Here is a 109,515-nt window from a genome sequence, read left to right on the forward strand (position 1 = left end):
AGCCCACAATGCTGTACAGAAGCAATGAGAAATAGAATCCTGTGCCACCGCCATCAGGAGCTGCACACGTGGGCATAGCAATGGGGAACCTATGTGTCACACACTATTCATTCTGTCAAGGTGTCTCTGCATGCCCCAGTCAGACTGGTAATATGTACCTTAACAGTAACCGCGTTGGTGGTAATGTGGTGGTGACTGCGGACCTAGTAGCGCGGTTTTATTTTGTTGGTTTTCGGAATGTGGCCAGGATTAAGTGGGCCGTGGCGGGGGGATGGTGGGGGGTCTCTCTTGTAGTGTCGGTAAAGGTGAAATTCTTGGACTGCCACCAGACGAACCAATGCAAAGGCATTTGCCAAGAATGTTTGTTTTCCCTGTTGGAGGAGGAGGGGGATGTTTTTGAGGCACTACGTGTCCTCTACACGTGTCCGTGGTTATATGCACCTTTACAGTAACCGCGTTGGTGGGAAATGGCCTCGCCGCCATCATGTCTTTGGGAAGCCTCTGTTTCCACACCCCAGAGACATACCATTAGCAGCGGTATAGGCAGAGCCCAGAATTCGTAACATTTCAGCCGTAGCATTAGGACAGGCCCCACTAACATATCACTAGCAGCATTATAGCGGGAGCGCAGTCTTCGTTCCATGTCAGCAATAGTAGCACTCAAGACAGGCCCCAGTAACAATTCCGAAGTAGCAGTATAGTGGGAGCGCAGTCTTCGTTCCATTTCAGTAGCTGCAGTATAGCCAAGGCCCAAGTTACATTTATGTAGCTAAAGTGTAGGCCAACCCCACACACACTTCTGTACCATGAGTGCAGGTGAAGAACATACAAATTGCTATGATTACACTGTAGGTGAGGGCCCAAAAAAATTGGTGTACCAACAGTACTAATGTACCTCAGTAAAAATTGGCCATGCCCAACCAAGATGGCAGGTGAAACCCATTAATCGCTTTGGTTAATGTGGCTTAAGTGGTAACTAGGCCTGGAGGCAGCCCAGTTTAACGAAAAATTGGTTCAAGTTAAAGTTTCAACACTTTTAAGAGCATTGAAACATATAAAAATTGTTTCGAAAAATTAGATGAGTGAGCCTTGTGGCCCTAAGAAAAATTGCCCGTTCAGCGTGATTACCTGAGGTTTCAGGAGGAGGAGCAGGAGGAGGAGGAGGAATATTAGACACAGATTGATGAAGCAGAAATGTCCCCGTTTTGGATGGTGAGAGAGAACATAGCTTCCATCCGCGGGTGCATAATACGTATTGCTTACGTATCGCTGCTGTCCGCTGGTGGAGAACAGAAGTCTGGGGAAATCCAGGCTTTGTTCATCTTGATGAGTGTTAGCCTGTCGGCACTGTCGGTTGACAGGCGAGTACGCTTATCTATGATGATTCCCCCAGCCGCACTAAACACCCTCTCCGACAAGACGCTAGCCGCAGGACAAGCAAGCACCTCCAGGGCATACAGCGCTAGTTCAGGCCACGTGTCCAGCTTCGACACCCAGTAGTTGTAGGGGGCAGAGGCGTCACCGAGGATGGTCGTGCGATCGGCTACGTACTCCCTCACCATCCTTTTACAGTGCTCCCGCCGACTCAGCCTTGACTGGGGAGCGGTGACACAGTCTTGCTGGGGAGCCATAAAGCTGGCCAGGCCCTTAAAGACTGTTGCACTGTCTGGGCTGTACATGCTGCTCGATCTACGCACCTCCCCTGCTACCTGGCCCTCGGAACTGCGCCTTCTGCCACTAGCGCTGTCGGATGGGAATTTTACCATCAGCTTGTCCGCCAGGGTCCTGTGGTATAGCAACACTCTCGAACCCCTTTCCTCTTCGGGAATGAGAGTGGGCAGGTTCTCCTTATAGCGTGGGTCGAGCAGTGTGTACACCCAGTAATCCGTAGTGGCCAGAATGCGTTGAATGCGAGGGTCACGAGAAAGGCATCCTAACATGAAGTCAGCCATGTGTGCCAGGGTACCTGTACGCAACACATGGCTGTCCGCACTAGGAAGATCACTTTCAGGATCCTCCTCCTCCTCCTCCTCCTCAGGCCATACACGCTGAAATGATGACAGGCAAGCAGCATGGGTAACGTCAGCAGTGGGCCAAGCTGTCTCTTCCCCCTCCTCCTCATCCTCCTCCTCCTTCTCCTGAACGCGCTGAGATATAGACAGGAGGGTGCTCTGACTATCCAGCGACATACTGTCTTCCCCCGGCTCTGTTTCCGAGCGCAAAGCGGCTGCCTTTATGGTTTGCAGGGAACTTCTCAAGATGCATAGCAGAGGAATGGTGACGCTAATGATTGCAGCATCGCCGCTCACCACCTGGGTAGACTGATCAAAGTTTCGAAGGACCTGGCAGATGTCTGCCAACCAGGGCCACTCTTCTGAAAAGAATTGAGGAGGCTGACTCCCACTGCGCCGCCCATGTTGGAGTTGGTATTCCACTATAGCTCTACGCTGCTCATAGAGCCTAGCCAACATGTGGAGCGTAGAGTTCCACCGTGTGGGCATGTCGCACAGCAGTCGGTGCACTGGCAGATTAAAGCGATGTTGCAGGGTGCGCAGGGTGGCTTGCGGAAATGTGCGCAGAGCCGGCGCACCTTTACGAGCAGGTCTGACAAGTGTGGGTAGCTTTTCAGAAAGCGCTGAACCACCAAATTAAAGACGTGGGCCAGGCATGGCACGTGCGTGAGGCTGCCGAGCCGCCACCAGGTTACGGCCGTTGTCACACACGACCATGCCCGGTTGGAGGCTCAGCGGCGCAAGCCAACGGTCCGTCTGCTCTGTCAGACCCTGCAGCAATTCGTGGGCCGTGTGCCTCCTATCTCCTAAGCTGAGTAGTTTCAGCACGGCCTGCTGACGCTTGCCCACCGCTGTGCTGCCACGCCGCGCGACACCGACTGCTGGCGACGTCCTGCTGCTGCTGACACATCTAGATTGCGAGACAGAGGTTGAGGAGGAGGAGGACAGTGCTTTAGTGGAAGAAGCATACACCGCCGCAGATACCACCACCGAGCTGTGGCCCGCAATTCTGGGGGTGGGTAGGACGTGAGCGGTCCCAGGCTCTGACTCTGTCCCAGCCTCCACTAAATTCACCCAATGTGCCGTCAGGGAGATGTAGTGGCCCTGCCCGCCTGTGCTTGTCCACGTGTCCGTAGTTAAGTGGACCTTGCCACTAACCGCATTGGTGAGGGTACGTACAATGTTGCGGGAGACGTGGTCGTGCAGGGCTGGGACGGCACATCGGGAAAAGTAGTGGCGACTGGGAACTGAGTAGCGCGGGGCCGCCGCCGCCATCATAGCTTTGAAGGACTCCTTTTCCACAACCCTATACGGCAGCATCTCAAGGCTGATAAATTTGGCTATGTGGACGGTTAACGATTGAGCGTGCGGGTGCGTGGTGGCGTACTTGCGCTTGCGCTCCAACACTTGCGCTAGCGACGGCTGGACTGTGCGGTGCGAGACATTGCTGGATGGGGCCGAGGACAGCGGAGGTGAGGGTGTGGGTGCAGGCCATGAGACGGTTGTGCCTGTGTCCTGAGAGGGAGGTTGGATCTCAGTGGCAGGTTGGGGCACAGGGGGAGAGGCAGCGGTGCAAACTGGAGGCGGTGAACGGCCTTCGTCCCACCTTGTGGGGTGCTTGGCCATCATATGTCTGCGCATGCTGGTGGTGGTGAGGCTGTTGGTGGTGGCTCCCCGGCTGATCTTGGCGCGACAAAGGTTGCACACCACTGTTCGTCGGTCGTCAGGCGTCTCTGTGAAAAACTGCCAGACCTTAGAGCACCTCGGCCTCTGCAGGGTGGCATGGCGCGAGGGTGTGCTTTGGGAAACACTTGGTGGATTATTCGGTCTGGCCCTGCCTCTACCCCTGGCCACCGCACTGCCTCTTGCAACCTGCCCTGCTGATGCCCTTGCCTCCCCCTCTGAAGACCTGTCCTGAGTAGGCGTTGCACACCAGGTGGGGTCAGTCACCTCATCGTCCTGCTGCTCTTCCTCCGAATCCTCTGTGCGCTGCTCCCTTGGACTTACTGCCCTTACTACTACCTCACTGCAAGACAACTGTGTCTCATCGTCATCGTCCTCCTCACCCACAGAAAGTTCTTGAGACAGTTGGCGGAAGTCCCCAGCCTCTTCCCCCGGACCCCGGGAACTTTCGAATGGTTGGGCATCAGTGACGATAAACTCCTCTGGTGGGAGAGGAACCACTCCTGCCCAATCTAAGCAGGGGCCCGAGAACAGTTCCTGGGAGTGTTCCCGCTCCTGAGCAGGTGTCATTGTAGTGGAGTGAGGAGGCTGGGAGGAAGGAGGAGCAGCAGACAGAGGATTCGGATTTGCAGCAGTGGACGGCGCAGAACTGTGGCTGGACGATAGGTTGCTTGAAGCACTTTCTGCCATCCAGGACAGGACCTGCTCACACTGCTCATTTTCTAATAAAGGTCTCCCGCGTGGACCCATTAATTGGGCGATGAATGTGGGGACGCCAGAAACGTGCCTCTCTCCTAATCGCGCAGCAGTCGGCTGCGACACACCTGGATCAGGAGCTCGGCCTGTGCCCACACCCTCACTTGGGCCTACGCGTCCTCGGCCACGTCCACGTCCTCTAGGCTTACCCCTTCCCCTCAGCATGCTGTATTACCAGTGATTTGATTTCCCAGGCAGGAAATAAATTGGCGCAAGCCTGCAGGCCAAATATAATTTATTTTCCTTTTTAGCAAAGGGAAGACCCCACTGCGTATATTCAATGAACAAGAAGTTTAATATCTGTGGTGTGGCCCTCAAAAAGTGTCACACAACTATAGTGTAGCAGAGTTATTAACTCTAGCAGAGCAGGTATTTGCCAGTCAGGAAAGACAATGGCGCAAGCCTGCAGTAAACCGTAGCTGGTTGCGTCTGATTTTTGTACGTTGTCCACGCAGCACACACGTACACGGAGACCTTAGGACTGACACAGGCAGGCCAAATATAATTTCTTTTCCTTTTTTGCAAAGGGAAGCACCCACTGCGTATATTCAATGAACAAGAAGTTTAATATCTGTGGTGTGGCCCTCAAAAAGTGTCACACAACTATAGTGTAGCAGAGTTATTAACTCTAGCAGAGCAGGTATTTGCCAGTCAGGAAAGACAATGGCGCAAGCCTGCAGTAAACCGTAGCTGGTTGCGTCTGATTTTTGTACGTTGTCCACGCAGCACACACGTACACGGAGACCTTAGGACTGACACAGGCTGGCCAAATATAATTTTTTGTCCTTTTTAGCAAAGGGAAGGACCCACTGCGTATATTCAATGAACAATAACTTTTAGAACTGTAGTGTGGCCCTGAAAAAGTGACACACAACTTTAGTGTAGCAGAGTTATTAACTCTAGCAGAGCAGGTATTTGCCAGACAGGAAAGACAATGGCGCAAGCCTGCAGTAAACTGTAGCTGGTTGCGTCTGATTTTTGTACGTTGTCCACGCAGCACACACGTACACGGAGACCTTAGGACTGACACAGGCTGGCCAAATATAATTTTTGGTCCTTTTTAGCAAAGGGAGGGACCCACTGCGTATATTCAATGAACAATAACTGTGTTGTGGCCCTGCCTACACAATTCTGTCCCTGTAGTATCAATGGAGGGTGCAATGCTCTGCACTGACGATTTTTAGAAAAAAAAAAATATGCAACACTGCTAACAGCAGCCAGCACAGTACTGCACACGCTTAAATTTGGCCCTAGAAAGGACCGTTGAGGTTCTTGAAGGCTACACTCACTCCTAACACTCTCCCTGCCTATACACCACTTCTGTCCCTAATGCCGGGTGCAATGCTCTGCACTGCCGATTTTGAGAGAAAAAAACAAAAAACACTGCTAGCAGCAGCCTGCACACAGGTAGATGTGGCCCTGAGAAGGACCGTTGGGGTTCTTGAAGCCTACACTGACTCCTAACGCTCTCCCTACAGCAGCACCAGCACGATAGTACTTTCCCTCAGCTAACTCACAAGGCATGTGTGGCGAGCCGCGGTAGGGGCCGACTTTTATACTCGGGTGACATCTGATCGCCCCAGCCACTCACAGCAGCGGGGGTGGTATAGGGCTTGAACGTCACAGGGGGAAGTTGTAATGCCTTCCCTGTCTTTCAATTGGCCAGAAAAGCGCGCTAACGTCTCAGAGAGGAAACTGAAAGTAACCGGAACACCGCGTGGTACTCGTTACGAGTAACGAGCATCCCGAACACCCTAATATTCGCACGAATATCAAGCTCGGACGAGTACGTTCGCTCATCTCTAAAAATTATGTAAAGAAATGAACATAAGAGAGGAAGCAAGGAGATTGCAAGAGGATCTGGATAAGTTGGGGGCAGAAAAGTGGCAAATGAGGTTTAACACTGATAAATGTAAGGTTCTGCACATGGGCAGAGGAATACATGTCACCATTACACACTAAATGGGAAACCACCGGGGAACACTGACAGGGAAAAGGAATTGGGAATTTTTAGTTAATTGTAAGCCTAACTGGAGCAACCAGTGTCAGGCAGCTGCTACCAAGGCAAATAGGATCATGGGGTGCATCAAAACAGGTCTAGGGGCACATGACGAGAACATTGGTCATCCTCTTTACAAGTCACTGGTCAGACCACACATGGAATATTGGGAACAGTTTTGGGCAGCGGTCCTCAAGAAGGGCATATCAGAGCTTGAGCGGGTACAAAGGTGGACAACTAAAGTAATAAACGGAACGGGCGGATTACAATACCCAGAGGGGTCATCAAAATTGGGGTTATTTAGTTTAGAAAAAAAGATGGCTGAGGCCAGTCTAACACGATCGGATTTGAATTGCGGATTCCACGGTCGCCATCCGTGCGGACGATCCGTGGTAATACGTGGGCATTGAAAGGCATGGACTTTCGCCAGTTTGCTCAGACGTGCTGGTAGGAATTGCAGATTCCACGAAGGGAAGAAAAATCTCAGCATGCTGTATTTTAACGCGGATTCCGTGCGTATGGCCTCCATTGATATCTACGGATGCATCCGATCTAAAGTGCACATACAATTAACATTGCGTATGAGCTGCAAAATCGCTCACAACTTGCCTGGAGACCAGATAGAAAAGCCGGAAATCCAACTGGGGAGAATTAGTTTCCGCGATCACTCACAGGTCTTCCGCTGCGGACGTCCACAAGTGGAATCCGACCTATTCGTGTGAGCCTGCCCTGTTATATCACTGATTACTTCAGAGGGGTCGGTCATCCAGGACTTATTCTGACTGCCAGATTCGAGTCGGGAAGCAATTTGTTTCCCTAAAATAAAGAAAATTGGCTCCTACCTCATTGGGGTTTTTGCCTTCCTCTGGATCAACAATGCACATAGGCTGAACTGGATGGATGTCTTTTTCTGGTCATACTACGTTACTATGCTAATACAGTCTGATCTGCTGCTCTACCTTCTTTGCCCATTTCTCCCACCAAATTTTTCCTTTTTAGAATTTTTCACTTAAAAGACATTTAATATAAAAAGTGGAATTGCTCTACAGCCCCCCTGCCAATCAGGATGTGGAGCGAGGAAGAGAACGAGCGGAGTATGCATATATGAACATACATGAACTCACTGGATTCATCTTCAGTTCAGCCCTGCGGAGTTCTATGATGGAACTGATTTGCTGCATTCTGACAAGGGGTCACGTGTTATTGCGGACCTCCAGGGTCGGAGACGTCATTGGTGAGGGACGGGCTGTTGGCTCATGGTAACAATTAAGCAAGTGCCTCTTTCTATCACCGGAATCCCCCGACCGAGCACACTGGTGGAATATCTCTGCAGGGTGCAGCAGAATTTGCAGTCCTACGGTAAATTGTACACCAAAATCCACATGGCTAAGGGCGGCTTTAGACGAGCGTTTATCTTCGTGCGATGCACAGAGAATTCAACCTGGAACGCATGTGCAAAACCAGAAAAAGTGACATGCTCTATTTTGGTGCACATCCATGGTGCAGGTGTGTACCACGCCAATGTGAACAGTCCCCGGCAGTGCAGAAAGTACAGTAAAATGCGCATATAAGTGTGCGACGGCGCAGCCTTTACTGCGCAAAAGGTTGAGCTACTGCATGCATTTTTGCACTGTCGCTCATCTGAAGCCACCATAACATGCAAATTTTGGCATGAAACTGAAAATGGAAGAATTCTGCATCAAAATTGGCACTGGGACCTGCAGATGTTGGTGCAGTTTCCTAACAACTGAAAATATTGGCGTTCGTGTGAAAGTACCCTTAGGGCTTCTGCAGACGGGCGATTTTTCTCACCCAAAACAGAGAATAGAACTTGTTGATTTCAGTGGGTTCCCTCACATTCAGTGTTTTAGCGCTATATTTTCACATGCGTGAAAATATGTGACTTGCTCTATTTCTGTGCGTATAGGCACTATGGAAGTTTATGGGGGTGCGCAAACGTGCAACCCACCCGCATGAAATCGCACACTGAACTGCAAGATTTTGCAGTGTTAAGCCGTTTTCACACGGCCAAGAAAATTGCATTACGAGATTCACAAATCTTGCACGAATATGAACCCCTTTGTCTTGAATGGGGTCATGCACATGAACGATTTCTTTCCCGCCTCGCAGAAAAAAATCGCAGCACGTCCTATCTTTGGGCATGCCCTCGCAACGTCCATTGTTTTCAACAGGGCTGGTGGCAGCGTTGTACCACATGCTAAGTGCACGCAGTGCGATGCAAGGTCTTCCCATTGAAAGTAATGGGAGAAACTCAGCGATCTTCCACCGCGGCTGAGTGCTACTTCCCCAAATTGATGTAAGGCGGTTTTGATATAAAAACGCCTCGCATCTGTGGGAAAATTGCATGTTGGTGAGCGCAATATCGGGACGTGAGGCACTTGGCTGTGTGAAATTAGCCTTAATCGATAAGGGCTTAAACACATAAATAAGGAGACATTCTGAAGTGGGTTTGAACGCTGGGTTTCCTGAAGACCGTGTCATTAATAGATGTTAAGCCATTAACCCTTTGCAATCCAATTTTAGATTCAGGGTTTCCTAGAGGGGCTCTCTCTTTCTGCCATTATACAATGGCGCCATCTGCTGGCTAGAGCCAGTACTGCGGTATGGGACATGTCGGAGAGGCCACCGACAACAGAGCGGCCAGTAATATACAGTAAGAATACCCTGCCGGATGTCTTCCGACAGCGGAGCTGTTCAGCGTTCAATCAGAATGTCTTAAAACGTCAGACAGTTGATTGGAAAGGGTTAATAGACGAACTGTGTTATGTTACGTGATTTATATTTCTGTTCCAACGGGACTGATCTGATTACAGCATGACTGATACTGTTCTGCCATTGTTCTTATTTTGTACTAATCTTATAATTTAGTTAGCAACAAGCCATATTAAAGGAAAAAAGGCTAACAAATTAAAGGTACCAGAATTCAGTTGGATGATTCAGATTGACATTTGGAATATAATGGCAATAAGTGGAAACATTAGGGAAATTTTGCCCAGTCACCCTTTTAAGCCCCAAATCAGACCAACATGTTACTTGTATTCGGACATGATGACACAGGACTTAGATTTCTTTGACCTACATGCTGTTGTCCTGGCAGTACATATATGTAATTTATCTGGGATCCTCAAAGAGACCCAACATGTGGCTTCCATATTTACGACCAATGTGGTGCCTAAAAACGGATAAAAGATTTGTTGTTCTGCACAATATTTGGACACATTTCATAAAATGGGGACAGATAAAACAAACAGGTATATACCCCTCCCATATACTGCACACATACCGAATATACCACAAGAAGAAGCGATTGGTTATAAAAAGGGTTTATTTTTTTATATATTTTTTGTATAGTAACAAGCACTGTATGTAGAATGTACAGGCACAATAAATACCCATTCATGAGAGCTTACAATCTTTTTTTTTTTGCAACTGAGGCACTGAGAGATACAGTGGTTCCCTCAGGGTTGCACAATGCCGGCCCTAATGCTTCCAAATAGATCTGGAATATCAAGGTGTCTTCTCGTGAAGGCCAGCTCAGTACCTGACATGGGGGAGAAGTGGTATATTGCTTTTGTGCTCTATATTCCCCACGCTGTCACATAACCACTCTGCTTGCAGTTCATTAAAAATACTGGTGCTTCCCTGTGGTACCACTCAAAAAGTTTAACAGAAACTTTCTCACGTTACTTCGTATTGGACAATAATAGAACAAAGGAACATGAGAAGATACTAAGATGCACCTGTTATCTACTTCTTCAAAGGAGGCAGATATTTTATTGGTAATTCACTGGGAGGCAGGAGGCTCGTGTAACTCCTGCCTCGGTGATGTGGATTGCTAGCTTTTTCATGATCTCTAACCTTCTTGATGTGTGTAGGTGACAGGTGCACGCTAATGTCCTTTCTTAATCTGCGCATTATAATCTGGAGTGTCAAAATACTGGTTCTAAGGGAACAACCTTAGAAATATTATTTTTCATTGCATTTTTGTCTTTATTTAATTGAAAATTACTTTGTCGAATGCCTAGAACATGATCAGGAATGAAGGAGCCTCCAGGAACCTTTAGGCTCAACTTCATATGACACATGTAGATGTGTATTGATTCTGAAAGAGATCTCCGATTTAGGACACAATTCTGGAGGGGGTATATAACGTGTTCTTCTCTGCCATCCCTCCGATCCACCGGTTTCAGGTCCTGTTTTCAGTCATCCAACAGACCAACAGATTACCTTATCCCCAAACTAGGTAAAGTCCCCTGGTGCAAGCACCGAGTCATGACTGACTCCTAGGATGACGTTTACTTGGCAAACTGTTTTTGCAGGGTGGTTTGCCATCGCCTCCCCCAGTCATGTTTACCCCCCAGTAAGCTGGGTACTCATTTTACCGACCTCGGAAGGATGGAAGGCTGAGTCAACCTTGAGCGGGCTACCTAAATCACGCGGGGATTGAACCCGCAACCTTCAGGTCGTAAGCGCCACACGAGGCCCTATAATCCCCAGACTACCAGTGCACTATACCTGCTCTCTGATTGGCCAGTGCTGCTCATGTGATCAGCACTGGCCAATCAGAGAGCAGTGCACAGTGTGCATTAGCTAGATAAAAAAAATAGCTACAATCATTTTGGGCAAGGGAAAGCAAGGCTCAAAACCAGCAGATCGGAGGGGCGGCAGACAAGAACATTTGCAGATAATACAGCCCCCTAGTCCTCCAGTCCTGGGAGAGAATTTTGTCCAAATACCAGGGGGCCACTTGAATGTTCTTATTTTCCTGAAAAAAAATCTGAACATAATGAATAAAGGAAATACTAACATAACCAATATACTTTGAGAACAACAAGTCACTGATAGACCTGGCAGTAGTAATGTCTTATATACCCTGTTCTGCACAACAACAGGTTTATCGGGATGACCGGAGAAATACATTAACGTTTAGCAGAGGGGTGCACTGGAGTGAGGTAACGGTTAATCCCCAAATATATTGGAGGACACCTATGATATTGTACACCCGATATCTGAGTATTCGTATGGCAGATGATGTGATGAGCAACCAAGAAGATTAGGTCACCTTCTAGTGGTTTACAAAATAAAAGCATATATTTGGTTGCTCCGTGTATGGCAATTCTCATAAATGTCCCCCAAAATATCTGGAAAAAAATGAAGAAAATAGCACAAAAATCTAATTAAAAAAAACCTATTGAGAACAAAGAGACATACAAAAATTTGGAACACCATGATCAAGGAATAGTGCGACTTTAAGGGGAAAGAAAGAGAAATGTAGCACACGTCAATTAGATCAGCTGGAGTGATTATAAGAACGAAAATCAACGTAGGGGAAGTAGACATCGGCTTTCTGCTTCATCTCACTCATTTGGTTGTCAAGATGTTCTGAAGATAAAGATATGCGACAAGGAGTTTCTCCAGCTCCATTCATCAGAAAGCACTTCACACAAACAATTCTATGTCCAGATATAAAAATACTTAATCATATCATGCAAGGAACATAAAACATCATATCCATATTAGTAATTTATAAAAAAAAAAAAAAAAAGGAGAATCAGACAGGTATTGCTTAAGAGGACAGACTAGAAATCAGTGACACCACCCTGGATGCTGCACCCGACTAGTTAGCTGGGCATGGTGGAAGAAGGTGTGCAGCAACGACTAGGGTGCCACATATCACCAATTCCTGGCTGGTGAGCATTCGCCAGGTTTAAGGATATTATGGCACAACATATATGCATTACAACAGAGTTTATTCTCATCGCCTATACTGACATAGAGGATGGATGCGTTATCCCTTTTATAGTGATATGCCTGCCTTTATCTACTATAACTATATGTGGAAAGCAGCAAGTTCCATTAGTGCAGAGAGAGAGCGTTCAATGAACAGGTGCATATTCTCCATCGGAATGCACCAGAGACTGCAGGCATCATGCTGCAGGATAGTTGACGAACACTTCCATGGTGTTGGGATTTTCCATTGTTTTCCTGCTGAGCGGGTTTCATAATACCCATTTGAAGAATGCCCCAAGGATGCAGTTTACCATTTTGCAGAACAGGCATCATCAGAGGCAGAGATCATGCTAACTGGATCCTGTGTAGAATGATAAATCCTGCTATCAATCCTGAGCACCCAGAAAAACAAATCCAGACGGCGGGGAAGGGGGGGGGGGGGGGGGATAATCTCCAGTCTTATGGCAAGTTAGTACAGTGATCACGTCACCAAGAGTTACTGCAGAAGTATGCATCCCTTTCTTGACGAAGGAAGAATCTCCAGTCCAATGACTCAAATTAATTCACCTATGTGCCGCATTCCCCAAAATACAGAATAAACTTTGGATTTTCTTGTGTAGTAGGAATTATTGGATTTCTATGACAAAGAGATTCGGCTTCCTGTTCCGAGAAGAAGGTTGGTTCACAGGCGGGATGCTGGAAATTGAAATATGTTCTAAGATGGTGACTTTATGCTGGAGTGATACCTTTCCGTAGAGTGTTTGGAAAGAAACATTTTGTGGATACAGGCCTAGCATCTACCTGACGTCATTTACACGAAGGCTTCATGATCAGGAGTGCCGTTTATTTTGAGATATAGTTTAGAGTCTTCAATCTTCTGTTTCCTCTGTCGTTTCAGGCTCCGCTTAAAGAAGACGAGGTAGAGCGGGAGGCAGAATCCAAGCAAGCTCATTACCAGCAGTCCAACATTGACCTGTCATTAAAACACAAGGCCAAAACTTCAGTTGGTGAGATAAAAGGGTCAGACGTTACGCAAGATGCCTTACATCAGCCAAGCAGATATGACATTGGATCATTCTAGTGAGATGACGAATGGAGCTTTTACAGATTTTGCAAGTCAGTCGGCACTCACTAAACTCATGGAGCAATAATTACTACTGTATGTGCCTCAACAATCATTAGTACAAACGTTTAGGCACATGGAGTTCTACACAGTTGGTTTTTGGTGCTTCCTAAAAGATACGATCATTCAATAAAGGGGTGTTTGCTCTTTTGTTGGCTAATGGCCAACACCTTCACATGGGCAGAAGGTCAGGGGAACAAAAGTTCGAATGAACATTTCTTCCTGATCATTTGTGTCACAGCGCACCAGCAGTGTCAATATTGCAGCGCAACATCTGCGACACGGAAGCTGGCCCAGGCTGGTGTCATGATGTCAGCCCCGTCCATGTGAGTGGAGTTGTTGCATTCGCCCTACCATTTGGTTCCAGATGCCGACCAGTTCACATCTATCTGATTGTGTGTGGTCTGATTGGTCAGCAGGTGTTATACCCAGCCGGCTAATCAACCACTGTTAATAGTATATATATATATATATATATATATATATATATATATATATATATTCCAGCCCCACCTCTCAGAGAGCGTTGGTTATTCCTCTGTTGGTGGAGTTCTGGTCCAGTTCACGCTCCCCCGGTGTCATTATTCATTCAGATAAGTACCTGATGTTCATGCTTGTATTGTGGTGCTACATCTGCTTCCTATAGTGTGGTGACTGCTGCTATTAACATCTGACCATTGCCATCCCATCTAGAGACAGTTTAAGAAGCCCCCAGGCTCCAGACATGGGTCTGTCCTCATCCCCGCTTTAGGCAGGGCTTTTCCCGTATTATGAGATTTCCCTTTTTTCCCCTCATTTAGTATCAAATTGGTTGTTTGGTTCTCCAAGTTTTTCTAGACTACTAAATAGTCTCCAGTCTACCATCCAGGCTGGAGCCTCTGCTGAACTCTTTTTTTCTTTTACGTTGCCTTTTACTTCATTTCAGGTTGAGCACTAGTTTAGGTTATCTAACCAGACACTATTAGGACTCAGAACGCAAGAAAGAGTTTAGGCATAGTAAAGTCTTTGAATGTAAGATAGCGGCTTGGTTTTAGATCCATTTGGCTAATGCCTAATGGGGTCTACTTCCAGCAATATATGGACTGTTAGAGGTAACTCCAGCAGTGTGAGCCTAATCATTATCCTATGCTCATTTCTTCATTTACTAGCCACCACTGACCTTTTTACCTCTAAGATAACTTGTTAGAAGTTCTCTTTGCAGAATTGGTTCCTGATGAGTTTTTTATTAAACAGAAACGCTTTGAACCACACTATATAGACTGAACCATACTATTCACACCAAATCGCTAGAGTGTATATTATTCCTTTTGGACAACTACTACATCTGTGATGTCTAAACCAGATTCCTAAAACACCTCGTCCAATCTGCCCATGTAAATCTGCTGTTCTTTTGTGGTTTTGTAGAGTTATACACATTTTCAAGAATACATAATGGTATGACTGGTTCTATTCAAACTAAATGGATCCTTACCCAAAGCGGATCCCCATTCAAGGGTCCCATCATAGCCAAGAAAAGTGGCTGCTGAAGCAGTGCAAAGAGAGCGCTAATAAGAGATTGAAGTCCTGTCAAACTGCCAAAATGTGTTGAAGGATATCTGAAAAAATAGACATGACAAAAATATGCACAATTGATTATCTCCATTTCCATTGTAAAAAAAGCAGAGATTTCTATATGCACTTCTGTAATTGAAGCATTTTCTTTGACAGTGTAATGAATCAGGTCTAGAACTAATCCCCGGCTGACGTGGTGATATCATTGGGTATTTTTAGCCATTGCCTTGCTGTGCTATTGACAGGACTACTTACTGCGAGCGATAGAAGAATATGAATGTGCACATAAATTGTCCTGTTGTCTCTGTCATATGATTTACAGCCATGTTGCCTTGCTAATGTCAGTAGTCTCTATGGTAGTAATAGCTGGAATATAACCCATGAGATGCTACTGGTTCATATGGCAATGCTAGATTATTGAGGGTTTATATGGAAATTAGCTGTTAAGTGTCATATTAACAGTTTTTTTATATACTGTAAATAAGTTGAATATATATATATATATATATATATACATATGTGTATATATATATACCTCCTATCCATAAGAAATGGGCAACAGGATAGGAATGACCTTTATGTGTAGTGCAACTAAAGCAGACCAGCACTCCAGAGTCATTGGGATACTTACACGGCGGCATAAAGCCCTCCCACAGCTGAATGGATGAATCCTCTCACTATTGTGTGCAAAATAAAAGACAGAATCTGTAAAAGGAAACATAATGTGCATGTCATTATAAGGCCCTTTTGTAATGAGTGGAACACCAAACAATACTCATTTATTGTGAAGAGCAAGAAGAACAATGAACAGGAAATACTGTGTATACAATGGAATTCCTGGAAGGACTCTGTGTTCCAACATACCTGTAACGGCAGGTTAGGGATAAGACATGTGAATCCAAATCCCACCAATAGGAAGTTGGTAAAAGCAAAGGCCCTTGTGGCATTAGTGATCTTCTGAATCTGACGATCTGGTTTCTTCTTTTTCTTTGCATCTCTGAAAAAAATGAATAAGGAATGAAGAATTTAACAAAATATTATAATAGAATGTGATTAGTAAGTACATTTTAAAGGAATTGTCACCTGCAAACTCTTTCAGAATACGACAGCTAATTTTGGCTATGGCTAGTTAGGAATTTGCTTTGCGGTAATGTAGTGTTACATGGTAGCCATTCATATGAATATCTGTCCATGTAATACAAGGACAGCTAGAGTCTGCCAGAACAGGAGCCGCTCCCACGGATGTCTGTGGAAGTCTTCACCTGCCAAGAAGCTGACAGGCAACAATGACGGGCAAAGGGGCCTGTCATTGTTGCTGTAGTCCCTTAATTTCACTGATCAGCAGGGTCTTAGCACCTGGACCCCAACTGATCAAAACTTTTGGCATGTCAAAAAAGTTTTTAAAGCACTCTTAAAGAATGCAATACGATGCTCTCATGAAGTTCTACCAAACCAAAGTTAGATCCTCATAGGGTTTGGTTCAGTAGAACTGCAGAAGGGCCAGGTAATTTGGCTGTAATACGAACACTAAGATGCAGCAGAATTATGGCCTATATCTAGCCTCACCTTTACAATATGATACCTTGATTACAGAAGATGAGATTTGATTATATACTCTTTTGTCCAGAATGGCAATTTATAGTCATAAAATGAATGTAGAGTTAAAATAAGATCTAGAACACATACTGAGGAGCATCCTTATCGTCATCATCATTGCCATCATCACAGTCCTTCAGCCTCCAGTCCATAATGTAGCCAATCACAGGGGCTGTCATCAGGCACAGTAGTTGTAAAACACCAAAGATGGATGTATACAAGCTCACTGTAAAACACAAAAACAGCTATTAATTTACTATTTCATTATAAGTAACATAATAAACACATTTACTGTAAATATCACTGGAATGTGATAAAAGAAGAGTTGAGGAATGCAAAGTCATCTGTATGGTAAGAATATCATAAGAATAAGTAGTGCAAATACAAAGTACAGGGAACATAGACCTACGGGATAGTAAAAAGGTAATCGCACCGCTCCAACATGCAATAACAAAGGTAACAAATGTCCTTCTCTGAGTTCCCCTGAAGACCTGCTGCTGAGAATGAAGCTGCACTATGCTTGTATGATATGTTTCAATGCAACCAGTTGGGAGACGGATTTAAAGGCTATGGGGATATTTTTTTTATTTAAGTTCATATAGGCCAACAATCATTTTTATAATAGGGTTTTATTTAACATTTTCAACCATTTGGCTTCTGCAGCTTTTATGTATCACAGCGCATAGCAAGCTGCAGAATGTTATTCACTGGCAAATCTGTTAGATGGCTCAGTCTCCCATAGCTGAACTTTGATTTGCTCATAAGATCACTGTAGTTTGATTATCACTATCGTATGCGGCGCTCAGACAGGGCTCCAAAAAATGCTGATAGAGTTTCCTTAATAGCTAAACTCTTAGCTGTTATGCCGAGTCAGCATAGGCCCAAAGTCTGCAGCTACTCTACAACTAGACCTTGAGGACATCGCTTCAGCTGTGGTTTATGACCATGCACATCACTGAATTGGCTTGAGTAGTTCCAGTTATATGTGTGAACACCAAATGTGAATCATAATTTGGATCGGCACAAGTTCTTTATGGGGTATAACCTATACTGAGAACTCGGCATGAACATTAGATAAGAATGTTTTTACATTTTTTGTATATTAGATTGTTGATCTCCTTTAAACTGTCATAGACAATCAGGGTTTCCCCCTTTCTGTAAATTTTTTGGACAGTCCGTAAAAATAGTAAATTTTTTTCCCAGTGTCCATAAAAATCATGGATGTGTCTGCGATTTGTCTGAAGCTGGAGGAGCTTATACAAATCATTATGACTGAAGTTATCAGCGTTTTACAGTTCACAGCAACTGCTGCTAATGCGCTCATATCAGTATGCAGAGCTTCAGACCTATAACCCTTCTAATCTTTATGGCTCATTATGGGTTTCCAATGAGGCCATAAAAATGGCTGTATGTCATTTTTTGAAAAGTTGTCCAGACAAAAATAAATCATGTTGGCAACCCTACAGACAATCCTGCCCGTCTGTTGTGAACACTGTAAGGGTGTAAGGCTTAATAGAAAGACATATGTCCATCTAGTTCAGCTTATTACCCCTCAACCCCAATGTTGTTCCAGAGGAAGGGAAAAAGCCCCATGAGATAGAAGCCAATTTCCCTCATTTTAGGAGAAAAATATTCCAGTCTGGAAATCAGAATTATCCTTGGCTCAACAACCCTTCTGAAGTAATTGTCTTGTCACTTAACTGTTTAGAGTATTGTGAAATTATGTGAGGGTCTAGGCAATGACAAACAACATAGATAACAGGGTCAAGAGTCGGAGGGGTCCAAAAATAAACAACCATTTGTTAAAGGGGTTATCCTCCGTAGAGGTCATCAATATCAGATCACTGGGGTTTTGACTCCCAGCACCCCTGCCAATCAGGTGTTCTAAGGGGCTGTAGTGCTGGGCTAAGTGCAGCAGCCTCTTCTTCGGGTGTGAATCAGGTTCATTGATCATGTGGCCCTTTTTGCAGCTCATTTACATTCAAATGAATAGAATTCAACTGCAATACCAGACAATGTACAGTGCCATGTCATTGCCCCTTCAAACAGCTCATTGGCAGGGGTGCTGGGAGTCAGACCCCCACCTGTCTGCTATTGATAACCTACTCTTAAGGCCCATTTAGACCCAACAATTCTCGCTTAAAAATCGCTCGGACATCGCGCAGTTTTCGTTAACAAGTTGTTCATCGTTCGTCTTTCAGCAAGCTGAAAGACAACGTTGAGCCTTATCGGTGCCGTGCGCCGAGTTCTCAGCGGGATACAGCTGATACTATTGTTTCAGCTGGTATCCCAATCGGAGAACACAGCCAGAGTATGAAGATGACAGCGCTCCAGCTGTGTTCTGCATATCCTGCTCAGGGCAGGAGTATGCAGAAGATAGCGCTCCAGCTGTGTTCTGCATACCACGCTCAGAGCGCTCAGCTGTATACCAGCTGTGTGCTCCGTGAACACAGCAGAAGTATGCAGAAGACAGCGGTCCAGCTGTGTTCTGTATACCCCGCTCGGAGCGCTCAGCTGGATACCAGCTGTCTGGTCCGTGAACACAGGAGTATACAGAAGACAGCGGTCCAGCTGTATTCTGTATACCCCGTTCGGAGGGCTGAGCGCTTTAAGAAGACAACAGCTGTATACAGAAGACAAGTGGCCCCACTTGTCTTCTGCATACCCCTGTATACCAGCTGAGCACTCCGAGAAGACAAAAGCTGTATACAGAAGATAGCTGTTCCGCTTGTCTTCTGCATACAGCGTGAGCCTTCATTTACACACTTAGGCAAAGTGAACGCTCAAAACTGTCAGTCACTGCCATGTGAGCAAATTTTGAGCGATTATCTTGCCATGTAAAGGCACCCAGCGATTATCGCTCAAAGGTCGCTCAAAAGACATCATTGTGTCTAAATGGGTCTTTAGGGGAGGCCATCAATATTTCAATCCCATTGAAGGGACGCAATCGCCACCAAACAGCACCATAAACTAAGTTATGCTGCTGTTTGGGAAGCTGGGGGGATGTATATTTTATACTCACCCACTCCACAGCTCCTGTCCTGCCCCCTGGTGAAGTCAGAGAGTCATCTGCAAATGTGACTCTTTTCAGACCACCATGCGTATGCTTTCCCCGTAATCTTCTATAGGATAGCATGCACACATTGGTCTAAAAAAAGTCAGATTTTCAGACTGTGTGCGTATTTCACCAGGTGAACACAGAAACCGAGGAGCGGGGAGTATAAAAAAAATACATCCCCCGTCTCCTATCATAACCTAATATATGATTCATTTAACTACAGTTGGGTTGTACACAGCAGTTACTATTCTCTATCCTCATTTCAACATTTCATAGAGGAATCATTGTTTAAGCCAAGAAGCATCTGGAATTCCCGCATTGTTGTAATTTCATGAGGGTGACAAGCTATATCACTTTCTAAATGTCTGTGTGGGCAACTGCTCATACAGTAAGTGGCTCATGGTGCCAAAGGAGAACTAACAGCAATTCACACTTTCAGATGGTGCAATAATAAGAAAACCAGAGGGACATATGTAACAATACTTTATCCATAGGGACAGAATTATTCTTCATCTTAGCTCTATCTCTCCCAGCTTACCCGTGTGCATCACTGTATGAAGAAAGCAAGGCAGCATGTGACAGCAGAGGAAGCAACACAAGAAGACCCGAGTTAGCACAAACTGCAGCAAGTGCTTTTAGTTACACACACATAGGAAAACACATCACAATGGTACAAAGAATGACTAATATGCTGACATAATACTGGATTCAGCCTGCCGGAGCAAATGGTAACCGCCACATGTCTTATGCTTCTGGAGTGTGCCTACGCTGATTCAGCGACCAGTACACAGAAGGGGAAGTGAAAAATGTGTTACTGTAAAAAATCCACTTCACATGAGGAAACTTGAACTGATGCCATGCTACTTGCTAAGTATTGAACTTGTATACCATTTTTAATACTCTTAGTTTGAAGACCGAGTTTAATTTGGCACTTTTCTACTGAATCCAGCTCCATGCAAAATGACTCCGACTCCATTGATTCGACTCAACAGCCCTGTCTTCAACAATCCTAATCTTGGAAGGGCTTCTACAGATGAGCACACAAAATCACTTCCGCAAAACACAGAGAATAGAGCCCATTGATTTCAATGGATTCTCCCACATTCTGCGTTTTTGCGCTCAATTTTCACGCGCGCAAAAATATACACGATATGCACCATAGGAGTCTGTGCACGAAATCGCACGCCGAACTTTGTGATTTCGCTGTGTTAATCGATAACACCGGGGACGGATGTGAACGGGCCCGGCAGCGCAGAAAAGTAGAGTAGAATAGGCAGATCCGTGCACGATAGCGCTCCCTTTAGAGCGCGGATACATCACAGTATAGCAAGTGTGCGTACGCCTATGCAGGAGCTCCTAAAGTGACCTTTCAGGCACTAGCTCAAATTTGATATGTAAGTGCTCGCTCACATCTGCGTCAGAGGTTCCATTCAGAATAGCTCTCTACCCCTTTGTGTAGAGGGAGAGAACTTTCACTCTGCATGCTGCATGAGGCAGGCGCAGCCCAGCTCCAAGTCAAACTTCATGACTCTGGTGACAGAATCCCTTTTAACCCTTTCCAATCCACTGTCTGATGTCTTCCTACATTCTGATGGAAGCTTGTACAGATCCAATGTCAGAAGACATCCGACAGGGTATGCTTACCGTCTATGGCCAGCCACTCCGCTGTCGGAGCCTCTCTGGCGCACACACACTGGCTTTAGCCAGCAGATGGCACCGTTGTATAACAGCAAAAAGAGAAAAGCCTTTTAGGAGACCCTGAATCCAAAATTGGATGGGAAAGGGTTAATAGTGCAGTCATTTTTAGCAGACTACACTAAGCATGGGTCACCACATTCTTTTCCCATTACTAAGATCCGCACGAGCCGAGAAGTTACTATAACTGGAGAAACAAATGCTCTGGAAGTAAACTATATCCAGCCTCGGTTAATGCTGCTCGTGCTCTTCATGCGCACTTTGCTTTATGCTCCTGTTCTATGAAGTCATTTTCGCAGACGCGGTCCCTTGAGTTGCATTCTCCTCATATGACCTCACACATTACGGCTCTTCCTCCAGGGTAATATCAGGAAACATGAACTTTCTGGCGGTCGTGGATCTAAAAGACGGCATGTTCTGAACGTAGCAGCTGCAGAAATAACATTTGTATCTAGAGCTTTCATACCTGATCTAATGTGTTGATACAAATCATGTCTGTAACCAAAGGCTTTTGTCTTTGGATGGGATGCAAATATTAAAGTTTTCTGGGGGTCTATAGGAATGGAGATTGATTTGCTATGTATTTCTAGCTAGGCTCCTATGTATATAATTAAATATAAAGGTTCTGCTGGAGATCTCTGTATACGTGGTTTCCTTCTCGCTCCTCGCACGCCCCGGTCTGATCTGTGTATTTTTGCATGCCTGCGAGCCTGCCTCATAACATGACTTTCATTTCATGGTTTCATCGTTCTTGATAGATCAGGTTCAGACTGGATTTCCCTCATTGAACTTCTGCCACAAATCATTTTGCAATCTGGGATGAGTAACCGAGGCAAACAGCACATGAACTCATCACTCGCTAAAAATAGTTTGCACATCGGAGGGCGCTGCAGAGCTGCAGACATGTCACTTCTCCATTTTACCGTCTGACAGATGGACTAAATAATGTCCGGAACGGTCAGGGATGTATTTCCCAGGGCTCCTTCTCATTGTGAGGGTAGATTTCACATTGGTAGCATATTAGGATCTGTATTATGGCCTGCAAAACCAGCACCCTGTCCAGTTCTCCATCATCATAGGTCTCTATACTAATCTACATTTGGATGCTGTATTTGTGCAGCGCCCCTTACAGACGTCACCAATGTTTAATGTCCTCAATGGATCAATAGAAGGCTATTTTTAATGTCTTTTTTCACAAACTTTTTTCCCCTGTTTTTTTTAAGTTTTATTGGGGTTAAAAGGCAATTTATTTATTTTTTTAAGATTTATATTTGTTTGTCTTTTTAATTCTTATATTTACGCTATAATAAAATATATGAATGGGTCCCTCATTTTGTTTCAGGCATTTGTGTATAGATTTGAATTACAGGGCGCATACGGCGACGGTTTTGGTTGGCGTCGGTGGTGGCTCATTTTCTTTTTTTAAGTATATATTTTTATTTTAATCTGTCATTTTTTTAAAGTTATTTTTGTAACTATGTTTTTTAACATCTATGTCATATAAGACCTCTGGGGGCAGTCACATTGTATTTTTTTTATATATTTCACACTTTTCCACTGTAGCTAGGGCATTTATTTAATGTGCTTGATCCTTAAGGGGTTAATGCAGCTGGAAAGAGCAATGTATACAATACAGTATAAGGTAGAAGTGAATAAGCCCCACACAGAGTAAATAACCATGGGTAGTTAGCTGACAGGAGTCTGCTGCCTCAACAAACACCTCAGGCAGGACAATAACCGGCGCCCATGTAGAGGCGGGTCTAGAATATACTCACTTCCATTATGACTGATTGGCCAGCTGGGGGAAACATCTCCCTGTTAGCCAATCAGTCCATACACCATAGGAGATCTTATAGCAGGGTTGAGAAAAGAGCACTTGAGCCCACTAAGGGATTTCTGACAGACGGCATCTCCGACACTTTCTACAGTGACAAGAAGAAGGCAATCAATAGTACCCAGCGCCAAATGCGCTGAAGGTGAGGTCAAGTGGGTCGGCGCAGATGTCCTGACATCACTCTGGCTCCAGTACCTGATTGAGCGCTGCAACATTGGATAGGAAGAACTACACGTCTGAGTCTTGCGGCCATAATACATGCCCTAATACTCAACCATGTTGCTGCTGTCTGAAATTGGCCTTATGCAGTTTACTTGCAGTTTTTGATGTTTTGAAGCCAAAGTGGGAATTATATTAAATTATAAGGAGGATCTGTTGGCTCTCCTGGCATGTCTGTGTTTGTAAATAAGTGTATTCTCCATGAAATACTTTTTTGACTATATGTTGTGCTGTTTCTCTTTTGTCCTTCCTAAATATTTATGAATAAATTGACAACTGGGTGTTACCATTTCCCTTGTTAAAGGGGTGTGTCCGTACACAGTCTGATACTGCGAACTAGTAATGTCTAGTTGTCAATCTAATCCTAACTTTCAAGGAGGAATAACAGAAGGACAATACAACAAGGAGATGCAAGAAAAGATGCTCCAGAATCAAGAATACAAGTATGTACACAAATAGTCATGTCAGGAGAGCGACAGGTCCTTTATAAGGACTGAACTGTACTGCTTAAACCTGGCTGTAGGCATATATTAACCCTTTCCAATCCACTGTCTGACGTCTTAAGACATTATGATTTAAGGCTGTACAGCTCCGATGTTGGAAGACGGCCGTCGGGGATTCTCTTACTGTATATTGCCAACCTCTCTGCTGTCAGACCTTATCCAACGTGTCACCTCATGCAGTACTGGCTTTAGCCAGCATATAGCACCGTTTTATAATGGCAGAAAAAGAGTAAGCCCCTTAGGAAAACCAGGATACAGATTGGATTGGAAAGGGTTAAGCAAAGAATCTAGACTATAAATTTTTCATTTTCATTCCTTTTACCCTCTCTAAATCATATAAAGAATAATGGATGAATACATATAAAAGCTGAACATTTAAAGTGCTAGCTTCCCTGTTGGTTGAAGATATAGACTTAAATGACCGTATAGGATTAATTCAGACAAGAATGAAACATCAGACTGAATGCGAATTCAGAGAAGCACCATAAGAAGCAGCACATAATGCCAGCGCCCCCGCCGCAGATGGATGAGTAGAGATGACCCTGCCACATCTCGGGGTGTGTTTGTCTGATTCTTAGGCATTCTTAATAACATTTTCAAACGAGTCATGTGACATTTCTGCAAATTCATTGGGCTCTGTGCTAATAAATCTGATACTACGAGATGGACGGTCAATAAAGCCTCAATTTCGAATGTATGTAGTGTTTTTTTATATAATACATAACGCAAAAGTGCGTTGATCATTACCATACAATATATAATAGTTTCTACAGAATAATTGTAGCAAACCACTTACCAGTTTCCAAATTTCCTTCCACCAAGAATTCCAGGATGTTGTTCATGGCTCCCATGTAGAAGATGAGACGTAGTTGGGTAACACACATTGTAATAAGGCTAAGAAGTAATATGGGGCTGAAAACGCTCTTCATGAAAGAAGGAGTTGCTGCAAGGAAGAAGCACAAAACATATTTTATATTTTCACATCCTGCATATGCTCAGTATGTTATCTACTATGTGAGGACAAAGCAACATACACAAAGTTATGAACCTGAATAAGCTGGGCCATGTGTGTGTTAAAGCCGTTCTAATAAAGATTGACTTTTATCACCTAGCCTAACCACTGAGACACCCAAGGATCCCAAGAATAGGAGTCCCATACGGTCCTCTCCTCACCGTACCCCTGCAGTGAAGAGGAAATTGAATGGAGCAGCAGATGGGCATATATGCAGTGCTGCTCCATTAATTTTCATGGGGCTGACGGAAATATCTGAGTACAATGAGCATTAAATGGGAGGAAACAATGTTTTTAAAAAAAGGAGCCAATCGGTTCGGTAGGAGGTGCATGCCAAACAAGTGCGTACCTCTCTGCAAAGTTGTTGGCTAGTTATTGAAAGACGCAAAGTACTTGTTTACATCAGACAATATTTAATTAACCAGTGACTATTTTTAGGTGAGCTGTAACGAAGCCATTAGCAACTAGTAAACAAATTCTCACTAGTCACCTGGTAGGAACAACTTACTTTTGCTCTATTGAGCAACTATTCTGGTGATAGTTGTCCCATGGAGAGCCACCCTTAAAGTGCATGTCTAACTTTAACACTATGCTGTCTTGAAGTACAAGGGACCCTTCACACAGGACAGAATTAGGATGCAGGAAGCACCCAAATCCGCAGCTGTGGAATTGCACGCCAAAATCTACAGGTCTAATTGTGGATTTTGATGCAGAATTGCAGGCAGGTTTTAAGCCATTTTCAGTTATGCATCAAAACTCCCAGCTAGCCTATGGATTTTGGTGCAGAATTCATCGCCTCTTCTGTTGCGTCCTAACTTCGGCCCGTGTGAAAGGTTCACTGCTGGGATTCCTGCCGATCAGCTAATTCCCAGCACCGAAGTCAGTACGGACAGCGCAGGAAGCAGATTGCGCTGTCCATACTGCAACGCCCTGAGTAGGTATTGCAAGTGCAGCTCCCATTGAATTCAATCCCTTTAAGTAAGATCCACATACACATAAGACACCTCGGATGCCATGAATTCCAAGCCCTGTAATGCTATAAACAGATTTCCCGCTGTCAGCTTGGCTCAGGAGGATGCAATATGAGCCACAATATATACTCCCACAGGATGGCATTTAAACCAAATACAAGAAAAGTATAATCAAGCTCTATGGTAATAAAGCATGGATGGCTTTTATGTGGTACAGCAGAAGATTGTGGGCTGTAGAACAAGTGAGCTTCAGAGTAGACAAAAATATATACTGCAAAGCAAATGTCATACGGAAAGGCCATAATCAATTTAAATCTTCATACTGTGAACATAAAACTCAGGGACGGGAAATTACTATTAATTGAATTTAATAGAAAGTCAAGATCATTTCAAGCAGAAAAGTAAATATCCAACCACAGGTATTAAATGTGGAAGAAACGTTAGGGTAAGAAATATTGCCCTTATAGGTTCCATCACTTCAGATAAAGCAAATAAATCTTGTTATTTTGTATAGCGCCAACTTATTGCTCAGCGCTTTCATGTAATTTATTTATTACCCCCCCACCAAGCTGGGTAATCATTTTACCGACCTCGGAGGGATGGAAGATTGAGTCAACCTTGAACCGGCTACCTGAACCAAGCTGGGATTGAACCCGCAAACCCTCAGGTCATGAGCGAGAGCTTGGCACTGCATTTCTCCTGCCTTAACACTCTGCACAGAAAATGTATATTGCACTAGAACAGTGTTTCCAAACTCCAGTTCTCAAGACCCACTCAAGACATCATGTTTTCAGGATTTCTATAGTATTGCACATGTGATGTAATTATTGTTAGACATTCCTACCGGTGTTCTTCCTATAGGATATTCCAAAACATGACCTATTGGGGAGTCTTAAAGACTGGATTGGGACACACTGCTCTAGACAGATGGTTTTCAATCTTGTGTGTAATGCTTCAAACTGGATACTCATTTTACCGACCTTGGAAGGGTGGAAGGATGAGTCAACCTGGAACCGACTACCTGAACCAAGCGGGGATTGAACCCGCAACCTTCAGGTCGTGAGCGAGAGCTTAGGACTGCATTTCTCCTGCCTTAACGTGGAAAATGTTTATTGCACTAGACCAGTGTTTCCAAACTCCAGTTCTTGAGACCCAATCAAGACTTCATGTTTTTAGGATTTCTGTAGTATTGCACATAAGATGTAATTATTGTCAGACATTCCTACCGGTGTTTTTCCTATAGGATATCCTGAAAACATGACCTGTTTGGGAGTCTTAAAGACAGAAGTTGGGAAACACTGCTTTAGACAGATGCTTTTCACTATTGTGTGCAATGCTTAATTTTTAGTTTGGCTGGGAAAAGCAGATTGACTATATATATTTAGAGTAACAAGCCTAAACTGAACTGTTGAATGGAACCTATTTGTGTACTGTTGAATAGAATGGATTATTTACAATAAACGTCTCTTTAGTTGGTCCTTGAGTAACTGGTATGTACCTGCATTGTCAGCTTGGCATTTGACCTCCAGATCGACTGTAGACAGGCACAGCTTATTCCCTTCCTGTAATGATGACAGCTCTTTGGGATTTTTCATGGAACCTCCTACACTCAGTCGTCGCCCCACAGTCGTCACTTGCTTGTAGAACTGCTTTCCTGTGATCTTGTGATCAAACCCCAACCAGCTGAACTTTATCTTCACACTGTGGAACAACATTAGCATGACTCAAACTGGTGTCAGAATTGGTAGTAATTTGGCAGTAATGTGTGATGCCCTTACGTGTAGTCCATGTCCTCTGGTCCGGGGAATGGCTCTAGAGGCCAGTTGAAGAAGCAGTTGAAGAAGACAAGTCCAGCACAAGCAGCCCAGACAATGAGGATAGTGATAAAACTCACACCAAGGTCATAAATAACCTGTAGATTGAAGCAGATATGTGATTAGTTCTGGAGCAAATTTGCGCAAAATTTTGAAAATGCCAACACTTGCATTTCTGAAAACAAGATGCAATGTCTTCCTTCAGCTTTGCTATCAAATATTGAGGCTTCGTCTGGGACCTATGTACTACTAGAAACCAAATATCTTTGGGTTTTATTTCTGGCAGTGTGAAAAACATGTCGTGAAGAGAGCATGGCATGCTCAAAGTCTACAATTTGCTATGTCATATGTTTACTAATGCTTGATGTCAAGGACTTGAAGTGCGTCCACAGATGAGGAATGTGGAATACATGAGTATGTTCTGTCCTTTTTGCTCTGATGAGGCTATGTACAACACTGGCTTAACTATCACAAAATGTGGGAATGGAACAATAATGATCTAGCATAAGAAAGCCTACAGGCTCTTTCTTGCACCCCACTTTGACCCTTTTGTGTGACCATTGGTGGATGATTTTGGTGTCATTAGATTTGTGACATCCTCACCACCGCCGTAAAATCATAGAGTTTGATACATTGAGTAACCAATCACACAAGGTCAAAGTTACTATGTTAAGTCTAGCGGCGCTGTTGTGCTTTAGCCAACAGCGCCGCTGGGGCGAGTCAGGGTTCCTTCACACTGGCGAGGGCGATATCGGGCCGTGAATCACGACCCAATATAACTCCCCACAATCCATGTGAAAACCCCTGGAGGCAAGGCGTTTTCACATTGAAATAACCTGGAGGGGCGAAGACTCCATGTGCGGCCCTACAAAACTGCAGCAAAACCAACTGTACTTGTGGTTATTGCATGATTTTTGCAGTTTTTTTCGAGTATAGTGGGAAAGATGCTCCATGCTGCTCTCCATTGTAATTATTTGGGGTAATATAGGGTCATCTTGTTACAATCTTCCCAAATATTTATTCTATGGGAGTTCCCCAAAACATGATTTGTTTGGGTCCTGCTAAAGTTGAGAAAAACTAGTCTAGTATATAAACACTATAGAATTCTCAGTCACTAAATAAATAATTTTACAAGCTTCAGACAGCACAAATCATTGTAAGGCTGGGTTCACACAGGGTGGATTCTCCACAAAAATTCAGTGCGGAGCTTCACTGCAGCATATCCGCCTGCGTCCACTAATCCCTGGGTTAGCCAGCCATGTGGATGAGATTTGTCAAAAATCTAGTCCACATGGGATGGTCAAACCATTGTGGCAAAGCTGGCATCAGACGGATTTCCTGGCTGCAGCATGTCTATTTTTTGTTTTTTCCGTTGCGGACATGGCTCCTCTATATGGGAGCGCCAGACACAACGGAAAAGCATGCGGCTAAGCCATTTCAAAACCTGCAGGTTTGGAAGCTGCGCTCTCCCAGGGAAAATTTTGCGGTTTTTCGTTGCGGCAAAACCGCGAGATTTCTGTCGGGATTCCAACCTGTGTGAACCCAGCCTTAGGTATCCTAACATGTTGTAGACATGCTGCAGATTTTCCGCAGCAGTATTGACCGTGGAAAATCCACATTATTTTACGGTACAAGCAATGTCAATGGAATTTAAGGAAATCTCATCCAGATGCTGCAGAAAACTTCCTCAGCGTGTATTGATCTGCATGTCAGATTTTAAATCTGAAGAATTTCGCCTCTTCATATGAGGGGGTCAAAAATGCAGCGAATCAGCATCAAAATCCACAGCAAATTCCGCACTATTTTGGTGCACATTTTGGCACTGCGGATTTTCCAATCTGATCCAAAACCTGTAAGCACACGCCAAGGACTCACCTTGATGAAGGGGAAGGTAACTGCAGAGGAAGCATAAGAGCCGATCATCAGTGCAATAAAAGTTGAGCGCAGGTCACCAAACATATTGGGCAGCTGTAAAAAGAAAGCTAGACAGTTAAAGCGTCCATCTGTAGGAAGGAGCACTTTCATAAACTCACAAGACGCAGCGGGGCACAATGGCTTCACAAAGTCATAATATAAAATTATTACATTTTAGCTGCCCTGAAAACAGGTTTTGAGCCAAAAAGGAAATGAAAAGATATTATCTGCTTCTTTTTGACAGACGAATGAGTATACGGTACAGTCTCCATGACAGAAGTTTATCATGTGGGTATTGTTCTGCCGTGTTCTGCACAGCAAGATCCAATAATGGTCTAATAATATGCACCGCTGCTATTTCCTGACAATGCAGCAAGACTTTTTTCGGACTTGCTTTCGGCAGGATTTGTGTCTTGATACAAAGAGTAAGCCGTCCAGTGATACAACATTAATAATGCACAGTACGGCGTAATCACTGTGGCCATTCTGCAATCGAAGACCCGCAGCAATTATGCAGTAAATATGCAGTGGCCAAGTCCGCGCCTAGATGATGCAGAATTGGCTGCAGATTTACTTGCAGAAAGGCTGCAGATTTTAACCCTTGTAATCTTCGCCACTGTGAATGCTACAGAATTTCCACTGCAAAATCCATTGCAGAAATTCCACAGCATTTACGCTATACGTGAAGATACGCTAAGGGCGCTTTCACAAGGCCGGATGTCTCTGCATTAGGCACCGCCGCACTCCAATGTATCAGTCACTTAAATCTGCAACAAAACCTGCAGATCTACATGCGGATTTTGGTGCAAAATTTTCAGCAAGTTGTGGTAGGTAACGCGGTAACTTCTGCCCGTGTGAAGGCACCCAAACACAACCATAATTTGTAGTCATTTGTCATTTTTTCTGCTTTCATCATTAAAGGGAGCCAATGGTAGTTAATGTAGTAGTATACACATCTATACATATTCATGGCTACCCTAAAAAGTTTACACTAACTTCCATTTAAACTACAAAATACCGTATATATGAGATGTGACTTCTGTCTAACAGGTTCTTCTTTCAAGAGGTACTGCCACCCACTGGCGGTTGCACCCGGGCCCAGGAGCCTTAGGGGGCCCACAAGGCCTCTTTTCTCCATATAGGGAGCCCAGTGCTATGAATAAAGCACTATAGTTGGGGGTCCTGTTACAGGTTTTGCATTGGGGCCCAGAAGCTTCAAGTTACACCTCTGTGTTAAGAGAAGTTGGGGGCCCCAAGATAAACTTTTGCACCTGGACCCATGAGCCTTTAGCTATATGCCCCTGCTGCCACCGTAAGGACTTAGGGCATATTTATAGGTTAAAGCTATGATCAAAAAGGTGGGGTGTTCACCCAGACCAGGCTCATGTTCCCTATTTTTGTTCCCTATTCGAGAGTGAACTCACTCACTATGTATATGCAGCAATTTCTGGTCCAGTTCAAACAAGTTACATGGCTGTTAGACTTTCGAGATCAAACCTGTTTGACATGTGAAGCAAATGCCTCATGAGACATCCATGTCCTGCAGCTAGGGTACTTATTAATATGGAAGATTAATGGGATCTAGAAACCCTATAATTACTAGACCCCACTGACAGGTCGCAAATACGAACTTGGTATTAACCTTTACTCTATGTAGTGAAGAGTTTTTGAGAGATTCTTTGGCTTACACCTTCTTGACTCTATGGATGTGAAGTGGGGCTGCACTCTGTACATTCCGAGCACAATCAATAATGTACTGCAGTGATCTTATATAAGCTCCACACGTACAGTTGTTATGTTCTTGTATATATACCCCACTATACTGAATATTCTAGACTGGATGGTCAAAGCAAGCCAAAAGCATTCACTACGTAATTGGTATTTGCTCCATTGTGTGCATGCGGGAGCCTCTGTGCCCAGACACCTGCAATGCTTACCTGCCCCATAGGCAAAGGCTGGGTGAGACGCTACATAAACTGAAGGGAGTTTGTAATTTGCTCTTCCCATCCCTAATCCCCGGATCTAGTTCTGTTTCACCTGCTTTACATAAAGCTCTAGAGGAATTCCTCCATTGTCAGTGTATATAGACAGCTGTGAGCGACTCACTGACCTAACAAACTGCACCTGCTCTTGTCAAACATGGATCAAGGGAGGAGCAGCAGTGTGGCGGTAGAATAGTATCCACAGGTGGGTAATATAAACTATAGCATAATGTTTACAACCTCAGGGCTCCATTAGCGTTTTTTGGTCGGCCGTGTCACGTCCACAGTGTGACTAAAAATCGTGTGAACGGGCGCACAAATTTGCCGTTTGTGTGCCCGTTCAGACGGCCCGGGTCCGGCGCATATACACTGAGCCCGCAATGCCGTCGGACAGGGGAAGATAGCTCTGCTAAACTGCATCTCCCTTTCTGCCCCTTGTTGGCTGCCAGCAACAGAAGCGGGTAGCAGCTTAGCAACTAGCTCCCACCCAGTCCCGCTTCCTCCCATTGCAAACAGCTGGCAAGGGGCGAAGAGGAGGAGCGAAGGGGATGGGAGTTTAGCAGTCCTGCTGCTAAAGTCTCTCACACCTCTCTTCTCTGGGCAGCTACCATAGGCTCCTATAGGAGTCTATGGGAGCCGCCACTGTATTTCGGCCAGTAGATAGTTCCTGAACTATCCTTCTTGGCTGCCATAAAAGCGCCTGGCAGTAATGTGCTCCGTATGCACTATTTTGGCCGGCCGGGCGCTTTTACGTCACGGAAATACGCCCATCTGAACTAATGCATTGGATACCAAGGGTTTTATTTCGAGGGTTGAATTCCGCAACATAAATCCGCAGCATAAATAGACGTGTTGCGGATTTCGATTCCACAGCGTTTCTGAAAAAAGTTTTGCGAAAAATTTCCGCACCATGTGTAGGTGGTTTCCGAAATCTTCTCCACACGCAATGTAAACACTGCGAAATTTTTGCAGCAATTCCGCCCGCAGAAATTTTGCAGCGTTTATTGCTGGTGTGTAGGAGGTTGTTTCACACGCAGCGTTTATTGGGGAAGCACTGGAGCTTTGTATGTAGCTTTTTGAGCCAAAGCCAGAAGTAGATCCGGCGGGAAGGAGAAGTCTTTCTTTTAGATTTCCCATTCCTTTTGAATCCATTCCAGCATTTGGTGCAAAAAATTGGGTGTAACGGCGTGCTACAGTGCCAAGAAATATGTCAACATTGAATTTATGAATGTCAAACTCAAAATTCATATAGTCAATGTTGGCAAATCTCTTGGCACTGCGAGAATGCTGTTACACCCTTTTGGTTTCCACAACAAGCCATGTGAATGTACACCTGCACACATTTATTTCAGCTTGTTTTGGATTTGCAGTCTCAGGGCCAACATCACAAAGGCGAATTTGCGCACACTAAATTTGCGTGCACAATATGCAGAGAATAGAACTCATTGATTTTAATGGGGTCATGTGCACATTTTTCCTGCGCACTTCAGTCATGCAAAAAAAACCCCACAGCATGCTCTATTTTTTTGCGCATTTGCGTTCCGAAAGTCCCTTTTTAAGTCAATGGGGATTTGTTAATTGTGCAGGAAAAAGGACACATCTGGAACTCATTAGACTTAATAGTGCACAAATATACAAGCCTTGCGTGGAAAAACTACAGTAAAATACACAGATCCACACTCAAAAAAACTGTTGTTTCTGCAAAAATACTGTGCTCGTGCGCATGCAAATACGCATACGCCTGTGTAACGCCGGCCTAACCTTGCTTCTTTTTCTCAATAAACTTTTTTTTTCTTCCACAAACAAACCCGTTGTGTGTTACAGTAACCTGACGTGTGTACTGGAATGCCATAGTGAGTCTATTGTGATGCCACCTACACTGACAGACTGGCAGCAGGATTACTATGGTATTAGACTATGACTGGGAAATCTTTAATCATCTCTTTCAGGGACAGCCTCAGTTTAAGGCCACTTTCACATGGCAGTATTCCAGTCAGTATTGGTAAGCCAAAACCAGAAATGGAACCTACACAGTCTATCTATCTATCTCTCGTTATGTATGGTATCTATCTATCTATCTATCTATCTATCTATCTATCTATCTATCTATCTATCTATCTATCTATCTATCTATCTATCTATCTATCTATCTCATATCTAACTATCTATTTCATATCTATCTATCTATCTCATATCTATTTATCTATCTATCTATCTCATATCTATCTATCTATTTCATATCTATCTATCTATCCTACATCTATCTATCTCATATCTATCCTACATCTATCTATCTGTCTCATATCTATCTATCACATATCTAACTATCTATCCTACATCTATCTATCTGTCTCATATCTATCTAACTATCTATTTCATATCTAACTATCTCATATCTATCTATCTCTCTCATATCTATCTATCTATCTATCTCATATCTATCTATCTATCCTACATCTATCTATCTCATATCTATCTATCTCATATCTATCTATCTATCTATCTATCTATCTATCTATCCTACATCTATCTATCAGTCTCATATCTATCTAACTATTTCATATCTAACTATCTATTTCATATCTATCTATCTATCTATCTATCTATCTATCCTACATCTATCTATCTGTCTCATATCTATCTAACTATTTCATATCTAACTATCTATTTCATATCTATCTGTCTATCCTACATCTATTTATCTAACTATCTATTTCATATCTAACTATCTCATATCTATCTATCTCTCTCATATCTATCTATCTATCTCATATCTATCTATCTATCTATCTATCTATCTATCTATCTATCAACGGCCTCTTTCAGACAAGTGTTTATCCGCGATAAAACGCCGGCCGAAAATTGCGACCATCTGTAGCATTGGATTCCAATGCATTTGTTAAGATGGGCAATTTTCCGGCACGTAAAATCAACACATACAGTATTTTTTATGCACGACTGGAAAAGATAGGACTTGTCGAATATAGGAATATGCCGGCCGTTCCCATAGACTCCTATCAGAGCCGTCAGAAAAGGGAAAGGAGTGGTAGTTTAGCCCCTCTCGCCCCCCCCCCCCCCTTGCCGGCAGCAACTATAGGCTAGAGAGGGAGGGGGAGAGAGTTTTGCATGACTAGCCTTGCTAAGCTCCCACCCACCCCCTTGCCGGCAAGGGGTGGAGAAGGTGAGGGAAAGGGGAGGGAGTTTAACTCTCTCCCCCAAGCTGACAGTATTCCGGACTGCGTTGTATATACGCCTCAGCCCCGCCATCTGAATGGGTGAGAAAAGGGTGAAATGCAGCCACGACTTGGTCTCATTCATGCAATTTCATGCTAATTGCAACGCCCATGTGAAAGAGGCCTACCTCATATCTGTCTGTCTGTCTATCTCTCCCACATTCAGACTCTACAGTTGCTGTAGGACCAGAGCACAGTTGAGGTTGCCTATAGCCATCTTCTCCATGGGAAGGGCTTTACATGTGATCATTGAGATACTGGCACATCAGTTCCTTTTGCTTGCCGGATGTGCATTGCCCTTTGCCACAGAGGCGTAACTAGAATCTGTAACAGAGCCCTCCACCATGTGCCATTTATAATACCAATGCCTTCCTATGTAATAAAAAAACCTTTGGGCTCCCCAAGGCTCCAGGTCCCACGAGCGACTGCTATCTCTGCACTCCACTATAGCTATACCCCTTCTTTGTCTTTCATCAGTTTGTGGGTGAATGTGATGTGTGTACCCAAGACAGTATATAATATCATACTTTACGACCCTCCCTGCTTGGCAGCAGGTTCTATACCTTGGAACTATAGTCTCACCTTAGAGCTTATCTGGTCAGCTCATTCACCACCTATGCCGTGTGGAGAACACAGGTGAAGGCGGCTGACAAAGCAGGATAGTGTTCTGTGTGCCAGTCATTGATCTGCTATCTAAGGAAGTTCAGTTCTAGGATAGTTCATTCCAGGTTTGGGTTTGTGCTCACAGTTAGAGGAAAGGACTGCCAGTCTCCTGTGCTCTCTTCACAATCTTCTTTCTAAAAACAGCCTGAAGTTATTGGCCTTGTGCTGTGTTATTCGTTCCTTTCCCTTTTGACAGGGAGACACTTATCAGCTCACCCTGACCTGTCTCTGGTAACAAATCCCCCTCTAAATGGGCACATTCCCTGAGTCATTCCTAAATCTCCTTTGTAATAATAAAAAAGCACATTCTGTCTGACCTCCTAAAACTGAGAACATCAAGTCCGTCCCTCCTCCCCACCACCAAAAGGCAGTAAAACAGTACCCGCTCCCCACAACAATGATCCATACAAGTTGGACCACATTCAGCTCTTAACAATGATTGCAGCCTTCATAATACGGCCTGTGGAAAAGCCATTGCTTTTGTAGAGTAGAAATTAGAGTCGTTGCCACATAAGATGATACTTTCTGCGACCTTTCTAACTTTAAATTAAAGCGACTCTCTAATTTAGGAGAACAATTCTGTACTGGGACTGGGCGTGTACTACTTGCAGTTGTTCTTCTTTGCTGCTCTTCCAATCCACCAGTTCCGGACCCCGTTTTCGGTTGTCCTAGATGGTTGCAGCAATTTTTGGATTGGCCAGGCCTGATCATATGAGTAGCTCTGGCCAATCAGAGAGCAGATATAGTGCTCTAGTAGACTAACACTATGGGGATTAGATAGTCTGAAGACTGCTTTGGCCAACTAGGACAGCTGAAAATGGGACCTGGACCTGGCAGATTGGAGGGAGGGCAGGGAAGAACAACTGCAGGTGATATACCTACTCCCCTATCCCATACCATGACAGAATTGTATCCCGAAATTGGAGGGTCGATTTAAATTGATCAAAATGAGTGTCTATCCACAAGATCCTCATGTAGCAGAACTTATGCATAGAATCATAGATTTGTAGAGTTGGAAGGGGCCTCCAGGGTTGCCTGGTCCAACTCTCTGCTCAGTTCAGAATTCACCAATGTCCCATTTAGACGGGACAAGAGTCGTCTTAATGACTACATGAGCGTTATTGTCAGCGCTAAGGTCATCAGCGCTCATGCAGAGCGTCTGGACAGGCAGAGAACATCGCTGGATCGCCTGCTCCCCGCTGCCTTCTTAACAGTTCCTTCAAGCCTTCTATGTTATATGACAACTACAGAGGTAGCAACAATAATGCATATCTTACTAGTAATCTTCGGTAATAGTGTAGTGTGCCTACGCTATTTGGCTACTGTACTAGGCATTAAAAAGTGAATGGCAACGCCCTTGCTAAGTCAACAACATAGAGATCAAGGCACACCTAGTATATTTGCACATAAGGTAACTAGGCCGGTAAGACAGAACTTCGTCATCACACTGGAATTAGAAAAGGTGCCAAAAAAAGAGCGCCTCCTTCAAAAGGAAAAGTCTTTTGAAGGAAACTTTAATTTGGCTAATGTCCCAAATCATGTTTCAAGACTGTTTAATGGGTTGGACACGGACTTACAGGGTAGCTACCTATAGGTGACATCTGACAGTCTTTTTCTTTCTGGAGGAGAGCTAATTTGCATACCTTTTACCAGGAACCATCACTTGTAAGATACCCTATGGTAGCTGGTGACTCCGTAATTGAAAACAGTATCCTCTACAATTTTGCTGTGGAGTTGCCACAGAAAAATTTTGCCCCGAGTAGCATTACACCTGTGTTGTGGTTTTCCACAATGGCTTCTTAGGCCTCATGTGGTGCAGAGTGTTAAGGCAGCAGAATGCAGTCCTAAGCTCTCCTTCGCGACTTGAAGGTTGGTTCAGGTAGCCAGCTCAAGGTTGGCTCCTGGCCTTCCATCCTTCCAAGGTTGGTAAAATGAGTACCCAGCTTGCTGGGGGGTAATAAACAAAATTACCTGAAAGTGCTGTGGAATAAGTTGTCGATATACAAATAACAAGTCCCTTCCCTTCTTAGTTGATAGTAACTTATCTTTGGGGCTACCCAAGGGCTATCTAGAAAGGTCTTGTCTAAGCGTCACCAATCGTGCTGCCATGCAACACTTCAAAATACATAGACAGGTTTCAACTTCGGTGACTTAATGTGCATTTGAACAAGCAATTTTTACGTATGAGTTGTGTGCGTTGTGAACACAGAGAACTCCCATGGGAATAGAACCCATTATTTTCAATGGGTTCAAAGATGCTGCAAGAGAAAACAATTGCAGCATGTCCCTTTTATGGGTCATATTGCCCATTATTTTCAACGGCCCTGCATGCGAATGAGATTTTACTATTAAAACAACATGGAATTTTCTTGTGTGTGAAAATTGCAGGTTGCAGCAATATGATGCGTTTTTCTTGGTAAAGCATCACAATCGCAAAGGAATCACAGGTTCTCGGAGTGATACCGCACTCACCCATGTAAATCTACTTTCAGTAGCCATTACCCAGCAGACTGTAAGTAAAGCTTGTTGACCCGGGTTTGAATACTAGATGTAGTGATATGAACACTGTACATTATGGTTCTCCATCTATAGATTAGGATTCCTGTGTTGGAAGTCACGATTAATGAATCCATAGCATTTCAGATTTGCTAAAATCTCTTTTTTTACTTGCATTTTAGCTTGGTTTTTCTACTTATATGCCTACAACTGTCTGAACCAGGCAGTAATAATGCAGTTAAAGTGGCGGGTTCAGACAGCATATAACCAGAACATACTATGACTAACACATGACCTGTAGCGGGTTTCCTGTACTGTAAGGTATAACTACAACATAGATAGCGAACACTTATGTTTGTTCCGTTACCTAAAATTTCAGGTAAAATGTTAGTTCTTGGGTACTGGTTCTCATGGAAGAGATCCACGTGGTGCATGATATGGAGGCTTAAAGGGGTTTTCCATGCAAAAACTATTGATGACCCATGCTCAGGATAGGTTATGAAGAGTTTAATCGCTAGGGACTCACCGTATGGGATCCCCGGCGATGACGTGATCACCCTGCTTGCTGTCATTGCAACGGGCTGGCCATGCATCATAGTAGACGGCACCAGAAGTTGCCTAGCTGACTTCATTTCCATTGGCCAACCCGGTGTCAGAGGTGGAAGTGCCAGAAGTGTAATAGCCACTTCAGCTCCCATTGATTTCAATGGAAGTGAAGCCAACTAGGCCACTTCTGGTGAGTCTATTATCCGAAACTAGCATTAAAAAAATTGTAAATGTGCCCTATAGTTTATGTAGAGAATACTTGCTCATCAGCAGCATATCTTACCGTGTAAACAGAGAGATGTGATAACTGACTAATGCAATCTATATGGGGTTAAAGGTTATAGTAACGATGATTCGTCCCTATACTAGTAATGCTCTGTTCGTGTAAAACCACCTTAATGAGCTTGACATGGTATAGTGTCAGTTGGCACACATTAATGGGCAGCATATCTGTCCAAGTATAACCACCTTCCATGGGGTGCGAATTAGCTCTCCTCCACAAAAAAAAAAAGTTGCAGGAAGTTATGATTAAGATAATGCTTTTCGGTGCTGCCTGCCTATAGATTGAATGCCTGGAGAGACCCTACTTATCGGCAGAGGTCAGCGCTATGGGAGTGACCCTGAGTCACTTATCACGTTCTCTTCTTTCAACTGAAACAGTCAATGTAACCGTCAATTACTGCTGTGAGGTCTGAAAATGAGATATGGTAATGAACATTTCTATGTCAAGATAATATACTGTAAGGCTGGGTTCACACCGGGTGGATTTGCCGCGCGGAATTTCACCGCGGCAACTCCGCCCACGGCCGCTAATCTCGGGATTAGCCAGCCATGTGGACGAGTTTTCTCAGAAATCTCGTCCACACGGGACGGCCAATCCGCTGCGGTAAGTCCGTCTGGAACCGCGGCTGAATATTCAGAATATGCAGCATGTCCATTCTTTTTTTCATTCCGCTGCGGCCGCGCTCTCCTCTATGGGAGCGCCGGCCGCAGTGAAAGAGCGAGCGGCCGGGCCGCTTTAAAGCCGCCGCGGCTTTTTCCGCGGCGGTTCTCCCGGCGGAGATCTCGTGGTTTTTGCTGTGGCCAAACGGCGAGATTTCCGACAGGAATACGCCCCGTGTGAACCCAAGCTTAGAGTAATCTTACACAGGCGATCGCGATATCGCTGCAAAATCGCAATTTTGTTCATGAGATGTCTGAGTGTCAGCAATGCTTTTTCTTGCCAAAACAATGCTGGCGCTTGCAATGTTATGTCGGGAGAAAGACAATAGGAGTGTCTAATGTTAAAAACGCATCGCGCGAAAATCACAAGTTTGTGCGTTGCGAGGCGATAAAAAGGAGGCTCCGTAGGGAAACATGGGAGATTTTAAAAAAGCGAAACACAGAAAGTTAGGACATGCTGCGTTTTTTATTTCACTTCACAGCGCATGGGTGAAAACATCGCAAATGGGAATGAAACCATTGATTTCCTAATTTAGTGTTTTCACTTACTCTTGCATTGCGCGACAATCACACGATGTTATCGCCCGACCTAATTGTGCTTTTAAAAAGAACAATTTAACATTCGCAGATCAATCGTTCCCTCAATCATTCACATTCAATGTATGAGTGAGAGTGACTGAGCGATCTGTATTTAAACCATATGATTAGCATACGAGCCAACGATGAGTTTCATGCTTGCATGAAATCAACGATAAGCGAATGAATTATCAGTCATTGTTCGATCGTTGGCTGCATTTACACTGAATGATCTGTTCAAAATTTTTTTTGATCGATACGTTCGGTGTAACCCAGCCTTATGGCATATACCAGGCTCTTAGTACTATTTCACAACTACTAGTCTGTATCTACCGGTAGGCACTAGATCCCAATAACTAGGTACAACTTTACAGTCTAAACAGACTATATTTTAACATGTCAAAGATAAACTGTATCTAACTGTACATAAACACAGAAGTGATATATTTCTCCAGTTTCTAAAGGCCCTTTTAAACACAATGATTTTCGCTCAAAAATCGCTCAAAGCCATCTTTTGAGAGATAATCGTTGTGTCTGACTGCACTGACATCGTGCCGTTTTCGTTAAGCCGTCACTGATCGCTGATCTTTCAGCATGCTGAAAGATAAGCGATCAGTTATCAGGGATTCACAGTGGGTTACAATTGATACTATTGTTTCAGCTGTATCCCGCGCCCTGACGACAGATGGGGTATGAAGAACAGAGAGGTCCAGCTGTGTTCTCCATACCCCGCTCGGAGCGCTCGGCTGTATAACAGCCGGGCGCTCCGAGCAGAGAACAGCTGGATGCAGAAGACAAGCGGGGACACCCTGCTTGTCTTCTAAATCCTCCGCTCGGAGCACTTGGCGGTATAACAGCCGGGCGCTCTGAGCAGAGAACAGCTGGATGCAGAAGACAAGCGGCCCCGCTTGGCTTCTGCATCCTCCGCTCGGAGCGCAAGGTGATCGCTCAACATTTGAGCGATCACCTTGCGCTGTAGAAAGCACACAACGATTATCACTCAAAAATCGCTCAAAAGATAATTGAGCGATAATCGTTGTGTCTAAACTAGCCTTTAGACCATTGATATCACTGCGACATTCATCTCATGGCCTGTCCAGTACAGCTTATTGCTGCTGTCACCACGTTTAGTTGGCAATGGCCTTTTGACATTATTGTAATAATAGAGTAGGCAATTGTTAAGTGCCAATGCATGCAGTAAACGAATGATGAGCAATAAATCGTTAGACTATTATATGGACCTGAAAATAATTTTCCATCTGTCGCTTCATGGTTTGGTATAAACAGGCGCTGTACGATTCACCGAACAGAAAGCCATGGCAGAAGAGCTGACTAGAGGAGTGCTTATGTTTCAATGAATGATCGAGACTACCCAATTATTGTTCAGTGTAAATGCATGACTAGCGAATGATATACGATCGCTATGTCCCTGCTGGTTGCATGCGCCTTCCAATATATCTGGCCTTTAGTTTCTTGTCCATGATGAATACTCATCCATAGCCTTATGAGTATATACTGCATATCTGAGGAAGTATATGCTTATGCACGTGCATTGAGTAATGGATGTAGGGATCATGTGATCATGTACTATGTGAATAATTCATGGTATTTCCCTCCTTGGGTAAACAGAAACAGAGAAACAAACAGGACTGATATGCATTATTGTGCGGGGAGGAGGGGGGGACTAGGAACAAACCAGAATTTCTTAATATCTTTTCATTATACTGCAGTTGATTTATATATAACTCGCATATAGACCTTCTCTCTATATATACTGTAACTAAATATGAGCCATATAAAAATAGACCCTTTCCTCCCCTGTTCCTGTGTCTCCCACAGTACATAGCTTAGCAACCATTGTGCTCCTCGGCCCTGACACGCTCCGGCTCCCCTACATCCTACTTCATTTATGTAGATAAACAGAAAGTGTAAGGGGTTTATACAGAAATAAAGGCTTATTATTCCTATGGAGCGCCAATCCCATGTTTTCCCTGAGGCATACATGTGCTCCTATTGAGGTCAATAGCAAAACTAGACACAGTACAGATCGTAGGGATTGACGGCAGAAAAGATCAACTGCAAGCCACTGTTTACATCCGCGCCCATGGGAACGGATGATGGGAGCTGGGAAGCAAACAAACAAAGCTCTGGACCCCAATTAAATGTACGGAAAGAATGTACAGATGGGAGGTACAGTTTAAAAAAAGACGGCCGACAACCTTTGTCCTGCGGCCATTTCACAATGATGATTGCAGAATGGCCGCGGCACAGACGGCTTCCATTGACTTTAATGGAAGCCGACCATGCGTATCCCGCAAGCAGAAAATCACAATCGATTTTCACTCGTCGGCAGGAAATCGCGTTTTTCCATAGCATGCTGTGGGCTGGATTTTCAGCGAAATCCGGAGGTATCCCACTCCGGACTTCGCAATGGAAATCCACTCATGTGCAGGAGGCCTCATACTACTATGCTATTGATGGCTTGGATTAGAGATGAGCGAGCACGCTTGTTTAGAGCAACTACTTGAACGAGCATCGCTTTTTTCTAGTAACTGCCTACTCGGGCGAAAAGATCCGGGGGCGCTGGGGTGGAGCGGAGGGTAGCAGGGGGGAACAAGGGGGAGCTCTCTCTCTCCCACCCGCTCCCCACCGCAACCCCCAGTGCCCCCCGAATCCTTTCTCCCAAGTAGGCAGTTACTCGAAAACAGTAATTGCTCTAAACGAGCATGCTCGCTCATCTCTAGTTTGGATGAAACAAATCTTTAAAAAAAAAAACCTCATTATAAATTGACCTGTGGCGCAGATTTTAAATTTCTAGGTTTTTAATTTATGCTATGGATTTTTAGTGTGGATTTTACCTCTTCAAATGAGGGGGTGAAATCTGTGTAACAATCCGCACCAAAATCCTCGTTTCACCTATAGATCCGCATCAAAATTTGCCAATTGTCTGAAAACTATGTTTTCCCTGAAATCCTGCTGTGTTACAGAGTAACCAATAGTTAGAGCAGCATGAAACTGATGACAGGTTCCCTTTAAATGCCCATTCATGAATTCCATGATGTGCAATGTTTCTGCACCCATTTTGTACGGGTGAAACTCACCCATGGCCTAAGGGGGTTGTCTCATTAGAGACAGTGGGGTCATTTCTTTAGGATATGTCCACATGGTGAAGGTTTGACTCCTGTGATCTCCTACACCAAAGTTTGCCTTTTTCTAAGCATCTTCATGAACAGCCATTCAGCCATCCATGTGGCCTGATGGAAAAAGAAAGTAAGTAGGAACCACAGGAGACGAAGTGGCACACTGTTTTATTAGCGCCACTGTCCCATTTTTTAAGTGATTAGTGGCGTCTAATGGTCGAAATCCCAATGTTTAGAGGTTAGTGGAATATTTTAGTAATCTACCACCAATTTCTTTGATGAGACAAGCCTTTAATAGGCATATTGCTAATAATTTACACTGTACAGAGAAGCCCTCGGCCCATTTATGCTGCAGTCTCTGACGAATGGTATTTATTGAAGTTAATTGGAATCATTTATGGCAATGTGCTGATACAACACAGAAAGAAAATCATAAGCCATAAAGTAACAAAACAATTTGGACTTGGTGCCCCAAAGGGATTAGTGCTAAGTGTTACATAAACACACATTTATATAAAGAAGAGACTGGGCAATGGAAAGCAAACAAGGATCATACACATGAGCAAACCCATTTGCTCATTAGGGCAATGACACAGAAGACACATTTACAGCAGTGCGTTTGACCCATTGCCTCTCAGACCAACAATACTTACTATTTGTGCAGCCCAAGCGCACTCTTACATCACAGCACATACTGTAGGCCCATTAAACTGATAGCAGCTTTTAATCATCATTTATTTGCATAAATATGTATGGATGAAAACGGACATCTGTTGTGTCACTGTGAGTTTCTAAATTAAAGTGGTTGACTCTCTAAAAAAAGACTTTGATGATATGTCCAAAAAGTCAGCTTGGACATCAGCTATTCCCAAAAATAAACCAGCCCACCTTTGGAAATGAGGTGAGTGGCTATTTTCTTCGCTGAAATAAATTGAGGGTTGCAAAACCTACAACAGCTCTTACTTAAAAACTATGGCAACCTTTATGCATGAAAATTAATACACACATAGATAAGCGCATCATATTTTTCTGCAGGGCCATAGTAAGATTTTTTTTTGCATTGAGTTTTCCTTCTCATGCATTTAGAAAGCCTCATAATTGGTTTGCAGTCTCTCTTACATTCAAGTTTAGGGGCATTCTCATAACTGATCAGATGGTCTCATTTCATGGACCTGCACAAGCTTAGCTCCCCCTTCCTCTCCTTATTCAGAGGCTGTGTAGAATAGCCATTCCCACTCAATACTGCACATCCTATCTCTGTTGATAAGAGCTCCTGATCTCCTCCACACTGTCATACAGCCCTCTGTAACAGTAGTTTTTTCTGCTCTGTTCTCCTGATCTGAAAAGACAGCAGGCTAAGGAAGGAGCTAAAAAACAACCCATCAGTTTATTCTGATTGACAGAATTTGCTCAGACTTGAGTCCTCCAGTTTGCAGTGCTTTGGAAAACAATACAAACATAAAGATCAAGAAATCAGAAATTTTTCATGAAAACCAATTACAAAAAGTCTTCATTTCCCAAAACCACAATGATTTAAAAAAAAAAGAGTGCAAAGGTGTACATGGCCTTTAAAGGCTTCTCATTCATTTCCATCAAGAATGACTATACATACATAGCCCCTCCTAAAGAGGTTCAAGACCAGCTCATTCTTTGTAGCAGGTTGTTCCTGTCTAGTGACACAGACCGGCATTACATGACCTGCACCCGATTGTCTACTACCTTACAGGAGGATGTTATTTAGCCACCGCAGATAATGCCACTGTATGTTGTAAATTTAAAAACACATCTATATGTAATTTTGTACTTACTGTAAGAGAAGTGAAGGTCATGCACATTCCACCAAAACCATTCAGACATAAGGCTACGAAAATCAGCACAGACAGAGCTGTCATAAAAAAACAAGAAAAATAAAAGATTACAATCTAAGATTTCAATCTGAGATCCTGTTAGCTATTATGAATAAGGATAATTAGCGTGTCACCTGCTAATAAAAGACTTTCCCATTAGTTTCTACTACCTGGGAACGAACATGACCTGTAAGCTCTCCTGTTTTAGTAAATATTTGTATTCCCCATGAAATAACAATTCTGGAGGACCTTTCTTTGAACTCTTGTCCCTCTGTTACTCCTCCTGGAATTTGACATTTACGAATAAATTGATAACTGCCTGTTATCAGTTGGGGGTGTGTCCCTACTAACCAATCGGTGCTGTCTGTGTCAGAGTGTGCAGCGACACCCTTTTAACAAGAGGAATAGTAACATCTAGCTGTCAATTTAGTCAAACTTTGGAATAATAGAGTAAGGACGTAACGCAGAGTTCTAGGATGCCCTTGAATTGTTATTTCATGTGGAATACAAGATTTCCTAAGGCAGACATATCAGGAAATCTGCTCTGTATTCAGCGTGCCCTGATCCTCCACTCTTCCCTTCTTCCTATATCAGGAAATCTTACAGGTCCACTTTAACCATTTCTATGTTTTTGGTCAACAACTGCTAGTTACATTAATTTGCTCATCCAGAGAAAATATGTTTGTATTTGCATATAAAGTTGTATGTATAATTGTCTATACCTGAAAAAATTCATTTTGCTGATGGGGCTCTTCCAGGGTGTCAGAATTTGTTAGCTTGAGGCCTCTTTCACACGGGCTACAATTTATGAATTGGCTGAGCCGTGACATTGATTGTCCAATTCATAAATCCTGCCTCCACAATGTGATTGGTTCTTCAAACTCTGCTCAGGCAATCAATGCAGAGCTGGATGAACCAATCACAGCCCTCGGATTGGTTCATTGAGCGTCACATTGATTGGCTGAGTAGCGCTGGATGAACCAACCAGAGCCATCGCTTCCTGAAGGCGAGATTTTTGAATCCCGCAACCAGGAAGTGATCTGGTTGGACAGCAGGACGCCCATCGGAGCTCCGGACAGTAGCAGGAGAGCCCGGACCGTGCCTGCTTGGTAAGTATTCCATTTTTTTTCTGGGAATGCAGCTAGGGCTTATTTTAGGGGTAGGTAATGCCATTGCATCTCATGAAAAATCACTAGATGTGATGTGATTAACAAGGAGGCTCCATAAGGAAACATGGACTACAAAACATTGCAAATCGCGGCAGTAGAGAGCATGCCACAATTTTTTTTTTCTCGCCTCATCGCATCAGTGAAAACATCACTAATGTCATAGAACTCATTGGAAACCATGGGCTTCACATACATGCCATTTGTAGCACTGTTGCATTTTGTGAAAGCGGCCTAAGGCTACATGGCGACTTTGACCAGGTTACATGATGCACAGCCAGTGATCGCACTGTGGCCATGCTGCATCACATCCCAGTCAACGTGGTCACATTGCGACTTGAGAGTTGCCACGACTATAACCCGATGATCTCAAGAAATCAGTTATTTTACGATATCCTCAAAGTCGCCATGTAGCCATAAACTAACTCTCCATTACAGACTCTACAATGTAAATACCAAATAACTCACAAATAAAAGGCGCAATAAACTACAATGTATTAGGACGTGGACGTGGATCTTACTTACAGTTGGGATTACTTGCTCCATAGGCAATTAACAAACAAGAGACGCCAAAACTGGCACTGTAAAGCAGAAAACAAGAAATAATATTTTGTTATATCACATACTCATTTAAAGAGTCACTGAGAACACAATTCAATAACACAATCCACACCTTCCACTGAGTCTCAGCTTGCGAGGCCCATACTTGTCCATGATGATTCCCAAAGGCAGTGAGATGGCACTGAGAAGAAAAGACCCCACTGTGAAGGCCAAGTTCAACATCTCATCCTGATCTTTACACACCAGCCAACCATTCAACTCAATGATTTGTTCTTTGTCCGTTTCATTCCCAGAGCTGCCGTTGGTGGAGTTGCTTGACGTAAAGTTCTCTGAAGGAGTAAAATAAAAAAGTTAGTGCCATGTATGAACTGAGGAGTCACACAAAAACTTATATAAGTGTTTCCTGATATGCCACAAATACATATAGTGAACCGCATGGAAAACACTGCAGAATATACAACGCAGTAAAATGTCTCTGAACTGCCCGATAAAACCTAAAGGGGTTGTTCAGCCTTAAAAATGCAACTGCTCTTTAATAAATATAACGCCCCTCCTGCCCATGGGCTGTGTGATATTGCAGTTCATCTCCATTCAAGTGAATGGCTGAGTTGTGAAACAAGACACAGCCCGTGGGCAAGACCAGCGCTGTTACTGGAACAGACCTCCAAATCCAGATTAACCCTTTCCAATCCAATTTGTATCCTGGTTTTCCTAGGGGGCTTACTCTTTTTCTACTGTTATACAACAGCGCTATCTGCTGGCTAAAGCCAGTACTGCATGAGGTGACACGTTGGATAGGCTCTGACAGCAGAGAGGCTGGCAATATACAGTAAGAAAACCCTGACGGATGTCTTCCAACATCGGAGCTGTACAGCCTTAAATCATAATGTCTTTAGACGTCAGACAGTGGATTGGAAATGGTTAAACGGTCTATTTTGTTATTGTTTACAAATGACTAATTTATAATTTTCCTCCTAGATACATTTGAATATAGATAACAGAGCATGGGCAACATCAGGTGTATTGTTCCGCACACCAACATTGAAGTTTAACGACAGATGGACAATCATTCATCCAAAGGACCAATGAAAGAAGAAAGTAAATAAAAATGATTTAAAATTACATTTTACTGCTTTTAGTTTTTTTTCTGTTACGATTGGCTCTAAAAGGACGGAGCGCTGACAGCCATATTTACTTAATGCCCTTTAAGACTTCAGAGACCAGATGTTCAACCTCAAAAAATATATTTACAGCTGAGGAAGTAACTGAATTTCTCAGGTTACGGGACTTAAAGAGACCATTTTTCTTAAGTGTCTGGTCATTACTGTGAATTTTTTAGCATGTAAATGGCAATCGGGGCAATAGATTTACAAATCCGGATCCGCAATGCAAATATGCCCGTGTGCAGCCGGCCATAGGGATACATTGAGGTTGTACTGAGTAACTGTTGTCGTGATTAGTCGACCAAAAAGTAGTTGAAGAGTATCAATGATGTTGAAAGCTTTTACACTGAGCAAGAATCGTTCATTGTCAGTTCTGGGAGAAATCATTCAGAAGGAGAGAAAACCCTTATGCCCACGGCCATGTCGGACTCCGCTAGCAGAATATCGCAACGGAGTCCGCCATGGTGCCCCCAAAAGCCCTCATACTCACCACTTCGGGTCAGCTGTACGTGTCCCGCATGGAGAGCCGGTGCGCATGCACAGTACATCGCGTGACGCGCCTGCAGTGCCAGATGATGCGGTCAGTGGAGGACGGGGACGCGTATTCACACAATACTTCTGCTGTGCTACGGCAGAAGTATAGCGTGACAGCTGGCTTCCATTGACTACAATGGAATCCGGCTGCACCTATTCCCGCAGCCAATAGAGCATGCTGCATTTTCTTTCACGCTGCCGCATTCCGCAGCGTGAACATTGAGTTATTAGGTTCAATAGAACCTAACAGCTGCGGGACAACGCCGAGGATTTCTGCCGTGTAAAACACAGCAGAAATCCGTATGTGGGCATTAGCCCAAAGAGAGATTTCTCCAGGCAGATTCGTTTGCAAGTTGTTCAAAGGCATACAGTGGGTGACTTTTCATCAACCAACGACTATTTTTAAATGAACTGAAACAAAATGATGAGTGCAGTACCGCTTACCACCCAGTTGGGGCAGTGTCTACATGGGACGACTGTCGTTAGCATTCGCTCATTTAAGCGATTATTCGGCTAATAGTCCTACGTGTAAAGGTACCTTTGTATTGTGGCTCAAAGCCCAACTCATTACCACAGATTGGTTACTATGGTAGTTATAGACTGCAGAAATATTCCTAAAAGACCTACTATGGAAATTGCGATGTGAAAAAAAAAAAAAAATTCAAAAAAATCTACCACTTTTCATCTGTACCAACAAATGTTTCTTCAAAGGTCCACATTTAAAAAAAAAAACACTCTAAAATAAAATAAAGCCAGTAAGTTGTGCACATAACTGCGGCCATACTGCAGGAGGTATGTTAATAATTACTAGGGTAGTACATATATATAAGCATTCTTTCCTCCCATCCCCCTTTTGTCTGTGTCTTTGACAGAACAGGGATAAGATAACAGGAAACAGATGTAGGTGGAAGGTCAGATAAGCAAGAAAGCTGTTAAAATGTAGCAGAAAATACAATGTGGTGGCACTTGCTTCTGACTATCTCTGCTTCCTACTGTAATTCACAGCGGTGGTTGGCCTAGGGGCGTTAACGAGTTCTGCAGATAGGCTTATGGGTAGAAGTTGACATTAAACATTTGTGTGTTAGCTCTGGAACAGGCTATCTGTAGAAGGTCTTAGCTCGTGTCCTCGACGCTCTCAAACAGTTCTGAAGGTTTCTGGCTCAGTCCCCAAAACAGAACAGGGCTTGTTTGTATTATAATGCGTCATATTTCATATCTAAATAAATCGTTGGCGAAAACCTGAACTCTGATTCTACGGCGGAGACTCCTAATCCATCCAAGTTATGTCTACCAGGCAGGAGCTATAGGCTCATCCTTTCAATGTATATAGCCCCATAAGGAAAAAAACATATTGTACTAGTTATCTGAACTAATCCAATACAATGTAGCAAAGTGCCAACGCGACTCCTAAAGGCAGGGCCGGCCTTGTGTTGGATTGGATCTGCTGCAGTATATCCGGTTGCTCCTCATCCCATATCCTGTATGGTCATACAGTGTACAAATAACCATAGCAAACACTGGCAGATTTACTAATCCAGTCTGATATTTAGACAGCATAAACTTAAACTAGACGGTCTGAATGTGCGCCAAAGATACGTTTAACCCATCTTTGACACTTTTATATAACGTAACATCACCTATTGCTTGGCTTAGATTATGCCAATATGTTATTTTATATTTTATGTACATGTTGTTGCATATTAAAGCTAGTTTTAGGTTAAACATTTTGTAAGAATTTTCAGTTATTTTTCTTAGTTTTTGATGTCATGGTCTCTATATATTTAAAAAATAAAAAAATCCTAAAATCCTGCAGTTTTCACACTGACCACTAAGCCTGAGGCCTCATGTCCATGGGCGGATCGGATTCCACATGCGGGAGACCGCAGCAGGATCCGACGCTACCCGTGGCAGAGGACAGTGCGGGACTTCTACTTACCCGTCCAGGTCTTCACTGCGGATGTGTGCGGAAGCGCTGGACGGGGAGCCGACGCCGCACATGTACAGTGGAGTTTTTTTTTCAAAAACTCCTGCTTTCCCACAGAATTCGTAATTCAATTGCAGACGGGCCACGGATTGGACAACTTCCATTGACTTCACTGGAAGCTGTCCGTGCGGTATCCACAGTGAAATGGAGCAAGGTGCAATTTTTTTTCCGGACCAAAAGGTCCACAAATCAAATCCGCATGCTTAATTTCACTTGCGGATGCCCATGTATCCCAATGGGCGGCTTGATTTGCGGATCTTCCGCGCGGATTCCGCAAATCAGATCTGCCCATGGACATTGGGCCTAAGGCAATTTCTAATGTTGGATTTACAATGAAAGCTAACACCTATATAAAAATAACACAAGATCCACCACTCACAATAGGTAATATTCACAGCTCACCTCCTCCTAATCCCTGCACAATGGCCTCTGCACAGGTTACAAAGCATGCCTAGAACACTCTCCCATAGAGGTCCATGGGTCAGCTCTAGAGATGAGCGAGCGTACTCGCTAAGGCAAACTAGTCGAGCGAGTAGTGCCTTATGTGAGTATCTGCCCGCTCGTCTCTAAAGATTCGGGTGCTGGCGGGGGAGAGAGGTGAGTTGCGGGAGTGAGCAGGGAGGAGCAGGGGGGGGGGAGAAAGTGAGAGAGAGCTCTCCCCCCGTTCCTCCCCGCTTTCCCCCGCTGCTCCCCGCCGGCACCCGAATCTTTTGAGATGAGCGGGCAGGTACTTGCATAAGGCACTACTCGCTCAAGTAATTTGCCTTAGAGAGTACGCTCGCTCATCTCTAGTCAGCTCCTGTCCATTGTGTGAATGGTTTATGCCAATGATCAAAATGCTGTTAACTGCAACTCAAGAGGGCTGCGCTGGGAAATTTGCATCAGGATTTACTCATTGAAAAAGTCTAATCCACGGCACTGAAGTGCAAATCAGCTGTAGGAATATGCGGCTCAGCCACGGATACCTGCCATGGATTTTGTGGCGGAATCGACACTGAAAAATCCAATGTGGATTCTGCCATCTGAACATACTCCAAATGTACACGTGCAGCGAAATCTTGAATCAGTTCTTAGAAAATGATATCATTTTTTATTACTGTAATATTAGCTACTAACAATGTCATTAAAATAACATCGATAAGAAAACATAAAATTGCAGGAAGCAATAATAGTAAAAATGATTAAAGGGCATCTCTGGTCCAAAGTGAGAAAAATAGCTGTGTTGGGAACTTCTTGTACTATCACTGCTTTGTTAATCACGCTTCTAATCTCTTCTACCTCTTAGAAAATGAGTCTGTGAAGCAGCAGGAAGGGTATAATATCTAGAGAGAGCACCTAGAAGGTGAGTGAGGAGACTTATAAGGCCATCCATGCTCCTCTGGGAAATATGCAAATGGCAAAATGGAACAATGTCTCTACAGTGCCACCTATTAGAAGGTCTGAAATTGACTTGCCTGAATGATACTTTCTATCAGGTGGCACTGCAGAGGCATTGTTCCATCTTGGCATTTGCATATTTCCCAGAGAAGCATGCATGGCCTTATAAGTCTCCTCACACCTTCTAAGTGCTCTACCTAAGGACAAACCAAATTGTTCCTGACCTTCATCATGGGCTTCTCACCCAGCAACCAACTGTATACTGATGAGGGGCAAAAAAACCCCAAATAGTCTGTATATTGTTTATCTTTTTTTCTACAGAAGACTCTGGCAGTGACTTATATTCTCAGTCTTTGATACAAGACCTGTGAAAATGTCTAATACTGACTTGCAGGAAAGCTACTTTCTAATAGATGGCGCTGTAGAGGCATTGTTCCATCTTCCCATTGGGAAGCAGGAGTTACAGAAGCCATTTCCAGCAGCTATAGAGTTATCATTTAGTCAAATAGTCATCCAGGCTTCTTAGACCCCATTTACACTGAAAGATGATCGCTCAAAAAACACTCAAACGACAGTTTGAGTGACAGTTTAGAGCAATCATCTTTGCATAGTCTATAGTAGCTAATTAGCTACCAAAAAGCTATGCAGGCGGAGTGGGACACCACCGTTATCAATCAGCAAACAATACAGCTGTTTTGCATAAGCAAACAGCTGCATTGTTCTCCCCACTTACAGCTCACGTCCCGCTGTGAACTACCAGCATTGGAGCTTCTCTCCAGAATACTGGAAAATAGTTCAGAATGCAGCACTGTTCTTTCCGGTAATATGATGGACACCTTTATAGTCAGTGGGGTCTATAGGACATTGTTAGTGCCCAGCATATGCCCCAACTGGCAACACTGTTTCCTTGTTCTGCTCCAATAACAGAGCACAGGAACAGAAAGTCTGCAAGGACATGCCCTTGCTGATGTGAACAAGTCCTTAAACATTAGTTTGACAATAAAACCATAGTGTACAGAACTCCAATTGTCATATAAAGATCCATAGCAATCAGTGAAGAGATCAGCTTTACTAACGGACTATTGAGTAATTAATAAGGGTGTCTAAGAAGAATGGAACAAGAGGGAAATATAACAGAACATAAACAACTGATCAAATATTGAGGGCAGCCATCGGAGTCAGAGTCTATGTGTACCCCAAAAAGCAACAATAGGGGGGTTATCATATTAATCGGATCTTAAAGCTCACATAATGTGCATTAAATGAGTGTGCAATACAATTCCAAGGCCTGGAGTGAAAGTGCCTTTGTGTGATGCAATCTGAGGTGTGGTTGCAGCACTTTCACATGGGAGTACGTCAGCGTTCTCTGCAGTTCTTCATATGCCAGTGATTGTTTATTGTGAGCAGTGATGTATACACTTGTTTGCAACACTCGGGAACATAGTAATTGTAAAATCAAACAGGGTCTGTTCTAAAACAAGATGTGCTTCAAAACACCCCGTAAACACTTTGCAGCCCGAATAACACGCGTATCATTTCTCATTCTAAATGCTTACCTTGTGCTTGAATTAGCCGGCATGGCTGCTAGCATTCCCTTCACCTGGGGGGAACGTTCCATTTCACTGCCCTAAACTTGTAACTAAATACCCCGGCCAAAGCAGAGTGACTTGTTGGTGTCCTGCTTGGCACCCAGCCCCGGAGGCACATGCCAACTCCTCCTGCATGCCCTTGACTTAGCTAATATTCTTCCTATGGATGTTACACACCTATAATAATATCATTGCTAAACTAATGAACAGTAAACCTGCCAAATTACGAAGAGCTAATACTGTATACTTATAATCATGGCATGAATAAGCAGAAGTGCCTTTCAGTATTCTTAGAAAGTTGTGTCCAGCTTTAAAGGAACATTCCCGAACTAAAAAAAAAGGGCTGGGATTGGTGTAAAATAAAAAAAAATGAAGCACTACTGAAATGTTAAATGTTCTCCCCGATCCAGCCCCGCTGCGGTGGACCCTGCTGCTCTAATCCACAAAGAGACTGCAGCAGGCATGTGCCATCCATTCTACATGTGCCCACTCACAGGCTTCAGTGGTCATGTGCCATTCATGGCAGTATTACCGCTAAGCCAATGACTGGCTGAGGTTAAGGGCCTAAACAGGTGGTGCATGCGTAAATACGCTTACACAATAGAGCATATTAATGCATGAACCAGTCAAAATCCTTTTTGGTTTGACAGTTCAAATTCCGCACGAGTACGAACATGCTAAAGACACTCGTGGTCGCCCTCATCCACTCCCGACTTGACTACTGCAACTCGCTACTCATCGGCCTCCCATGCACCAGACTCGCTCCACTCCAATCCATACTAAATGTGGCATCTAGGCTAATTTGTCTATCCAGCTGTTACTCAGATGCCTCTGCACTATGCCAGTTGCTGCACTGGCTGCCCATCCACTGTAGAACTAAATTTAAACTTCTCACCCTCACGCACAAAGCTCTGCATGGTGCTGCACCACCATACATCACCTCCCTCCTGTCCGTACACCACCCAGCCCGCTCACTCCAATCCGCTAACACTCTCAGACTAAACACTTCTGTAATACAAACTTCACATGCTCGCCTCCAGGACTTCACCAGAGTAGCACTCATCCTCTGGAACGCTCTACCCCAAGGCATCCGGACATTTTCCGATGCACGAAATTTCAGATGTGCCTTAAAAACGCACCTCTTCAGGGAAGCATACCAAATCCCCTGACCTAGTCCCCCGGCCCTCCCTATGGCTCCCCACACTTTCCACTCTGCCTATTGCATACGACCTCTACCCCTGCACCTCCTTACCGCCCCACCGTGTTTGCCTTCTAATAAGTGATTTCCACATGAAATCCCTATTGCCTGTGTTCCCCATGCCTCGCTCCTCCCCACCCCCTTGCACATCCTGTACCACCCCCACCCCATTTGTTTCAATCTGAATATACCTCACATTGTAGGTGTTGTATTGTTCTGCATTTATCCCATGTCTAAAAGCGCTGCGGAATAAGTTGGCGCTATACAAATAAAGATTATTATTAATAGGAAGATAGGTCCTGCCCTATCTTTTCTCGCAAGGCTGATAGGGTAAGTCCTAATAAATATTTATCATGTTGATAGGAATAAACCTTAGTAAGATATATTTACATACTTTACTCAAATCACGTAACTAGCGTGGTTGGCTCTATTGGATAAATCTCCCCAAAGGAATACAGAAATTATAGGGCTATCCTTAAAAAAAAACTACATTTCCAGAATTGGAAATACCACTTTCATACACTTTCCCAGTGTTTACACAATAATTAATGGCTCTCTATGGCAACTCACATTTGGGATTGCCTCGTGGTTAATCTGTAACCGCAGTTATTCCTTTATACAGCTATTTTAGAATGTGACCTCTATAGTTACAAAAGACTACTAAAGGTGAATTTATACCGACAGCACAAAGAACCTATGAGTGGATCAGACTGACAAGGTCTACTAGGAGAAAACATGGTAATTACACAGGGCAAGAATGGTGCAAATGTATAATATTTCTCTATACACTGGAGAGAGCATTAAAAAAAAAATTTCCTTATTAGGTCAAAGGAATACATTAGAAACATTAACACAAGTCCAAGAAGGGCTTTACCGGTAAAATAAGGGGCCATATGGGGAGCCTTGAAAGCACAAAATGTACTAATAAAGGGTTATAAAGTCTGCATGAGGGCTTATTCACAGGAGCATATATCGGCCACCGTTTTCACAGCCGGCCGATATACACTTCCATCTGAGCTGTCTCCCCCCCCCCCCCCCCCCCCCTGCCGGCTCTCTGCCTCTCTCCTCCCCTCTGGCTGTTTGCAATGGAAGGGGACGAGAGCTAGGTTCCAGCCCCTCCCCTTGTCCGCAGCCAGAATCCCCTTGTCCACAGCCCGGAGAAAGCAGGATGGGTCAGGGTAAGCTTCGCCCCCTCCCATTGCAAACAGAAGGAGGGGAGGATAGAGGCAGTGGCAATGACTACTTACAGCTCATTGGGGCTGTCACTGAAGCAGTGGACCTCCAAGTACAATGCTCCATTTATAGTAATAGTCTCTTTATATGGAGAAGAAAGACCTTAAGGACCCTTTAAAGCCCCATTTACACGCAAAGATGATCGCTCAAAATTCGCTTGAGTGACAGTTTTCTGCGATCATTTTGCATAGCTACTAATGGGCACTAATGACTATTAGTAGCTACTTAGCTTCATTTGGATTTACATGAAGCTCCCTTCGAAGTATGCAGATAACAGCTGGTGATCTGTTATCTGCATACAGCTCCATTGTTCTCCAGTGGGACAGCAGCTGAAAACAATGTCATCAGCGCTCACGCGGAGAATCACAGCGTGCGGTCCCTGCTACCAGCTGGCGGGCGAACCATGGTTTTTATGCTGAACTAAAAATCCTCGTTCGGTCGAAACGCTAACGATAGTAGCATTAATACGCAACGATTATCTGCTCAAAAGATATCGTTTGAATGAATTTTGAGTGATAATCGTTGTGTGTAAATGGGCCTTAAGGCTTCCAGGGCACGGTGCAACCCCCACCCTTTGCACCTACTATAGTTACAACCCTGATTAGTGTATATTTCTTTTTCCATTCTTCTACAGACAAAATATGTTGTGGATCCATATATATATATATATATATATATATATATATATATATATATAGTTATCTTATGCAGAGTACATGTCCTCTAGTGTGCTAAGCTGCAAAGACCAAAAACAGACCATCCATGTGCCAAAAACATTAGAGTACAGCCATGTTCTTTAGTCCGGCTCGTTTTCCAGGAAAATGGGAACTGCCATGTCACATGGGTTCTATGATTAGCTTCCTGTTGTTTCCGGTTTCCTTTCCTAATGGATACACATATTGTATTTCAGGAATAGAATCTATATGGCAACAGCTGAACTTGCTGCTGCTTTCACTAGTTATCTGTTCACAAGTAGTGCCGTCACAGACGCACAAGGGTAACGGTCATATGGAAAACTCATGGCAGACCAGTAAATTCTGCCACGTAGAGGTCACGTTTTACATTTCTGCTTGGATGAGAGAAGCTGTGAAGCAGGAAGCGACCTGCCACGCATGATACTAAAATGATCTGCCAAAAATTAAAAAAAAAAAAAAATATCCCGTCATGAAGAGATTCATTGTCCAGCAACTGCTGCGAGCCTTGGCATGAGCCTCCCAGTCAGGAATCACCCGCCCGCTCCGACGGTTTTCAGGGATACATTTGTTGACAGTTCAGCGAAGAGGAAACAGACGTTGTTGTCTCCATCTAAATTTAGATTAAGCGTAATTTGAAGTTGATAAAATCTGACTACCTTCATGTGGGAATTCTAGAGCACATAAAGCGGTGCTGTTGCCCACAGCAACCGCAGTCCTTTCACTTGATTGCTGAATAGGCGCCATTACAGCTACCTGCAGAATTCCATTGATTTCATCAGATACTTTAGGCGCTGGCAGAGCTACGTTGGATATTTATTTTATTTGGCTTCTGCAATCCTCTGTAATAGTTTCCAGGTTCACGCGTCGTGCACCGCTTGCAGAGTATTGTTGCGGAAAGTACAGTACGATTCATGCAAATAGGGATTTACAATACCGTACTTACATGCTGTATGGAAAGGATGTGCAGATGCCAGTGTGTCCTCAGCTTGCACCATCTGATATGGATGTTTGCCATGCATTTGACACATTGCAATGAGTACTCATCAACGTTTGCATCCCAAACCACATTGCCCTAGGTCCGCACTACCATTTTAACCCTTTCCAATCCAATTTGTATCCTGGTTTTCCTAGGGGGCTTAGTCTTTTTCTGCCGCTATACAATGGCGCTATCTGTAGGTTAAAGCCAGTACTGCATGATGTGACACGTTGGATAGGCTCTGACAGCAGAGAGGCTGGCAATATACAGTAAGAGAACCCCAACGGACGTCTTCCAACATCGCAGCTGTACAGCCTTAAATCATAATGTCTTTAGACGTCAGACAGTGGATTGGAAAGGGTTTATATACAGGGAAAGGGGAAAGGGACTTGTTATTTGTATAGCGCCAACCTTTTCCAGAGAGCTTTCAGGTCATTTTTATTTATTACACCCAGCAATCTGGGTACTCAGTTTACCGACCTCGTAAGGATGGAAGGCCAGAAGTCAACCTTGAGCCGGCTACCTGAACCACGTGGGGATTGAAACTGCAACCTTCAGGTCGTGAGCGAGAGCTTAGGACTGCATACTGTGTAAAATATACTTGCGCAAAACAGAGAATAGAACTCATTGATGTCAACCCATTATTGACCTTGTGTGCCTTAATACTTTGCACCACACGAGGTCCCTAGAAATGCATGCGCAAAACAAGCTCATGAAGCACATATTGCTTTAACTTATGGGTAAAATGCCAGCCTAAATAAGTCTCTCCTATTGTGTCTATGGGTCCGTGTACACCAAACGATTTATTGTTTGAACGAGCGACCAATGTCAGTGTTCGCTCGGGTAGCCTGCTTACACAGGCAGATACTTTGTTGGCTCGTTCAAACGAGAAATCGTTCAGTCGTTGGCATTCACTGCATAAGTGACTGAGAACGATTGATATTTAAACCGAACAATTAGCGAACGAGCCAATGATTATTTTCATGCCTGCCTAAAGCGAACGATGAACAGAAAGCGAACACTTTATCATCCGTTGATTGATCGTTGGCTGCATTTATATTAAACGTATTGTTTATCGATTGAACGATTTTTTCAACAATAATCGTTGCGTGTAAAAGGGCCTTAGTGAACTAATAGTGTTAACTGTTAGGCGCTAACACCCTCTCTAGCAGAGTAGCACTGTGAAGAACAAATCACGGCTTTACTCTAATGTACTAATGGGATAGTCAGTTTCTAATTACAGATAATGTGGACAAATGATTAGAGTAACCTTTGTTGTTCCTCTGTACTCCATATTAAGTGGATGCAACCGTCCTATAGAACGATTCAATTAAGGAAGAACAGGTAGAAACATACAAGCTGCTTTGTGAGAGGAGTGCAAGTATAGGATTACAATGCCGCACTTATTTACCTTTTTAGGTTCTAATGGATTCACAGTTTCGACTAGTTTACATTCCAAAAGAGATACAGTAACTGTGAAAGGTTACAGTTACAGAAATGCACAGTACTAAATACAATGGAGTCCAGCTTCATTCTTTGCTATGAATAGACAAGTAAAAGCAGTGAATGCCCTCCTGATAGTCTGCTTCCTGCTACTCTACATGTGAACTGCCCTCTGAAATGGCAACTTCTAGAGAGATAACAGTGAAGGGTGTGGATGAGCAGAACTCAATCCCTCGGGGCCAGGAAAAGCAAAGATGGCAGCACCAGCTTCTCTGACTAGCAATGTACACTGTTTTAGTATACATCGTTAGTCTAAAGGCCCATTTGGACGCAACGATGATCACTCAAAATTCGCTCAAATGTCAGTTTGAGTGACAGTTTTGAGCAATCATTTTGTATAAACTCTTAAGTAGCTACTTAAGAGTTTATTAGTGTGCAAATGAAGCCTTTCACTGAATGCAGATAACAGCTGGAGGTCTGTTATCTGCATTCAGCTGCTTTGTTCTCGAGTGGGACTGCAGCTGAAAGAATGCTATCAGTGCTATCCGGCTGAGAACCGATAAAACACATCGCTGACTTCAAGCTGACTTGAAGTCAGCGATGAACGCATAGTGCATAAGAAGTGCACGATGGGCACATGCTTAAACGCAGCGATTATCGCTCAAACGATGGCTTTTGAGCGAAATGTGAGTGATAATCGTTGTGTCTAAATAGGCCGCTTTGGATAACCTGTGATGCCCACATGAGCTGTGCTGGCCAGTCAAAGCAGCATGTAGTGTCTTAGATTAGTAATGTATGCTATGCAAAGAGTGCATCAGGTAGACGTTTCAGCCATGTTTGTTTCCCCAGGGCCGGAGGGTTGCTTTAAGCCCCTTTTACAAGGGACAACTGTCGGGCACTTCAGTGTCCAACAGCCATCCCAGCGATGATCGCTCCTAGGCTTCTACACAGGAGAATCATCGCTCAGTGAATGGAGGGTGAGCGGCCTGGAGATCTCCGGACCCACTGGCCTCCATTCACAGTAAACAAGCCATTGTTCGTAGATGAGTGATGGTCTGTTAGCACGGAAGTGTCCGAAAGTTGTCCCGTGTAAAAGGAGCTTTAGTGTATCCTGATACTTAAAGGGGTTGTCCCGCGCCGAAACGGGGTTTTTTTTTTTTCAACCCCCCCCCCGTTCGGCGCGAGACAACCCCGATGCAGGGACGTACAGAAAGCTCACCGGAGCGCTTACCTTAATCCCCGCGCTCCGGTGACTTCTATACTTACCTGTGAAGATGGCCGCCGGGATCCTCTGCCTCCGTGGACCGCAGCTCTTCTGTGCGGTCCACTGCCGATTCCAGCCTCCTGATTGGCTGGAATCGGCACGTGACGCGGCGGAGCTACACGGAGCTACACGGAGCCCCATAGAGAACAGGAGAAGACCTGGACTGCGCAAGCGCGGCTAATTTGGCCATCGGAGGGCGAAAATTAGTCGGCACCATGGAGACGAGGACGCTAGCAACGGAGCAGGTAAGTATAAAACTTTTTATAACTTCTGTATGGCTCATAATTAATGCACAATGTATATTACAAAGTGCATTAATATGGCCATACAGAAGTGTATAGACCCACTTGCTGCCGCGGGACAACCCCTTTAATAATAGCACATAGTAAGTAAACATCAACCAAGATGAGATTCTTCAACATTGAGGAACTTACAAGCTGTATCCCGTAATTCTAGAATGGAAGAACACCGTGTCGCACCAAGTAATTCAGTACATCATTGTATTGATTGAATACATTTACCAAGTTTACTATAGATATTTGGGTGGTCGTAGACATGTGACTCTCAAGGTGAATAAGAATATTGTCACGTTGCATCACCGCTGCTCACCTGCTCGTGGTGATGCGTTCAGATGCCACCGCGGGTCACACGCTGCACAGCACTCCTTTGCCTCAGCGTGCCCCCAGATTTCTACCTGTAGGGCTTCTGTCCCTTTCTTAAATGGCCAGCGCGCTAATTTCGTCCTCCACCAATCCCTAGCCTGCATCTGCTATATTAGAGATCCTCCCTTCATGGAGGATGCCTAAGCAAATGGTCTCATAGCTAATGTGATAAAGTCCCAATTTCTGTGTACTCCTGGTTTTGAGCCGTACTTGTTTTTGACCATTCTGACTTCTGTGCTCCCTGACTACGTCTCTGTTTTTCATGACTCTGTCACTGTCTGCTTCCAGCAAGGCCAGTATCCCATTTAAAGGGGTTAAGCATAAAAACTGGGATTTACCAGGTGCTGCCAGCTCAGATAGCCCACAGCCAAACTGGCCTGTGGCAAGCTGAATCCGCATCTATCTGCCTTACAAATATAAGGTCTAATAATAATGTAAAATGTAATTCTGCATACAAGTTTTGATGTAAACTGTCACAGTAACTTCTAAATACTCATGACCATCTATCTATCTCATATCTATCTCTGTATCTCATTATCTGTCTATCTATCTATCTCATATCTATCTATCTATCTATCTCATATCTATCTCATATCTATCTATCTATCTATCTCATATCTCTTACAGATGAGCGAGCATACTCGCTAAGGCTAACTACTCGAGCGAGTAGTGCCTTAGCCGAGTATTCTCCCGCTCGTCTCTAAAGATTCGGGGGGCGGGGGAGAGCAGGAAGGAACGGAGGGGAGATCTCTCTCTCCCTCTCTCCCCCGCTCCCCCCCTGCTCACCGCCACAACTCACCTGTCACCCGCACCTGCAGCCGAATCTTTACAGACGAGCGGGAGGATACTCGGCTAAGGCACTACTTGCTCATCTCTAATATCTATCTATGTATCTCATATCTATCTATCTCATTATCTATCTATGCATCTCATATCTTTCTATGTATCTCATCTATCTATCTCCTATCTATCTATCTATCTATCTATCTATCTATCTATCTATCTATCTATCTATCTATCTATCTATCTATCTATCTATCTATCTCTCTATCTTCCTCAGAAGATTACCTTGACTCTCAAGAACACATTCTTGATAAGTAGGGGAACATGCCATGTTTTAAAGGATAGCATGGGAAGTATAATACTGTTATTGTCTAGAGAATGAAAAGTTGCTGAAACTAGTTGTCTTGGGCACCGATAATGAAATGTTCCGTCACCTTCAATGTGACTCAACAGTTGTTATCTGCCACAAATGCTGACAAAAATGTACTTTTTGTTAAGATTAGGTTCTTGATGACTTGGGGATCTAAAGCTCATAAGTGCGACTCACAGGCATACTTGCTTAGGGCAACCCAAAAAAGAAAAAATATGTAATGTATAAATAAGAGGTTAAAAAGAACGAAGTTAGTCAACATCTTCTAAAAGCAAAATAAAGGGCAGGTATAAATATGTGGTGTATATGCAAAAAAAAACAAAACACATGTATGGAAGTCTGTATCTTTCAGGGGAACAAACCATTCAGTATGCTTGATCTTTTAAGGGCTTTTCCAGGCAATTTTTAATGATAACCTATCCTAAAGATGGGTCAAGCATAGTTGACCAGATGAGGTCCGTCACGTGGGACCCTGGCTGATCAGCTGATCAGGTGCCCGCTGTCATCGGAAAACACACAGAGTATGGATTGGAAGCAGATCACTCCGATGCCTGTGTAGTGGCTGGTGCTGGTAATTGCAATCGCAACTGTCATTGATTTTAATGGGAGCTGCACCTGCAATTACCAGCGCCGGCCACTACAAAGGGGTCGGCGTGATCTGCTTCTGCTCCATACCATGTGTTTTGCCAGTGACAATAAGTGCCCAATCAGCTGATCGTCCAGGGTTTCAAGTGGCAGACCCCAGACAATCCAGCTATTGATGAGGGCAGGTCATTAATAAAAATTGCCTGGAAAACCCCTTTAGGTAAAGGGACTTTTGGGCTCCCTCCAAACCCAACTAACATTGCATGAGCCCCGAAGCTCCTTGGAACGTGATTACAGGTTCCCAAGAACACAGCAGCAGTAATCAATAATCACTTTTACAGTAGAGCTGTAGAGAGAGTCAAGACATCTCAGCAACAATTATCAACCCCCACACCAAGCTTCTTTGAAGAAGGAATAGGAGTAGGAGTTCCCCAGGAGTGGAAAATTGTTTAAGGGTTCCTTCTTAAAGGGGTTATGGCATCAAACACAGCCTCTTTCAGAATGCACACCTAGGCGAAAGAGCTGATCACTCTGGGTCTCGCTCCAGCAATCTTGAAAAACAACTGATTTTGATGGGAGAAGCCTCGATCGGCCAAGCATTTCTAAATGTATAATTATGGTCTGCAACTCCTATAGGTGAATACAGAAGGTAATTATAATTAAACTGTCCCTCCAGCAGGCTGAATGGTATGATTGTAGCTAAAGCTGTTCTGATGCTTTATGGGATAGATGTATATATTGTATTCTCTCTTCTTAGACTATACACACTACCACTACCAAACACTTCTGGCAGCGGCCTATCTACGGCAGAACAAAAGGATAAGGCATGTTTGATTTCAATCTAATTTCCCCTGACATCTGCCATTAGAGCATAGTTGGAAGAGTACCATAAACTCCAATGTACGATTGTCAATGGATCAATTCGATGTTGTCCAGTCCTGCTGACATTAAAGGGGTTTTCCTTGGAAAATACTATTGATGACCTATCTTCAAGTAGTTGATCAGCTAGGGTCCGTTGCTCATGACTCTGACTGATCAGCTCAGCGGGCGCATGATGTCAGCACCGCAAATACACAGAGGTTGGAGCAGAAGTCTCGACGCCAACCTCTGTGTAGTGGCCGGCGCTTGTAACAGCAGGCACGGCTCTCATTGAAATCAATGGGAGCCGTGCCTGCAGTTACAAGCGCCGGCCACTATACGGAGGTCGGCACGGAGGCTTCCGCTCTAACCTCTGTGTATTTAGAGCGGAAGTCTCCGCGTTGACCTCCCATGTAGTTTCCAGCTCTTGTAACTGCAGGCACGGCTCCAACCTCTGTGTATTTGAGGCGCTGACAGCATGTTCCCCCCTCAGCTGGGTCCCAAGTGACCGACCCGGCCGATCAACTATTGATGACCTATCATGAGGATAGGTCATCAATAGTATTTCCCTGGTAAACCCCCCTAATATAATGTGCATGTCAGCATTATACCATTGATAGCAGTTATCTGCCTTCTTTCCGTAATGCTGCGCTTCTCCATTATCTACATTTTAAGCTGTATGGATTTAACATAACTTGCACCATAAAGACAAATGTGCCACGTGTTCCTCAGCGCTGTAAAATGTGTTAGTGGCATCAGGAGACCAAGCAACACTAATGAGCTGTTTCATGTTTCCACATGCTGAACTTGGACGACTCTGGATGCTTCTTTCCAGCCAAAGTTCAGTGGATACTCAGCAGATCTGGGAGTTGCGAGGATAGACAGCTGAGATTTACTTACAGTCCAAAGGGCAGCGCCCGGAGTGCTGAGATGCTGTTTCTGGACTGATTAAAGATACTAACAACTGCATGCAGAACAGAAGTGATCAGAGTCTTTCATAACCCATTTTTATGCTGCATCTACTCAATTTCTTGCCTGTGGCAGCAGCTTTTAGACTGCATTATGGTTGAGGCGTTGCCTGAATTACTTACTGAATTGCTGGAGTAACAGAACTGTTCTTGCCCTCTGCCTGTGTGGTAAAGTCAAATGCTAATGCAATAATTTGACTTGGGGACAGAGTGTAAAGGTTCGTGACATGAGCGAGTCACATAACTGCTGGCGGCTGAAATGCCATGCAGATTATTACTAGTGCCTTGTAAGGTTCTATGACATGAAGGTAACATTAATCATTAAATGATATATGACACTGAAACCGCACGTCCCTCCAAGATGGAGAGAGAGATTAATAAATAATAATTATTGCATCACACAGCTACATTCAACCGTAGAAAGTTGAAAAACTAGTAAAGTAATGATTTTGGAGTGGGGGTAGAAAAGGGAACTAATAGCAAGCATGTGCAGAATATACAAATTCCATGAGGATATTACCCTTAGGCCATAGTCATACCTGGTGATATAAGATGACAAGGCTAACCAATGACAGTGTTGTGTCCGATTTGCATGCGTTATTTAAGGGGTAGCTTGTCCTATAAGGTCCAGCTTCTCTAATCCCGATGATTGGCTGTCAGGTGAAGCTTCATACAACCACTTACATTTCCAAGTAGTGGCCATTGCAGGGGAAATGTTGTATTTATGGTCTCCATTCATAGGATGGTGTAAGTGAGCTGGAGGTGCTGCTGTGGGGCTACAGTAATCTGCAGAGGAGCTGCTGCTGGCAAGCTGAGGCGAAGAGCAGGGAACCGTGGTAGAGTCACGGTCCTGACCTGGGACTAGCCTGGGCCAGTAGTACCGTAGCAACGGCTCCATTATGATGGACTGTGAGGCCGGCCTCAATTCTGGTATTATGTGTGCACACAGCTGGGGACTTGACTGGTTCAATAACAGGCATGTTACCTAGTGAGGTGCCACATTAAGGGACTTGGCCTACTTAGCAAATTGCCATTGCTCGCAGTCACAGACTGAGACAGTATTACAGAGGTGTGAGCCTGGAGTTTGATTGCTGTGTTCATAATAGATCATACTGATAACAATAGAGTGTTAATCCTTAATGACAAACTGTGCGCTTAATTACGTAATCTGTAATTCTGTGTAATGAGACTGATTTCCATAAAGCGTTGTTAATATTATTCATAACGTATTACGGTTATTTTATATTCTGCATCAAGTAAAATCTTAGAATCCAGTTGGCCGTAGCTAGTGTCACGGTATTTAGCTATAAAAGTTCAACTGCTTAATTGTCATAATTCCATTATTCACTTTCTTTCCTTTGGTCACAAGTAAATATTGTTTCTTTTGGTTACTCCATCTGCTGTATTGTTTCCTGAGCCCTACATTGCAATACGACCACCTGCGACATGCCTATACAGTGGTATACATTGAAAGCATATGTTAAGAGTTATACGTTGGGAAATCAATCTGACCTCCAATATAAAATGCAAACACACTGTCAGTGTAAACTGACCCTTAGGCCTCATGTCCACGGGTAAAAGATTATTTAAAATCCGCAGCGTTTTTCCCGCACGCAGATCCGCACCCCATAGAGATGCATTGGACACCCGCAGGTTGTTAAATACCTGCGGATGTCATTTTCCCCTTGATCCACGTGTGGGAAAAAAAATGCGACATGCTCCATTTTAGTGCGGGTCTCCTGAGGGGACTTCTCCCGCAGTCTTCTATTGAAGCCTATGGAAGCCGTCCGGATCCGCGGAACACCCGTGCCAGAATTTAAACTTACCTGTCCGGACGCTGTGGATCTTCCCTCCGTCACGGCCGAATCTTCTTTCTTCAGCCCGGCGGATGTGCCCGGGACATGCGCGCGGCACGCTGCCGACGTGCCGAGCACATCCGCCGAGCCGATGAAAGAAGATCCGGCCGCGACGGAGGGAAGATCCGCAGCGTCCGGACAGGTGAGTTTATTCTTATTTTTAGCCTCATGTCCCTGGGAAAGGAGGGACCCGCTGCGGGATTCTGCATGGAGAATCCACGGCGGCCTGATTTTCCCCGTGGACATGAGGCCTTACTGCGACAAGAATATAATGTCACAAAGAAAAAGTAGAGCTTTGTTTTGTAAGTGACTTTTTAATCTGAATACTTTCTAAAATTGTCAGAAAAGAAAAGACTCTGATACAAAGAAACTGCAGCTCCAAGATCATCACTTTCAGGCTTTATTCACATGAGCGTAAATCGCCCGGCCGATATACGCTGCCTATCTGATGCATTGGTTTACAATTCATCAGTTGAGATGGGTGTATTCCCATGGCAAAAAAGCACCAAGCTGGCCAAGATAGCGCATGTGAGCGCATTTCGGCCAGGCGCTTTTATGTCGGACAGGAAAGATAGTTCAGGAACTATCTTCCTGGCCCGAATATAGCAGCTGCTTCCATAGACTCCTATGGGAGCCAATGGTAGCTGCCGGCAAAGGGAGGTGGGAGGGAGTTTAGTAGCGTATCTGCTAAATTCCCACCCCCTTCCTCTCATTTCCGCCCCTAGCCGGTTGTTTGCAATGGGAGGAAGTGGGACGGGGCAGGAGCTAGTTGCTAAGCTGGCAGTCAACAAGGGGCAGAGAGGGTGCGAAGCTTAGCACACTAGCTCCTGCCCCATCCTGCTCCCTTCTAAGGCCGAGAGCCGGCAAAAGGGCAGAAAGGGGAAGGCACTTTGTCTACCCCCACCCCACGGCAATCAGGGCTCAGCGTATATGCGCCGGACTCGGGCCATTTGAACAGGTGCAGAAACAACAGATTTGTGTGCCCATTCACACGATTTTCGGTCGCGCTGTGGCCATGACACAGCAGACTGATAATCGCTACGCTTGTGTGAATGAGCCCTCACACTAATATATCTAATATAAGTCACTGACTCACACCGCACAAATCGCCAGATAGATTGTATTAACAAGCAGGAGGCACAGTGGATATAAAAAGTCTGCCCACCCCTGTTAAATGCCTTTTTTTTTTCATTGAAAACCAAAACTGAAATCATTTAAGGTAGAACCCCCCCCAAAAAACTACAATAATGTGGTTGCAGAACTGTGAACACCCTTTTATATTTGGGAATGTGGTTGTGTTCAGAATTAGCCAATCACAGTCAGACTCCTGATAAATAGTAGTCAGCACTCCGCTGCAACTACTTACAGTGATTCTGATTTACCCCATATAAAGTTTAGTAGGATCTTCCTGACATTTTCTAAGTCGCATTTTTCAGCAAAAGCCGTGATCCGTAAAGAGCTTACAACACATCAAAGGATCTAATTATTGAAAGGTATCAGTCAGGGGAACGGACCCCAAAATTTCCAAGGCATCACATATACCAATTTGAAATGGTGGATCCTGTGTTATCTACAAGTAGGCATTTACCTCTCAGTATAATCCTGCCTGTGATGTTAGTGAGATTGCTGTAAAGCTTTCTCTACACATCAGGAAGTATCAGCCTATTATTAGGCTCTGTACTCAATGAGAAAACTGCAGGATTTCAGGATTGAAAAAAAAATACAGATTGTGACAAGACAATAAAAAAAATCTCCAAAAGTTCTCAAAAAAATATGTTTAACACAAAAATTTGATTTATATAATTGCTCGTTTTCTGCTGACACATCCCCTTTAACGTACCTAGCTCTAAATACATTTGCTGACAGCGCTACTGTATAAAGGTGTCATTATAACTACAGTCATTATAATAAACACAGACCAAGAGAGAAGTAAAGTTAATTATAGAGAAGATGTGCTGTCCTACATTATATTGTCTGCAGGCTGCGCTAAACTTAGAGCTTCGAGCTGTATCTTCACAATGATTAAAGAAATACGTTATCCGTAGCATGATTAAAACAAACTAGTTGGCTTCCAAAAGTAGTAATTAAAACACTAAAGCTCCAAGTTCTGTTCACGTGAGACTTCAGTGTATCGGAAAACATATATGTCTAACATGTATCAGCGACATATGCAACTGTATGCCAGAAAGTTTTATATATTGCCCATCGTCTCCTATCATAAAAAATGGAATTAAAAGAATTCCCAAAAGGACGTTCTGCACAGAACCTCTTTAAATGTCTCTGATTACCATACAGTCTGTTGCTTGGTGCCATACATGGAAATGGGGAAGACTATGTACGTCACACAGTTACAATTGGCCTGCACAATCAACCTAATGGAGCATGCTTAGTGATGAACAGAGTACTGCAGACCAGAACCAGCTGCTTAATGTTCCATGTCCATTAATCATCCTATGAATTTGTCTTTGCCTATCCAAAGCTAGCAGACAGAGTATTGATCCTGAGCATGCTCAAAATCTCACCCATATTCACAAACATGATATCATCCTCATAGTGGATCTGTGCATGCCTGCAAATATTAATGGTCTAGTAAAAAAAAAAAAGAGCTATCACATCTTTGTGGTGGTAGAACACAAGCTTCACTTGGTATCAGTGCAATAAAAGCTCAACGATTTAATGTACAATCCCTTGTGGCAAACAATATCCATCTGGCTTCTGCAGCAGTTAATGACTCACATGAAAGCAAGATAGTAACAGCCTTTATATATCCTTAAACTGACCATAGTCATTAGATTTGCTTACGAACTCTTGACCAAAGACTGCCAATAAGGAAGAAAGGACACAAGATACAATTTTTCTATTGCTTCCAGTCAAGATAGGCAGCACAAGTTAAAGAAATACTCCAGGCAAAACTATATACTGTGTTATATCAGTGGTGGTCCTGATGGGGAATGCATGACACGGGCTATATCATTTTTGGTGTTCTCTGACTCCTGTGTTACGTACCACCTGTTGAGACTCTGAAATAGGTATAACAATGCTTCCGATTTCTCTGAGTGTTCTTTTAAGGGCCCTTTCACATGGGCCGATGAAGCGTGCCGATTCCCGCATCCAGCGACTGAACGTTGAAGAAGAATTTGCTCGCTTCTCATTTGTCGTACAGTTTTTTATGCCTAAAACTTAATGATGGATGGGCCCATGCAAACAGGCAGTCATTCACTCATGAACGACTGCTTGTTTACTGGGAATGTAGGCGGGAACGATCTCCCACCGGCTCCACCTCCATTCACTAGTAGTGATGGTTCCTGTGTAAAAGCACAGGAACGATAATTGCTGCGACAGCCTGTTGGGCATCTACGCCTGACATGTCGTCCTGCGTAAAAGAGCCATATGTCGATCTGATTTATGTACATTCAACCAACTTCAATATGTACGTTAATAAGAAAAAGTGGGTGATAATAGGAATAGAAGGATCCTTCGGCCAGCAGTTATTGGGCATTAGTGAAACAATAAGAAATAGGCCAGTAAAGCGGGCCATAGGCAGTCGAACAATTATACTTTTGGCAAATATCACTACAACCATTTCGAACCATGCATACACTACAGCCAATTTTACAATCATCCCTTTCCAAATGTCCTATAAAACTGTATGGACATTGGGACCCTCTCCATTGTCCACAGGGAAAAAACACTCATAAATAGTGACTTAGCACTAGCGGATGCAGTCTATTTATGCAACACTACATTTACCTTTCAATATTACCATATGATCTAAATATATATATATACATATATATATATATATATATATATATATATATATATATATATATATATATATATATGGCCTTATGTAGCAAAATTGTACAAATGGGTCATAGAGATGCAGGATATACATATCCTGTCTATGGAGCAGCCTGTATGGGTGGAATATATATATAAACAGTACAACAACCCCATTGGACTATCTCAAGGGCAAAATGATATATTTGAAAGTTAGTGCATGTCAAATGGTCATCTGTGTTAGACCCACCTTTATGACATTGTGGCATTGCGTCTTTAGCTTCATTTACTAATATGTATGATGTATTGTATCATACTTCACATTCCATTGGGTCTATAAGACACTTATACTAGTGAATGAATGAATTAATGAATGAATAATGCACCTCATAAGCAAGTGTTAAGACCATATTTGCTAATTCAGTCATTTCTCATTGATGCCTTCATAAATCCCTCAGAAGGTATCTTGATGAACAGTACAGCAATGAAGAGATGTGTCACATTGAGTGGGTGAGCTCTACATACATACACTCTGCACAGTAACTCATCATGCTTCTTGCTCAGAGAACACAGACCTCTGTATGCAACAATATGAAAATCTATCTATTATTCTTTTCCATTCAATGGATAGTAAGTAGTTGCTTATGAGTTACTATACATATAAAGAAAAGCTATCACAATAAAATGACTCCCAGAACAACTCTAATGTGTGGCTAGCTGAAGAGACACAGATTCCAATACCGTAATTATCATCTCTGAACTCACTTTCACATCCTCAACAGTAAGCCAGGATACAGCCCCTACTCCATATTGCAACGCATCACCCGGACTGACAAACCATACAGCAGACTCCTAGATGCTTTACTAGTATACAGAGCCAGGGCCATTTACCAGCTTACCGAGAGGGAGTGAAAGTGGGTTCAGGGATAATACTGACATGGTTGTAATCTGTGTCTCCTCAGCATCCACACATGATAGTATTCCAGGGTCAAACATCTACAGGTGATTCACTGGGACTTAAAGACTGATAACCTATTCACAAGACAGGTCCCTGGGAACCCTGCTGTTCAGCAGAATGGAGGGATGAGAAATAGGACTGACTGCTATGTTCAGGACTGTGCCTATGTAAAAAATGAAGTTGATCAGTGTCTAAACCCAGAAAACCCCTTAACATGAATCTTATTATAATGATATTGTAATAAAACCATGTGAAACAGCCTAACTAGTCTAGAATTATGCTGTACCTGGATAGTGGCACAAGTGAGAGTAGAACCCTTCAGATTTCAGCATGATAAGCAAGGATCCCCAGCCTAGAAGTACTGCAGAAAAGAAAAGATTTTCAACGACGGCAGTACATGCCATCCACCACCGACGTCGATGCGCTGTAGCTAGTGTAGGAGCCATTTTTTCTTGTAGTGATTGTCAGCCTGTAAAACAAAGAATTGAACATTATTATTAGCTAACATAAGTTAGATAATCGGTATACAAATTGTCATTTTTCGCTTTAGAACTGCTGCAGTGCTGCAAAAATCAATTATATCAATCTGCATCCAGTGGTTTCTATGGATACCTATGGTCCTCCAGAGCCAAGAGTCTCCCTAAAGTCCTCCTTAAGTTCCCCTAGAGGATATATGATAAGTATCAGAATAGTGTGGGTCCAACCACTAGGCTGTCCACTGATTATGAGAAAAGCATGTCACAGTGAGGGTTCTAATGTAATCTCTAAAACATAACTTTTATTCATCGAATAAAAAATAAAAAGAATTCTGAATCTCAAAATCCTAAATTCTAGACACACGAACAAAATATATATATAAAACCTAACCCCTATCCTAAAGAGGGGAAAGCAATATATGAGCTGCCTAGGCAACAAGGTATTTCGTATCAAGGATACCAATTTTCTATCCCTGTGTTCAGCCGTATATAGCTTATGGATAGAGAAAGAATACAGGTCAGTTCACTAAATTGATGTTCCCAAAATAATAAAGTGGCACCACCAGCCTCTGTGGTAGGCTGGCAGCTACCACAGAGGCTGGTGGTGCCACTTTATTATTTTTGTTCCTGCAATTTAAGGCTGGGGGAAACTGGGTTGGTCTAGTTGTCTTATCTAGTGATAGGATCGTCTATCTCCTTCAATTATTTGAAGTCATTTTCCCTATTTTGGGATTGACTTAAAGGGGTTGTCCCGCGCTGAAACGGGTTTTTTTTTTTTTTCAACCCCCCCCCGTTCGGCGCGAGACAACCCCGATGCAGGGACTTAAAAAAAAACCAGCACAGCGCTTACCTGAATCCCCGCACTCCGGTGACTTCTATACTTACCGGTGAAGATGGCCGCCGGCATCTTCTCCCTCCGTGGACCGCAGCTCTTCTGTGCGGTCCATTGCCGATTCCAGCCTCCTGATTGGCTGGAATTGGCACGTGACGGGGCGGAGCTACACGGAGCCCCATTGAGAAGAGAAGAAGGCCCGGACTGCGCAAGCGCGTCTAATTTGGCCATTAGACGGCGAAAATTAGACGGCACCATGGAGACGAGGACGCCAGCAACGGAACAGGTAAGTGAAAAACTTCTTATAACTTCTGTATGGCTCATAATTAATGCACAATGTACATTACAAAGTGCATTAATATGGCCATACAGAAGTGTATAGACCCACTTGCTGCCGCGGGACAACCCCTTTAATAGCGAGAGCTGACTTATCTGATTACAAGTTTAGTGGTTCCTGATGAGGCTACGCCATTGTAGCGGAAACGCGTTGAACCCACGGCAGAATTTATCTTGGCAGTTTGGTGTGCTGCATTTTTTGCTCTTGTTGGCTATAGCTCACAAAAAATTGTGTGGAGCTTTAGCTATACTTAAGAGGTCAGCAAGCCATTTGATTCTATTCAAATCCTGGATCAACCGTAGAAAGCGTGTTTGCTTTCATACTTACGGCTTTCTGAGACGTTAGGCAGCGTATATCAATGGGAGGAACAACGTACCTACCATAAAGACGGAGGCTTTATATGTTCCCTACCTATTGAATAGCCGCAGCAATACAACTAAGTTGGGAACATCAATTTAGTGAACTGACCTGTATTCTTTCTCTATCTATAAGCTATATACGGCTGAACACAGGGATAGAAAATTGGTATCCTTGATACGAAATACCTTGTTGCCTAGGCAGTTCATATATTGCTTTCCCCTCTTTAGGATAGGGGTTAGGTTTTATATATATATTTTGTTCGTGTGTCTAGAATTTAGGATTTTGAGATTCAGAATTCTTTTTATTTTTTATTCGATGAATAAAAGTTATATTTTAGAGATTACATTAGAACCCTCACTGTGACATGCTACTCTACATCTAGGTGTTCTTCCTGCAACTGTGAGACCCCCGATTATGAGAAAAGCAATCCCAACTGTCCCTGAATGAATGGAGTTGTGATCCAGCATGTGTACTATTACCCCTATGGTACTACTGGGGATAGCTCAACATGCATACTTGGGAGCCCCATACAAATGAATGGAGCAGCAGTAGTGCACATGTGGTCCAATAGTTGGCTTTTGCTCAGATGAAAGATCTTTCATTCGTCAGCCAATGTCACTGAACATGTATGGCCAGCTTGAAGGACTGTGATGACAATTTTTGGGTGGTGTGGCCTAGATTGTGATGTGAGCTATGGAGACACGCTAGGATAGCTCCCAGCTGTTATACTAGCTTGGTTCTTTTCTTGAGGCGGTGTTTTTGACTGCTGCCTTGCTGGTCACCACGCCTTTGGCTGTGCTGCATCACCGTTCCTGTTGTGGGGGAACGGAGAAGGGGAGGTGCAGTGATAGCAGACGGTGGTCCGTTGTTTACCCAAGTTGTGATGACGAGGAGTAAAGAAGGCGAACTTTACCGCGGACACTTTGTATCATATCGGCTGTCCATACAACATTGGAGATAATTTCGAATATTGAACATGGTAATTGTGCGGAATGCACGGAACGCTTTGACCATTCTAATCGGTTTACAGAGAAATGCCGCAATGCGGTGAATAGGTTGGCGGAATTTTCTTGCTCAACTTCTGCAACCCTGGTAATAGCTTAGGCCTGCCCTCATCTCGCCCCCTCCCATTGCAAATGCCGGACAGGAGGAGAGAGGCACAGAGCCAGTGAGGAGGATGGAGGGGGGGACTGCTTAGATGGAAGCGTATATCGGCGGGGCGTGAAAAGCTGACCAATATACACTCATGTAAATAAGCCCTTAAACAGACAGTCACTCAGAAGTGAGCGGCTGCTGTTTACACTAAACGGTGCGTCAGTCAGTTTTCTGCATGCAGAAACTGTGAACAGTTCTTGTTCGGTCGCTACATGCATTTACACAGGAGGACTATTATTCCAATTCCAGCGGGAGCGTGGGAAGCTGAACGATTAGGAACAATAATCATCCCATGTTGATGGGCCTTAGCAGACATATACACAAGCAGGGAAGCCCTCAAGAAAGCAATGCGATAAGTTACTGGATTCAATCTTATCACTTTCATGATAGTAAGAGCAGCAAAGATCTATTGGTTTAACTCCTTGTCAAAGTTTCAAGATTGTAGGAGTGGAAACTAAATAACAGATAACTGAAACGCTTCCTCAAAGAGTCCTCACCAGCAAACAAGGATATAGCTCCAATCCTAAGAACTTTAGAACTTGCACACAAATATCATATAAAGAGGTAAAAAACAACCATCAACACCTAAACACACTCATACTAACAGCTCATCAGCCAAACATTAATATGCTATGTGTCCCCAATGGGACTTACAATTAAATGGACACAAAACCGTAAACTGGTATTTCCAGCTAGGACATTTATGGCATATATGTCAGATAGATTCCCTGTTACTGTAGCTAAAGGTAAGTGAATAGAGCCACCTCTCCATGTATTCTTGGCCTGGGTGTGGCAATTGGCGGTGCGGCATCCTCGGTCTCCATATAGGATAATTTGCTACAAAGTTGTCTGCTTCCCCCTATGAAGCTAATTGGACTGGGGAGACTGATTGTAATGTTCTTCAATGTGCTTACTGCCAGGAAGTCCAGGGAACTATCTGTCCGTGATCAATACTACTATCGCCAGTTCTGATCATTTTCCATAATTATCCCTAAGCACATCCTTTTTAATTGTATTAGCTGTTATTTTATACGCAATTTAGTATTTTTGATGCAGTGCTCCTTTAAGAGACATTTGATACTGCTGCTGTCAGATTGTGCAGCCTAAAAAAACCCTATTCTATTCAACTCTACCCTTTTCTACCTAATTAGTACGCAGCGATGACTTTGAATATTTTGGAGAGGGACGGACGGATGTCACTTCAGTTGGCAAATAAATCCCCCCTTCGAAATTGGAAAAAGATTAGGAAACATCTGAACATGATCCTAAAATAGTCCTTTGCCAGAAATATCTAGCTGCAGCGACGGTAATAAAATGACAGCTTATTATACGCCTCCATTTGGAGTTTTTAGGCTGCCTATCAAATCTTCATTCTCTGATCCTAAGAAATTGCATCTAACTGTATCCCTCAGATGTTTACTAATAACAAATACCCAAAATCTACATGTTTCAATTATTCACTAGGCTAAGCGGTTCAGCAAAAGTACAAAGGAAATCAAACGGGCCGACATGACATGGATGTCACATATGCCAGGCACAGCATCTGCTCCATGGACTAAATGTGCCGACCATAATGATTATTGAGGAGGGATTCTTCATTAGCTGCATATTCAGTATGGAAAGTGCATGGAAAATACAAACTCAATGGGGACAGTGCTGGCAATACCAACCCCGGGTGCTGCAGAGCTGTCCATTCCTGGCTCCGTATACAGTGACAGCGGCCTGCAAAAAGCTGATCAGTGGGGTCCCAAGTGGAAGACCCCCGCTGAACAACTATTGATGGCCAAATAAACATTACAAAAGTGGGACGGAAAAGAACCCTGCTACTTGCAGAATACCATAAAAAACAAGTTTCATAATTACACGGTAAGAAAAAAAAAGGAAACTGTTAAAATCCCAGTTTACTACTACTGTGTTTCCCTGAAAATAAGACCTACCCCGATAATAAGACCTACCCAGATTTTCAGGGGCTTGAAATATAAGCCCTCCCTTGAAAATAAGCCCTAGCTACACTAGATTAAAAAAAAAAAACAACAGCAATGCTGACCTAGCCGGCGGCATCACCGTCCCTCGCACTGGTCTCCGGGGCTGCGGGAGGCTGCTGTGTCCTCCACGCTGACAGCATTCTCTTCCTGGTAATGAGGCTTTGATACTCCGCCTCAAGCAAGTGAGTGCTTCGATCATTTTAGTGAATGACATCACTGAATGGCTGAGGTTTATTGATCGAGCGCCGGCTCTGATTGACTGAGAAGCGGCGCTCGTGATCCAATCACAGCACTCACTTGCTGGAGGCTGGGTATTCAAAGCTCCGTTGGGTACCAAGAAGAGAATGCTGTCAGCGTGGAGAACACAGCGCCGTAGACCAGCACGAGGCATCGGACTGCCGCCGGCTAGGTAAGTATAAGACACTCCCAAAAATAAGACAGTGTCTTATTTTCGGCAAAGCACGGTATGCACATTTAGGGTGCATTCAAACAGGCGAGAAAATAGCACGAGATTTGTGCATTGCAAGACCCACAAATCTTGCACAAATATGAACCCCATTCATTTGCATGGGTTCAAACATATGAGTGTTTTGTTTCCTGCATGGCACTGCAATGCGATGCGAGGAACATATCGTGGCATGTTCTATCTAGCTGTGATCTTGCATCTCAGACCCATTGTTTTCAATGGGGCCGGGGACAGCAGCGCTGCCCCTTATTGAAAGCAATAGGAGAACTCTGCGATCCTCTGCTGCGGCTGTGACAGCCGCGGTGGGGGATTCCTTTATACCCCCAAAGTGAGGCGAGACTGTTTTCACATGGATGGCGAGGGCGTTATCGAGCCGTGATTCACGGCCGGATTTCGCCCTCGTCTGTGTGACGTTAGCCTTATTCTGGTGTTTTTTTCTGCATGAAAACCAACACTAGAACATTGCATGTATGAAATGCAGTGGTACCAGTCTAAGGCCGTATCTCAGGGAATGAGTGATCAGCTAAAATAGACCAGAATACCCCTTTAATGTGGTTCTTTACTCGTAAACTATTGATGGCCTATATTCAGGATGGGCCATCAATAGCAGATCAACGAGGGTCCAGCGGCTGGGATCCCCGCTGGTCAGCTGTTTGCTGGGTCAGTGCACTTCTGTACTAAGCTGATTTCTGCAGGAAACAGACAGCTCCATTCTCATTGCAATGGCCAGAGTTGGTATTACAAGCAAAGTTCCCATTGACTTCAGTGGAATCTTTGCCTGTGATACCAACCAGGCCACTACAGTGAGAACTGAGCTGTCTGCTCCTAGCAGAAAGTATTTCAGTGCTTGAGTGCAAACAGCTCATCAAAGGGGTTCCTGTGTGGTGGACCCCCACTGATCTTCTACTGATAGCCTATTTACAACTGCATAATGCCTTTAATAATTCTCCCACCTGCTGATTCCACTTCTGGCGTTGGCTCAAAAAACTACACCTCGAACTACATCAAAAACTGCAAAAACCAGTTCACTTGTAGCAATTGCATTGCACTTTACTCCAGAAGCCAGTGATGCAATGTTATGAAATGGGAGTTCCAAGCTTATGTATATTTTCCTTTACCCCACAGCATACATTAGCATACATTAGCATACTGACTTGCACTTGAAAAATACCATGTGCTGTCTTTCCATGTGCTACTACACACGTGGTTTTACAGCTCTACTTGTGGCTGTTATCATACAATCATCCTATAACAACCCGAAATAACGGTCAAATCTGTCCTCAAACCAGTAAAATAGATGTTTTATGGTAGGCGCTAATACAATGAATGCATCAGTGTCATAAAGACTGCAAATGTTTTAAAGCTATAATCTAAGGTGACCAGACACCCTGATTTAGGTGGGACAGTCCCACTTTGGGACCCTGTGTCCCGCTTTCCATCGGGACCGCCATTTGTCCCACTTTCAGGATGTGGGATCACCATTATAATGAATACCGTCTTGGGTGCCGCAGCTCCCTGGCCGGTAATCACTATTCTGCGCTGCGGGCCGGATGCACACACTGACCGCAGTGTGTGCATCCGGGATCTTCGTCCTCTCCTCCCCTCACCTCTTCTCTATGGTTCCACAAGAGAAGAGGAGGTGGAGAAGGCGCTGCTGCAGGTGAACACACTTCCGCCTACTAGCAGCAGTGCTGAGAGAAGCAGCGGCGCTGTGAAGACCAGGAAGAGGTAAGTATGTGGGTATTAGGGAAGCGCTAATACTATGGGGCTTCTGTGGGTAGTCACTACTATTGCTGGGGCTGGTGTAGGGGAGCGCTAATATTACTGGTGCTACTGTGGGGGTCACTATTATGGCTGGGGCTGGTATAGGGGAGCACTATTACTACTGAGGCCACTCTGCACATGGCAACATACCTCAAGCTGACTATGTTTACACATGGCAGAAATGCTGCGGAATGTCTGCAGCAAATTCTGCATCTAAAAAAACTGTCCTAATCTGTACCATTGGTGCAGATTTTGACTGGGAATCAGTTGTGTATTCCACAGCTGATATCATACTATACGGTGCTCCCCCTCACCTCCTCCGAAGGCTTCCCGCTGTCAGCGCTCCCCAGCTTCCAGTTACGTTGTGATAAGCCCCTCCCCTGACCACACCCCTCTGTCCCGCTTTGACCCTGGGAAAATCTGGTCACCTTATATAATCCCATCTTAAGTATTAATAGCATATCCAGAGGATATGCTATAAATACCTGATAGGTGACGTTGCTGGGACTCTCACGTAGTAGAAGAACAGGGTCTAGTGACCCTTCTTGCCAATTCTGCTGCTTCTAATTTATACCGCGTTTTCCTGAGGGGTCTACTAATTAAAAATGTAGTTGATTGTACCTTCCAGTAGCCAAAAAGTATCTCACATCCAGCCAGAGGGACACTCTTGGCTATTGATGTTTATGAGCATGTTGCAGAATGCTTATACTCCAAACAAACAGAGCGTTACGATTCTGCTCTCATGTCCACTGGGGCCATTCGGGGCCATGACACAATAACGAGTAGGTATAGGCTACTGGCTGTAGGGTAACCCATGTTTGTCATCTCTATGGACAACAAGTCAACACATCAATGGGTTAAACAATAGGAGGCTATAGAATGCTTGCATATGTACGCATGCGCATGCGCAAAACACTGTGCATATCCGCAAGCGCCAGCACCTAACTTGGCTTAAAAGCCATTTAAACCAAGGCGGGGGAACCACCTGCGTGAAGTTAGCCGTAGGGCTTATTTAGACGACCGTATTTACTCAGGTATTTCAGCACGTAAAAAGGTCGCACAAAAACCGCGAACGTGCGATGCATTGGATTTCAATTGCTTCATTCAGACGAACGTGTTTTATTCGCGCAAGAAAAAATGGGACCTAATTGATCATTTTCAGCCGTCGTTTTCATACGGTGCGTGAAAAGATAGGCCTTGCGCTATCTTTTGCCGTGATACGCAGGAAGCTCCCATAGACTTCTATGGCAGCTGGAAAAAAGGGAGGGGAGGGAGTCACCCGGCGTACAACGCTGGGAAGAGAAGACAAAGCGCCGTCATTAAGCATTATTAGTCATTCCGCGCATTTTATGGCGACCGTTGGTCTCCATCGCTTCAGCGTGTTTTTTTTACATTCACGCAGCAGCGCCCCGTGTGAAGGGCTTTAAATACGCCAATTAAGATCGGGAGATGGTTGTGGCAAAAATTCATTCACGCGAACGTATAAGCGCACGCGGTCATGTGAGGGAGTCTTTAGGCCGCACGCAATACACAGAGTAGAATCCATTGATTTGGATTGGTTCGTTCACGGTCTTTCTTCTTTCCTACGTATTTTGGTCACTGGCAGCAAACGTCATCATAGAAGTCAAAGGGGATGCGCAAGTGCGTGCAAAACACGCTAGGAGGAATGTGGAACACTGCGTAGTTGCGCCGGAAAAAAGACCTATCTGGAGCTCATTTGTCTCATTAACTATTTTAATCAGTGCGTATTTTGTTGCCGTGTGCAAATGCACGTCCTTGTGCGCAGAAAAAGTACATTAAAATACACCGATGTGCGCAAAAAAACATTCCGCAAAAATGTGCGTTGGCTCGTGTGAACCCGGCCTTTCATTGTAATATCCAATTGTAAACCCAACCATTATATAGGCGCCTATGGTTATACAGCCCTATCCCCGTATTAGTAAATGCCCCTCAGTACTGGCACAATGGGCAGATGTATAAAAGAAAACCTCTGTTGCCCATAGCAACCAATAAGAACAAACCTAGCTTTTGTATTCCGCTGAGGTAAAATGTAAGCTGCTCTGTGATTGGTTGCCCCAGTGTTACTGCGGACCAATAGCCAGTCCCGGGCCGAGCCAACAACTTCTGCAGGGCAGCAATAAAGACATTTTATTCACAGGGTGAAACACTCTCCACAGGAAGCCGTGTGACCACATAAGCACACCAGCAGCCGGCACTGCTGCCCGGCACGGGAGGACCGCCCTGCTGTCACTGACAGAGCAACATTCACCCCCGGCTTCTCGGACGAGCGCCCGGCTCTGACGGAATGAGCAAATAAGCGCGCTCCTGTGAGGAAGACCACACCCCCTCGAACGGGGATTGGTCGGCCGAAACATTAGGCTTCTTCGTGATTGGTTAGTGAGCTGAAGCCGCGCACAAGGGGAGGGGACAGGTGTCAGAGCAGCCGGTTTGAACCGGCAGGCGCGAGACTGCGGCTCTGCGGAAGAAGTGCTCGTGAGGGGAGACGAGAGAGCGCGGGCGGGCACGGCGGAGGAGGGGGGTGGAAGAAGAGCCGGGAAGAGGGGGCAGCTAGAGTAACACTGTGATACTCTGGACACGTTTACAGGTTCCGGGGACGTAGGTAGAACAGAGAGAAAGTCAGTCCGGGGACAATCCGGAGCGACACCTGGAAGAAGGCGCAGGTGTGAGACAGTCAGGGGAAGAGGCAATGGGCGCCGGGACGTAGGACGGTATACGGAGGACTGGTCACTATAGGAGCGGACAGCGGTCTATATATAGATATATGTCCGGGGTATATCTATATATAGCGGTGTATATCTATATATAGGATCCCCCCATACGGCCCCATATGTACAATACATCCAGCTGTAACAAGTAGCCATGAATAAAAAGTATCGCCTTTGATAAATGTCGCAGTCTAAGCATACCAACAATGAAGTCACCCCGTATCGCCCCAACTAAACATCGTGCGACAATTTAGGGCGTATTCACGCGGGCGATCTCCCTCCGAGAAACTCGGGCGTTTGTAACCCAGCGATTTTTGCCTGCGATTGCGATGCGTTTACTGAGAACAACCCGCCGCATCGCTCGCTGCACTTGTGATTTTTACCTGCGTGAAAATCGTGTGTTGTCCAAAAATCGCACTCCCATAAAACATTCATAGGAGATTTTCTTTTGTACCCCACCTTGGAAATAATGGGCAATTCTTAAAACAAGAATCTCCCAAAAAATAGGACACGCAGCGATTTCTCCGATTAACCGATTTAAGGTCGTTAAGGAGGTTCCGTCGCAGATCCTGCTCAAAATATCCGACGAAAAAGCACTTTTTCTTCCATTCAAAAGCCGGGCAGCAACTGAATGGCCCCCATTATGGTCCATTCGGCGCTATTTGGTTCCGTTTGTTCGGCCGCTGGGATTCCCCTTTCCTGTTCCCCGAAAAGTGGAGCCCCGGCTGAGCGGTTTGGAATCCCCGTAAAATAACGGGTTCTGTACAGGTATGACCTGTGCCTCTTGCAACGCACAGAAATCGCGTACGAAAATCGCCCCGTAAATACGCCTTGATTGAAAAATCGCCAGTTTGAATAAAATACGTATTCTTTCCCCTGCGAATTCCCTCCATATCGCTATTGGACAGAACCGCACGTGTGAAATTCGCGAATGCGCCTTAATACCACCGAAAAACAGTTCGCACCATCTCAACGAAACATTGTGCGACATTTTTAAAGTAGCGAAGTATGGGGGGCGAACAAGAGCAGACAGATCTACTAGAACAGGACCTACACGGGGCAGTATACAGAAATGTATATGGTCACCATATGGCAGAAAGCAACACCGTGCAGCGCAGTTACTGGCAGCGGCCAGAGAGATCAATAGCTACAATGTAGCTGCAAGGAGGCAGCAGCAGCACAACTCTGCCAGCGCAGGTAGTGGGCACCGAGCGCCGGGCACAGCAGTCACCTGCCAGGTGCGGGGACCCCCGGTCTAGGCACGGGACAGCTGCTGTCATGCCGGCACGACTCGTTACTTACCGGTGTAGTAGACTAATGCAAGTGGATGGTGCCCAGGATCTCGGGCAGCTCAGTCCTTCTTCCTTCGGTGCGGGTCCCGGGGCTGCTTCTATTCCTTATTTGCCTTTGGACCGGCTTGGTTCCGGTGCCGCAGCCTCCTCTCGTCCTTCTTCTCGGGCCCGACCGGGTTGTTTTGTCATTTCTCTTTATTCAGGTCCCTTTTTATTGCGGAGCTTCTGAGAAAAACAGTGTAAGGCTGTGATTGGCTGACAGTCGGTAGAAACAGGAGGGCGGCCAATCAGAAGGCGGCTAGATAGAGAGAAGTGATGGAACAGATACATATAGTAACCAGAGAGGAGAATAAAAGTCAGAGGAGAGAGCTAGCTTCTAGAGAGAGGATCACTAATAGCTCCAGCAGATCGTGTGCTCAGCTTGTCCTACTATATAGAGAGAGGCTGGAAGAAGCAGCTCATTGTCCTGAGAGCTGCTCAACAAAGAAGGCAGAGCTGAAATCTGACACCCTATAATATGAGCAGCATATTTAAGGAGTCAACAGCTGACATGTCATATGGCACTACAAGAATTGCCTCCCCTCTGCCCTCCGGCTCTGAAATGAACTTTTTTTTTTTAGTCTTCCGAAGGAACTTTAGAAATAGCAGAACATATGGATACTTCTAGACAACCTTTGTTACTTTGTTTGCTCAAAAGGAAACCTGATCCACAGAGAGCGGCCAATGAGATTCAAGAGCAGAGACAAAGAGGACAACAGACCATCACCCAACAAACAGCCAAGACACAAGGAAAACTCCCATAACCACCAAACAAAGACACCCCTTCTTCCTGTGCCTTTAAGCAATAGTGCTGAACTTATGAGATACTCTGACTTAGAGCACTTTTACGCAGGCCGATAATCGCTCACATTCTCGCTGGATCGCAGGAACCTGAATGATTATCGTACAGCGTAAATGCATGAAGGGCGAGCGATAATTCGCGCAGTTATTGTTCGGCGTTCAGTTTCTTCACGCATAAGAACTGAATGAATACAGGGTATTGATCATTTATGAATGATGGCCTGTTTACTGTGAATGGAAGTGGTCGGGCCAGAATGATCTCCGGCTTGCTCCGCCTTCATTCACTGAGCGATTATCGCATGCGACAATTGTCGGGTGTAGCTGCAATAATCGTCACATGGAGAAGGGCTCTTAGGTTGATTTCAGACAAGCGTATAAAAACACGTCCGTAATACAGATCCATATATATATATATATACGTAAAATACATCCAGACATTGCATCCGTATGTCATCAATCTTTACGTCTTGGCGCCATAACGCACAAGTTTGAAAAAAACAGCGGGAAGATAGGTCCTGCCCCATTTTCCCAGCACATAGTTAATAGAGATGAGCGAACCTACTCGGTTCGGGTGTTTTTGAACTCGAGCACCGCTTTTTCCGAGTAACTCACTACTCGGACGAAAAGATTCGAGGGGCAGTGTGGTGGAGCGGGGGGTAGCAGTGGGGAACAGGGAGGAGCTCTCTCTCTCTTCCCCCCCCCCCCCACTCCCCTCTGCAACCCCCTGGCGGCCCCCGAATCTTTTCGTCCGAGTAGTGAGTTACTCGGAAAAAGCGGTGCTCGAGTTCAAAAACACCCGAACCGAGTAGATTCGCTCATCTCTAGTAGTTAATGCTACATACAGGGCAAGTCCTATCTCTTCTCGCTCGTACTATTAAAGGGCGAGAATCCCGATAATGAAAACAAAAGCAGTGAAATCAATGGTTTGGTTTTGTCCCGCATAGCGGGGCTAGATCACGCCCATGTGAAGAAGCCCTAAGGGTGGTTTTACACAGAACCATCGTCCGAATGGTCGCTGAATTGAGCGAATATAAGTGATAGTTGTTCCGTGTAAACGCGGCCACCAACAGGACGATGAGGGATAATTTGTTTACTAGTCGTTTTGTTTCAGCTCACCTTAAAATAGTCGCTGGCTGATTAATTATTGACAACTATAAAGAGGTAATTATTTGTCTTTCCACAACTAGCCAATAAACGTTGCAGGGAGGTGCGTGTCAGCGAACACGAACACGGGCAGCTATTGTTCTGCGTAAAAGCATGCAAACAGTAGTCATTGCATTGCAATAAATGACAGATCTGTGGCGTTTCCACAATAGGACAAGCAGGAAAATTCAGAGCTTGCCGATAATCTGACGCAATTTTTTTCCCTGTGAGTGAAATGGACGTTGGATGTTCGTGAATAGAGTGCTACCCGCCCCCCCCCCCCCTATTCTACAGTCACCTGCAGCGTGCTACATGTACATTCTTACACAGCAGCTTGTTACTTCTGGCCCTAGAGGATGGGAGAATCCTCTACTCATGAATGGTCAGGACTAATAAACTATACGTCCGGTGTATTTCTCTGATTGGTCCACTCGATTGAGCAAATACTCGGTTCAAGCCCTGTCCAATCCAGCACTGCTTCTACAATAAGTATTATGTGAATGGCAAATAGTTTCTTTGTAGAATATGGCTTCGTAGGAGCCCTGTGTGCTTTTTTCTCTGTAGATAATAGACATGCTGCCTCTTACTTGTATGCAAAAGAATACATCATGTTTTTGCAGTTGTACAGCCATTATTATACCTTTTGAGTTCATGTTGTGCTGTAACAATATGTAGGGTTTGTTGTGAGTTAAAATGTGCAAACATGCAAGAGTCCACAATTACAATAGAGATCCTCACATTCCATGATCACACTAGAGATGCTCACATTCCACGATCACACTAGAGATGCTCACATTCCACGATCGCACTAGAGATCCTCATTCCACGATCACACTAGAGATCCTCACATTCAACGATCACACTAGAGATCCCCACATTCCACGATTGCACTAGAGATCCTCACATTCCACGATCACACTAGAGATCCTCACATTCCACGATCACACTAGAGATCCTCACATTCCACAGTCGCACTAGAGATCCTCACATTCCACAGTCGCACTAGAGATCCTCACATTCCACGATCACACTAGAGATCCTCACATTCCACGATCACACTAGAGATGCTCACATTCCACGATCACACTAGAGATCCTCACATTCCACGATCCACTAGAGATCCTCATTCCACGATCACACTAGAGATCCTCACATTCTGTGATCACACTAGAGATCCTCACATTCCACGATCGCACTAGAGATCCTCACATTCCATGATCGCACTAGAGATCCTCATTCCACGATCACACTAGAGATCCTCACATTCCGCGATCGTACTAGAGATCCTCACATTCCGCGATCACACTAGAGATCCTCACATTCCACGATCACACTAGAGATCCTCACATTCCACGATCACACTAGAGATCCTCACATTCCGCGATCACACTAGAGATCCTCACATTCCACGATCGCACTAGAGATCCTCACATTCCACGATCGCACTAGAGATCCTCATTCCACGATCACACTAGAGATCCTCACATTCCACGATCGTACTAGAGATCCTCACATTCCGCGATCACACTAGAGATCCTCACATTCCACGATCACACTAGAGATCCTCACATTCCACGATCACACTTGAGATCCTCACATTCCGCGATCGCACTAGAGATCCTCACATTCCGCGATCGCACTAGAGATCCTCACATTCCTCGATCACACTAGAGATCCTCACATTCCGCGATCACACTAGAGATCCTCACATTCCGCGATCACACTAGAGATCCTCACATTCCGCGATCACACTAGAGATCCTCACATTCCTCGATCACACTAGAGATCCTCACATTTCACGATCACACTAGAGATCCGTACATTCATCGATCACACTAGAGATCCTCACATTCCACGATCACACTAGAGATCCTCTGGGCTCTTCCTTCCATTTAGCATCTAGCAGCATAATTTGGAATCGTATCAAGTAGCACAATTTCAGGACCAGCAGTAACAGTTCACTCAACTTTCAGAGCTCTATTAGGCCACATAGACTCAAAACCCGAAACTCACGCGAATATGAACTCCGTTGTTGTGAATGGAGTCATAGACATGAGCAGTGTATTCCCTCACAGCAACACCTCGCCCATACCTCAGAACGCCTCGGCCACTGTTTTCAATGGGGCTTTAAAGACATTGCATGGCACCGGTCTGCCATGGTTCCCATTGAAATCAATTGGGAACACTTGCGATCCTTTATCACTCATGATGCACGGGAGGATCACAATTTCACAGAAGAGATGTAAGGCGTTTTTGCCTGAAAAATGCTTTCCGCAGTTAAAACGTATGCTGACAAGCATGATATCTGGCCAAGTTTCTCTGCCTGATATTGTGCTCACCCATGTGAATGCAGCCTCTGGGCTTAAAAAGACGACCATGGCTGCTCAAGTTATTGTGTGCGTGAAACTCACACCTGCAAAATGTGACACAGTGAGCCCATTAATTTCAATGGGTTCATTCCCATTACGTGTTTCATGAGGTCTTGCCCTATCTTTCTGGCAGGTTAAAAAAATCGAGAGGAAGGGTGTGACCCGGAGTGCAGCGCAGGAAAAAGACAGCTGGCTGTTATATGGCTTTAAATAGCCATTCTATTCCATGGAAGGGGAGCATCACGCGCGTGTGAACTGACATCTAGAGCACAAAAATGACATTACTATACACTGGCATGAGCGTATCAGCTGAAGGGCGCATTCAGACGACCGTATATCGGCTGGGTTTTCACGCCCAGCCGATATACGACGTCCCTCTCTGCAGGGGGGGGGGGGAGCCTGGAAGAGCCTGGAGCAGTGCTCTGAGCTCCCGCCCCCTCTCTACCTCCTCTCCACCCCCTGCACTATTTTCAATGAGGAGAGGCGGGATGGGGGCGGAGCTAATTCCCGGAACTTAGCCCCGCAATGAAAAAAAACTGTAGTGGGTAGTCACCCTGAGTCTTTATTTCTCCAAACCTTGTTCATGCGCAAATACGCTTAATAAAGAACGGGTCAAATCTTCATTCATGCAAATGAACACTGCGTACGGCCAAACGTAAAATGCATATGGGCGTGTGAAGGAGGCCTGAGTGGGGATTCACATGGAACAGATTTGATGTAGATTAATCAATCTATCCAGTTTTCTGGTCTAAATAGATTGAACATTTTTTTGGTTCGTCTGATTAAGCCCTATGGCTTGGTTGGATACTCTTAAGAATCTGATGCTGAGGGCAGGTCAGTAAACCTGCGGTTGGCCGATACCCTCATTAGGGCTTATTCACATGAGTGGATATCGGCCACATTTTCATGGCCAGCCGATATACGTGACCATCTGATGCAGTAGATTTCCAATGCATCTTTTCAGGTGGGTGATTTTTCAGTGCGTAAAAACGGCCGTCCCGAAAAGATAGCGCATACGGTGCGCATTCTGGTCGGCCATTTTTACGTCGTCCGGAAAACTATCTACCGGTCGGAGTACGGCAGCCAGTCCCATACACTTCTATGGGAGCTGCTAAAAAAGAGGTGGGAGAGAGTTTTCCAGAGGCTCTGCTAAACTCCCTCCCCCTCTCTGCCCCTTGTTGGCTGCCAACAAGGGGAGGGGGCAGGTAATTAGTACACTAGCTCCTACTACGTCCCGCCTCCTCTTCTTGCCGACAGCCGGCGAGGGGGCGGCAGTTTAGCAGAGCTAAACTGTCTCCCCCCGCCCGACGGTATTCCAGGTGCAGTGTATACTCGCCACACCTGGCCCATCTGAATCGGCGCATAAACGGGAGATGTAGCCGTGACTTTCGATGGCGGATGTAGCCGTGGATCCCACTGCGGCTGTGACGCAGTTGACCGGACATTGCAGCGCCTGTGTGGAAAAGTCCTTACAGGCAGAGAAATGTGTTCACAATACACTAGTGTGAAACTGGATTTATTGTCTTTTTAAAACTGCAGTTTCCAAAGCCACACCCTGGGTAACTCTCGTACAGTCCCCAAGGGTGTTTAAGGACAAAGTGGGAAAAAAGTGCTGAGTGATGTGTAAATATGCTTCAAACTGCAAAGAGGTGTCGGTGTGTCAGTAACCAATAGGATTGGAGCCTGGACAATATCCAAAAGGCTTGTTAGTAAGTAATGTGTCCTATAAACAGAAACATACTTTATGAAAGAGCACAAGGGCAAGCACATGCAAAACACAGTGCAAAATAAGCTAAGTAAGTAGTAGGAGAAGTTTTGAAAGTACCTAGAAATATATTTTACAGGATAACCCCTGTGTCTTTGCCCTATAAAGTCCTATGGTCATCAAACAGGGGGGTTCTGTCCTTGGGGCTCTTGCTTAGCCACAGCATAAAGCTGCTAAGAGCAAATCTCATTCTAGAGGACATGGCACGACCGTGTACTCTACTCCATGATTGTCTTACTGTGAAATGTGGACATGCCAGCAGAGACCCTCCTCTACTGATCAGTCCATGACTGGGGGGCTACATTACGACTGAAGGTGGTCCTCAAAGCTTTGTGAGTGCAGTTGATTTGTTTTTCTGCAGATGTTCTACTTTTCCAGAATAACAGATTATTACTTCATCTGAAATGAGGGAACAGAAAGTCTACGAATTACTGGACTTGAGAAGAATTTTAAATCCCTGACTGTATTTGTTAAAAAAAAAATAGCCAGCTGTAGTTTTGTTCTTTACAAATCTCTTGGAAAGATCTAAGATTAACATGAGTCTTTTTAAAAGCTGAAGAACAGAGCCTTAAACATGATTTGCAAACCAGTTGGTCCGGAATAAACAAAAGAGGCCATATAGCGCCATCTAGTGGATTCCTGTAAAATTTGCCCTTAGATTGAAAACGTGTAAAATACTGAAGAAACAAAATATGATATTCATTAGGATTTTGAGTCTCATATTTACAATTCAAACCCCCTTATTAAATGAAATATACTGTTTGGTATTTCTAAGATCTAAATACTTTAGCTCACCCTTTCTTAAAATATAGTCTGCGGTTATTTAATTTCACAGTATATGCAATGAGACTAAGGGTGCCTTCACACTTTCGATTGCGATATTGCTGCTTTTTTTTAACACGAATGCCAATAGAGGACCATAGGTGGGTATTAGTGTACCTTGACGCCACCGGAAGCTAGGGGTTTGACAGGGAAACGCCGCTCTCACACCCCTAACTCCCGATTGGCGGCATAGGTAAAGGTCCTGCAACCTGTAGGAATGGCTGAAGCTGCATCGCAGGTAAGTGAGGCGACGTCCCTCAGACTGTTAACCGCTGCACTCCTTATACCCACCTCCGCGTGACTGTGCCACTGTTGTAGGCTTCCGTCCCCCCAGGAGCCGCAGTGCATTAGCCAGTAGGCCAACAAGGTTGGGTCCCTTCTCTGCAGCAGTGCCGCTGTGGTTGGTGGAGTCAGTCTCTGTGGCGGCGGCCCTGTTGCCTTCCTGCAGCGGGGGCCATCAGGGGCCGGCGTCAGCTGCAGCACTTGCGGTCGTCGACTCTCACAGTGTCTGCCGGTGGTCATGTGACCTCCCTTCAGTGGCAGTGCTTTAAAAGATGCGACACTGCAGTGGTGCCCGCTTCTAGCTTGGGACTGGCATGTGTTGCAGCAGTGTGCGGCCGGCAGCTCTGTGCCCTCCCTGGATTGGGCACAAACTAACATTGTCTGGGAGAGGAAGGGGGAATGCGGCGTTGGGCCATGAGCAGCCACTTCAGAGTCAGGAGGGTTGCAGCTTCAGGGTCCCTAGCGAGGAAGCCCCTTGGACGTGCTGCATGGGGGGGCTGCTCTGTGCACTTTTCTGAAACTTTTACTGGCCTTCCAAGACCTACACGGCAGGCTCCTGTCCATCAAATCACAAACAGGGGGCGTCACCCACTGTCACTCTTGACTCCACCAGGGATTCCTGGTGGCGTCAAGGTACACTAATACCCCGTAGGTGCAGTGGTCGGCCATGGAGACTTAGTGTAACAGGTGAAAGACACATCATGCTTACCTTCAAAATTGGAAGATGCTCAGCAGTGCCATCAGCTCAGAACTGGCAGAACCTAGTTGGACTAAGGTACACCCATCTACTGTTCTGGCCAGACATGGTCTTCATGAAAGAATTGTAGCCCAAAAGCCATAACTTCAATGTAGAAAGAAGACCAAGTGACTCAACTATGGATGAAAACATAGGAACTGGGGTGCAGAAAAATAGCAGCAGGTGCTCCGGACTGATGAGCCAAAATGTGAAATATTCATCTGTTACAGAAGGCAGTTTGTTCACCGAAGGACTAGAGAGTGGTAAAATATTGAGTTTCTTCAGGCAACTGTAAAGCCTGGTGGAGGTTCCTTGCAAGTTTGGGGCTGCATTTTAGCAAATGGAGTTGGGGATTTGGTCAGGAGTAATGGTGTCCTCAATGCTAAGAAATACAGGCAGAGAATAATCCAATCATGCAATAAAATCAGGAAGGTGTATAATTGGCTTCAAATTTATTCTGCAGCAGGACAACAACCCCAAACATCCAGCCAATGTTATTAACAACTATCTTCAGAGTAAAGAAGAACAAGGAGTCCTAGAAGTGATGATCTGGCCCCATAGATCCCTGATCTTATCATTATCCACTCTATCTGGGATTACATGAAGAGACAGAAGGATTTGAGCAAGCCTACATCCACAGTGGTTGGTTCTCCGAGATGTCTGGACCAGTCTCCCTGCTGAGTTCCTTCAGGAACTGTGTGCAAGTGTACCTTGAAGAACTGATGCATTTTTCCATACCTACCTAAAACTTTATCGCAGTGCTATATATTAAGTCACTTATAGACTTCTTAAGAGGCTTTTTTCCCATTGAATTCCATATTCTAGGGGATCTCCATAATATGGCACATTTCACAGGTAAGCGTCCCATATGGCAGCACATGAAGTTCCTAACAAAGAACCTACATCTACAATTCATACTCAACGTGAAATGCTTGATATCCTAGTTATGAGTGACCCCTGAGCTGCTGGGTTTTCCAGCCTAGAAAAAGATATAATTTCCTATATACAGGCATCAATGAGACATCTTAGTATATATGGACAGCCTTATAACATATTACATTTTACAAGAAGGTGAAGGTTAAATGAAGGGTCTGTCATTCTGCACTGCCACCTTGTGATCTTCCTTGGAACTACATGTTGTTTTTGTTTAATTTATCATTTTGCACAATGTTTCTGACGTTCTGACCACATTGCTACATTGTTCTATAGCTTATCCACATCTTTATTATGAAAAAACTATTATTAGATATGAATCGATGTACTTACAGAGGTTCAAGTTTTCAGATTTCTGTATTCTTTTATTTTCAAGCTTTTTGATTTATTTCTGCGACATGACTCCCCTACAGCTTAGTAGGTATTCAACGTGAAGGGTAATACATGATTGTAGGATCAGATTAGAAGCAGAGCTTGTTTGTAATCTGTAGCTGTGGAGCAGCAACCGCATCAAACTGGTAAGTCATAAATCTGCAGAGGATATTTTTTAATTAGGGCTATTAGCAAAATTGCTTCATTTTTTATTTCAGCTTTAGACCGGGGACTTACCAGCAATCAGTGTTTTATGGCATATCCTATTGACATATCATAAAGTGCTAATTTGGCAATCTCTTTTAATTAGGGCTGTGGTTCAGTGATTGCACAATTGCCTTACAGAACTTGGGTTCTGGGTTCCAGTTTGATCAAAAGCAACATCTGAATGGAGTTTGTATAGGTTTCTTCTTGACACTATGGGTCCGTTGAATACCTCAAAAATATACTGGCTCCCTATGACATCTTGTGTGTGCTTTGAGATAGGAAAATTTGCTGAATATGTTGCCACTATATAAGCAATAGGAAAGAAATATGTCATCTGTAGTGTAATGTGCATGCCATCCGATAGATGGGAATAACAATTTCCAATGAAGAGACACGGACTGAAGAGCCAAAGATCTCTGAGTCAGAGGATGCAAGGGCATATTGCTCAGAGGAGGTTGAGAAGAGGCAGCTACATATCACAAAATATGCAAAGATGAACCTTATATATAAATTACATTTTACTTATTTCATACAGTGGTATGTGATATACCATTTTCAATTACTGTTAGGTGGGAGCTCATTACCTTCAAGATATGCCCGCGAGTGTCATGATGTGATATATGTGCAATTCCGTGCAAATTGCTTATTTGGAAACCTAGGATCTAAATAGACAAAAGCCAATGCTGGGATCTTCTGATAGCATAGAGGGCTGTTGACTCCTTAGGGCTCATTCACACGGGTGTAGGCGATTTTTGGTTGTCACGGCCGCAGTGTGACCGAAAATTGCGTGAACAGGTGAACAAATCCCCGCGCCCGACATAACATTGGGCAGGGGGAGACAGTTTAGCTCTACTAAACTGCCTCCCCCTTTCCGCCCCTCTCAGCAAGGGGAGAGGACGGGGTGGAAGCTAGTGTGCTAAGCTCCCGCCCCCTCTCTGCCCCTTGTCAGTTGCCAGCAATTGGAGGGGGCAGAATGGGGCGGGAGCTTAGTAACTAGCTCCTGCCGCATCCCGCCTCCTCCCATTGCAAACAGCCGGCAAGGAGCGGAGAGGAGGAGGGAAGGGAGTGAGACATTCTACTAAACTCCTTCCCACCTCCTTTCGCCGGCAGCTGTCATAGGCTCCCATAGGAGTCTATGGCAGCGGCTGTATTCCAGCCGGGAGATAGTCCTGAACTTTATTTCCTGGCCTGCGCTTTACGCAGCAGCAAAATGCCCATCTGAACTGATGCATTGTAAACCAATGCATCTGATGGGCAGTGTATATTGGCCGGCCGTGAAAACGGGGCCGATATATGCTCATGTGAATGAAGCTTCATAGAGCAGGCACTGCCTGGGTCAGATGGAGGTTTGAGGGAAGACGTAGAGGAATAAGTCAGCTGCATTTGTTACCGATAGGACCACTGGTGTAACTATAGGGGATGCGGGGGATGTGGTTACACCCGGTCCCAGGAACCTTAGGGGGCCCGTAAGGTCTCTCTTCTCCATATAGGGAGCCCAGTGCTGTGAATAAAGCATTATAGTTGGGGCCACGAAGCTTCAAGTTACGGCTCTGGATAGGAGTGTTAGTTGGGAGTGTAAAGAGGGTAGAAGTGCTGAGATTTCAGGATCTGTGGTTATATGCATGCATGGCATGGCCAAGTTATGAGGATTGATTATTAAGTTTTGTGAAAAGTCGAACTGTGTTAATCTGTACCAGGTAGGACATTCTGTAGTCCTTGATTAGCTGACTGACTGTTCCTGCTGAGTTAAGGCATGTTCAGATGCTATTAGATACTCATCAGAAAAGTCTGACTGGTATTTGCAGATCCGCAGCTGAAATCCAAGGCTGACCCTCGGATTTCTGTCATTATTTTGCAGCTTGTGTGTCTCAGAATCAGCAAGTAAATTAGCCTCATTCAACCATGAAAAGAATTGATGTGCTGCCTCTTTTTTCCGCACAACATGAATCTAAAACCTGCAGGCAATAAAATTCATGCTGAATGGCAATGGCGCAGATTCACATGGAACACAATGGGAGACGGATACAGGCATTTTTCAAGTTGATTTTGGCATCATAAAATAAATCTGTATCAAATCCCTTATACTTCCAGCATGCTTATGATAATACATAGCATCCTGCATGACCATGGGCGTATTTGCCACATGCCCCAGTGCCTAGGGTGCTTACTTGTGGGGGAATGGCTCCAGGACAATTCACAGCATTTTTTAGTTTTGTTTCTTTATTTCACAATGAAAATCTGTAGCATAAATTGACATTCTATGAATTTCAGGGCTCTTTCACATAAAAACGCGTGAACTGGCGCACAAATCTAACGTTTGTGTGCCCGTTTAGACGGCACAGGCCCAGTGCATATACACCGAGCCAGTAATGCTGTTGGTTGGGGGAGACAGTTTAGCTTTGCTAAGCTGTTCTCCCCTTTCCTCCCCCTCTCCAGGTCTCTGCCTCTCTCCTCCCCTCCAGCTGTTTGCAATGAAAGGGAAAAGATGGGGGCAGAGCTAAGCTCCCGCCTCCTCCCTGCCCCTTGTCTGCAGCCAGCAATGTGAGGGGTGGGAGGGTGCAGAGCTTATCTCTAATCTCTACCCCGCCTCGCACCCTCCCATTGCAAACAGAGAGGAGGAGAAGAGAAGGGGGAGGAAGTTTAGCAGTTATGCTGCCTAACTCCCTCCCACTTCCCTTCCCGGATGTTGTCATTGGCTCCCATAGGAGTCTATGGCAGTGGCTGTATTGCGGCCTGCAAAGATAGTTCCAGGACTATCTTTCCTGCCCAGCGTAAAAGCGCCCGGTGCTATATTGGCCGTTTGGGCACTTTTATGCCACGGGAATACGCCTGTGTGATCTCATGCATTGGATTCCATGAAAACGGTGGCTGATATACGCTTGTATGAAAAAGCCCTAAGATCCATGCCGCCGGTCAATTTAAGCTGCAGATTTTTTTCCACAGTGTCTTAATGCATTTCTTGAAATCACATCTATATTGCCTGCACTGTAATATTCTGCGTATGCTTTACATACAGCAGAAAATACGCAGCATATACACTACAGGTGGACGTCCCAGAAAAGCATACTTTCCCCCTGTTCCATTGTGGAGCAGAAAACGGCACCCAGTGGCGGAATGGAACCATTATATGACAAAAACGAACTGCACCGAATGGACCCCATTGACTATAATGGGGTCTGTTCAGTTTCCACTCGTACTTGCAGCATTTTACAGGATGAAATAGTACAGCATGCGGCACTATTTTTTTTTTAACGGAATTCAGAGACGAATGTTCAGAATGGAAGCTCTGACACTGAAGTGAATGAACCCTGAGATGAGCTCATTGTGCCACTATGTGCATTTAAGTGTATTGCCGAGTGTGAAAAAATTCAGATGTTTGGGTCACATTTTGTAAACTTTGTTGAGAGTTGCATTCCTTTTTCCAATATATCCAGGTCGGCTACAAAGCAGCAGACACAACTGTAGTTCAACTAGATGCTGGTTTTGATGAATCCAGTTTTTTATTATAATGGTGGTAGATATTATTTTTCTGATAGTGGCAATCAGTGCCTTAAGCAGCATAAACCCTAAATACAACCCAGTGTATGACCATTTCTGAGTCGACTAATATTCTCCTTGATAGCTGTGTATATGGGGATGTATATATGTAAATCATCAGGGTTTTTTTCTGTTGTAAGCTTTTTAAATACTAATAAAAGTAATAAATGAAACTTTTTTTTTTTCAAGTATGTGTCCAAGTAGCAAAATCATACAAAAAGTAGGAGAAATTGGATGAGTTGTGTGAAAGAAATTAGAAACTAATTGGATAAAAAACATTTCAAGTTGTTGTGCCAACATGCACATCCTCTTCCAGAATGCAGTTGGCAAATGGCTTATTGCCCCGAATCCTGCTCTCGGAATCTCCCCTGTCCCCTGCAAACATAAATGTAGTATTGCAGGAGGGCCATCCTGATGAATGGCTGTCCTAAAATACAAGAACAGCACATGGTCGCCAGAACGGGAACCGCTCTACAAACAGGGGTTGTCTTCTTGGCACCGCCCCTCTAATATGTTCTTTATTGCATTTGTAAATGTTTTTGAAAAAAAAATTTTTCATTATTATTAGGCTGATTTAAATTTGTCTTTTTATCCGTCTGACAGATGTTTGAAGTTTTACTGTTGAGAGTGATTAGTAAACTCAAAGGAGTTTTCTGAGACTTAAAAAAATAAATAAATAAAAAATACAAAAATAGCAAGAGGGTAGATAACTGTGTATCCTAAGATGTTCGGAGTTCAGGTCAGGAACGCAGTCAGGCCAGAAGAGTCTTCCATATTATGGATACATGAATGTGGCCGTGATATGCTCATGTATCACCGGCCTCATTCTGTGTTGCCTGTATACTTGTTTCTTGACTGTTCTGCTATTGGATGGGTTTATATTTCCTATTACAGCTTCAGTATCAGTGATATGATTTCCATTGTTCAGCTCCGCCCTCAGAACCAAACATCGAAAATACTTGGAACCACTCGGTCCAGCACATACCAGGCCCGAATGGCGCCAGACTGACCCCATTGACTGTAATAGGGTCCATCTGGCTTCTGACAGGCTGGCCGAAATTTCCCCAGATGAAGGCCCCAGCGCAAATGTGAATGGGACCTTATATTAGAATGGTCTGAAAATATTACAGACTTAAAAAACGATGTGAGATCTGCCACATGAAAATCAGAAAGTATTGGATTCAGTGAAATTGTGGCGATTCTATTGGAGATAATGGGAAAATCATGTTTTGGAAGTCCGAAAATGTTATCTAAAGCTACACTTGGCTGCACACTTTGTACATAGAAATAATCCCATTTACACAGATATAAATTGTTCATTTCCTTGAGATGTGGCAAAAATGGCTACTCTTTCTTACCTTGAAGAACAAAGTGCAGAGTCCAGAAACGCTGAGCAATGACATCAAAAGACAACTTCTGTTTGTAATGTAAATATATGTTGAAATGATGCAAATGCAAATCAGGCAACACAATAATAATCACTGTAAACAGAATGGAACAGAACATCTGATACATATCTATCTGCTAAAACATTGCTGGCTCCTGGGAAAGCGGAAGTTTACCCACATTACAAATCACAGCAGTTGGTGCGTACCGAATTCCATATGTCGAAGGTCAAAGTTGTTGGACAGCAACTTTTAATGTCTGATAACTGAAAAAGACTTAAAGGGGTTGTCTCGAGGCAGGAGTGGATTTTTTTTTTTGCCCAGTCCCCCTTATTAAGCATACATTACTAAGCCCCCCTGTAAATGACTTTTCTAGCTGGTTTGTACTTATCGTTCCAGCAACTTATAAAAATTTTCCCAAGATGGCCGCCAGCTCTTTTCCCGTCGCTTGCTGTAGCCCGACGTGCGCGCTCCCGAGACGCTACCAGCTGTGTCTCCATGACAACCAGACGCCCCGCAGCCGCCGACCGGACCCCTGGAGTGAACACGGCCGACCAGTCACCCACCGCCAGGCAGCAGGTAACCGGCGCAGCCCCCCCCCCATCGCAGCAGCAGCCCCCCCATCGCAGCGACAGCCCCCCCCATCGCAGCGGCAGCCCCCCCATCACAGCGGCAGCCCCCCCGGCACAGCGACAGCCCCCCCATCGCAGCGACAGCCCCCCCATCGCAGCGACAGCCCCCCATCGCAGCGGCAGCCCCCCCCATCGCAGCGGCAGCCCGCCCCCGGCGCAGCGGCAGCCCCCCCGGCCCATCACTTACCTAGGCGGCAGGACGGCGGGACAGCTGGGCGGCTTCTTGGGACAGCTGGGCGGCTCTGCACCTTCCTCTAACAGAGGATGGTACAGAATGGCCGCTCCAGCGCGCTCCCGAGCAGTGACAGCTCGTCTGCGCATGCGCAGAAGAGCTGTAGCGGGGAGCACACTGAAGCGGCTCGTGCTGAAAGGAGAAGACCGGACTGCGCAAGCGCGTCTAAAAAAGCAAGCTGCCAGCGAATTTAGACGGAACCATGGAGACGAGGACGCTAGCAACGGAACAGGTAAGTGAATAACTTCTGTATGGCTCATATTTAATGCACGATGTACATTACAAAGTGCATTAATATGGCCATACAGAAGTGTATAACCCCACTTCATTTCGCGAGACAACCCCTTTAAGGCCCATTTCGACTGGACTAATGTCGGAAAAACGATACCCGACACTTGTCCCCACACATACTAGCTCTCGTGCTCCACGGGAGCTACTATCTCTGGCTCACAGCAGGTAGGCTGGAGGAGATTTCTCTCCTCTTGCTCCCCCGCCCCTTCTCCATTGACATAACATAGCAGCTGTTCAGTACTGAACGGCTGCTATTTACACTGAGCGATCAACTCATCATTCATCGTTTGTGCAGCATTTTTGGTGAGACTGCATGATATCATCTAATATATATGATGGCCTCTCCCAATGACTGATGTTGAGTGAGATAAGGATCTGGCCCTTTGTTCTCTGGAGATAAACTACTGCAGGAGTGTTCTGGCAGCAACTTTCTCCTCTCACTATATACAAAATGCAGGCATACTGAGCTGAGCATGCGTGTATTTAGGGGGCAAGGGGATTTAGGAGAGATAGCTGTTGGCAAAGCAGATAGAGTATTAACCCTTTGCAATCCAATTTTGGATTCAGGGTTTCCTAGGGGGCTTTCTTGTTCTGCCTTTATACAATGGCGCCATCTGCTGGCTAGAGCCAGTACTCCCGTATGGGACATGCTGGAGAGGCTTCCGACAACATAGTGTCCAGTAATATACAGTAAGAATACTGTTTCTGTAACTTCCATTCACTTCTATTGACGGCGTGCCATGTGAACCCGATGCAAGGTTTCGCATTGGATACCACAGGATCGCTACTTTACCTGAAGTAATGGGAGGCATTTTTAAAGAAAAATGCTTCACATCCGCGGGTAATTCACACATTGGTGAGCGCGATATTGGGTCAAGTTTTACTGGCCAATATCGTATTTGGTCGTTAGCAAGTAGCCTTAGGGAGATTCTGGTAATATATACTATTTATTGTTGTAGTCGCCTTGTATGATTTTTTAATATGGGGGTAAGGAGAGTGATTTCCAAAAGTATTTGGTTTGCACGCTCCAGTACACGGTACCCGATTGGTAGTTTTTAATTATTTTGATTGGAATTTATTGATAGATCTGCTTTGTAAGGTCATTTGTGATTATCACATAATGTATTTTTAATGCTATTAAGGTCAGCTGTTTGTGCTGCAGACCTCTTCTACTTCCCAATTCCCTAACAGTAAGGGTCCTTTCACATGGGCAGAATTATTCCGCCGAGTTTCGCCTCAAAATCTGCAAGTCTAACTGCAAATTGTGATGTGAAATTGAAGCTGGTTTTAAGTCATTTTCAATTCCGCATCATAATCCACAGGAGGCCCTACGGATTTAGTGCGTCTTGTGGGCTAATTCTGAGAGAGCACACTAAGTTATCTGTAGTATGGGTTCCTTTTTAAGACAATCACATCTGATGTAGTCACAGCACAAATGGGGAACTTTATTTTTTCAGTGGGACATATACTTAGTGGTTGGGGATTTATATTAAAGGCACAATGTGCTTGATGGTTACAGCAACCACACTTGATAGCACAGTACACTTAATAGTTGCTCAGCAATCTTAATGTCAAAAACGGTTTCCAAGAGTTTTTCCACCAGGGCATGTAATACAGTGTAATACTCCAACAAGTCCACCAGAGGTGTGATTTGTCAACTTTCACCTATCCCACCCTACTGCTGTGGTTCACAGGGAGGCGACTCCATGCTAGTGCTTACTCCATATAGCTGCTTCTTGTGGGGTTCCTCCAGTCGTTCCATATGTGCTTACATGGATCCTTTTGCCCATTATGCCACTAACTTTCACAGACTTGCCCAACTACCCATGGTGATATGCAACTTGCATGAAGCTTAAAGCGCCCACTCCAGGCCTAGACAAACAAGGATGTCCGAACCGCTTCTCTGACTACCTGATGCATGTTGTGCATAGCAAGCATCAGTAGTCTAATGTTCCATTTACAGGGGACAACGGTCATCTAAGGACTGCATGAGCGTTGACGTCACAGCCAAGATCGTAAGCGCTCATGCAAAGTGTTACACTGGCTCCCACAGTCTAAGGCCTCCTTCACACGACCGTATTTTTAGCCATTCACAAGGGCCGAAGCTGCACTTTGGCAAAAAAATATGCAGTAGCAATGAAAACCAGTGATCGCTGTAAAATGCTCGGAATAACCAATAATGCTTAAATAGAGCCAGCTGTGTAACTGCCTTTCCCTCCTTTTATTCCAGCCTATATTGAAGTCTATGAGAGCTTCCTGCGTATCTAGGCAAAAATAGGGCAAGACCTATCTTTTGACACTGCGTAAACAGTCATGTATGTGCTATTTTTCCAGGAGCGATTTTTTTTATGCGCTTAAAAATCATTCACCTGAATGAATACATCGGAATCCAATGCTTCGGATGGTTGCGATTTTTGGCCAATTTTTTTTACACGACTTAACATCTGCGTAAATACGGTCATGTGAATAAGGCCTAACAGTCTAACAATCAACTCACTATCTCCAGTGATGACACTCAGGCCCACCTGCACAACACTTTATGATGGCTATTCAGGGACCACGCTGAGCAGCGTCACTCTTAACCACTTGCTCTTCTCTTGGCATGTTCCTCAGTGGCCTACTCTACATACACTGGCGTAACTATAGGGGGTGCAGGGGAGGCGGTTGCACCCGGGCCCAGAAGCCTTAGGGGGCCCAGAAGGCCTCTCTTCTCCATATTGGGAGCCCAGTACTATGAAAAAAGCATTATAGTTGGGGGCCCTGTTAGAGATTTTGCACCTGGGCACAGAAGCTACAAGTTACGCCTCTGTCTACATATACTCTATGATCAGACTCCTCAAGCACCCCAAGTGGGCACACCACACACACCCGCTTTGATGCCAAAAAACATTTCTTTATGGACTCCTATTTGCCCCTCCTACCAGTATTGTTTCACAATGCTCAGCACCCCCATGCACTCCACCACATCAGCTTCAGGCTCTGCATGTACCTCTGCTGCCACTGGCACCAGGGTATGGTAGTGCACAGTGGCCCTTCAGCCCATAGACGTAGCGTCAGGGGGTGCTGGGCCCGTGCGCTCAGTGGGGCCCCGAGGCGGCCCTCTGCAATACCAACATGCACATTTAGGGCATTAATCGCTGGCCGTTCTGACTGCAGCAAAATTCTCATCATGCGGCAGCCGGAACCGCCAGCGTGAAAGGAAGGCTCGGCAGAGCAGGGAGGAGGAGGAGGGAGGTACTCACATGGGCCGGCAGGGGAGGATAAGGAAGTCACATGGGACGGCAGGGGAGGAGGGAAGAAGTCACATGACAGGGATCATGTGCTGCCCCCTGCTTCCTGCTGAACGGGAAGCTTCTGAGTTGCTGGCTTGCTGCTGCTGTCGCATGAAGGAGAAGTGGACCGGGCCTTGGGGTAAGTGCATATGTGTGTGTGTCTGTCTGTCTCCCTCCTTTATCTATATACTATCTATATACTTGTATCTATCTTTCTATATCCTATCCTAGCTCCTATCTATCTATCTATCTATCTATCTATCTATCTATCTATCTATCTATCTATCTATCTATCTACCTATGTCATATCTATCTATCTATCTATCTATCTATCTATCTATCTATCTATCTATCTACCTATGTCATATCTATCTATATATCTACCTATGTCATATCTATCTATCTATCTACCTATCTATCTATCTATCTATCTATCTACCTATCTATCTATCTATCTATCTATCTATCTATCTATCTATCTATCTATCTATCTATGTCATATCTATCTATCTTTCTATCTATCTATATACTATCTATCTATCTATCTATCTATCCCATATCTATCTATATACTATCTATCTATCTATCTATCTACTATCTATCTATATATTATCTATCTATATACTATCTATCTATATATTATCTATCTATATACTATCTATCTGCTATCTATATACTATCTATCTATCCCATATCTATCTATGTACTATCTATCTATCTACTATCTATTTATCCCATATCTATCTATATACTATCTATCTATTCATCCATCTATCTATATACTATCTATCTGCTATCTATATACCATCTATCTCATATGAGATAGATAGATAGTATATAGATAGATAGATGAACAGATAGTGTAGATAGATAGATAGATGGATGAATAGATAGATGGTATATAGATAGCAGATAGATAAATAGTATATAGATAAATATGAGATAGATAGATAGTGTATAGATAGATATGAGATAGATAATGTATAGCTAGATAGTGTAAAGATATAGTATATAGATAGCTAGATAGATAGTATATAGATAGATAGTGTATAGATAGTATATAGATAGATAGATATGAGATAGATAGATAGTATATAGATAGATGGACGATTAGATAGATAGTATATAGATAGCAGATAGTATATAGATAGATATGGGATACATAGATAGTATATAGATAGATAAGGGGTATATAGATTGTATATAGATAGATATGGGATAGATAGCTAGTATATAGATAGCAGATAGATAGATAGTATATAGATAGCAGATAGTATATAGATAGATATGGGATAGATAGATAGTATATAGATAGATATGGGATAGATATATAGTATATAAATAGATATGGGATAGAGAGATAGATAGTATATAGATGGATATGAGATAGATAGATAGTATATAGACAGATATGGGATAGATAGTATATAGATAGATATGGGATGGATAAATAGTATATAGATAGATATGAGATAGATAGATAGTATATAGATAGATAGATAGACACGTGTTCAGAACACGCAGCTTGAAATTGTGGCATTTTTAGCAGGATTTCGAGCAGCGTTTTTGAACACAGGTTACAGCGTCTGACGGCGCTTTTTAATGCACCCCCCAATCGTTGTAAGGAGGTGTGTTAAAAACCACGACAACGCAGAAATAGAACTGACAGCTCTCGAAAATCACAGCGTTAGAAACACCGTGTTCGAGCGCAGGTTTAAGTAAGCTCATGAAAATCTCTGGGAGTGTTGTACCGCGGTTAGTACGGCACTCAGGACACCGCGCTAATAGCGGTAAAAAGCGGTGTGTGTGTGAGAGTGGCCTGCGGGGCTACAAACAAATGTTCATGTGCAGGAAATGTGTCATGTTTGGAAAAATGACGCCGAGGGGGAGATCACGTATGCAGCACGATCTAGGTATGGATACGGGGGAGTGTGGGGTGGAGGCCCAAGGGGGGCCCCTGAGCCCTTAGGTACGCCCCTGCTTCAGCCCCTAAGATCCCAGAACTAAAAGTTGCACAAGCAAAGTCGGAGAACAACGCAACATAACTAATAACTTAGTAATATTAATGTATGGCTACTAGAGATGAGCGAGCATACTCGCTAAGGCAAACTACTCGAGTAAGCAGTGCCTTATTGGAGTACCTGCCCGCTCGTCTCTAAAGATTCGGGTGCCAGCAGGGGCGGGGAGCGGCCGGGGAGAGCGGGGAGGAACGGAGGGGAGATCTCTCTCTCACTCTCTCCCCCCCCGCTCCCCTTTGTTCACCGCCGCAACTCACCTGTCACCCGCGCCGGCAGCCGAATCTTTACAGACAAGCGGGAGGATACTCGGCTAAGGCACTACTCACTCGAGTAGTTTGCCTTAGCGAGTATGCTCGCTCATCTCTAATGGCTACAACAAATGCCATAACTCATTAACCCCTTAAGGGCATGGTCTATTTTGGGCATAAGGATGCAACGCTTTGTGGGGGATTTTCATCTGTACTTTTCAAAAGCCATAACTTTTTGATTTTTCAATTGACATGGCCGTATGAGGGCTTGTTTATTGCGTGGCGAGCTGTACGTTTCATTGGTGCCATTTTTGGTTACACAAACTATATTGTAAAACTTTTATTAATTTTTTATGATAGCATCAATTCTGCCATTGTTTTTTTGTTTTTTTCTTTAAAGCGTTAATTATGCAGCATAAATGACACAATACATTTTTTCTGCGGGTCGGTACGGTTACAACGATACCAAAGAAATTTTTTTTAAGGTTTTTCCACTCTTCTGCAATAAAAAAACCTTTTTGGAAAATATTTGTTTTTCTAAATCGCTGCATTCAATGTCCTATAACTTTTGCTTTTTGTGTGACAAGCTGTAGTTTTTATGGGTACCATTTTGGGATACATACGGCTATTTTGATCACTTTTATTGCTTTTTTGTGAGGTAAAATTAAAATAAATAAGCATTTTACATACATAGTGACATAGTATGTTAGGCTGAATGAAGACAATGTTCGTCTAGTTCAGCCTGTTTCAACCCCTTCCTTGTTGGGTCACCCAATGTCTATATCCTGTAATATTGTAGCGCTCTAGGAAGGCATCTAGTCCCCTCTTAAACTCCTCTATGGATTTTGCCATCACCACATCCTCAGGCAGAGCGTTCCACAGTCTCACTGCTCTTACAGTAAAGAACCCCCTTCTATGTTGGTGATGAAACCTGCTTTCTTCTAGACGTAGAGGATGCCCTCTTGTTACCATCGCAGTTCAACACTTTGCCTCAGTTTTTTAGGGTTTTTTAAATGTGTTTTACCATGCAGAATAAAAAGTGTGTTCAATTTGTTGTACGAGTTGTTACAGATGCGCTGATACCAAATATGTATGATTTAAATTATTTTTATTCTAATAGGGGGAAAAAGCAAATTTTTTTATTACAAATTTTTTACACTAATTTTATCCTTTTTTTTACACTATTTATGTCCCTGAAGAGGACTTGTACCATAACACCTATGATTGCTATGATAAAGCATTGCAGAAGTCCTGCAATGCCTTATCGCTTCTAATAGCGATCATAGACAATGGCAAAGCAGGACGCTTGTAGCTGGCGTCCTGTTGCCATGGCAACCTGTCGGCCCTCCGCAGCTAGGATGTACACTTACGGCCTGTGACATTAATGGGTTAAGGGTCTGTACGATTACAGCTATAAAACAATTTTTTTATTTGTCTATCGATAGAGCTGTTTCAGGACTTGTTTTTTGTGTGGCGAGCTGTAGTTTCTATTGGTACCATTTTGGGTTGCATATCAATTTTTGATCGCATTTTGTTAAATGTTTTCTTAGAGATAGGTGACCAAAAATGTGCAATTCTGGCACTGTGTATTTTTTTCTGATGGCGTTTACTGTGCGGGTTAAATAATGCAGTATTTTAATACATCAGTGTTTTATAGGTGTGGCAATGGCAAATATGTTTCGGCAGTTCTTTACATTAAAATGAAAAACGGGAGGTTTCTCAGAACTTCCAGCTCCAACCCTAAGGCCCCCTGTCCACGGGCGCTGCGGGATCCCGCGGCGGAGCGCCACCTGGGAGCAGGGGCTGCAGTCAAATCTCCGCTGGTCAGCCTAATCTGATACCGTGTTTCCCCGAAAATAAGACAGTGTCTTATATTAATTTTTGTTCAAAAAGGTTTAACTTTTTTACATGTATAGCTGCCTGGACACTATTTAAATTGACTTTTTTAATTAACTGTTAGCAGAGCTTAATTTTGGAGTAGGGCTTATATTTCAAGCATCCTCAAAAAGCCTGAAAAATCATTTTGCATCCTCAAAAATTCTGGAAAATCATGCTATGTCTAATTTTCAGGGTATGTCTTATTTTAAGGAAAACAGGGTATATAGGCTGACCGCAGAGAATCTGGTCAATTCGCAGCATGCTACGAATTGCCCGCCGCGAGCGGAGAATTGCAATGATTCTCTGCTCGTGGACACAGGGACGGCACTTTCCATAGCAATGCTATGGAAAGCTTTAGTCAGCGTGATTTGCTGGCGGTTTAACGCCGGCCAAATTTCTGCCGTGGACAGGTGGCCTAAAACAGTTAGAGCCATCAACATCTGTACCACTGCAGTGAGTGTGGGGGCTGAGATTAGGTGATCACTGGGGGTCCCAAGCGATCAATTACTGATGGCCTATACCGAGGATTAGGTGATCAGTACTCAAAGGGGTTACATGCCCAGAATATCTCTTTAAAGGGGGTTGTTTGTATGTTACAGGCTTATCCCATTCTCTTCAAGCCTGTAGTACTCTTTATGCAGGGCTGGTGTTAGGGGGTCCAATCTGTGCAATTGTCTAGAATCTCCTCCCCTAAGAGAGTCCCATATCTTCAGTGCAGCCACTTCTGTTCAGCTGTTCTGTTCCGTCAAAGAGAGTGATTGGGCAGCGCTATATCTGAAAACTGGATCCACACCATTTGTTGCATATTTTGATGTGGATCCACAGCAGATTTCATCCCTTCAACTAAGGGCTCATGTCCACGGGCAAAAGAAGAATTAAAATCCGCAGCGGATTTTAACTCTTCTCCCGCGCGCGGATCTGCACCCCATAGGGATGCATTGACCACCCGCGGGGTAGATAAATACCTGTGGATGGTCAATAAAAGTGATTTTAAAAAAAATGGAGCATGAAAAAATCTGGACCATGCTCGATTTTCGTGCGGGTCTCCCGCGGGCTTCTATTGAAGCCTATGGAAGCCGTCCGGATCCGCGGGAGACAAAAATAGGAATTTAAAAGAATTTACTCATCTGGAGCGGGCGGGGAAGGTCTTCTCTTCCTCACGGCCGGATCTTTCTTGCTTCGGCTCGGCGGATGTGCCCGGCGCATGTGCGCGGCACGTCGGCGACGTGCTGCCGGCGTGACAAGTTCATCCGCCGGCCGAAAAAGAAGATCCGGCCGTGAGGAAGAGAAGACTTTCCCCGCCCGCTCCGGATAAGTAAATTCTTTTAAATTCCTATTTTCAGCGCTCATGTCCGCGGGGCAGGAGGGACCCGCTGCAGATTCTCCATGTAGAATCTGTAGCGGGCCTGATTTTCCCCGTGGACATGAGGCCTTAAAGGTGTGAATTCTGCTGCAGATCCACAGCAAAATCTTCATCAAAGTCCGCAACAATGGTTCAGATTTTGACATGAAATTGGCAGAAAATTGCTCATTCCCCTGACAAGGCAATGTAAAGAGACCAACAATCAGCCAATGAACAACTAAATGCTCATTCATTGACTGATTTGCTCCTTTATCTTCTATGTATTTGTCAATGTCTGTTTGTTGGAGCATCATACACAAACTGTACAACGATTGACATGAGATTTTGCACACAGTATAATATCGACCCGGAGAAGGTTATAGGCTAAAAAAATTCTGAAATGTTGTTGCCTTGGCAACCTTACTTGCATATTTTTGCCTTTCCTTGAATTTTAATGCAGGAACCCCCTAATTTGCTTTCACCAATGGATTCTATGGACTTGATTTAGTTCCCAGTTATTTCCAATAAGTAATTCCCACTAGAAGAGACAGACTGAGCGCTGGCAATTTGTGTTTCAGGAAATAATATGTCCCCAGACAGGAATACATGGAGCAACCAAGGATTAAAGACTGTTGCCCATAGCAACCAATCACAGTGCAGCTTTCATTTTACCTCAGCAGAATAACAAATGAAAGCTGAGCTATGATTGGTTGTTATTGGCAACAAAAAATGCGCAATTTTACTCAAATCGGACCAGAATACATGGAGAAATCGAGAATTGAAAATTGTTGCCCATAGCAACTAATCACGGTGCAGCTTTCATTTTACCTCAGCAGAATAACAAATGAAAACAGAGCTATGATTGGTTGCTATTGGCAACAAAAAATGCACAATTTTACTCAAATCGGACCAGAACTGGGAATTTGTATACGACACAAACAAACAGATTTTGTGTTTGAGATATAAGTAGCTTTCATTTTATCTCAGCACTGAGGATTAAAAGCTGTTGCCTACAGCAACCAATCACAGCACAGCTTTTATTTTGCCTCAGCAGTATAATATATAGCAACCAATCACAGCAGAGCTTTTATTTTGCCTCAGCAGTATAATATATAGCTAATACATTAACATAGCATTAATCGGCATCGGTGCTTCTACGTATTTATGCGTACGTTCTGATATCCTCTTTTCTTACTTAAAATGTCCCGTTTTGTATTGCAACGTTCTGTATCGGGTACCCGGGCTATATATATGTATATAAAACGCACAATCTGTTTGTTTGTGTCGTATACAAATCCACACTGCTGGTCTGATTTAAGTGAAATTTTACATGAGCGTTCTTCAGCCCCAGGCGACGAGTACTGGCGGAATTAAAGATCGAAAACTCACTGACTTCCCCTGTAATTTTTATTGCCAACAGCAACTAATCACGGTTCAGCATTCGTTTCTTATATTTCTGAGGTAAAATAAAAGCTGCGCTGTGATTGGTTGCTATGGGCAACAGCTTTTAGTCCTCATAGTGCTGAAGTAAAATGAAAGCTGCGCTGTGATTGGTTGCTATGGGCAACAGTCTTTAATCCTTGGTTGCTCCATGTATTCCTGTCTGGGGACATATTATTTCCTGAAACACAAATTCTCAGCGCTCAGTCTGTCTCTTCTAGTGGGAATTACTTATTGGAAGTATTGGACAGCTTCCATAACAGTGCGGTGCTGGGCTCATTTCTGTGGCCACTATGTATATTCTAGGACTGCTATTCATAAAATCGCAGTATATCTTCTAGTGCAAGTACAAAAATGCTCCAGAGGGCTCTAGGCTGCCATGGCAACCTAATGGTACCTCATGATTTCATCACAGAGGGGCCGTTTGAGACCCCAGAATTCTAATTGGGGCATTTAAATGCTGCTGTCAGGATTGACAATACAATTTAAAGGACTGACAGCTGCGACCAGTATGTACTTGCTTATAGATGAGCCACTATGCCTATCAGGACTTGAACTTGTGCTCCAGGCGGCGGCTCTTCCTGCATAACCGTGTCCTTGTTTCTTGCTCTTCATCCAGTTCCTATTTTGGCTCCACCCTGCTTGCTTAATTGGACATTCTATATAAACCTGGCCCTTCCTCCAGTTGCTTGCGATATTATTGTGCCTTCCGCCTGTAGTCAAGCTCCACTACCAACCTGCTCCTCTAAACTGATACTACTACTCCTGTGTACCGACCTTTGGCTTTACCTGACTATGTTACCAACCTGCACTGGTTGAAACAAGAGGCTCCGAACCCGAACTGGACTATTACAATGCCTGTGTAAACACCTATCAGTTAAAGTCCTAAAATAAACCTTCTAAGGAAAACAGCGATTTATGGCATCACAATGCTGTGTGGTGTAAAGTGTATGTGTTACGTCTGCTGGGCGCACCTCACCTCAGCAGGGACGCAGGATGGTATCGTGTCCAAACAAGACGCATCGGAGATTTAACCCTGTCCAATCTAATGTCAGGCCTGCCCCGACATCATCATTTCCCTCCACAGCTCCGATGTCGGGGCAGGCCCGACACTGCAGTGCAGGAGTGCATCTGCGCCCGATCATCAGACACATCGGGTGCAGATGCACTCCTGCACTGGTCCTCATCAAGGACCCCCGAGGAGAAGGCAGAAAGAGTTTTTAAACCTTTCTGCCTTCTCCTTTACACATTACATAGCGCTCAATTAGTGCTATGTAATGCACAGAGATTCCGGCCCGGCGATCATATGACCGCCAGTGTTACCTGACCCCCAGCGGTCACATGAACGCAGAGCCGGGAGCCTGCACCGTGGGGGGACCTGCTTACCTGTCCGGCGTCTTCTGCATTCTCCCTTCTGCCTCCCGGCCCGGCGATCATGTAACCACTGGGTGCCACC

At 44.3% G+C, this 109,515-nt stretch overlaps 1 protein-coding gene across 1 annotated transcript; it reads right to left on the bottom strand.

Annotated features, from left to right (window-relative positions):
* Positions 1-9,778: 9,778 nt before the first annotated feature.
* Positions 9,779-82,786, bottom strand: SLC43A2 (solute carrier family 43 member 2). Its single transcript, XM_066599669.1, has 14 exons — positions 82,326-82,786; positions 71,209-71,391; positions 46,756-46,972; positions 46,608-46,663; positions 44,878-44,954; positions 29,453-29,545; positions 27,542-27,675; positions 27,262-27,464; positions 24,577-24,723; positions 16,562-16,697; positions 15,740-15,872; positions 15,507-15,580; positions 14,796-14,919; positions 9,779-13,174 (listed from the first exon to the last, which is right to left on the bottom strand). The coding sequence occupies exons 2-14, from the start codon at positions 71,366-71,368 to the stop codon at positions 13,013-13,015; spliced, it is 1,716 nt and encodes a 571-aa protein (XP_066455766.1). The 5' UTR covers positions 71,369-71,391; positions 82,326-82,786; the 3' UTR covers positions 9,779-13,012.
* Between the last annotated feature and the right edge of the window lie 26,729 nt (positions 82,787-109,515).

This window comes from Eleutherodactylus coqui, chromosome 4, assembly GCF_035609145.1.
Source record: "Eleutherodactylus coqui strain aEleCoq1 chromosome 4, aEleCoq1.hap1, whole genome shotgun sequence".
In the NCBI taxonomy this organism is placed as follows: Eukaryota; Metazoa; Chordata; class Amphibia; order Anura; family Eleutherodactylidae; genus Eleutherodactylus; species Eleutherodactylus coqui.

What these genes read in the sequence shown, in the direction of transcription:
- SLC43A2 (XM_066599669.1), bottom strand. Translation starts at nt 71,368, where the DNA reads ATGGCTCCTACACTAGCTACAGCGCATCGACGTCGGTGGTGGATGGCA. An exon ending in TCACTTGTGCCACTATCCAG is followed by an intron (nt 46,973 to 71,208) that starts GTACAGCATAAT and finishes TTACTCCTTCAG; the next exon opens with AGAACTTTACGTCAAGCAAC. An exon ending in ATGCCAAGCTGACAATGCAG is followed by an intron (nt 24,724 to 27,261) that starts GTACATACCAGT and finishes TCTTCCTTGCAG; the next exon opens with CAACTCCTTCTTTCATGAAG.